The sequence below is a fragment of the Neolamprologus brichardi genome, chromosome 16 (assembly GCF_056152115.1).
Source record: "Neolamprologus brichardi isolate AB-2024 chromosome 16, ASM5615211v1, whole genome shotgun sequence".
In the NCBI taxonomy this organism is placed as follows: domain Eukaryota; kingdom Metazoa; phylum Chordata; class Actinopteri; order Cichliformes; family Cichlidae; genus Neolamprologus; species Neolamprologus brichardi.
The window spans coordinates 27150295-27262415 of NC_142119.1; the positions used below are offsets into that span (position 1 = coordinate 27150295).

A 112121-nucleotide genomic window follows, 5' to 3' on the forward strand; every position below is an offset into this window, starting at 1 on the left:
CTGACCAAAAAGACATTTTGGTGAGTAAAGGTCACTAACAAGCAGGCAACAATGACTAAAAGATCAATGTGCTCCTGTGCAAATCAATACCGCTACCCCTTGGACACGTGGACAGAGTCACAACTACCTACTTCTTTAACAGATGAAATATATATATAGCAGGCAGATATTAATAGAAAGAAAGAAAATACAGGTGTGAATAATAGGTAGAGGTAGAGAAAGTGAAAAATTGGCTGCCATTTCTCCCTCATCCTCTCTCCTCATCTCTCATAGGCCAGGCAAAGGGGAACTGAGGCGTACGCACATCCTGGGCTAAAATTAGATCTGCTGCAGCTGCAGGGCCAGACGTGTTGGGATGGGCCTGTGCATCTAAGTCCACACACACACGCACGCACGCGTACACACACACACACACACACACACACACAGAGGTTCCACCAATTAGACAGGGTGAACCACAACACACAACAACACAGGTGACTGCCAACGGCATCCTGCCCCCATCCTGTGCTCATCAAACTGAGACACACAAATGCTTTCAATGCAAATGTTGTGTGTACACAAATCCAGACACAGGATAAACAGGTGCAGTCTGACAAGAGCAGGCTTCTCCATAGTGCCCGTTCAGTTTGATTCTTTACAGTGAATAATCTACAGTGAGTTTGAGTGAACATCATTTTTACACAGCTATTGCTTCTTTTTAAGTAAATTCCACTATACTGTAGGGCCATTTCCTGTGAAGAAAGCAGAGTGGTACTGTTTATTTTATCATAAATAAAATATGTACCTTGAGGTGATATTCTTGAGATATCAGAAACTATTTTACTACACACAGAGACATGTATACAAGTGAGGAAATTACAGATATAGCAGAAACATCACCTGTTTAACAAAAATAAACAAATACTGATGGCCACCAGTAGATGCACCTATAAATTTGAAAATCTTAGGTGATTTTCAGAAAACTTGACCCTGATCTTGACCTTGACTCCAAGGTCACTGATATTCAAACTCGTCCAAGATTTTTAGTACCTGCACCTATGGTATCAATTTGAAAGTCCTAAGTGACTTCCTTCTTCAGTTATCGAATTTACAAGATTTTCTCTAAATTTGACCTCTTACGCTGACCTTGACGTCACTGAAATTTTTAGTAGATGCACCTAGGGTATCAATTTCAAAAATCCACATCACCTTGTTCTTGAGTTATCGCATTCACAAATTCAGTTATCATCTGCACAGATTACATTTTGCTCCATGCAACTTTGTCCTCATCCCTAAATGAAATTCAAGTTGACATGTCAATGTTTGACATACTCCACAAACAAGTGCAAAGGGTCCAAATGAGACTCCCAGGAAGTGATTTTTAAAAAAATGCAACCAAGTGCAGCCCATCTCTATCAAGAAGACTATCTTGAAGTCACTTCTAAATAACCGAGCTCCACATCATATCTGGGAGGCATGGTCACATTACCAGTAATAACTCAGACATGTTCCTCAGCAGAGTTTGAGTCCACCAGGGCTGCCTCTTTTAATATAATAATAATGGTCAAATGGCCAACCTATTATTATTTTTAACATTTAACTACAAAGAAGATCTTTGTCTATTATCTAGTAATGGATAGATATAAGTGCAAAGCTACTTTGCAAAGCTGGCTTAGGGCTAGGCACCACTGTGCTCCAATGCACGAACACAAGCTACGTGTTAACATTACTCTGCACCACACAAATGCCTACTGTGCTGCATTTTACAAGTGTAAAACAGGAGCCATGAGGTGGAGGAGAGTGCTTTTCTCAGTCACAAGTTCCCTGACATTTTAAATAAAGACACATGACCACTAATCCCACTACTGGCAGTGTTTTCATGGCGTGTGTGTGTGTTATACATTTAATGTCACTCTAGTGAAATAGAGGAAAGCGCTCTACTGCTGTTTAAGCCGCTCAGTCTTTTTAACAATGAGCAACTCTGAGCTTTCATGACATGCCAAGACCACTGGACTGCCCACAGGCTGAGACCGCAACCCGAGGATTTGGATCAGAGAACTTAGTCCCTGAACTTTCTTCCACCCCGGTCATACAGTATGATCGAGAACAATGTGGACCGCATTTTGGCTCCATTCATATCACTGCAGCAGACTCAAAGAAATTACATCAGCTGCGCATGGCACTGCTCTATAAAATCTGCAAGGGACTGTAGCCAAGTTAATAAGCATTAGCCTCAAAGATCTGGTCATTCTCTTGCTCAGTTACTTTAGGGCCTACACATCTTAAAACAATCAGAATAAGTAAACCAATTTTACTGCATTTCAGAGTTTCTCTAGATGTATATTTCATGGGCAAGGTTTATATAAACCCTCTAGAAAACATCACAACCCTCCACATTCTTCCTTATCGTTTCCATCATATCACAACAACAAATAACTGCCAATAATTCAAAGGCTCCTGGAATCAAACAAGCTTTGGCATCTGCTCAACTTCAGACAGGCGCCGAGTCGTGACCGGCAAGCAAAGCAGGAGAACGGAAAGCTGACTGAAGGGAAGGTAAAGCCCAGTAGAGAACAGGAACTTCTAAGAATATGATGGCCCAACATTACTGGCCATTGTCACCTCTGGGTCTCTACAACAGAGGAGGAATTGGTCAATTCTGAAGCAGAAACGTTTGCAAGCTCCCCCTTCTTAAGGATTTGCTGATTTCTGCTTTACTGTTTTTTTTGGGGGGAGGGGTTTGTGTCCCGTTTGGATCTTTAGCCATCAGAATTGTTGTCTTAAGGCCAAGAAAGATGCCAAGCGGATTTATTTTACCAAGTGGATCATCATGGCTTTGCCATATTGGTCCATTTGATTGACCTTTATTATAATTATGAATTTATTTTATTTTCGGTTGCTACAAACGGGACAGACATGACTGGGGGATAGGACAGGGAGAAAGAATGAAAGAAAGAGAGGGAGAGAAAGAAAACCAAAGGGGAGAAGAGACGGTGAGAAAGGGGGGAAGAAAGAAGAAGAAACTGCTTTACTGTTAACTGATGACTGCACCTTCAGTTTCTGCTTGCTGACAAAGTGTTATTTGTTTATGAGAAATGGAGCAACCAGACTAAACTGGAGATCACACTTAGTTGAATCAGTGCTAGAGCTAACACCACTAAGCCAGCTGTCTGCAGATGTAAGGATAATGCCTGATGTGAAGAAACAAACCCAGGGTAGTAAATTAGTGGGTGGAGGTTTCTGCTCTACTTGTGCTAAAACTTATTATTAAACTAGATGCCCCTCTATACGTAGTTAAATGTCTACCAATTTAAAGGTAGACATTATGGGCTCCAGAAAACCCCAACAGTTGATCAAATAATTAGAGATCCAAATATTCAACTGTTTGGATATTGTGTTGTTGTGTAAATATTGTGTTTTCAACTTCTGGATTGGGTACATGACATCTCTCATCTCTCATCATCTCTCACCTCTCAGAAGGGATGATCACCTTCAGGTCACCTAACTGTTTCTAATTAGTGACTTTGTCATCATCTATTAGCGACCTGTCAAACCTATTTAGTAAAATCTTGCCACAAAAGTGCCTAGGAAAAAAATCTTTAGACAATATTGCTTTGCTACTCGCACTGCTATCCTGTTGGGTTCTCTCTCTCCACAGCTACAGCTGCACCCACATGGAGGCAGTGCATGTCATGTCATGAAAAAAAGGTTAAGATGTATCCTATTGCTTCCAACTTTGACTCTCACTGATCATTCCATCCATCTTCTTCCACTTATCCAATTCAGGGTCATGGTAGAGCCTATCCCAGCTGTCACAGAGCAAGAAGCAGGCTACACCCTGGACAGCTCGCCAGTCTATTCAAGGGCTAACACGGAGACAAAACAACCCTTCACACTTGCAATCACACCTTTTGACAAGTCACAATCACCAATTAACCTAACATGCAGTCATATCTCTGGACTGTGGGAGGAAGCCGGAGTACTTTGAGAGAACCCACACAGGGAGAAGGAGAACATGCAAATTCACGTTAACTACTTTAATTCAGAGTCTAGCCATAACCTCACAGATGTGAAACAGAAATTCAAAAATTCCTCCACAATAATGAGATAGTTGCTGCAGGACAATGATATAACTGCAAAAAGACACAGGCACTGTGTCTTAACCTTGCTTTTATATATGACTATAACAAGACAACAACCAGTTGGCAACCAGTTGCGTCAAGTCCTCAATTGCAAAGAAACGTTGCAGATGAGTTATGCTCACTGGAGCAGATGGAGATCGACTGCAACGTGCAAGCAACCTGTCTGTTAAACCAGACAATTATAACATTTGCCAATCCATCTGTGAGTGATTGCAGTTAGTATGAGTTGGGCCAGGATTCTCTGGAGACAGGTTGCCTCCCACTAAGCGACCTTTGCAATTACCTTAAAAGCAATCGAGGTTGAAAGTGTTTCATGCTCAGTCTGTCAGAGATCAATTAGCTGCTGCAAGTACTTCGAATCGGTCACCAAATGTGCACAAGGAGGAGGTTGCGGTCCTATTTTAATTCTAGTGTGACTGAGCCATTAGCAACATTTCTACTTCTTCGGTTTGCCATTTAATGTCAATGTCAATTTTTAAAGTATGAAAAATACAACTTTCATTATGCACTAAAAGCTTTGTTTGTTTTCTCAATTTGCCATTAACAGTGTATAAGACAGGTTTGAGAATGGTTGATAAATACCTGCCGGTAATTACCTATTCGCTGTGCCTGAGTATAGCGGCGGCTTAAAATTTAACTTGATCTAACGGCACAACTTTATCAACAGAGGTATGCAAACATAGCAGTCAGTGACAGAAATGCACTAAAGCAGGTGAACGCTTGTGACACACTAGTATCAACCAGTCTTACTGTACAAAAGAACGAAGATAAAGCCTGTTATTGTCTCACATGGGAACAGACAACTTCCCTTGGGGGATAGTACAGTTAATCTTACACAATCAAAACATTCACACAGACTCAGCAAACAAAAAAGCAAATACTGCCAGCAAGCACCACCTAAATATAAACAGGGACGGCTTTAAATGTTTCCACTTCAAGCACATGTAAACGTCTGTCACATCATATCAGACAGGTTTGACACAGGTGTTTAATAAAGACCTGGTACAGTGATGTGTTCTCCTTTTGTATCATATTTGATGCAGTGTCCACAAGCACTGGTTATTAAATGTTCTGTGCAAACAGTTTGTTTAACAGTTCCTATACATGTCAACTATATGTGTGTTTTAAAGGCTTTGGGTATTTTCTCATACACTTTTGTACAACTGACAATTTAGAAGTGACTGAATCACATGTGATTTATGGCAGTCACTAGGTGAAATTGGTTGCAAAGGGGCATACAGTGTGGAGCCTAAAACATTTTTCCTAGTGACTCACGGTTGGGGGATACGTCACTGAATGGTCTCAATACCTGTGTGACTTAAGCATAAACAAGCATTAATGTGTCAGTAAGTCAATGAATGAATTGACAGAAAATGACTCAACAACCACCTTAATAAGAAATTTATCATATTAGCAGATATTAATGGCTATGATATCACACTGGATAGTAGGGCTGGGCGATATGGCCTAAAATTCATATCGCGATATAATTTGAAGCATGTGCGGTAACGATATATATCGCGATATATTCTTTTCTTCTGTATAACGTATTTTCCACACTATAAGGCACACTTAAAATCCTTGAATTTTCTCAAAAATTGAGAGTGTGCCTTATGTATGAATTCTGGTTGTGCTTACTGACCTCGAACCGATTTTGGTGTGCAGAAATCTGTTAAAAAACGTTTTAGTACAACTTTGGTAAGCCGCACTGCTTGATGGATTGTCAGAGCATTACAGCTGCTGTAGTGAGGAGCTTCGCGGAGTAATCTGGGTCCAAAACTCTGTCCCCTTCAGGTCCCAAAGTCAAACGAACACTGAGAGTTAAAAACGGTCTAAATTCTTTCATCTTTAATAAAATCATTAACGTTGCTGCTTTACCAGGTGTAACAATTAAGTTTAACATCCAGGCATCCATGAAAACAGAAGTTATTAAATTTAACGGAGTTAGAAGTTAACAGGAAGCTAGCTCGCTAGTTTCCACCTAAACATGACATACCATGTTCTGACTGAGAGATTTTAGAAACTAATTAAAACGTACAGCTCTGCTACCACTTCCAACATAAACGAAGACAGAAAACTAAACAGCAGTGGCGTTTTCAGGGTTACTGAAGTTGGACTACCTGGTATATAATGTTGTGCTATGTGACTGCTAGCAACACAGCTATGTTAGCATAACATTAGCACAGTGAAGCTGGAGGATGAACGCCAACTTTTTTTCACTCGATAAAAGTTAACGTGAGGGATTCTGGTGGTCAGGGACAAATGCAATCGCATAGCAGGATGCTATACACGGGCCAAACTTCAGTCAGGAGAACAACTAAGATCATTCATCCGCAATACGAGGTTAGTTATTAATATACTGCAACATAGAGCAGCTGCGAGAGAATTCAACATTAATGAATCAATGTTACGGAAGTGGAGGAAGCGCAGTTTTTGGCTTTCCCCATATTTCAAAAGTGCTTCATCTCTTTGCTATGACTCTCGGCATAATTTGCAGATGATAATTGTTGTAGCCACTGCGATGCTTTTGACCAAAACAGGCGCAGCTTGATGACATCATCAACATGCGCTATCGCGATAGAGCGGTATAGTCAAAATCTCTATCGTTGGCCAAATTTATATCGTTTCTATCGTATATCGTTTATATCGCCCACCCCTACTGGATAGCTCAGCATATTTTGATTTTTACATCAGACACCCTTCCTGATTTATGGCCTTTTCAAGTGATTCATATCTACTCCCAGGACATAACTAGCGATCTTTTGCTTGTTAGGTGAGTGTGTAAACCCATACACTATGTATCCATTTAGATCAAATAAATAAAATGTATGACTCAATATAAACCTTTTATCTTTGGGTTTTGGATATTTGCTGACCTTCTGAATACACTTTAAGATGTTCAAAACTACAGTTTGGCTTTCACAATACGACAAAAAGCTGTAATTATGCGACAATGTTTAACAGTGCAACAATATATGTTGGCTATACAGATGCTATTACTTTCTGCTTTATTTGTAACAAAAAAAAAAAATACTATTTTGAACATTACAGCAACCATTAGGTTCATAGAGATGATATAGGTTCCTAATATATGTCAAGGAATGTTTTGCAGTGTTTTTAATCACATATTGTAAGATTTATTGGTCATCAATAACTTTAACACATATTTACAATATTCTCTTATATTTTAAACACTAAGTAAATAATCTGTAGGTAAAAAATATTGTTATAGCGATATATGCACGATGGTTAAATTCTGTGCTGATGCCAAAATTTTGTTAATTTTGTTGTTTCTGTGTAATTTATTTCCTCTTTTGTACAAAAGAAACAAAGAAGCCTTCATTAAGATTAACTGTAAAGTTAACATCAGTGAACATTTAGGCATCACAAAACCGATGTGAAACACGTGGCCGTGATTATACATCAGTGGATCCCTACGAATACTGGTAGGAGTAGTTCAGCACAAACATCATGCTTCTCGGCCTCTCATGAACTCATGTTGGAGAGATTCACTGTACATCATGGAGACAGCCAACACACTGACAGAGCTCATACCTGGCAGCGCAGTGAATCAACCTCCCTGCGGCTCTCTCTGCATGCCAACCACATATCCAGCTGACTCAAGACCGCACGCAACATGATAAAACTGACTCCTTTGAAGACTTTAAAGTATGTGTAGAAACCATTTTAAATGTTAAATAATAGCCAACAAAAACAAAAAGGCTCTAATCTGAAATCCCCACATATTCAGACTCTACAGGGAGGAATTGTGAGGTTTCTTGTCTGCTTGTGGACTCATAGTGACAACAACAAACATGGTGATGCAGCTCTTCTCTGCTGGAAGGAAAGGAAGGGCAGGGGGCTGCCTGCCTGTGTGATCCTCTGGCGCTGTGGGTGAGTACAATGGAAAATCGTCCCCAATGCTAATCCATGGCAGGCTAATTACAGCTTTGATCCCCTAAGCGTGTGCATCACTGTTGGTGGGTGGGAAGGAGGCAACACACTACTGGGCTCAATATCGTTATGGCAAAACTTGTTTTGGCTCAAAGATGTCTCCATTTACTCACAAACGGTGCAGAGGTGGAACCAATGTGCTGTCAAATCTTACATACACTATATTAATACAAAGGTCATAAGAGTCCTTAAACCATCAGCCAATAGTTTTATGAGCATACAATCCTTCATCGAGCAAATCCACCAGCTTCACAATATGATCCAAAGTCACCGACAAGGTTACCATTTACTCCACTGAGCAGCACATGAAACCCAACTCCTGGAGACATGAGACACAGATTAAGTGGGTAACTGGAGTTTCTGTCTAAAATAGGCCGCAGCTCTGATGATAGCCTAGTCCCAAAACACATGGTGGTGGAAATACAGCAAGGGAGGAGGAGGACAGAGGAGGATGAAGGCTGAGGATGAGCAGCAGATAACTTGGAATTATCTAGAGCTTGAGCTCCACACCTTTGCTCATTATGCCATTAGTGTAATGGTGGCTTATTAGCCTAGACCAATATCACTCCAAGCAGTATCCTTTTAATTTACTGTTTGCTGTCTTGAGCCACAGCAAAATGTCAGTATGGAAGGAGGAATGTAAAAAGTAAGACACAAACATGCTTAGCTTTATGATCACTTTGAAAAACCTCCACCACCTCCAGTTCATAACCTGTGCTGTTTTAAAGGAGGTTTTTGTGGGTTTTCAAGTGGCTTGCATTAGTTATCCCACTGTCAATCAGGATCCCCTTCCCCATCTCAATGATGGTCATTTGATGTGTATTAATAAAGCATATTTAAATGTTATTATTTAATGTCGGTGCAGTCACACTAATACTGCTTGGTTGACACTCAATTCCAAGGCACTTGGGTCAAAGCATACAAATAGACCTCAGCACCCAGTTTAGAAACTACTTATCTGGAGTGATACAAAGCTCAGTAAGTATTATTTTTGTTTGTTTGTTGTTCCTTTTCTTTTTTTTCTTTTTTTTTTTAAATCCAGCCTTACTTTAGTTTCAGTAATTTTTCCTCATGATCAGCTTATCAGTCATCTATTAAACAGCTTGAACAGCCCTAACCTCCATGAATGATGCTACATCAATAAAGTTTGATTAACTTATTGACTGATTAATTGATTGAGCAGCAGAGGCATGCATTAGGTGAATTAGCACAGCATTGCTTAAGTTATTTGTTCATACTTAAGCCATTCCAGCATACAACTATAGGAATGCATCTATGACGGGACCTGAAATCACCTTGAAGCTGCTGCAAGTTTAAGGTTATTATGTTATAAAAGCTTAAAACACACACATAAACAGACTGGCCATGCTAGCGTGTTTCTACACATGGGTTATTTATTCAGAAGCAACGAATCCGCCTAAAAAAAGTTATAAATGCAGTCGAGAGTTTTAAACCTGGGACTTCCGCTTGTTTGGGTCTTTTTTTCTTTGGTTTGTTTTTTATATCAATATCAAAATAAAACCGTTTGTTAAAAAAAATATGCTGCAACGTTTTGTGCGATTCAACTACGTATAAATTTATGTTTGTATAAATTGCGGTGGATACGTGTAGTTGGTGGGGTAATGTCACAACACAATCACTGTTTAACCTTAAACACTGAAGACACCGTGCAGTCCTAACGGTCACGCAGCTATGTTAGCCAGGTAGTTAACTGCTAGCAAACGGTTGCTCCGACACTGCCACGAAGCCTGAACCTGTACGGCAACATTAGCTACCTTAGCTCGGCTCGAATGCCGTTAGCACGCCTGTTACAGTCAGCAGCTGTTGGACATCCTCGTTTTTCCATCAGTCGTGACCAGGCCGGGGCTGCTGACTGCTGCCAGCCTGGCTCCAGCCCAGAGCAATCTGCTGTGTGGTCCTTTTCCTAAAAGACACCCCGCAGACGTTGAAGCCTCCTTGCCGCGGTTTTACATCCACATCAACACAACAACTGTGCTGTGATGTTCCAACTCAGCAGCAGCAGAAGCAGCAGCCCCGGTCTGCGACTACCTGGAAAATCCTTCCTCTTGTAATAGTAAATTAAATACTCACTCGAACTGAAGCTGGTTACAGTGATGCTACACAGTGGCTTTTTTGGGGAACTGGGAACCGTGTTTGGTCAGAGCGGTCACCCAGGTCGTGTATCTTCCCTTCTTCAAATGGTCCCTCGCTCCGCCAGCAGTACCTCCGTATGATCTCTCCACACTGCAATGATGGTGCTGAGGCACAGCGAGACACGATTGGCCAGGCTGAGCGGAACTCAGTGAGCTTTGGTAAGCAGAAATCTCCGGCGACCTGCAGGGGGAGTAGCAGTGGTGCGTTCAAGCCCGTTGGAAAAGTTACAATCAATGGTTTAACACGCTCATATTGCCACAGATAGCCGTTATTTTATTTTTTATTTTTTAATGTGCATGATTATCCCTTCAGAGTCTGAAACACACCATAAGCCACTGAATCTGTTTAACAAAGAAAAGATAAAAAGATTAAGATAAGACTTTAATATCCCGTTGTTACAGCAGTTAAAAAATTAAACCGAACAAATATATGAGATGTGATATCTTAAATAGCTGAATGGTATGCAGCTCAGTAAAACAATACAGCATGACAAAGCATATATCTAGAGAAGGTAAGACTATTGTGAAATCAGAATAAATACAGTTTAAAAACCTTAGTAAAAGCTTAGTAAAACCAGCATAGCAAATACATAACTTTCAGATTCAATAATTAATATTCAGAGCTTTGCTGTTAAATTTTTAATGAAGAATAATTTAAATTACATTAAATTAACTTATTTTATATTAATTAATTGTTACAATTTAAACATAATGTTACCAGACAATGTATGAATAATAAGGGGACTTATTACAGCATATTTGCCTCTGACACAGATTTGCTTCTGTGCAACAGGGCAAGCATGACTGTTTTGTTCCACAGTATGAGGGTCCACCTACCCCTTGCTGCAACACTCAGTGGGTGAAAGGTGTTAGACAGGAAGCTGTTTCTAAAAAGTTTATTTTTGCAGAGTTCAGTCAGGCTTCTGGTTGAGCCTCGAGAGATTTTACAGACAGAGAAGCAGGATTATCATCCGTAGTGGGTCAGTGTTTAACGGGAGGCTCAAATCTCTCAGCACACAACTATCCCAGCATGACACAGCATGATACACACAAAATCCAAAGAATGAACTAATGTCACTTTGTTGTGGAAAATGCAGTCATAGGCGTTCAAACGGCCAAAAAGATTATTTGCTAAGGGAAAAAGTCAGGTTATTGCAAATTATGATCCAGTTAAGTGATACATTTATCTTTTTTCCAGCTTGTATGAGAAATTATTTTCTCTCTGGTAAAAACAAAGAAACAAAGAAACAATAAAACAAAATGTGAAAAAAATCTATTGCAATGACAAATTTATATAGCATATTTAATTGTATGTAAAAATCAAAATGCTTAACATAGAAGCAAAAACACTTTACAGAGAGTTGAACACAGTTAAATTTAGGCCTGTGAGAAAAAACAAGGTTTTGAGTCTGGTTTTGGATTAGACAGAGTTGTAACTGACCTCAGCACCACAGCTATGCCTGATTTAGACTTCCGCGGGAAATCTGCATCATAACTTACAATGTAACCTCGAAATGTCCTTTAACCCTTCGCAGCAACCTTCTAAATAACATGAGGTGCACCTCCCAAGACATGTAACCCTACGTTGGGGTCGATGCAGCCGACAACGAGTGAGTGGCGTGTGGAAGGTTGCAGCTGACAGGGGGTTTCGTCATAAGTTAGACTGTAAACTTTTCGCAGAAGTCAACCTTAACTGAAAACACCCTCACCGCATTTAGATCTAATTTTGTAACTGATGAACTAGGTTCTCTGTGAACCATATTCGTGTCCTGATTATTCCATATTTTTTTAGTGCTTTTTAAAAAATCTGCAGACAGTATATTTTCTTTAGTGGCAGATGTCGAAAATTTTACATGTGCAGGCACGGTGGCACATACCTCTTCAGTGAAGTATGTAAACAAAAAAAGTACGTCAACAAAATAGCCGCAAAAGAATATATATATATATATATATATATATATATATATATATATATATATATATATGTGTGTGTGTGTGTGTGTGTGTGTGTGTGTGTGTGTGTAGTTTTAGTTTTGAAGTAGAAAATCTCACACCGTGCAAAGGCAAAACAATAGCAATCTTGCACAATTTTGCAAGGTGCAAAACGTTCTACCCTAAGTAGTTTATGTACATTTCTGCTCTCACAGAGTAATTCCAGCACAAATTTAAGTAGGTATGACGGTCTGCCACTTAACTTTGCCCATCACATTATGCTTGTAGCTCATAATTATAAAGCCAGGACGGTTTGGCACTTCATTTTACCCGTCAAACGTATGTTTCTAGCTCTTATTAACAAAGGTAGGATGATTTGGCACTTAATGTTAGCCGTTAAAGTATGTTTCTAGCTGTTATTAACAAAGGTAGGATGGTTCGCCACTAAATTTTAGCTGTGAAAATATGCTTCTAGCTGAGATTAACAAAGGTAGGACGATTTGCCACTAAATTTTAGCTGTTAGTACGCTTGTAGGTCACACTCACAAAGGTAAGATGGTTTGGCACTTAATTTTACCCGTCAGAGTATTTTTCTGGCTAATATTCACAAAAGTAGGACGGTTCGCTACTTAATTTCGTGTTGTGCGCATGCGCAGAAACAACGGGTAGGATGGTTTGTCAGGTAGGATGGATTCCCAGAACGCCTCTCGTGCTTTCGCCATGACTTCATTTGTGGGTGTGGTCTGCTATTTTTCTTTGCTTTCGCTTTCGTGCGTTGCGCAGTTTTTGTAAAGGGACAGAATCAGGAATTACATATATGGTATTGCTTGTTAAGCGGATCCTCGCTGGTTTCATTTTACGTTGGGGAGTATTTGGTAAATCCCCTTCCTCGCGTTTTTAAGCGGTGCGTCATTTCTAGTTTTCCTTCTTCTGCTTGGCTACGTGTTTGTTGCAGAACTCTTTTCGGTAAGGTATCTCTATAATTTCATAACTATCCATTAGCAATGACTTATTATATTTTCACGACTTTTTGTGGATCTTAACATTGTGATTGTTGTGACCCACAGGCCTTGACTATAATTCTTTTTTAAGGGCTCATCTCCTCTTAAAGTTTGACCAAAGTCCACATGGCTGTTCCGGATCAATTTCAGCTACTTGCTATAAATGAAATCGCGGAAGCTCTCAGCAGCAATGAACGCAGTAGGCTCTTCTATTTATGTGAAAGCTTGGACACGGACCACAGTGTGGCTTGTATGAAGGAGATGCTCAGATCAAAAGTGACGCAGCATCAGAACGCTCACCTGTTTCTGGCAGAGCTCATGTGGCGTTTGGGGCGTTTGGATATCCTAAGGAAGGTGTGTAAAGTCAACAGGGATGACTTGGAGAGGACCAGACAAATGGTCCCACGTTTCAGGTAAGACATCCTTTAAGATGAGCTGATGAATCGTAAAGATTTGAAGAATTTAAGTTAACAGTGTTTGTTCCACTTACTGCAGAGTATTGATGACAGAACTAAGTGAGGAGCTGGACACTGAAGATTTGGACAGTATTAAATTCCTGTTAAGCTGCAAATTATCTCGTGAAAAGCTTGAAAAGACAAAGGTAAAAACAACAACAAAACCCCGAATGAATGAGACATGATTTTGTTTTCACTCATTTTCAAATTTATGTGGGTGGGGATTTATTACTAACAACATTAACATGGTAATTTTAATGTAATTTAAATTATTATTAACATGGTGCAGTCAATGATGGGGACCCCCCCCCCCCCCCCCCCCAAAAAAAAAAAAAAAAAAAAATTAATTAAAAAAACAAACATTTTAGATATCTTTGCCATTTCTTTTGTGTTACAGAGTTTTCTGGATATCATTGTTGAACTTGAAAAGCTGGATTCAGTCTCACCAGAAAGACTTAACGTCGTAGAGGACTGCTTGACAAACATTGGCAGGATCGATCTAGTCAAAAAACTGACCACTTACAAGAATTCAGGTTAGTCTGTGTTTCCCTTTTCGCTTTATATACTGAAGGGCTTGAAATAGCAACGCCACGAGAAAGGTTTGTAACAGTTATGCAGTGAGAAGTGGGAAACACTTCCCTACTAGTTACACAGAACTGGGTTAAGTTTTATGTTCCTCATCAGTATAGCATACCCGAAACTATCGATACTCACAATCACTCATAATTAATGCAAATATCTATTTCAGTATTTCAGAAACTGCTGATCTACTTGGATTTTCCCACGCCACCATCTCTAGGGTTTACAGAAAACGATACAAAAACAAGAACTTATCCAGTGGGCGAAAATGCCATGTTGATCTCAGAGGTCAGAGGACAAGGGTCAGACTGCTTCAAGCTGATAGGAAGGCAACAGTAACCCAAATAACTACTCGTTACAACCGAGGTACCCAGATGAGCTCTGAATGCGCAACATGTTGAAGCTTGAAGGAGATGGGCAACAGCAGCAGAACACCACACCAGGTGATTTCCATGGTTTCGCCAAAATTGGACGACAGACAATCAGAAAAATGTGGTCTGGTCTGCCGAGTTTCACTTTCTGATGGTTCAGATGGTAGGGTCAAAATTTGGCTTAAATAATAAAAAAGCATGGATTTGGATCAATTGTGCTTTGCATTAATGGTTCGTGCTGTTGTTGGTGGTGGTGTAATGGTGTGGGAGATATTTTATTGGTACCACAGCCTACCTGAGTATTGTTGCGGATCATGTCCATCCCTTTATGACCACAGTGTGCCCATCTTCTGATGGCTGCTTCCAACAGGATAACGCGCCACATGACAAAGCTCGCATCGTCTCATACTGGTTTCTTGAACACGACGATGAGTTCACTGCAATCAAATGGGCCCCACAGTCACCAGATCTCAGTCTGATAGAGCACCTCTGGGATGTGGGTGAACTGGAGATTTTCCACATTGATGTTTAGCAGCAAAGTGTGACGCTATCACGTTGTCATGGACCAAAATCTCTGAGGAATGTTTTTCCTTCACCTTGTTGAATCTATGCCAATGAGAAGAATGGAGGCACTTCTGAAAGCAAAAAGGCATCCTATCCAGTATTAGCAAGATGTACCTAATGATGTGGCTGGTGAGTGTAGTAAGCAAAGAATAGGAAGTTTATTACATTTTCCATACCAAAAACTCAGTATTAAGGGTAAACACCTTTTTTTAGTTTGTGATGACCTGTTCTGAATGTAGCCTTCCTTTGGCCCTTGTTCACCTGGGACTGGCACCCTAGACCCAAAACTGGATAAACAGCTAAGAACATGAATGGATGGATGGACTTTTTTTGTGACTGTGCTCTGTTATAATGTTCAACAACTTTGACACAAAAGTTAAAAGATTATGATCATGAAAAAATGACATCCAAATGCATTTCAGTTTTATTTAACCCCTGCAACCACAACAGTAGGGTAGATTCAATCTTCAGTACTAATTTAATGCTGTTTATTTAATGTGTTGGCTTGTTTCAAATGTAATAGGATCATTTTTCTTTAAACAGCGACAACAATAGAACAGCAAACACAGAGACATTATGTATGTATATATGCCTGTCTTTTACAGCTGGGGCACCTGAACAGCAGCAAAATTTGTCTCTGCAGCAACCCTGTAGAATTTCTGTGAGTGAGACACTTTGCAGATGTTAGTTCACATTTCCCATAATGTTTTCTCCACTAAAACCATAAAAATATCTCCTCTTTTGTTTCCTCTACAGCATGTTACACAAGAGCGCCGCATTGGTAAGTCTAGCAAAATACCACAGATGTGTAGCCTAAGACTATATTTTTAATCAAAATACCTTTTCATCCCCATGAGACTGATATCTAGTCTCACAGGGGTTTTACAGCTGGAAACCCCCTGTTTGCCCTGGTGTTTACTTTCTTCTTCTGTTAACCATAACACTCTTTGTTTGCAGTAGGAGTGAGCCCACGATCAGGTGCCCGCCTGGGGCCGAGCTCTGAGGTGAGGATTCCCCTCCTTCTCTGAGTATTTTGATTATATTTTCAAGTGCTGAATGACTCAATTGCATTTACGACATTTCCCCACAACCTCATTTGAATTTCAGAGTCAGCCAGATTGCTATAAATTTAACACTAATCCCAGAGGACACTGTGTGATCATAGACTGCGTCGGTAATGATGGAGGTGAGACACAAAGCACTTTGTACTTTTCTACTTAAACAGAAGTACCAAAATCACAGTGTAGAAATCCTTAATTAGAGGTATAGTCGTGCATTTATTATCCTGCTGGGGGAGAAAAATAAAAGGATGATCACCAGATGCTGTAGTAGGTTTTAAAGCTGATGCATCATTGTGTACGCTAGATAAACCTACAGTTATACGCTTATCTGTATTCGATGTATTATTGGGTAGTTTCCAAACGAGGGACCAGCCCCGTCCTAGAAAAAATCTTAATGGGAGAAGAACAAGAAAACTATTGTGCTACTCAGATTTGTATTTCCTTGGGAATTTCTTTTACATCTGCAGCTTTCGTGAAAAAGGAAGCTCATTTTACTTATTTGTGGTTTATTAACAGTTGTCAAAATGTAGCTATTTTAGAAGGCAGGGGGAATTCAAAGGCTGTGAGCTTCTGAAAGAAAGAGCAATGTGTTGTATTTTATAAGCTTAACGTGTGTGTTTTATTATAGCAGTATAATTATAAAAAGTCTGTTGTAACTACAGCTGAAACATAAATATAGTGTAATTCAAAAACAAACAGTGTAGCACAGTAGCTCAAATTTAATTAAAAGTGCCTTACAGCTGCATATAACTGCGTGACAGGGGTAAAGGTACTGTTTGCATGTTGCAAGTTTTTGCTGTTAAAATGTGCATTTCAATCATTGTATTAAGATCATAAATGTTCACTTACCCTTTCAGTAGTTTTGGTTGCCACTGATCTGTGTTTTAAAAATGTAAAGCTACATTTGTCTTTTTAGATTATTGTCAAGGTGATGCTTAAATTCTCGTTTCATCTTTGCTCACTCCTTCAGAAAAATTGGAACAAACATTTAAGGCACTTCACTTCAGCGTGGATCTCTACCAGTATCTGAGTTCTGATGAGGTGTTTTCAGCTCTCGAAAATATTCTCGATAAGATGGAGAAACTCAGAAATGATAGCTTCGTGTGCTGCATCATTAGCCGTGGCACAGAAAGTCAACTTTTGGGCACAGATTCGACTGGCAATGGATTTTCTACCAACGAAGTCAGGCGTCTTTTCAATGCTAACAGATGCCCGTTGTTGGCGGGAAAGCCCAAACTTTTCTTCATCCAGAGATACAACGTACCTAAGTTGTCCCTGCGCCCCAGGATGAACCCGGACGATGGGCACCTCGAGACAGATGGCTGTGATGGGGCTGTCACAGCAGCTATTCCTATGGATGCAGATGTGTTCTGGAGTCACTGCTGGACAGATGAGTGTCAGCTGGAAGAAGAGGAACATAGCTCTGTGTATGTGAAGGCTCTGACAAATGCTTTAATCAAAGCCCAAAGCAGGTATAAACACTATTTAACTTTACTCCATCATCATGGAAGTTTTCTTATAAGTTTCTTATAAGCTAAACTGTTCTTTGTTTGTGCTCTTACAGGAAAATTAAGATTGATGATATTCAAATGGAGGTGAACAACGTCGTCTTTGAACACAGCAGAATTAATCCTCAAGCCAGCTACCACCTTGATGTAAAACACACCCTGAGGAGAGATCTGTACTTACAATAAAGAATTTATTTACTATTCATTTGCTAAACACCGTGAAGTATCTGGCACCAGTACTGGTGTTACAGATAGGCCTTAGAGTCACTGTGCCTCCTCAGCTGAATTGTGCTGATACCCTTATGTAACTATATGTTAAATTCAGTTAGTGTGGGGATGAAAAAGTTAAACAGCCACACTGATAATTAGTTAAGGCAGCTCAAACTCAAGTTAATTATTTTCTTAGCAGTAACTTAGTGCTTTTGCAGCACTGAGGAGGCCACCGACTTTGGAGCGGAGGCACCTGTTCAGGTCCTGCTTCCTTGTGATAAAAAAATAGGACATTCATCAGCTTGCGCAGCTAAGCTATACTTGTGGACTTCTTAATCTTTGAACGCAGGTGTCTCCATCCCAATGCCCCGGGTCTCCATAATCATGCACCTAGCCGTGAAGTCTGCCTTAACATTTGTGAAAAAATGGGCCATTCTAAAGAGCTCACCAAGTGCAGTGCTGCAATACGATACCACTGCCAGTGAAAGTTCTTGGCTCCTAGATATTCAACAGTCATCTGTAAGTGGTACGATTGGAAATGAAATTTTTAGGGACCAAAGCAGCTAAGCCATGCAGCGGCAGATCGGCTAAAGTCGTAGAGTGCGGTCAGGCTGAGGTATATAGTGCGTTAGAGTCACTACCACGCTGTTGACTCATTAACTGCAGAGCTCATCGGGGATTAACGTCACAAACATAGCAGACATAGTTTGCTTTGAGTACACGATCAATTGCACATAAATGACAGCATGAAGGCTTCTCTGTCTTTTTATTTCTGTTTTTCACTTTGTTTTATTTCATTTTTTTATGTACCAATGAGTCACATGGCCCTCAATCAAGTTTGTTGCCCTTCCAGTTGTATACTACGGCTGACAGTGTCGGACACACAAGTATTGATGCAGCTCAGAACTTGCTCAAGAAGAACGTTTTTATTGCGTATATAGTGACACCTAATGGTCATATTTAGTCACGACATGTTATAGTTGGAGGTAAAAACTGAAAACTTTAAATGTGTATTTATTGTTATTATTAACTTGCATGTTTAATAATATATGTTGTGTTTCAACAGATTTATAATTTTAGCAGATAAATCAACTACAACAGTTTCCAGCCTTAACTCCACAGGCAGCGACATTTTAAAACGTAAAGGTTTACCAAACAGGACGCCCAGTCATCTGGACTGTGATGAAAGTTACAGTGCATTGGGGAAAGCAAAAAAAAGTAGGCTTAAATCTTAAAGATGACTTGCAATATTTATTTATACTCCACGCTGTACATTTGTGCATTTGTAACATTTTTTTTGTCTTGTTGAAAACAATCTGAGCTAATTTGTGCTTTAAATTATTATTTTTAAAATGTATGCAGAAACCTTGAAAATTTCTCTTAATGAAGGAAACACTATCATGCTTTTTTTTTAAAGTACTTATATATATTTATGTATATGTAAATAGACATTCCCTCTAATTCATGTTATAATTTTGTAATTTAACCCACTACTGTAGTTTGTTTTTGTCACCATGTAAGCACATTACAGTTTTTTGTTTGTTTTAAAATATGTATCTATGTTAGTGTGCTACAGTGTAATTGGAAGGATGCTAACATAGTTGATACAAAATTTAACATTTCATACAAAGATTTTTGTATGAATTGAAATGTTAAATTTAACATCCATAAGCTATTTTTTGCCTTTAATAGAAGTTAGTTGTGTTGTATTTACTATTGCATCTGAAAAAATATGTTTGCATAGTCTATATGTGTTTTTTACTTTTATTTTTAACATTTTCTATCATATTATGACATGTTGTATTACAACAAGGTTAAAAGAAAAATTAAAATAATGACTGATACAATGGTTAGATTTGAGAATCACTTGACCTTTTAGAAGTGCAACTCACCGAGGCCATGTAGTATTTTATTTCCCAAGAAACTCTGGAATCACAGAAAAGCAATGACATCACATGTTATGTAAATGTAAATGCCCATGCCTCCACTTTGAACAAAGAGTTTTGCAAATAAAATAGTCTACAAATCCAACCTTAAAGACCCCTCATTACGCTTTTTAAAAATTCTGCTCACAATTGCCATCAATGTGAAATTAACACGTAATTATTTCTCTCTTTGTGACATATGTTGACCTCTTTCTCACAGACACTGTGGTACCGTCCACTTTAGAAACCTGCTGGGAGCATCAAAGTTGGATCCACTGGTCTCAGTAGCGTTGACAGGCACTACTGCAAGAAAATCACAAACCATGTGCAGCTGCACCCTGCAGATTCTGTCTTCCAATATCAGTTATGCTACATGTAAAAAATGAAAGTATACATAAATGTAGTGAAATATGGCGTGGTTCTTTAAAGGTGAAGTACAGCAGTAGGAAGTGAAGCTCTGGAAGCAGGACTAGGTTTGATGATGCTGACCTCTCCAGGCTTCCAGCCTTGAGTGCTGCCATATGAACTTTGTTTACTGGAATAGTATGAAAAACGCTATGAAGCAATGATGAAATATTTTCTAGTTTAACAAACTATTTTTTAAAAAATTATTAAATATACTTTGAATGTCTATATGTGAATGTACAGAGGTATTTGAAGGTAAATGCACATATATGCACACAGAGAGAAAGACTACATACATAAATGTTGTAGTATAAATATAAAACACTGGAACACAGATTATGTAGTTCAGGCAGGTGTGTCTGTGAGTGTAATGGTGTCTGTGGTACAGGTATGTATAGGACAGGTGAATATATGTATATATGTATAACTGTATATCTTTGTTGTATGCATATGAATGTGCAGGCATGAATGCACCTGTATGCGTATAGGAGCGATTGGCTGGCCATTTAAAAATGAGAGGAATGTTGCTGTCATAAAAAAGGAAGGAGAGATAAGATCATATAAGGTTATACTTCTTCCTGCTTCCTTTAGAGCCTAAAATGTCAGTTGGTTATACACAGACGAATAATATACTGTGTGTTTTGTTTTATCAAATGTCCACATCTATCTATAGGTTACCCTATAATGCTTTATATGCCTTATAATATAATGCTTCTATAGCTGAAAGCCTGCTTGAACCGCCAGTAATTTATTTCAAGAATTCCACTCCAGCTTCCACTTTTAGCTCAGTGCATTTCTAAGTGTAACATTTACATTTCTTTCAGCGCTTGAACTTTAATCTTTAAGCGCAGACACTTAAATCAAAACTTCAGCTCCCTTCAGTGCGTGTTCCACCTCTTCACAAAGCTTTATCAAAATTAGCTGTTTTTTTAATGCATGAAAAGAAAGACAACGTACGGAAATGAAACACAGTACAAAATAAATCCATTAAAGGTCATAATGTGTGCCACGAAACCGCTGGGTGACAGCAGGAGGCAGGCGAGCTGTACGCGGAGGAGCGGGCGGCGCACAAACATGCACCGTGCAAGCGCACGAGTGGGGGCCTCGTGAACGCGCACGGTTGGGGCTGCTGTTGCTATGATGCAATGGCGACTGCGCCGTGGGAAGCGAGCGAGGAGTTGAATGAGTTCCCTCCACAGTTGAGGACAGGCAGCCGACAGTGCCGAGGAGGGACAGACTAGAGGCTGCGAGACGCTGGCAAGGCCCTGTCCCAACACCCTACATGGAAACACGGATCCAGGTGTGTCTGCTAGCCCCGCAGCTAGCCGTGTCATGACGTTTGGAGACATTTCTCACACATCTGTGCGACGTTGCAGCCACACGGGAGAGGAGGCACCAACACCCTATTTGCTCTGAGCCTGAACCAAGTGAGGTGAGGAGGGGCTGTTGTTGTTTCATTGATAATCTTCTGGGCTTGGTCGCATTGTCCTCTCCTCACCGGGCACCAGTGGATCCGTTCGCCCTTCGTGCTGGACCACCATGGCTGAGAGGAGCTCCACCGGGCTGCTGACGATGATGTTAGAGCCCACGCCGGCTCTCGCTATGACCCTGCCTGCTGAGGTCCGGGAGAAGCTGGCGGAGCTGGAACTGGAGCTGTCGGAGGGTAAGTTGCCAACAACATGTACACAAACTAGCACAGCGAGTGGCCCGGAGCGCGCTTTACGCATTATTCACGCGTGTGACAGCAATCAGAACCACCGCCCTTTTTTATCTGTGTTTTGTACTCGTGTTTGAAAATATGCCAGCATCACCAGAAAAAACAATCCAAGGAATCTTGCATCAAACTGAACTTCTGCCTTAGTTTGGCTGGTGACTACTGCTCAGGGACGGGTCACATTAAACCAGACCGGACAGCGTTTTGTTTCCCTAATAATGAAGGCAGTGCCGAAGTTTTTTAAATACCACACAGTTACGACTCCAAGTATTTGATCGGGTGGCTCTGTCCTAACAGATGCACCGACACACCCATGATACTGGTATGTGAGAGCATAACACCAAAGGGTCTGAGGAAAGATTTGAAAAGGTGTAGAAAAAGTAAGTTACAGAGTCAGAGGCCTCACTTAACACCCTGACCCTAACAAGCTGGTCAATTTATTCAAATATGTGCCAATAAGTGTAATGAAGGGGAAAAGTAAGCATGTGGGTGCTTTTGTTTTGTGGATATTGCTCCTTGTTCATTTGCTTGTTTGTTTTATTACTGTGCTTAAGTCGCACTTGTAGGCGTGTCTTCTGTTTGACGCTATATTAGTTCTTAATTATAAACCCAAGCAAAGGAAAAGTTAGAACAAGCTAAAATCTCATTATTTGCTCAATTATTTTGGTTTTATGTTTTACTTTTAGGTGATTTTTTTTTAGGAATCATTTTTGTTTTTTAATCTTTTAGACCAATCATGATGGTTTTCGTTCTTTGTTGGTTGCTTGCACATACTTATAAAAGTTAAAGTTTCTGCATCACAGACTGTAACAGTTATAATAGTCTCCGATAAGAAGGTAGTAATGTGTTTTTATTGGCGGTTATGTCCATAAAAATGTAATTTCACTACTAGTGAAGCGAGTTAAAGAAATTTTAAATGTTGCAGCTTGAAATTCGCTTGATATTTTCTGTAAACAGCTCCTAAACTTCCTCATATTTGGTGATCATTACACTGAAGTATTGGCACGTAGCTCGGCACAGAGTAAATAAAGATGGGCTTATATTCATGTGCAGTGCTTTTGATGAAAAAGACTCTTGTTCTCACCAACAGTTTCCATTGTTTCCTGTTAATTCAATGAGACTCATTGTTGAACTCCACTTCTTTATTTCTCACGTGGCGAAATTAGCCGAGCTGCAGCAAAGTCTGACTAATTAATGACCTACTTCAAGTCTGATTAGATTTGGAATTTGACCCCAGGGTGGGACCTCTATTCCCATCAACTCTGGAGAAGATGTTAACTCTACAAACTTGAAAAAAAAAAAGCATGAAGTAAAAGAAAACCCACTGATCAGAAAGTCAAATGTCAAAATCTGGACTGAGTCTTCTCTTCCTGTGTGTCGTGCAGCAGCATCACGCCAGGTTCAGGAGTACACCCGAGGTGCATGCTTTGATAAGCACATTAACTGCGACCCAAACCCTCTAATGGGATAGACATGTTTTCAGGAGCAGCCACCAAACTAATCTATATCTGTCCAGTTTCCTCTTCCTGCTCTCCAAATGTCACATCCTGCCATGTTGAAGCTCTGATAGCTCTATCTCCTCTAGCTTCTCTTCCACTGATACACGCTGTTGTCTCTCCTGCTCCCCCCACCCGCTCGGTCTCACTTTCTCTCCTCACCTCTGTATTTTCTCTATTTTCTCTCACATCAAAGAAAAGGGAATGCCATTTATTTTTCCCCTTCTCTCTGCATATCCCTGTGTGCTGCTGTGAACTTTTCACCTTGTGATGTTGCTCCTCAGTCACCTTCCCTCTGCCATCCTGGCCCAGGGCTCAGTAAATGACTCATTTTATGAGAAGTAGATGAGAACTTGAGAGTCGTACAGGTTTTCTATCCTGTTCATTGAGCTCTTCTCTCTGGGACTTCACATGCGGCACGTCTATGTCTGTTGGCGAGACGCATCTTGATGTTTTGTTTTGTTTTGTTTTTTACCATGCACGAGAGTGCCAACAGTTGTGTGTGTCCTTGTGAGGGAGAGGGAGCACTAGCATTGTATAATTCATGAAGCTGAATAGATGCGTCATGTATGTTTTCTTAAGCAGTTTGTCTGCAGCTAGCTGTTGGGATAGCATAAGATGATATTCCAGTGTCAGCAGCTTAGGCCTGCTGATGTGTGAAATAAACAATCTGTGCACTCTGATTGGGCTTATAATAAAAACTGTTTTCTCCAGAGATGCATTGATTCTCGTATTTTCAAATCTTGTATTTGGATCACAGTGACTATGTGTTCAGAAATGCTTGATTTCACTCTGCTGGTGTCCTCAGCCGATTTTGTTTTTCATGGAAAATGTCGCCTAAGTAACTCTTTCTCTGTCCCTTTAATATTGCGAAAATACTTCGCGTACTTCAGTGATGTTTCCTTATTCAAAAGGCCCATATATTTTAATAATTGGAAAATGCTCTGCAGTGCAGACCTGAGGCTTCTCCGCTGGAGCAGGATAAGTGAGCACACTGACTTACTTAAACTCTAAATAAAATGTGAAAGTGGTTTAAAGTCAGTAAAAGTGCGATTCTTGGCATTCCTCCATGAAATTCATGACTAAACCAGTGACATTCAAAGCTAAAAGCATCTCCATCAATATAGCTACTGGTAGCCAGATGTTAGTGCTTTAAAGCCAGATCCATACTGGTTGCCGCTATTTCTGCTCTTTCTCACATGTAGACCTCAGACAGATACACGGGAGTCACATCTGGATATTTTCCACAGTTGTTCTATCCCAAGTGTGGCAACAGCAGGAAATAGTCTGATCTTGACGTGTTTTTGAGGGAGCTTCCCAGTTAGAGTGCAGGGGAGGCACCATACACGGCGCCCTCACGCTTGCTGTCTATATAACAGAACGCTTACCCCCTCCTTTCTAATGTGGGCTCTTTTGCCTATTACAGAATTCGTAGCAGCGAGAGTTCAGCTAATGTGTTCTCTGATAAGTTCAGGCTTCGTTGCGTGTGTGAAAACGGCTCTACAGAGATAAGCGTGGTGTCATCAGACTTTCCAACTTTCATCCAACTTGCAGTACGAAGCTGATTGAGAAACTGTGTTTTGTTTTTGGCCTTCAGTCTTTATGTAGGCTGGCTTCGTGAGACACGTAGCTTTTTCAAAAGTGCTGCTTCTCCTCCCACCAAATTCTACACATCATTAAAACGGACCTGTGTTGTTTCTCCGCTGACCTGGATGCAGATCAGTGGCCAAGAGATGGGGCTTAAAGGAGGGCAAGAAGACGAATGATCCCCATTATCTCCTGCAGGGAGGAAAGAGGGAGAAAGACGTGTCTGCTGAGTAATTCATAGGCTCACTCTATCATTCCCTGCTTTTCTGCCCTCCTCCTCTCTTTGCTCTCTAAACCCTCTGATTACAAAGTCTTTTTTAGTCCAGTGCTTGCTGGTGTTTGCTGGGAAACTGCCAAACTCTTGGTCGGTCATTGTGCTTTCCTTGCCTGCTCCCTTTCAGTAAACATTTACAGACGTGCGTGGCAAGTTTTGCTGGTAGTTGAAATGTCGTCTTGCTTCTTTGATAAGTGTTTAGACTCATTGAAACCTTTGTAGAAGTTTTGAGGTGTTTGGAAGATCCAGCAGCACAAGTGTGGCTAATGCTTTCTGCAAACACACAATTTTTAAAAAAAAGTGTTTATCACAGTTCAGCAAGCCATGGTTTTCTTTTAATTTGTTCTACTTTTTACCCATATTCTAGTTTCAGTTGTTGTCTTGACCCAATTAGCCCTGAAGATCATTGAAGATTAATGATTTATTCAGTCATTTAGATAAGAGGAAACTTTAGTCTCGCAGGTAAAGAGGTGATCAGGCACTGCCCTGTCAAGTAGTAAAGAAGTAATGAGATGGTGACGATTAAGCTCACACTTGCCTGTCAACCTCTGGCACACGTTGAGTCGTTTGCATCTAATCGCTGCTAATGGATAAAAACCTTTACTTTGTCACCATTCCCTCCCTCAACATATACCTTAATGAAAGGCTGCACAATTAATCAATTTCAATTTTGCCTCTCTACAGTCTCATTTTTACCTGACAATTCTGCTACTTGTGCTGCAGAGCGGGGATGCACTGCGTCAAAACAAGCAGCAGTAAATTCTCCCTAAACAGTAATGGCAAGACCGCATTACAGCACTTGACAGAGTGGAAACGGCCAGAGAGGACAGAGGCGAAACAAATGTGTCTGCGATGGAGAACAAAACGAGCCACAGAAAGTTGCCGTTGTGAGAGATTTTTCCAATTTCCCAGAGGATTGTAGCCGTCAAAAGCACACATTGTAACTACACTGAGATACATGTTCGAAGGAAACTAGCTGAGAGTTGGTCAGCTGGGACGGGCTCCAGCCTCCGTCTGCAACTCTCACTCGGATAAGTGGTTAAGGAAATGGACGGATGGATTACAGTTATGGCTTCCGGCATTTATGAAACGATAAAAATTATTTTCTGCATTTTTTTTTTTTTTTTTTTGCAGCGGTTTCATCTTTCTCTAAACACCCCCTCAAACTATCTCCCCTACTGGCTGTGGTAGGTTTAATTTAGCTTGAGACAGGACGAGAAGTCCAGTAAGGAGCAAAATCGCAGTAACTGTGATCCCAATATGGAGCAAAATAATTGTGACGAGTATTTTTTTGTTGTTGCCATAATTGGGCAGCTCTACAGTAGCATACCATAAGGCGTCTGAATCGATCGTGGTCAAAAGCCTGGATACTTGGTGTGGAGAGTGAGTAGCTTTGGTGGCCAGCGCTTTTGTAAAACAGAACCTCTTTGGAAAGTATGAGTGTACAGGAAACCCCTGTGAGCTGGCTCTGAGGTTTTGTTAACGAAAGACCACTCACTGAGGGGTGAGCCCACTTAATTCTCCTGAGTCACGGCTTACTGTGGTCACTTGTGGTCCCGCCGCCCCACTCATGAAAAAAGAAACATGGAGTTCAGCCTATTGTTGAGCAGAACCAAACATCAGATAAATATGGGATCACGCTGTATGCTAAGAGCTTCGAGAACATGTAGGATTTGGGGCGATTAGAGGGCTTTGTACACGGTTCCCAGTTTGCTCTGTAATAGGATCCAAAGGAGAAAAATGTTGAGCTTCGGAGCAATCTAGCAGGTTGCGGTAGCTGCTCCAAAGTCCAGCTCGCGGATGGAGAGGCAGCTTTGCTTTAGCTGTGCCCCTGCCGTGGTGGAGCGTGGAATAAATATTTCACGGGTGTGCCTCAGAGCACAGAAGAGCTTCGGATTCTCCCGCTGCTCTTATGTACAGACCCCCCTGCTTATGCCAGTCTGTGCGCATGTTTGCTCTCGGTTTGTGTCTCTGAATGCTTTGTCGAGGTGGTCCTTTCCATTTATGGGATGCAAAACTGCATAGCTGTGTTTTTCATTTAAACCAGCAATGATCCACAGAAGCAGCTATTGTCATACCAGTCTGCTTTGTTCCTCTCTACTCTAGGTCCTTTTTTTTTTTTATTTTTAAATACTTCTCAACATCCTGACTCTTGTCTTTTATGGGAGTTCTGAATATTTAATAGATGTAGTGTGTGAATGTAATATCTAAAATATGACCTTTTCCTCCACTTGTTTTTTCAGCTGTGGATGAGTGTACATTGTTACATTTTCAACAGCTCTGTAATCTTGGTGTCACTCTGTGTTAGAGTTATAATGCTTTCAGTTTCTATAAGTGCAACGGATGTTTATTAATAATAGTCGGTACAATTTTAATACATGTTAATATTGTGACGTTTTACCATTCATTCTTTTAAATTCCCTGCTGTTTTGCATCTCTGTGGAAGGATTGTGACAGATTTTGTCTTAGATGGATTTTAAAGTTTGTTCTCAGATAACACACAAGTGCTTCTCTCTCTGTCTCTGAATGCATTCAGCAAATATCTCAGTGAGACATTTGATTCTGGTAATGGATTTAACCATAAAATGACACACACTTACTGGTGCGTCTCAACTGTTTTATTGCTTGTGGTTGAAACTCATGGCAGAAAGTGCTGATTTTGGTCACGCTGTGAAACCCATCTTCTGTATGGAGCTCTCAACATACAATGACTGTAGACTTGTTTTAATTAACATAAAACTAAATTGATGAGTGTTTTTTTTTTTTTTTTTTGCAGTTTTATAGAAACGCTACGCTTAATCAGAGATTAAGTGCCCATCAGCAGCCGAAATGAGAAGCAAATGAGCCCATTTAGTTGTTGCATTGGCACATGGGCACAGTTAAGGCTCATGAAGGTTTAACTGTAGTGTGGCATGCATGTCTGCTTGCTATTGTTGCAAAGAATTATGTAATTGTACTTGTCATATTCAGCACTCTGGTATGATGAAGCAGTGACCTTGATTATGTCTGCAGTGCACTGTGGATTGTGGATTGTTTAACGTTTTGCATGCATAAGTTATGGGGTGGACTAACACCTATTTTAATCAAAAAATGCTATTTTAAGTGTATTTGTGATCATATTTAATTGTATTGGTTTTTCTTTCCCAGTGACAGTGGCAATGAAAAGAATCGTCCTTTCTCCATTCATCCATTCATTTAGAAAGCTCGGATAGCTGACTGGAGGCATTACTAAGATGACTGATGAGCCTTGGTTCCACAAGGACTTTCTAGCATTTCTTGTGGGTATATATCAGATTACGAAGCCAAAAAAAGTTAATTAAAGAGCCAAATCATTGGACCTTTGCACTGGTCAAGGCTCATTAATTACTATAAAGTAGAGGCTGTGCTATACTTACATTGGTAAATGCTGGCAGCTCACCTGGCTGCTACTGCATGCGCTGCATACAGTATAATGTATGTTTCCCTGTGTTTTTATGTTAGCTTGAGTGTCCTGCTTTTGTGTTCTCTTGTATATCGCGTCTCTGTGCACTAAGATCATTGGGGGTTTTTTTCTGTCTAATTCCACTACCTACATAGCTGTGTGCAATGGTGCCAGCTTCCAGCTATGACACCATCCTGCCTATAGCTTCCACTGAGCTCTGTAGTCGGCTAAGAAGCACTGCTCACCTTAAAATACGAATAGATATAAAGGTGTGTTCTTTTTTTGCACCTTAAGTTCAGAATGGCTTCCTTTGTTTAATGTGTGGCAGATATTGTGTCTTTGGTGCTATCGGTGACTCAGTGCATGTGTCCTTGCTGCTGAAGAAATGGCATATGCAATAGAAAGCATGGCTGTGCGGCAGGCACTGGTGCCAGGGAGATCTGCTGACCAAACAAGCCGCATGCCTTACTTCAAGGACACGTTGCAATTTTTACGCTCTGTCCACTGGATTCTTCTGCCCCAAAAGGCTTTCGTTATGCCTCAATCAGCTTTCTGGTGTAAATTCTTTCCTGCCAGTTCACCTGTCTGTATGTGGGTGTGCTTGATTCCTGCCAAACGCACGGGCTTCACATTAGGGGTAGAAACCAGCTCAGGACAGAAAGTGGGATAATCACAGCGTGTTCTCATCGGGTGGCTTTTATCTCCCCAAATGCTGTAAATGAAACCTCCAAAAGATAATGAATTTTCCCTCCACAAGAACACAGTGTCCACAACACTTTTACTGCAGTGTTTTCAAAGTGCAAAGTGAATTGCTTGCAGGGTATTGAAGGGTGTGCAGGCGTGAGGTTAGTGAGCTGTGCCGAAAGCCTTCCCACTGTATAAAGTTATTCAGAGCCCAAATCATCAGTTCATCCACACAGCCTTTCATCACTCTTGCTGTTTTATTTGATCAGAATTCTTCGTGCTTAATATTTGACTTCTGCATTTGCAGCTGAATATATTCACAACACGTTTCCAGACATCAGAGCTGTACTTACCCGTGCACCCTTTCATGCATAGATTCATTGTGTAACATCGGCTGCTTCTGTTAAAATCTTCTGACACAGCGTCAACACCACTACATCTCATCCACTGCACTCATTAATGCCTTTATGAAGATGTAAGATATTTTATTCACAGGATAATAAGGAGTGGAACTGTCTTGTGTGGAAGCACCTTTTTCTTTTGTGATTGTTTTAAGTCGGCCAGTGTTTAAAATTCCACGTTCAAGTAAAATGTGTGATGCTAATTCACTCCAGAGATGTGTCTGGTCAGCGCTGTCGGCACGTACCAGCTTCTTTTGAGTCTTTCTGGTCGGGAGCCTGCAGAGCTCAACCTACATAGCATGACGGCACCATGTGGCGTCTGCTGAACCCGGCCAGACGGCGATCAGACGTCAGTAACAGAAAAGAGGATAAGGACCGCATGTGCTGTTGAGAAAATGTCAAATTTGGATTCTGCGGCTGTTTGTTGCAAAGATTGATGCCCAATTAGATTGCGCTGATAATAGTTTGGGATGGATTACAAAAAACCCCAACTTTGATGTTGGAATAAAAGCTAATGAGAGCTGTCTGAAAAGTCAAAAAACAAACTCTGATTTTTCTTTTCTCGCTGTTCAGTCAATGTCTAGACCCACTCAGGTGTGATACGCTGATCAAAGACAAACACGGCCCTTTGTAGCTGCATTGTGAGCCTTCCTGGTGAAAAACAAACATACAGAAAATGCCGGGAATGTGCTGTGACCTATCAACTTAACCATGAGGAGAGGGCTTAACAAATCCCCCAACCACTGCTGGAGGGCACAGCTGCATACAGCAAAAGAGAAGGCTAGCATAGCAGGTTGTCCCAGCCTTTTACAAGAACAAGGCTGGTTACCCCCTCGTCTTTTCCTCATTCCCTTAGGTGTCCCTGTGGAATATAAGAGGAAAGGAACAGACAAGAAACGAGCCAGCTTGTTTCATTTCTTTTTTTATTGTTGGGGCTAAAGGCAAGCTTTTTTTTTTTTTTTTTTTTTTTTTTTTAAGGTGTAAAACTTAACTTGGCAGACTCGACTCACATACCAGAAAATGTGTTTTCAGCCTGTTCGCTCCGAACAGGCAGACAGTTTTAGGTGAGCTGTGCTTCTGTTTCTCTCCAGAGACTTCTCAGCACGTAAGTTTAGCCAGAAAGAAAGCAGGGATGCAAAGCGAAGGCAAGTCAGGACTGCATTTAAAGCTCCTAAGGCATAACCGAGAAAATATGGGGACTCCTTCTGCATTTGATAATTACCGACTAGTGTCTAAAAGCAAAAGGCTGTAAATCATCTCAATAAAATCCAAGTTATTAATTTTTTTATGAGACTTTCTTTTTTTTGGCTGAAAGTTGTAATTGCTGCATTTCATCACATGGTGTGTAATATCTGCTCCACAGACTCTTAAAAATAAAAACAAACAATACAATTACACTACGACTGCTGTGGGACATGTTGTTTGAACTTAGCAGCCTGGTGCCGTTATCGAAGGTTTTATCCAACCGTAGGATAAATAATTTAATGAGCACTTGTAGCGTTATAATGTCCACATTTTAATCTGTTGTTTACCATGTTTCCAAGTTGTAGCATGTAAACAGGGACGGGTCTGAAGTTCATTCTTTTACGAGCTAGTGCATCTTTAGTTCACTTAAAGCACCTAAAGCAAATTTGGCATTGAAATAAAAGTTTCCCATCCAGTCAGACAGATTCTGTATTGTGACAGTGTGGGGGCACAGCTGAAGTGGCTGTCAAAACGTTAAAAATGTGAGGCAGATATTTGCCAAATGCTGATAACGCCTCTTCAGATAGGACAAGGAAAATCATGTGAGATTGTAATAAAAGCCCTGGGGCTACCCGACTCTTTTGTAAAGGAAAACAAAGGGAAACTCAAGGTTTTCACAGGGCTTAGGTGCTGTCAGGATCTTGGGGTTAAAATAATTGAAAATACATGTAAGGTTTTTTTTTTTTCACATTTTAATTATTTAAAAATAATTTTAAAAAAGCTCTGACACTTTTTGTGCTTGTGGATAAATTCTGTTAATCTTACAAAATAACATGTTTGAGATTTTCACAGTATTTTTTGTCCTGTCTCCCTCCACTCACCCTGAACTGCAGGAGGTTTCTTCCTGTTAAAATGAGTTTTGGAGAACAAAGAGTTTTTCTTGTAATTTAAAGCTCATTGAGGTGACTGTTGTTGTGATTTAGTAATATATGAATAAAATTGAACTGAAGATGTAAATATACATCAACGCAACATTTGAACCATCAACCTAACAATTTGTTTTGAGACATGGACAGGTTTCTTCTGGGGTTGCCTGATTGTGTCTGACACCAGACAAGAACTTGCTTCTTCATGCTTTGGTGAATTGCAGGATCGGCCTTCTTAAGGACATATATGCATCTTTAATGTGAGTTTGGAGGCTGGAGCAAAGCCTCTGACTTCGTTGTCCTTCTGGAGCTGTACTGGAGATACACTAATGCCATTGGGAAGGGCGTTTCCATGGGGGTTTGTTTTTGGTTTGCCACATGTTTAACTGTGTCAAAGTAATCTCCATATACCATTATTTTGTAACAGAATAGGTTTTTGTAAAAAAAAAGAAAAGAAGTAAAAACCCCCCAAAAACATCAAATTTGAACCTTAGCGAACCTCTAACAAGCTTACAAGTAGTTACAATAGTAACCCATCTACATTACAATCGTTTAAGATCGACCATATTCCTCTTTCCATATGAACTGGTGACAGACACATGAGTCTGAACCAAAGGGAACATTTCTGGATTTGTAAATCACAGGCCACTAAATACTCCCGTTCCCCACCCGCCCATTGCTTTTTCTATTTCCTTTTTTTAAATAAACCTTATTTGCCTTTGCATTCCTGTTGTCTGTGGCTGCTGCTGCTGTGTGCATGATGAATGTTTTGGGCTTGGTATTGATATTTTTCTGGGCTCCTGCATGTGTCCAGGTTTTGAAGATTGGTGGAGCTTCACAGGTGGAATATTCCAGTGGAAGCTTTCCACAAGGTCCTTGCTGGAACACCTTTAGAAAAGATCTAGTGAACTCTAATAAACCCTATTTCACTGCCTGATAAAGGGTTGTGTGCCGAAACACTTTTTTTAAGGTCAAACTTGACCATGCTGTGAGAATAAACTTTATTTGAAAAGCGAGTGCCTTGGAGTTCTTTGATGATTTAAGCTTGAAATATCAGTAGTTGTGAAATAGGCTACATTATTTATATGTTCTCTCTGTCTGCTAACGTTGTTGTTTACAGGATTTACTCCCTGCCAGAAAAAACTATGCATCATTTATCTCTTTTTGTTGTTGTTGACACTTACCTTATTGATGGTGTACAACTTGTTATACAAGTCGCCTGCTGTATGAGTTGAATGCACAGAGATATGTTAGATAGTGAGTGTCTATCACATAGCAATCGCACATTCATTAAATCGCTGATTGACAGCTCATTAAAGCCACCTCTTTGTGTGTCTATGTGTGTGTCTGCGTTTGTGCACACAAAACATTCGATCTGATATGTCGCTCAAATACCTTTTTACATTGATTCGGCTTATCGTGCTCCACAAAAGCACTAGAAGGTGTTTAAAAAGGTAAGAGATTATCCAAGTTGCCTGACTGGTGCTGTAACGCTCTGCTCCCCACAAATAGACCCTTTTAAATCTCGCTTAACTTTCGGTTTTCAAACCTTATTGTCATTGCTTTGGTTATTTTGACCAGTAGAAATGAAAGCCGCAGCCACTAACATACAGCCTAAGTTATAAGAAGCTGAAAGGATAATGATTAGGTAATTACATAATAATAATAATAATAATAATAGTAATAATAATAATAATAATAATAATAATAATAATAATAATAATAATAATAATAATAATAATTATAACACTAATCGTGATTGTTGCGATGGGTTAAAAAGCAATAGGGACATCTTTCCTGCTGCTGAATTAACTGACACAACCATCTGCTGCAAGCCAAACACGTCTCAGAGAGAGTCCGAGACGATGAGAGTTTTAACTCCGCGTTTAAACCTCTAAATATCAGCTTCCTGTGTTAAACACACCTCAGCTTTGAAATAACACAATAAAAGGTTGTGATAGTCAGGAACAAAAACCTCTCTCCTGCCTCTTGAAAACTTCTAAAGATGAGCCAGCAAACGGTTTCTTGATCAAAGGGGAGGTGCAGCATCTTACTAAGTCCATGTTTGGCATTGTATCAACTGGGCTTATCTATGTAGTAACTGTATGTCTTTGTAACTAAACATAACAGTAGTTTTCTTGTAAATTTGCTGGGCTTTTAAAGTTAAAAAAAAGTCAGCTAGGACTTATTATCAAAGGTGGTTGTGTGCAATCTCCATTCCTGAGTAATGATGTATAAATTTGGTCTCATTCTCTGCAAGTTCAAAGTCTAAACTAATCAGTGTGATACTTTCTCTGCCACTAACAGATGTTCTACTGATACTGCGCTCACAGTGGAGCGCGGGGTTGAGGTGTTTTACTGCGAAGAACCTTTCCAAGCTGATGAATACATTTAAATGAGCAGAACTCAGGAAACACTTTGTCCATACTGAGATCATATCAGTATAGGTGCCAATGTGCAGTGGTGTGGTGTCTGGCTGCTCTCATGAAATCAAACATTCGGTGTTTGGAGTTTTGGCGATTGCCGCCACGCCCTGGAAATATTGAATAACCTCTCCTCGGTGTTACGTGTGGAATCCCAGGCACTTTGGGGTGAACAATGGCACGGATACAACTTTAAGCTGACTCGTAATCTAATATAACACACACATATACACACATGTCATTACTCACAACATTCCTGACATAGAGGTCTCAGTCCTCAGCAGACTGTGGGTAATGCTCACGGCTGCCGTCCTATAACAAGTTTGTGCGACTCGCCCCGCGATGACAGGTGAAGCTCAGTTGTTACATTTTGATTCTCATATGTCTGGTCACCATTAACGGCGCTCCCTATGCTTTGTCTGCTTTGACTGTTGGCCAAGAAACTAATTACACAACCCCATATAAGGCACCCCGATTCCCCTCTCTTTTACAGCTGCAGTTTACTTGTCTGTTATTGAAATTTTTCGCTGTGTGCTCTCAGATGCTGCACAGATGTCGTGCTTGCTAGACATTACACGTACTTACATCAGTACCTTTTACCCAATCAAGCTTTGTAACGAACATGTTGCTGCATTGCACAGTTTTTCTCTGTAGTTTTTTTTTTTGTGTGCTTTAAAGCTGCTTTAAATCCTTGTCTTAACTTCTCTAAGTCATAAGAATCAAACAGGTGTTGGATTAGCTATTTCACATCGTTGGCTTTATTCTGTCTTCCATCAGCAAAGCGAATCTTAAGTCTCCGCTGCCAACAAGTGGCAGTATCTGCTGGCAGGCTCTGCTTGTATGTGAAGCCCCTGACGACACGCTTTGTCTGCAGCCTCCATTTGTGCGGTATGTGAGCGAGTAAGCCATATGACCTGAAAATCAGACAGCTAACCCATGACAGAATTGCTGCCGCTGCTGCTTCCTTGTCCCTCCTTGTTATCTAATTTGATAAGTCAAACTAAATTGGATTTTACTGCTGTGAGGCTGGGTCTATATTTAGCCAGCGGGACATTAAATCACACTACTCTTGCAACCAGGTGATTTTACTTGATGCAGAAAGAGTATCTATAGTATTTATAGTCAATACGTGAACCTTTATTTAGTTTTCAGTATTTATTTTAAAAAATGTGGTTTACTCCTACTTAGTTTCCAGAGAGGGTCTTCTGGTTTCAACGTTTTGTTTCGGAACAAAGGGGGAATTTCTGGTGGTTATCACAGGGAAATTTTAAGAAGTTCAGAATAGGTATTACATTACAAACCCAGCATTTTCTTTGAAGGCAGCTGACTCAGTCATGTAGGCATCACTGTCTCTATAGTTTTAGTTACATTTCACCAGTCTAGTTTTTATTTTTATCCCAGACTGGAAAACAACAACTTCTTCCAAACCTAGTTTTAGTTAACTCGAGACACATTTCTGCACAGCTGCCATCCAAACGGGGGGAATTTACACCACAAAGGTCTGCTTCAGTGGGAAGATGCCAACTATATCGCTGATGAATTATGCAGTTCCTGCTGGTTCTCTACTTGTGCACTTCCTCAAGTTATCCCTTTAACAGTTCCGCTTTTTTATTGCAAATATTTCAATGTCCTAGTTTTGCCCCTTTCTGTGTTGTGTACTGTAAGCAGTCATCGAAATTCAGTAATCGTCATATTGACCAAGCTACTGAAAATGTCTGAAAATGTGGAAGAAGTCACTGAGGGAAGATGATTTCTATTTAAAGGTGACCTTTAATTCCAGACATGCAGTTTGGTCTGGTTTTCTGACCTTAAATCCACTACATCCAAGTTGAATCTATAAAGAGAGTTGTATTTTCATGTCTGTGTTCAAACAGTCAACTGGAAAAAAAGAGAAGCGAGGAAAATCACAACACCCGCATTTACATTTTCCCTATACAGAAAGCACCCAGTGAAAAAGTGCATTTGGTAGAGTATTGCATCTGAACTGTAATATTAGTACTCTTAATAGCAATGCATGCTCATACTAAACAGGGCCATAGTTTCAAATATTTAAGTCAGCATATATGAGGCACAAGTTCTAGCTTACAACTGCTCTAAGCACTTGGTTCCTGACTTTTTTTTTTTTAACTTGTGGCTCTGTATGCTGTTAGTGAGGACGAACATCCTTAATATGGTGGTCTGAGGCATTCGACTCTGGCTGTGAGCACCAAAAATTCAGTTTACAATGGGCAGCCGATCAGAAGAAAGGAGAGAGTAAAGGGAGAGTAGCTGAAACTCCTTCTGTCAGGCTGTGGATGAACTGAGAGTCTGCACCAAGGCCCGTATAAGATAAATAAGCATTATTTTGAACTGTCAGTCATGCGAAGCTACTCTAATAGAGTCCAAGAATAAAAAATATACTTTTGGACATGAACATAATGTAGCCCCATTAATCACTGCATGTACTGGTGCATACAGAAGTAAAAACATCATCAGTATTGGCTAGGTCTTTTTTTCTTCTATTAAGCAAAGGATCTAAACTTTCAAAAAGATAACTGCAGCATCTAAATCTACTCCATGGATCATCTCTTTGATCCTCTGTAAAGAATCGTGAAGTATTCTCTACAGGCCCCAGCAGGATCCTCCTTAAGGCCTTGACCAACGACCCGTTGTCACTGATGCCGCATCAGGATGAGTGTTTTATCCCCTGCAGGTTACAGAAGATGAATGATAAAGGCTAACACAAAAATTCAGCTGAGCTACCATCAATCTGCAGTTTTCTGTGTTTTCTGGAGACCATGTGCTCTAGGATAGTCTGGCTTCACGGTCATACGGGACCCCTGCTCTGCTCTTTTTTTTCCCCCTCCTTATGTGTGTACAGATAAAAAAACACACAGGCACTCTTTCTCTTGTGTCATACAGTCTGTTGGTTGATTTAGGCGTGAGTTTGGCCCCCAGCTCACATGTGTATAAGTGCAAAAGCAGACCTTGTACTGGACGTCTTGTCTGGGTCTCTGTGGAACTGACCATTTATTCTGGTTCTTTGCCTATTTTTTTCTCTCCTGTGAGGTCTGATGGAGAGCACTGGAGAGTGCTGTTCTCAGTGAAAAATGCTGTTACAAGACTTAGCCAGGAAAAGAGTTTGTTTTCGTCTTTGGAATTAGCTCCACTTGTTTTTGAAGTATCAACTCACACGTTAAACCCCACCCATAGCAATCCAATACTGGTTCCACAAATAAGGAATATTTTGTCTGGTGTCACGGACTGGTATTTATTAATTGCATTTTTTTGGGGATGTTTATTTTGAAACAATATGTTACAGAAGTTCAGGCATTCCTGTGGTGAGTTTGTGAATCTTTTGGCTTGATCCTGAAGATTGGCCAGTAATTCCAGAGGTTTGAATTGAACCTATTTACACACAACAGTTGGCACATGCGTGATAATCGTAAACGGTCTCTTTCTAAGAAGTATACACAAATATATGTCTGTGTTTCTGTATGAAACACCATGTAATGATTTTGGAGGGTCCCCAGTGAGGGAGAGGCTTCAGCATATTAGCAAATAGAGGCCGATTAACCTTCAGTGCTTTTAGTAGATGGTATCGGCTGGATAGTGTTACTGAGCAAAAGCCCCGTGAATGGTATCACTCCAGCTGACTCTCTGCTGTGCCTTATCTTCTGCATGTCCTGGATGAATGGCGAGCAGCCCAGCCTGCGCCTTTGAATTGTGGGCGTGTGAGGAATGTGTGGTCAGACAAAAAGGCATTGGAGGGCTTTGAGGCATTTTAGAACAACCATATTATTCAGTTTTTTGTTGTTTTTTTTTCATGCAGCCGTGAGAGGTTTAAGAGTACCTCGAGCAACTGGTGAAATAGACTCCAAGAAGTAGTCTGTTTGACAGACATGAACAAACAAGCCTCTTTGGTCGCTGCTATTCTGTTTGTTTATGTGATTTAATGCACATTATCCATCATGAATCACCGGGATTGTTTTCCTGCAAGATGTAAATTCTCAGCCTCTGAAGCTATACTTCAAGGCTCTGAAGTTTGTCAGAGTGATTGTTTACATATGCTTCAGGAGATGTTGGGTTTCTTTGGGGCATATTGTAAGTCTGCTGTCAGTCTTTCCCTTTCTTCTCTCTCTCATGCATGCTTTAAAGAGCGCGAGGCTAACCTCGGCTCACCTCAGGCTGGAATCTACCGTATTTTTCTTTTTTCCCTGGGTTTGTTTCCTTCTCTCTGCCTGTCAGATTCCTTGCTGAGAGGCTCACTGAAGGGTGTGACTGCTGAAAATAATGCTCAAAGTTTCAGTGGGGAAGATATTGATTGAGGAGCCAGAGGATGGAGAAGCAAAGCGAAAGTCGGGATGAGGGAGTGGCTGATGGTGAGAGGGGAGACTAAAGAACTGATAGGTGGAAATAATGACCAGAAGAAAGATGAGAGTGTGAAGGCTGGAATGATAACAAAAGATATCTCCTGAACTTGGTGTGGGGAACGGGATGAAACGTGTAGAGAGATTTGTGATGTGTGTCCAGGAATAGATAAATTCAATTCGCCTGTCCTGGGATTTTTCATACTATTTATGACAAAGTAGCCCTTTTAGTGATTTATTGATTTACAGCAATTGATCTTGAAAGGTAAGACTGTGAACATGTCTATAGATGTTCTTAAAATTTGTTAGGCCTTTTCCCAAATGATGCACACTGTTAAACACGGTCCATTTGGGTGCAGTTTACACTTTCGCCTTACAAGCAAAGGATCCCCGGTTCGATTCTGGGAGGAGACACATTACTACTCGGATTGTGTCGGGAAGGGTGTGCGGAATAAACAAACTGTCAAATCAAAAAATGTGGTGCTACCCACTATGGCGAAACCTTGTGAATAAGTGATGTTTACTCTGTGAAATCCAAAATCTGATCAGCTTTTAAAGGAGCTCAGGAATCATTTTTAGGGAAGCCTCAGTCGGACATTTGTTCCTCTTCAGCAGTTCACTGAGATCACTGCTTATACCATGTAGAAGCATTTAAGTCAGGATTTTATGAAATCTGAGCGTCATTCTGTAACCTGCAATGATCCTACAGTCATCCTACATTCTGCTCGTCTGAACCACATATCAACAACCAGCTAAATTAGCAGATATATTAATGCTGTCAGTGTCATACCAGGGCTATCTTTATATGCAACATTGCATTAGAGTTCATTGATTTTAGAGCAGTGATTCCCAAATCGAGGGCCATGAGACCCTGATGAGCTGTGAAGCTGCAAAAAATAATTCAAGATAAACTTTTATTTTCAATTTTGTAAATCCGCTTAAAATTAGCTTGATTGCATATCTAATTCAGGGCTGCGGCTGGGCTGTAGGCTGTCCCAGCTGTGTTAGGGTGAGAGGCAGGGTGGGCAGGTGGCAAGTCTATCACAAAGCTAATACGGAGAGACAGACAATCATGCCTGCTAACATTTACATCTGTGGCCAATTTAGAATCACAGATGAATCTATTAAGCATGCTTTTGGACCTTAGTGCCCTGAGAAAACCCACACATGCACACGGAGAACATGCAAACTGCACACAGAATAATAAAAGTTATAAACACATTGGATCTTTGAAAGTTGAAAATCTTGCTGATATACAGAATAAAATGATAAAATGGTTTGTGGAAATCAAAATCATCTACCCTTAGAGGGCTGGATTCTGAATCACACCAAAAATGAAAGTGTTCAAGAGATGAAAAATTCTAGCTTGTCCTGAGCATTTTCTATGTTTCATACTGAATTCGACTACTAAAATCTCAGGAAAGAGATGAGCCAAACAACCTAAATACAAAATCCTGAGAACATAAAACAATTCAGTGAAAACACAACTTTGTAGTTGAGGATGTACCGCAGTTTTTGTTGGACCACAGACGATTTTTAGATTTAAAAATGGGACGCAGTTACAAGTTGGCTGCTTTGCAGGATTAAAGTAGAGAGGATGGGAGGTGCTAAACTGGATGAATTATCCCAAAATAGATGCTCTTTTATCCGCACACAGTTTCCTATTTGTTCCCGGGAATTTGTATAAATCATGACATGCCAGTCTAAAATTATATGCCACTGTGTGACCAAACATTAAAGACAGAGGGTGTAGTGACTTTGGCTCCTAGCTTTCACGGTATCAATCATGTTTCTGGCCTCTGTTGAATAAAAAAAATAAAAAATAAACAACTCAACTTTAAACCAATGCCGCTTCTTTTTTTTCTAAAATAAGGAGGAAGTGAATTAAATGAAAGACAAAGTTTTCCACATGCAGCACTAAGTTCTCACTGGTTTCTCCTGTGAGAAGATAACCCTGAATCCACTGCTTGTTATCACGCATCGTGCATTATGTATGACAGATAGAGGAAGTCTATGGGTTTCACCTGGCCTAGCCCTCGGGCTGAAGTATAGCAGCTGTGGGATAGTACTCTCCGTGGCTTGCTTTCAGTATTAGAGTGAGAAAGTAATGCTGAGAAGCTGGAATTCATCTAACTGTAAAATGATCAGACTGTAAAAAACACAAACTGCACAGCTGAATAGCTGGGTTACCTCAGCCAGCAGGTGTTTGTGAGAGTTTGTTTGCACCTGGTCATAGAGGAAAGGCTCATTTGACGATGACATCATTAAAAGGCTGTGACATTAAACCTATTATCTGCCCTTTTTGAGTATTAGCTCTGTAAAAAAACAAAAAACAAAAACCCAAAAGCATGTCTGCTTAGCTTGAATTCAGTCAGTGAGGAGACAGAGCCCAGTGTGGCAATTATATTGTAGTAATTAATCAGAGTTACACAAAAGATAGAGAAGAATAAAGGCTTGTGAATTTTTTCATGACTAAGCAAAGGCATTAAAAAAAAAAAAATCCAGGTCAAGGCACTGAAGGTAGATTTGAACAAGTAATAAAAAGTCTTCATTTTATTGGGCTAGCGCTATTAAAAGTAACAGGACTGTTTATTAGCTAGCTCTTTCTTCGGGATGTGATGGAAGGATTAGTTTGACTGCTCAGTGTTCGACTTTTGTTATAAATGATTGTGTGTACAGGAGGGCGCTTGAGGGTGTGTTCTTTGAGATTTCTGCCTTTTAAATTTTTTGACATTTGCTCAATGCATCCGTGGAGACACATCTGCCCCCGTGGTAGAAAATGGGGGTAAGAAATGTGCAGTTGCTACCAGATACACGCTGTAAAGCCGCAATCCTGCTGCGTCTCATTACATTGCTCTTGTTGGCTACTGAATTTAATGAGCCACCAGGTCACAGGGGACTACTAAAGCTCTGCACTTTCACTCTTATTCTCTGACCATTGGAGCAATTTGTGCTTCCTGCCTTCAGATAAGGTCTTCAAAAGTGGCTTTAACCCAACGCTGGGATTTGTGACTCAACTACCAAGCGTCCCTATTCTTTTCTACGAAAAAAAAAGTTTGGTCTTCTTCCCCTGCTGACCTCAACCGTGTTGTGTGAGAGCTGCTTGCAGGTCATGCATGCGTGTACCAACATATATGGGTGCCTGCTCAGATGAATGTGAAAGTGGATGTGTCCTGCGGTTGCTGACTGGAATGTGTGATGCGTGTGCAAGCAGAGCACAGTCACGGGTCAGCAAGTGCCTTACTCAGTCACACATTTCCTCCTTTCTCCCTCCCTGCCACCCTGTTTCTCTCTACCTTTCGTGGAACTGGGCATCTTGCCTGGAGAGGGAGGTGGTGAGGTTAACAGCATCCTTCAAAGAATCACTGCACTCCCGGTCACATTATCCTTCAATGTGTATCGAGGCCCGGTAATTAGCTGATGAGTCAGTGTATGGATATTGCTTTTATAGCAGTGCTGAAATTGACTAGCCAAATAAAGATTGAAGTGGATCTATTTTCCTCGTTTCCACCTTCATACTTTTATTCTCAAAGTCTGCTAGTGTTGCTTTATAGTTTAGTGGTTTACAGATTCACCTAACAAGCAAAAAATCCTCTGTTTGATCCCGGGGGGAGACGCTAATCCCTTTGGGGTTGCGTCAGGAAGGGCATCTGGCATAAAGATTTGACAAATCAATCATGCAGAGCTACCTGCTGTGGCAACCACTTGTGAATAAGGGAGCAGCTGCTTCTTTTTCTCCTCCTCTAGAATAACTTTAAGCCTGTAATGCCAAGTCTATCCTATTTGATGAGTTTTGAGGCGTCACCATCATCAGTGTGATTTTTGTTTCCCACCAAAAACCTATATGTAATATTATAATAGTTTTTTAAGCAGTAAATTGCAAAAAAAAAAAAACGGATGCAGAAAATGTGGTGCAAATGGAAACTTAATATGCAAATTGATATTTATTTATTTATTTTTTAAATTGTCAAAAGATTCAATAAATACACCAATCACCTCATGGCTTTGGCTTTACGGGGTTAAAATAATCCTGTTTTTTAAAATTATACACCAGCCTCAGTTCAGCCTCTGAAACAAAGTGTTGTAGCTCCTTTCCCATTAAGGCCAGCCTAACTTTTTTCTGATTGGCTGCCACTCACAAACAGGAGGTTCAAGTAGCAGATGGGTGGGGCCTCTATGCTCACAGCTAGAAACCATTTGTCTTTGATATCATAAAATCAGTAGAAAAAAATATCTGAAAGCAAGTATTTTGAGCTGGAGCTGTTTACTTAAAAGAATTACTCACACACGCGAGGACTTCATTAATTGAAACCTTGGCTGGGTTTAATATGAGCCTCCACTATTGTAGCAGTGTGCGTATATAAATATGACAGATCGAAATAAAAAAGCATAATGGTTCGTATTTGAGGATGTTTTCACATGTTCACATGTGAAGGCTTGAATTTTGACACTAACCAATGGTTATAAACTCAAAAATAAAGTGGTTATATCACTTAAACTTAGTGTGCAAGGTTTGATAACTAGCCATTTCACCTTTGTCTCTTCTATGCGTGCTCTTGTTTCCTGCGTGTCTGTGCACTGGCAGCTGGCAAACACCAAAGAAAATGAGTTTAGGTGCATTTTTGTGTTTGCACAAAGATGTTTTTTGTGAATTTCCTGCTATATTGCAAGCAACTCATCTTTTCAGCGGTAATCACTTGTAAGAGCACAGGACCGCGGTTGTCAAATAGTGTTCAGTCAGCCAAAGTAACAGCCTTGAGGCCCAAACAAAACCAAACAAGTTTGATTTGCTAATTAAATTTGACCTCTCTGAAATGTTGGCTGTCTGTCGACGTGTGGGTGAGATGCATTATTAAACCCGCCATCCTCTGAAATTCGGCGGCTGTTTCGCTGGTACTGAAGAAGCGTTTGCTGCTAGTCCATTTTTCTTCGGATGTATTGGGGTTTTATTTGGATGGTCGGTAGTGCGGTAAAGTACTGAATGTGGATGAGGGGTTTGCTGTGAGATGACCAGTGTAAACAGTGTTATCAGGAAGGCTGCAGGAGGAAGCGTCCATCAACAGCTGAGCGATCAAACCCCGCGCTTCGTCACGCTGGTATTTCCGACGGCTAGATCCTGTTCCTCTTGTCGGATATTAAAAAGGGTCGTGCACTGATGAGCATGTGTCTTTCTCCATGTGCACCTGTGTTTTTAATTACTTCTAAATCAATACTGAGAGCTTATTTCCGGTTACGGATTGCTTTTATTAAATGTAGTTCATCAAATCAAGCTCGACTTAATTTTCTGAATCAGTCTACCTCCAGACTTTACTGCACACTTGATGCTACCTTACTTTTGACCTCTTGAACCTGCCAGACAGTTTGGATTCAGATGTTCACTTTGTAGCCGGCTGTCTCTGTCCACATGCCGAGGTCATATGCGATGGTTTTTGCCCTCAGTCAGGGGCCATAAGCTTCAAAAGAGCCTGTGCCCTGTGGCTGACCTTTAACACGTTGGTGCAGCCAATTATACTTAGGGGCTGGAAGCTGCTCTGGTAAGCTAAAGGCCATCATGGCCACTGATGAGCAGCTTTACAATGCCAACAAATTAACCAAAGGTCTTTGAGGTCACATCGGGCAGGCGGCCGGGCTTGACGACATCAGCTGGTGAAGCACGTGGTGTGTCAGTGTGTGCATGAGGCTGAAACTGAGAGAGAGAGAAACTGCTGGATTAATGTTATTGAATCCTGGTGGGAGAGATTAATAGAACAGCGGTTTCATTAGGATCAAGAGCATAAAGCTGAGTTACTGTATCCTCCGCTCGAGTGAGCGACAGCGATTGTATTATATGTAGTCTACTCTTATATGCCTCCTACAGTTTTTTTTTTAGTTTTTTTTTTTTACATGAATCATATATCCTCGCCTAAACAAAAGACAGTTTCCATTTTCTCACTTGTAGCTCGAGGAGGTTGAGAATTGGATGTTGGAAGATGAGACAAAACTACAAAATTCCCTTCAGGACACAATACAGAGCCTCATTCTTTGGTGCTCATATGAGAAAGATGTATATAAAAACATAGAAATATGGAAGAATGAAAACACAAAAGAAGGAGAAAGAAAGGCAGGAGATGGAAATGAACAAAAGGAGAGAAACTGTCTTTTGTGCAAAGTTGTACATGGCAGATCTCCAGGCTGCTTTTACCCCGATGTCATGCAACACATCTCTGACCTCAGCTAGCATCTCTCCTAGCAGCGTAGCACCGAATGGTATGGCAACCAGATGACTGATCTGCAAAACTATCCAGTGATGTAGTGCTTTTTTTGTGTGTGTGTGTGGAAACTTTCTCACCATACATGGTCACAGTGAATTATGTGTAGCCTGCAGATAATAAATTAAGGAGGAACAAAAACCTTTGAGTGCGTGTGTTTGTGTGTGTGTTTTATATCAGACACTTCCCTCCCCCAAAAGGAGGGGAAAAAAAGATTTCATTTGTCATCCTGAGGGAAGTCCAATGCACGGGGCCAGATAAAACAGCACAGAGGCTCATGTGGAAATGTGGAGCTGCTGCCTTAAACTCTCCCCCCCAAAAGTACTTTTAGTGATGCTAAGTTGAAGACCAAACGGGCCGACAGCATAACCCCAAATAAAACAAAGTCTTTACTGCTTACTTGAGTCCATTTAGCAGCTCTAAAGTTCCCCACTCTCTCACCTTTACTTGGTCTCATTTAAACCACACATTAGAAAAAGATTTGAAATAATTAAAAGCACCAGATCGGTGGCAAAAATCGACAATATGTGCATTGTGTCCGAGGTCTAAAATAAACGCTGCACTTGTGTTTTTTTCTGCACAGGTGTTTGATCAGATGTGTTTATTCTGAAACCCGAATGTCGGTTGGTGAACGCGTTGAAGCACCGTCTGTGTTTTGTGGTGTAAACAGGAGCCTGTCAGTGGCTGTTTCTTTGTTTGTGTGCATCTTGTGGGCTCTTGTAGTCGGCCGTGTCTTTCTTTTGGCTGTGTTTGTAACAGAAGTAGTGTGTGTGTTTAGCTCATAGAGGTAGACTGGCCGTGACTTATGTCCCTGGTTTCCTTTTGGAAGTCTACGTAATGCTTACCTCAGTCTCTCTTGCTGTGTCTCCTGATAATGTGTTTTATCAAGTGCAGTGATGTTTTCATTTCCCATTTTTCTCTCATCATTTTATTTTCTTTACGTCTTTTACAGTTTTTTTTTGGTTTCCATACTAAAATCTCCTGTTTCTCGTCCTTGTGCTGCATTACACCCCAGACTCATTATTCCTGTCTTTGTCCACTCTCGTTGAGTAAGATTTTCCAAAAGCAAGTCCCTTTTTAAGCCTACGGCAGACAACTTGTCCATTTGTGCTTATAAGGAGATGATCCAATTAGCTTAGGCCACCTGAGAGAGATGTGTAGTTAATGTTTTATTGGAAAGGCCTTTCTCCTGACTCATCTCTGGAGTTTCATTTTTAGAGCCCATAGCAAATCTTCTTTACCCAAGTCGCCATTTGTATGGATTTCTGGAAAAATGTAGATTTTTTTTTTTATAGCGTTCAGTTGCGCTATAAAAATTTCTCTATATGAAATGTTGCTCATATAAAATGTTTAGTTTAACACATTAAATGGACTATTAAATGCAATCTACACGTGGTAGACCAAACACAGCACTACTGCTAGTGCACACTTGATATACTGGTTTTATTATTGGCCGATAAGTGCGTTTGCTTTTTACTGAACATGATGCAGAAAAGGTTAATGGCATAATTTTCAAATAATGTCAACAATGTTGTCCACCTGCTATAGCGTTAGCTGTGTGGGATGAATCGAAGATCTCTGAATGGAGAGATGGAGACGGCAGGTTATAACCACACGAGGGCACGTAATAATAGTTAACCTTATTCATATACAGTTATGGATGATTTAGCCTAACAGTCACATCATTTCCCTGATCATTTATGTCTTTTTAAAGCGCCTTTGGGAGGGTGGGGGTGGGGATGTTAGAGATGTAGAGGTGTGACTTACAACTTTTTGATTTTAGAGGTTTTGGATTCACGTGATTTGGGAGATGTTGGTTTTATTTCTTTCCTTTTTTGAGTGCACCGTCTTTAGTTTTAGGGTTTTTGGATCTTTATGATTGTACATCATTTATAGTTGATTGTGCGATAAAGACACAAAAGTTCTGTACTGTGCAAAAGTCTTGAGTCACTCCGCGTGTTTTAATATTTGATGTTTATGACCACCTTTATTCTTCAACTCAGCCTGAACTCTCTTAGGTATGCTTTGCTTTTATTTCTTTAAGTAGTCTTAAGAATAGTTCCACAGGCTTCCTGAAAGGCATTCAATGCTTTTCTCCGGATGTTTTCTTTGCTCTGTTTGATCTGATCTGCACGCCATGCTGACATATACTGAGTTTTCAGCTAATAGCTCTTTGGTAATCACCTTATTGGTGCAAAAATACAATTTTATGTCTCTAAAACTGTCATCTTTGTCGTATTTTGCAGATTTAACTAAAGAAATTGGGGGAAAAAAATTACCAGGCTGCTAGTAAACAGACTAGTAACTTGTTGTCATGAGAAACACTGGTTCATCCCTTGATTTAGGTAACTACTTTACACTTGAATGATTCATGGGTCAGTGTTAAGCAACTTAACACACAAAGAAAACATTCCTGTGAAAAGGGGCAAGTACAAGGACTGGACTAAAAATGAGTGGAAAAAGCAGCCAAAGTCCAAAACAAACCCCAACTTTAAAAGACCTTCAGACCTAGAGACTGTTGCTCAAAACCACTGAAAAAATTACAAGAAAGTCAGGCTACTTGGAACCAAAATATAAAGAAATGAGTTTTTCACAGTGTTTGGGTATTCAACTACTCTTTTGCTGTTTTTATCCTTATTAACCAGCCTGCACAGTTGGAGTTTCAGATTGACAGATGAAATACTCAAACCTGTCAGCGAGGCTGTTAGACCGTGTCTTTAGTCAGAGAGCCCATGTTTACATAAGTAATCCTTTCAGCACAATGGATCTGTGTTATCCATATCACTCATTAGACCTGGTCAGTGTGCTGGAGAAGAGATAATACCAGCTGAGTGCCAACAGTTCAGGTTTAATGGAGATCTGTGCGAGGTAAGCTGCAAGATATTTAGGTTAGGTCTGCATATCTCGAGAATCTGTAAGGATTAGGAATTAGGATTATCTATAGATATGTCTGTGTTGAGGTATTTATTGAGGACGTGGCGTCGGTGCACAAGACTATACGTCTGCACAAATGCATACGTGTATTTGCATGAGCCTGCATGCATCTGTTTAAACAAATCCGTGTAAAAATAAAGTGATCTTTGTAGAGGGGCTTGTAAAGGAGCAAGCGTTCAGCAGCAGATGGCTCTAAACTAACTCAGCTGGTCTCACTCTCAGAGCGGAGCTGTGAAGACTCCTAGACAAACAGAGCTTTTGCAGGTTCACAAAAACAAACACAACCCACTCTGATATCCCGAGTCAATGGATGGATGTTAGGTGAGGGGGTGGGGGTTGTAAAAATGGCTCACAGCACTCAAGTACTGTATAAAAAAGGGAAGTGGTTTGTGAGTCACACGTCTACATTAGGATCAGTGCAGGATGTGCTTTGAAAGAGAATCCGAGCTTGAAACAAAGGATTAAAACCTTGAGTGTGTGTGTTGTAGACATGGAGAAAGAATGGACCTGTGCGTTTTAACACAGCCTCTCATTAGTGTGGAGGTCTGCGCAGATGTGACCAGTGGGGATGAACTGGGAGGATTACCCTCTTGCCTTAAAAAGCTTGGGTGACCTTGTGTTCACACAAATCTCAGACTTAAATATTCATGTTTTCTTTTAAAATTAAACTAAATTGGCTATTTTTTGCACTTTCTCCCACTCATCTTTCATCTCATCCTCTTTAAGTGTTGCACACGGGATGCGCACATGAGTCTGTATAATTACCACTGCCTGTGTGTCTTTGCACTGCGTGTGTGGTCTTGCTGTCTCTGAGCCCCGAGTGTCACTGCTCCTCTGTATTGTTAATTTCATATGCTGGCTCTTTATTTCCCTGTTTTATTGAACTGCAGCCTGGTAAATAATGTGCAAACAGGCATGTCGGTTTAACCACTGTGTACATGTGCTTTAACACATTTGCTTACTTTTCCCACTGCGTGCAAGCGTGGCGTCATATAGAAAGACCTTTGTGAAGGCATTCATACTGTATTGTGTGTGTGTGGGAGGAAAAGAGAGACAGACAGAGATAGCCAGTGGGGCAGGTGTCAGGTGGACTGGCAGGTGGCAGCTGGAAAACTGGAGGATTTCCTCTTTAGTAACGGCTGATTAACTCCTACACCCTGCACCGTCAGTTCACACAGACTATAGATTTCCAACCAGCTGCACAATTAACCTTGGGACTCCTTCTTTTTGCTTTTGGAAGTTAACAACTGTGCTAAAATATTACAGGCCAAGTGCATTAAGATTGCATTTAGAATCAGGGTGTCAGCTTTGCTCACTGGGTTGAACGGGCGACCCGTGTGCCGCAAAGCTAATGCAGAGGCTTTCCTGTCGTCGCTCCAATGTCCTATCACAATAAAGGCTGAAAGCATTTATTTAAAAAAAATAATACTGAGGGAAAAAAAATATGAAGGTATAAAATTGGTTGAGTGATGTTGAGACAGAAATGTTGAAGATAAGCGAGCAAACGGTTATCTGTAAAGCTACAGTTAATTGTTCAGATGACTGTGACGTCTGTAAAATTTAAAGCTGGTATTTAAAATTGTCCTTGACGCAGAAAAACAAGTCAGAATATACATTTTTATTTTAGAGAATAGTTAATGGTAATGCTTCATCTCTAGCTGACTTCATGCGTCTGCTGTAATTGCTGTGTAGGCTTGGAAAGAAAGCGAGATAAACAAGGAAGAAAAGATCTGGAAAAAAAGCCCTACCCATTCCTGCGATTTCTCTGCATTTAGACATGGGGGTCATTTGTCAAGCAGCAGAGGCGAGGCTGACAGACAATAAAACTGTGAAGGAAAAAGAAGTAATCAGGGGTTTAAATAAGCTTTAAGAGAGAAACGAGGGGTGGAAAATGGCTTAGTTGTTTGTTTTCCATGTCAAACCTGTCAAAGGGAGATTGCCCCTGTTGGGAAAAGATGCCCACATCATTAAAGAACAGACGCATTCTCTACAACTTATGCTCCATCTCTGTTGTGCCCTCCCTTTTTTACTAGCTAATTTTGATTGTCTGTCAAGCGACAGCATGCAGGAGGTAGCAATTCAGGCACTAATGTGATGTTATTTAGTTTCAGATTAGCTTCATCTCCTGGTGTGCACAAAAAGCTCCCTATCATTCTGTTCATCTTCCCTTTATCTGTAGTGTTTACCACATCACACATGCTTTCTCCCTTTCTTTTCTTCTTGCATTGACCCCCAGTCAGTCAGGGTCACTTGACCTCCTGTCACCCCCACAGATTAGTTGCGTTTGTTCTTACACTCCATTAAACTTCCACGAACGCTTGAGAAGGCCAGGAAGTCAAGGGCCCAGCTGTGTCGTCTGTAGCCTCATCTTCAGATTGTCTTCGGCATTCTGCTTCAGGTCACAACTGCTTTTTGTTCTTAAAATCAGAACAGTGAGCCTAAATGTGGACACAATGGATAAAAAAATTGATGAAAAACTGCAACAGTGAGCCTGAGTCTTGTTGGTAAACTCACTTAATGCAGAGGCAAATTATGAGTGAGAGAGAAATCGGCAGAAAAACAACACTGGAAAACAAAATCTTTATCATTCTCCTGTATTTCTGGAGAACTCTCATAGATCGCGTTGCAGATATGATGCGTGTGTCAATAAAATTAAACGTAAAGTGCGTATCACTACAGTTTCAGACCCAATGAGATGAGAAAACAGATGAAATTGACAGAGAGACGAACTCCGTGTTTTGCTTCTCCCTCTGTGTCCTCCGTTATTCTTATTGCTACTCTGAGATGTGACAGATCGTCGAACTCGCAGTGACATCTGACAGCGCAACACAACATTGCAGGTTTCCTCTTGCTGCCTCTCACCACCTCTGTTTCTTTTCCCTTTTTTTTCTTCTTTTCCTCTGAGAATTTACTATGCAGACAGACACACACTCTGGATCTGCTCTGCCAGCCTTGTGAAACAAGGGTCTGATTGGATGATGCCAGGCTGTCGTTCCTCTGCTCTCCTTAAATCAATCTTTCCTGCAGCTGCTCTCGCTCTAGCCTCCGTGCTCCTTTCCCTTGATGGCTTTTTATTTCTTTCTTTTCTGAACCGCCTGACCAGTTGAACAAGTTTGGCCGGGTGTTTGTAGCAGCACATCGACCTTTCGCTTTCTCTCTATGCTTTACTGTATGTTACGGAGAGGGGTGATGGAGATTTGGTCATAAAATGTTGGTGCAAATTTACAAAACCAAACCTCCATGCAGCAAAGTGAACAGTGTATCTGTAAAAATATCACATCTGGATGAATAGGTAGGAATGCAATAATCAGGTAAGGTTTCTTGCTGATTGTTGACAGATTTACAGATCCTTTAGACAAATTTACATTCCACTTCAAGCGCTCTAACGTGCAGAGCATAAAAGGGAACTTGGACTATGATAAAAAGCATTCTTTAAAACCACAGTATAGAGTTCAGGATCTTGCCCAAGGACATGTTGACATGTTGAGTGTAGGGGCCAGACATTGAGCCTACCTGCTCTACCAGCTTGATCTTCAAATACCAGCTGGTGACCTTGTTTACCTTTTTTGCTTTTTTGGTGACTTTTTTCCTTTTTTGACGGTTTGAAGAGGTCACATGAGATCTGATTTGCCAAAAATTAAATTTGGGCCAGTTGTGAAAAAGAAAGTAACCTCACTTTCAGCTTTCCATTGGGACCCAGATTCTGTGGCTGCAAAATGAGCCCAAATCATCATTCTTCCACCACCGTGCTTAACAGTTGGACGAGGTGTTTATGCTGTGTTTGGTTTTTACCAAATGCAGAACTGTGCATTATAACCAAACATCTCCACTTTGGTCTTGCCTGTTCAAAACACATTGTTCCAGAAAACATGTCCTTTGTTCAGACGCTACTTTGCAAACCTAAGTCATGCCACTATGTTGTGTTTTGGGAAAAAGGCCTTTTCCTCACAACCCTTTCAAACAAGCCACGCTTGTTCAGTCCTTTTCTAATAGCACATCATGAACTTTTAGCATGCTTACTGGGGCCTGGAGAGTCTGAGATGAAGCTCTCGAGTTTTTTGCCGTTTCTCTGAGCATTGCTCGGCACGACCTGGTGGCGAATTTGCTAAGACCATCCACTCCTGTGTGGACTGCAACCATCTTGAAGTTTTCCACTTGTGAACTGTCTTTCTAACTATACAGTATATTGGACTTTTAAAATGGTTTGAAATTGCCTTGTAGCCCTTCCCAAATTCATGTGTGTCACATTTGCTTCTCTAATATCATTGTTGATGTTTTTCCACGTCGGCATTATGTTAACCACATCTGAATGCTCCAAATCTCAAGCTAGTGAATCTGTTTTTTGTGGCAGCAACACTTGCTGATAGTCAGATAATCAGGTGTACCTGATATGCAGCAGCTCACTGCTACTTACCCTCTTTTATTGTTTATATACAACTTAACACCTTTGTGGAGATGGGCTGCCTGACCTGAGTGTCTTGTGAAGATGTGCTGACAGATGTAGTTAAAAGCAGCCCTGCGCAACCTGAAATTTGGCTTAACGTCTGTTTAACTGAAGCCATTCATATCATAATCACTACACTCCTGTTTCCCAACTACACATCCACACACGCCTTCACATAGAAGGACCGTGTGACATCTTTAATGATCATTACTGACACTGATCTGTCAGTTCAAAACCGTTACTACAGACATTTATAACATTAAAGAAGAATCCTGAAAAGAAGTCAATCTGAGAATTTTGCAATTCACTCCAAAAAAGCCAGTCAGCAGAAACATATGACTCAATCATGTGTACACGTACACAGTAGTTTTAAAACAGTTGCAGCTGTGTGGTGGCGAACATATCTACTCACTAACATAGCAAACATGTAGATAAGGGTCAGAGTTATTATAGATTTGAGTTTTGTAATTCAGTTTAGTTTCTGTTGTTTAAAAATGTCTTGTTTTAGTTCAGTTTTTAGTACTTTTAGTGTTAGTTTTAGTCTTCCAAGTATTATTCTGTTTAGGGAATATCCCAGATATGAGAATTAACTAAATCAGTGTAGGTGGACTCACAGTCTTGTTGACATCCAAAGTCTCAATGAACATGTTCATCAAAACCTCATCAGGCAAGTTGAGATAACACATTTGACCAAATTAACAAATACTATATTCACTCTGTATTTTTTTTTATTTCATTTAAATTCCAGTTTTAAACAATTGTTTAATTAGCCTTTTTTCCAAAATGTTCATTTTTCCACACCTAGTTTTGGTTTTTGGTTAAGTTTGAGTCAACTGTAATCACCTGGGTAAGTTATTACTAGTTATTAGTTGTTGGTGACTGGTGTTGTGGCTTGCTGTATAATGAGAATAAGCATAGAAGTTCATTAGTGCTCTGCTGGGAGCAGCAAAGACCTCGAACATGTCGACAGTTTGTAATGAAGTCAAGTAGAAGTATAACTTAAGAGGGGGGAAAAGGCCTTTTTAAGCCTCTTTTGGAGAAAATCAGCAACATTATTTAACATTTTTTTTTACATATTTGACTGGTGAGTAGTGTTTTATATTGCACTCTCCTCATTTAATAACTGCCCAGATACCTGCTCGAGGATGTTGTTCAGATGGTTGCCCAGTGGGAAGATTTGTTTCTAGAAAGATTTTGCTGTGATGATTTCACACCAAACAAACCTTTAGTTGGAATTACCAAAAATTCGGGGTTATATACTTAACATGTAATCTGACGTATTTACCGTTGTGATGGATGGATTCCTTTTTTCTCCGGTGTCAGTTATAAGGAGTAGATTAAGTGGAGGATGGATGAGTTATTTCAAGCCAAAAACAGAGCTCCATGTTGCCAAAGGCTATTGTGTAGGCGTGAATCAATAAAGAGTGGTAAATAGAGTTGGCTGACATGACATATGATGTAGCTGAGAGCCTACCACTTGCGATTTATTCCATTCCCCGATGAGTCATGAAACCGATCAGTTAATCAGCAAGGCTCAGGTGCCTAATCAGAAGAAATGTAATGGTTGGCACGTGAGTGTGCGACTGTGCGCCTGCGGTAAATGACGTCTGTATATTAAGTATCTGGTATCAGCCCATCTGTTCATCTAGTGAATCAAACCACCTCCCATCTTCACTTAAAGCGCAGCCCCACAGTCTGCTGTTAAGTGTTTTCAAGTCCAGAAGGTTTGCACCGCGAGCTCCTTCCTGGTTACTTGCAAACACAGCGTGTGTTGTCCTTCCCTCCCAGAACCACATACTTTCCTCTCCACGCTGTGCTCGACACCAACAGGAAGGAAAAAAGGAAACAAAGAACCCACTTCCTGTACGTACAGCCAGCATTCTACACAATGGAGCAGGAAGCGCCTGGCAACTGTAAGGAGTGTGAAGGACAGATAAAGTGCTCTCTCTATCCTATTGACTGCTCTTTCTTTGCCTGCTCCTCCTCTCGTTTCATTTTCCATCACTTCTTTTTATTTGCGCTTGGAGGCCATTAAACACATCCTATTTCTGTTTCATCCTATTACTATGATTCTCAAGCCAGCCTAGAACAAATCTAGAGTTATGCACTGTGGAGAACATTTGCAGACCAGGGTGCTCTGTTTTTTTTTGTTTGTTAGTTTTTTGTTAATTTAGTTTTCAGTGAAGTCTGAATACTTAAGAAATCCCTGCTACTTTCACCATGGTGACCTTTGCTTGAGACAGACTATGTTGGACAGCAACGCGCCGTGGACTAGCGCTGCAGATGCTGGAAGCCTTTCTTTAAACAACCACAGCTGAGACACTTACTGGCTGCCAAACTCTAGAAAAATCAAAGAAAGAGGCATTAATGCAGATGGTCAACCAGCTGAATGCCAGAAAACACACTGAAGAATGAATGTTTTCAGTTTTTTCTCTATTTTGTTCTGTTATTTAACAGATCAAACATGGAGACAAACAAAAACAAATCCCCATCATGATTCATCATCTTTCTCTTTCCTTCAGCCGTCCACTCTGCATGATTGCAGCTCTCAGACTCTCCCTCGCCTTTTCTCTAGGGAGGCCGGTCTTTGCTCGGCTCGTAACTTCAAAGTCTGTGCCCCCTCCTGTTTTTCCTGTCGACCCTCTCTTCCTTTATTTGTATTCTCTCTCCCTTATTTCCATTGTTCAATCAATATCTCCCCCTTTCCTGCTCCTTTTCTCTCCCTGTCTTCCTCCGTCTCTCACCACCTTATCTGTTTCTTGCTCCCTCCCTGCCTCCCTCTGTTTTTTTTTTCTTCCTTTTCCTGACCCTCATCTCTCTTTGAGTGAATCCCACCAGTCCAGAGACATCAAAGGCACGTCTCCCCCTCTTTTACTCAGTCGGGCAGACAGGTTTCATGCCAAGGCCAGGTACCCTCAGGGGAGGATGCAGAACAGCGTGGAAACACACTGCACCATATCTAAGAGAGAGTGTGTGAAAAAGGTAAAGACCCATATAAGGATATATTTCATACTCGGTGGAATGTATGGAATAATGGTAAAATGTGTATGAGTTATTGTTCGTCTACACCCCGAGACCAAAGAGAGAGCGTAAGAAGCTCTGCCCGAGCTCTAACAACAAGGCTATAATCTACACCGACTAACCTTTCTTTTTCTCTGTTTCCATCTTCACAACTATTTTTAGAGGAGCTTCCTATTTTCCAGGAAATGCCATAAAAGCAGTAGTCAAAGTGCTAAATATGTACAAGTACTCAGAGAATCGCCGTATGGCATCTGTTTTAATAGCTGCTGTGAACTCCATACCACATAATATCTCCATTCATTTAGGACTGTATAGCAGGCTTAACCAAGGACATGCCGCTATTATCGAATTTCCTGTTCTGCGACTCTCTCCTGTCTGTCATCGTTCACTCATGTAAAAGCAAGGGACCGTTTCAAAGTCAAAGTAGACCACTCACAAAAGTGCTCTTTTGAAATAAAGCTTAAAATAAAGACCCGCCTGTAAACTGGTATCTGCGTTCTCAGTTGCATACTGTTGCACTGAAGTTACTGCGCTGGCCCTTTTGTCTGTAGCGGGTTGGTTCACCGATGACTCATTCGGTGGTGAGGCCCCTGCTCGACACACACAAAGCACGCACACGCACAAATATGTATAGAGCCATTCTCACACATGCGCATCCAGAAAGGTGGGAGACCTGTACGCTCTTGTCCCTGTTCAGTCAGCGGTGACCTTCTGGATCGGGGTGGAAGGGACCCTCTGCAGATTAGTTAAGCATGGAGGGAGCCGTGCAGTTTCATTAGCATTGCAGATGCCTTTGAGTATAGGTCACGGGCCGGCATCGTGCTCACGGAGGTACAGTAAAGAGCAAGACATCTGTCACTCACCGTGCATCCCTCCCCTTCTCTCGTTCACAAACTCTCCCACCTCCTTAACTCCCATCTATCCACCCGCCCACCCTCTGCGCTGGCCCACATCTGCACTCTCAGCATTCCAGTTTCACATAAAGAGACACTGCTAGTTTCTAAGGGACGTGTTTAACTGCCTCTGCCGTCAGTAGCTACTCCTGTGTTCAAAGGTTTAACGCATTAGTGTTGATATCGATGTTTGGCTCATGCTCTCATTAATCAAAATGCAAGTATAAATAGCAAAGCACATCTAAATCAGCAATAGGAGATTGAAAAACCTTTAATAGAATAGTGGCGCCTTTCCAATACTGTGATATTTATTACTCTTGTTTTGTGTCAGATTGCAGGAATATGAAAGGAGTCAAATGATTTCATTGCATCTTTTTCTGTTTTTCTTTTTAACTAAATTTAAAAGGAAAGCGTGTCTTGTTTTTTTTTTTTTTTTTTAAATTGAGCTTTATCTGCAGAAACATTAATAAATGCAGAAGCTTGTGCATCTTTTAACCTTTACCTGCAGCAGATTACCCATTCATTCATGCACTCAATCTTTCAAAATAGCAGAGATTATCATTTCAGCACAGCTGTAAACACGCTGATGATGGCTACTTCTTGTTAGGTCAAGAGCCCGCTGTTTTGTGTCCGAGTACCTCTTCGCTTGTGCTGCGGAGCTAAAGTGACTGTTTTTTTTTTTTTATAGCTTGGCCTCTGTTGAAGAGAGCTGATCACGCAGAGCTCAGCTTCATTAAGAGCTCACTCATTAGGAAACACGCAAGCACTGTGATAGACGAGCGCAGGCTGAGTGCTGCCACTTCTCATGCAGTCACACATACACGCAACCGAATGCCAGGTTTCCTGACACAGCTCAGCCTTTCCGGCTTTATATGACGGTATTGGGTGCTGTCTCCAAGTTGCTTGTACTTGGAGGCAATTTATCTCACACACTCATTACAGAACCCAGAGATGCCCCGGGCCATGGTGAAATTAGGCTGGTACAGTCAGGAATAGAGGTATAATGGGGTGTTATTCATGAGAGTTTTTACCCCTGAAAAATGATTCCAAGTTTTAAGTGATGAAACAGTTTTGATAGATCAACTCCATATCCAAGTGTGGCAAATAAGTTGCACCCTGGGACACACAAAAACCTTCCCAAAACAAAATCCACACATTTGGATGTCATGTGGAGTTTGTTTAATGACTTTCTAGGTGAAAGAGGACAGAAGAGGATGATCTGAAGAAAGTCTGAGAGGTGATGGCGTGGGAGCTGCGCATCCCTCTAGCACCCTCTGTTGGACGGATTAAACAAAAGCCCGCCGCTGTTAAAATGTCAGCGTGCTCTCGGGTTGGCACAGGAGCGCCACTGTATTCCCACTGCTACCCAGTTGTGTGAAGATTCAGTTTGTCACAGCAAAATGGATGTGCCATGGTGATGTTGGTTTGATTGTCGCTTGGGGGCAGACAGTGTGAATATGTAAAAGGTGTGTGCTTAGAGAGTGCACACTGATGCACGTTTATGTCTGCCTGCATGTGCGGTAGTGGTTGTGGTTGCTGTGCCACTGACTAATGGACTCATTAGAACAGGAGCTCTGCACATGTGCTCCAGCTGGGCTCTCCTCAAGCTTCCTTTGCTCTCATTACCTCTTATTGTATATGTATGTGTGTGTGTGTATGAGAGCAGTTGCAGACTGGTGACAAATTAAAGGAAAAATCTGAACCCTTGACCCCCCCCCAGAGTGAGGGATGCGGTGGCTTTGTTATGCTTTGGTCTGTATTTTGCAGGCAAGGGTTTGTTAACTTTCCGGGGACTAAATATCAATGTTGTGAGTGATCTCGCTTTGTTCTGTAATAAAACAATGTCCCCATCCACAGCATGTGTAGAGTCAGTCAGTGGTTTAAAGGCTAGGAAGATGACATGAATGCCACGCTGTGACTCCTACAGATCACCGGACAATAACAGTAATTCTCAGACTCTGGTATTACGAATCTCAGAAGCTGAAAGAATGTTCCCTTCTGCTTCTCAAACCTCTGAGCAGCAACCAAGCAGCGAGAGATCTTGAACTCTGTTGACTGTACTTGAGGTGCGTTCTTTCCATGTAATTTGTAAGCATGTAATGTGTGTGGTGGTGTTGGGGTTGACAGGTAGAGAGCGAGAGAATTCACTCATCAGAGATGCTAGAAACACTTGCAAACCTCCAAAAGGGATGGAGGATGGAGCCCGATATTACTAGATGGTGAAGTGAAGATTAATAAGGAAAGCAGGGAGAGAGAGTGTGTGGGAAGACACACAGCAAATGGCCTCAGGTCAGAGTTGAACCAAGGCCGCTGCATATGGGCACCTGCTCAACTTGTGAGTTAAACAGGTGCCTTTAGCCCAATATTATTGTTATGTGTAGTTAGGATGATGAGTGATTAGGAAGTTGGCTTGAAAAGAAAATGAAAGCAAACTTCAACATAACCTAAAGGCCCAACAACAACACAAACATGAACAAGAGCAGTCCACTCGACAAGGTTTTTATAGGAATGATGTGTCATTGTAGACCTCAGTCTGGTAGTCAGTGGGTGGAACCACTTTACCCTGAAAGGACCTACACAGATACATGTTGTGTGAATCGTAACTCTATCTACATTTGAACTATCAACAGTAAGAGGAGGTGTGAAACAGAGAGAGTGGTGGAAAATATTCTCACTCCGGGCGGCCTAAAGCTGTAGTGCACACAAATATAAATGGGCTATTCAACTTTGAATTGTTGCTTCAGAAATGTAGTCACGCTACTCTTGATGCTGTACTCAACTTTGCAGGCTGTCGGTGTGTTTACTCCAATATGTGTTCTTCTCCTCCTGCAGCAGTAAATATCTTGTCTGAGGGCAACCAGATGTTCTAGCCGGTCTTGGTCTTGTTAACAGCAGCTGTGACAGTGTTGAGTCGTGGTGTTAAAATTTAAAAGGATTAAGTTTGGCCTTGAGAGCACTTTCACTGTCATGCTGAGCTGCTGGAGGGCAGCCGGAGGCAGTTCAGTCGGTTGTGTTGTGTTGTGGAGAGAGTAAAATTGCCAATTTGGTGCATTATAGATGAACAATTGCGTCCTTATACGGGCTGTAAAGTGAGTAAGGGAGCATATGGCAACAAAAGTTTTTTTAAGAGTGCTCTAGCTTGGTTTTCAACAGAAGACTTTTCCCAATTATATGTTCAGCATTGCTGCATAAGCTGCGGAGGATGGGCGCTGTTAACTTGACACAGACGGACATAAAAAATTAAGCAGGGTGAGAGGAAGGACAGAGGGAGAGGAAGCGAGTGTAAGGAGGAAGAAAAAGTTGTTTACTTGGTTCAGATTGATTTCTCATAATCGACTTAATTTTAAACACCCTTTTGCTTAATTTCTCTGTAGAGACATAACTGCAAAGTAAAATGTCAAAACAAACGGTTTGTGAGCACAACGCGAACAAAAAGACAAAGTCTGCAGAGCGTGAAGGAGGGGTTTGGATACTTTCTATATTTGTAGGTGTTGGAGCCGTGTGGTTGTGATATAGTGTGGACAGGAAATGGAAGGGGAGGAACAGATGGTGTTTGAGAAGGGGTGAGGCTTGGTCATCCTGTCCAGCGCCTGGGGTGATCATGCTGTTTGTGTATGTCAGACAGAAAGAGCAAATCTCTAAAAATCCTGTAGCTTAGATATGACTAAAATAGTGATTTGACTCATCATTACATTTGCTTATTGAATAGTGGCAGTTGCTTGGGGTAGCTTGTATTTGTGAGGATCAGGATAGTGGAAAATCAAGTACCTTAACGCATGCATATACACTGATCAGGCATAACATTATGACCAGTGACAGAGGAAGTGAATAACACTGATTATATTACCATCGCGACACCTGTTGATAGGGCTGTGCGATATGACCAAAATCTCATATCCCGATATAAGAATTCTATCGTCTGATAACGATATAAATCACAAAAATGTAACATTTTCTGTAAATTCTGTGAATCTCGACTTGCGGGAAGTGTTTCCAGCTGCGCGTCATGTAGCTGGAGTCGAGTGTTTTAACAGATGCACGAAACGATACATTTTTAGACATAAGTTGTAACGGCCGCCGTTTTCTTTGTGAGTAATTATTACAGGCTTGCTGCGGGGAAAAGCCTGTTCTAACGTTTGAGTCTAAGGTTTATTTTTTAGCACCTGGCGGATCTTTTTTTTAAATTTTTTTTTTTTACTTCTCATCCGTAAATAATCTGCTCTTTCACGTGATTCAGTTTATTTTGAAAAGTCTCAACAGGATCTTGAGCTTTATTGTGAAAGGTTTATGTGGAACATAAATAAGCGGCCACGCGACGGTGTTACCGTCGTTGTTGCTAACCAAAACGCATACAAACAGGCGCTTGTCCATAGTGTGGTTATATAAAATATAAGAGAAAGAGAGAACTTTAAGAAATTAATATAGCCACTAGAGTGACCATCAAAACGATGAAAAAATATTGCCGTAAAGAGTTTATTTTGCGATACCACGAAACAAATGATAGCGTAAAATGAAACGATGGACGTTTTTATATCGTCATCCGATATATACCGTTATATCGAACAGCCCTACCTGTTGATGTGGGTGTGATATTATAGGAAGCAAGTGAACATTTTGTGCACAAAGTCAATGTGTTACAACAACATGCATTTGGAACAGGGTCATGCCAAGACTCGCTGATGCACGTGAGGAGCAAAGGTTGACCCCTGTCAACAGATGAGCTACTGTAGCTCAAATTGCTGAAAAAGTTGATGCGGTTTGCCTGTTTGGTAGAATACAGAGTGAATCACACTTCTGAATCACGTGGATGACCAGGTGTGTAGCTTACAGGGGGAACACCTGACACCAGGATGCGTTAAGGGAAGAAGGCAAGCCAGCAGAGGCAGCGTGATGCTTTGGGCAATGTTCTGCTGGGAAACCTTGGATCCTGCCATCCATGTGTATGTTGCTTTGGCACGCACCAGCTAACTAAGCACTGTTGCAGATGATATACACCTTTTCTTTGAAATGGTATTCCCTGATGGCCCTAGCGTCTTGCAGCAGGATAATCCGCCCTGACACAAAAGATAAAAGGTTCAGGAATGGTTTGAATGGCAATTTAGCATCTTTGGGATGTGTTAGACAAATAAGTGTGATCTATGGAGCCCCCACACCATACCATTTAAACAGTACCATTTAAAATACTTGTTGCTAACATCTTGGTGGAGCCACCACAGTACACCTTCGGGGGTCTGGCTGAGTCCATGTTTTGATGGTTCAGGACTCTTTTGGCAGCAAAAGGAAGGTCAACACAATATTAGACAATTTCTCATAATGATTGGTGTACAATGCATATTAGAAAAGAAGTGCAGAAACTTTATTTGTTCAGTCAAACAAAGTTAAACCGAACAGTGGAGTTGCTGTTATGAAAGTGCTCTAATATTTATAATTATAAATATTAGAGCACTTTCATCTTCACAGCTTCACTGTCAGAGCTATTACACCTGACATTATTACAGGCTACAGCTTGCTAGTTCATTAGGTCTTTGTTCTGCTAGAAAAGCATCTTCCTTGTTCCCTGTATTTGCAGAATAGATTCACATTCATGTAAATTTGATGAACTGAAAAGAGGCATTTTATATATATGATGCCAAGAAAGTGCTTCTCTATATTTGCCTATTGAGTTCAGACATAACCTGTTTTTATCACCTCTGCAACGCTGGCTGCATGTGTTGTTTGCGAGTAGGCAGTGTTGTGCTGTTTATAGCTCACGGTGAATGGTGTTTCCGTTTGTTTATTTACAGAATTAGAACAGGATGCAAACAAAGAATAATAGCAACATTAGGGTTCGTGCTGTCAGCCAAAGCAAACAATTTAAAATCATCGCTCTGATCGCCGGAAAGTGGTTGTTTTTCTTTAGTATTTGTTGTTATTATGGATTCAACATATACTAGAGGAATCAGAGAAAAGGATCCCACTAATAAATGAAGTGAAAATAATTTTTAGATGCTGCTCCAGTTATGAGATTAAAAATCAATCCAGGCCCACCCTTCCAGAAGAAGGACATAACCTCTGGACATAACCGCGCTCCTTGCAAAATAGTGCTAACCACTGCGGCTGTATATTCATAATTATGTTTGGCTGTATTTGTTCCACATTATGTGTCCACCTGTTCGTTCTGTTGACCTGCACCGTTGCTGTGTTTATCCTCTCTCACCTGGACAGGCCCGCTGTGCTCTCTCTAAAGAGCTACGGATATATTTGGAAACATACCATTTCACATCTGTTGTGATGACAGGAAATAATGGGCCGATGGTATGTTTCTTTGTTGGACTGGTAAACAGAGGCGCATACACAGTTTTGTGCAGCCACACACTGATGCTGGGCTTTCTACCAAGACCCTGTCATAAATCACAGGCGAGGAACAAAAGACCTTGCCGTGCGGCTTGTTAGACTTTGACCAGGGTTAGTTAGCTTTCGCCCTTACGTACCGGTGCACATCCAGCACTTCTGCAAACACCGTGCGCTGCGTCTCTGACACTGCAAAGTGTATCTGTGTGCACGCCCATTAATTGGATTGCCACGGTGCCCGTGTGTAGATGTTTTTTGTGCATTTGTGCAAACACGCCCAACGCTCTCCCACCCGGCTGTCCCTCGCTATAGCGAAAGTGTTTATGTATGTGTGTGTACATGCAAGGAGCTTAATGGCTAAGCTTGTGTCAAGCCTGTGAAACATGGGCATTCATATGGTAATAAGCAGGCAAAGAAGCAGACAATAAATCTCATTTTATCCTATGAGAGGTGAGCCACAGAGCTGGGAGCTTAAGATGGGACACTATCCGACTCATATCTCAAACGCCAGGGATACAGGAGTTTCTCATCAAAGAGGCTGATGCTGCATTAATCTGCTTCTTCTAAAGAGGTGGGTGATACTATCCGAGAGAGGAAAAAGTTCTGTATTATGGTAGTAGTCTGCAACTGTGACTGTTTCTTAGGAACCTAAAACCATCTTGTCTTGTGCAGAAATTCCAGTTCATTGCTTTTGAAAAACGGCTCGGGTTATTTAAAATGTGGGGCAGAGGGAATGCATGGTGCATGTGGGGCTGCAGGGTTTTCCCACTGGGAAACTTGACTTAGAGTTAGTGAAGACAGGTTGGTTCAGTCTCAAGTTAGTTAATTGCCACTATTGTGCTCACCACCGCAGCTCTGCTCTCTCCGTAATAACACCATCAAGTTGGATGCGTGGGCCGGATGACAGCAGCACACATGATTTCCTGCAGCATCGAGAGCCACCGCTGGCAGAGAGGATTTATAAGCATGTCACTGGAGAAGCGAGCCATCATGGAGTGCAGAAAGGCTGGCACTGTGGAGCTAAACATGTGAAGTACAGGCTGTTAGTCCATCACAGTGGTGCTCGTTGACTGTGAAGACATTCTTGTGTTTCAGGGCAAACGCTCTGTTTGGAGGCTCCCACACTGGTCACGCTTGTCACACAGATATCTCGCTCTACAAATCACACACTTCGAGTGGCGCGCATCCTAAAACAAAGGCAACATAAAAACACTTCCACAAAGAGACTGCATTTATTTATTTTAACACCCGAGCTCTGCAGAAACTGCATGATATATAATTACCATTGCTTTATTTTGACAGCTATAAAATTAAAGTTAATTTGACTTGCTCTTGTGGGTGCTAAAACCTTTTAGCAGGCTTAAATTGAAAAGTAAATGTGAGCAGAAAATTACAGTCTCAACAGGAATACGCTGTAGACTTATTGATTACTTTCACCATCAGCACAGGTATTGTAGCAGCTTATTGAACTGTGTGTACAGTTGCGGTGCGTGACATGTGGATAGGACCGAAATAGACGCGTGTTTGCACATCGTGAAACTCTGGCTGAAAGCCAGAATAGCAGCACATCGCTCAGTTAGAGTGCAGCTCAGTCAAGCCTGCGTGTCATGTGTCTTAATGGAGCTGAGATTAATATGTTTGGACTGCAGCCAGGGGATGCTTGCGAAGACCCTCACTGATACAAAGCAGTTCCTGACACTTTATGCTAACAGTACGAGCCTAAACCCCAAATCTTACTTTAAGTCTGAGACTAAATTGCAACTTTTAAAACGGCAAAAATGCCTCACTTTCCCAAGAATGTCGTCATTCTGAAAATGTGCACACACACACTGAGGTGACCGGTTCACTCCGTCTTCCCCAGGGCTTCAGGCTTTTAATTTAACATAAACTAATCACCGCGCTGTGTCAGCTTTTGCATTTTTGTGTGTGCGCGTGTGTGCGCCGGCCTGACCCCTGCTCTGCTTTGGTATTCGCTCTGGAATTGATCTGCATCTGCTTCTTTGTGGGAGCTGGTGGAAACGTTTTGCGTGTGTTCCTTTGATGTGTGCGCGTACAGTATCCGTGTTTATTTGTGACTGTTAATTATGCCCCCCCACCCCGCTGCCCTCCCTCTCTTGTCTGCTACCCCCAATCAGTGCACAGCTGCAGGGCCCCCCTGTGTAAGGCAGCGCTGCATCTAATGTCTTATTATTCACGCTGTCTGTCTGCTCACCAGCCGCACAGAGCCTGGGGGATGGAGGGGGATTTTAGGCTCTCAGTGTGTGTGCATGTGTGATGAGGGGGTTATGTATTAGCAAAGTGGTAATGGAGGGTTTGTTCGGTTTCCTAATTCGTTGGCACTACTTAATTAAAAGAGATACGACAGTGTGATTGAAGCTGTTGATGGATGGAGACCGAGAGACGCCCAGGCGGTTTAGGATCATGGTTATCTGCGTGCGTGTGCGCGCCTCTCTCAGCATGTGTGTCTAGTGAAAGGAAGAGGAAGTCATTACCTTTTAATCATGTCCTCTGTTATTCCTCCTTTTTCTTCTCTCTTCATCCTCCTTTCTGTCTTGAAACTCTCCCCAAATCCCCCCCCTTTCCCGTTTTTCCAGCTGGCTCTCAGTTTCAAGCTCCTTGTCATCCTCAATCAACCCAGGTCTCTGCAGCACTTATCCTTCTTCCTTCCAACCCTGACTGTCTTTAACCTTCCACAAGGATGCGTGCCACATGAATGATCTTACACTGTGCATTCATGTCATTCAGCCTGTCTTGAGCTGTACAAAATAATAAATGTTCAATCGCATCTTCTTATTGCCTCGAGGTTGTTGGGGTTTTTTTTCTTTCTTTTTTTGAAAGGTATGACATTGGAGTGTGCAGCGGGAAGCCACATTGAGCATGCGAGTCAAAATAATTTGGTCTGTTATTGCTAAACTCTCGTACAGTGCAATAAAAAAACTAGACTATACACAGTACTGTGCAAAAGTTGTGAGTCACCCATCATCCTTTTGTATTTTTCTTCCAAGGAGCCAGACTTGCTTGCAATTGTTTTGTTTTTTTAAAGTAGTCTTGAGCAACGGTTCTCCAGGTTTTCTGAAGGCTTTTCTGTGGACATCGGCTGCTTTTTCAGTCATTTTCAGTCCAGTTAACGCTGACCTATGAATCATTCATGTATAATAAAACAAAGTCAAAGTAAAATTTATTTATATAGCACATTTAAAACAACAAATGTTGACCAAGGTGCTGTACAATTAAGATAATCAAAAGAAATAAAAGCATAGGGAAACATGATAAAAGTTAAGAAAAAGAATGATAAAATTAGAAGATTTGAGTAAGAAGTAAGATAAATAAAAGTAATACAAACTCCGATCTCTTCTGTGCTTTAATCTGGACCTCGGGACAGCCAGGAGCAATTGATCCGCAGACCTCAGTGATCTTGCAGGAGTGTACCAATTTAAAAGATCAGAAAAATAAAAGATCAAAAAATAAACAAGTACTAAAATCATAAGACAACTTTGTTCAAAATTAGTTATTTGCCGTGTCTTTAGGTACATTGTTACAAAATCTCTCACTAAAGAAAGAATTTGAAAAATGTCAAAGCTAACACAGTTTGGCAGGCACACGATAATATTTTTGCACAAATAAGGTGATTCCCAAAGAGCTACAGTGTTAGCTGAAATATCCGGTATATCTCAGCATGGTGTCTAGTATGTCCTTAAAAAGTTTGTTGAAACAGTACAAGTGGAGGACAAGAGCACAAGTGACAGGCCTAAAAACCGAACTACAGCCGATGAACAGTATCTGACAGTCTTGTCCTTAAGAAATAGGAAAAAATCCAACAAAGACCTGACAGATGCATCTGGCCCTTCAGTTGATCCCACCTACTGTTCTCCTCAACATCATTGAAGCAGTGTGGGATCATCTTGACAGGGAACTGAACAAAAGGCAGCCAACATCTAAAGATGTTGGAAATCCAACAGAAAGCGGTGCAAGAACAACCCTGGTCACCTCAACAAACCGGAGGCAGCACTTTGTGTCCTGTGTATCACAAACAGCCTCTAACTTTAGGTATAGCTTCATATTTATACAGATTCTACTAACCTAATCAGGGCTTTTCCCTAAATTAGAGGGATTGTGGAGCGCAATTATGCATGTATCTGCAGTTTGTACTAAAGGCAATGACTATTCCTAGATGATTAATAATGTCTCTTAAACTTTTCTTCTCTTAAAATTTATCAAAAACTCCATTAACACACCAGCGTGAATGTAAGTTACGTTCATTCGTGAGTGATCTGCCTACAAAAATGATTTCTCAACCACCTTTTGTCAAATAGGTGGTAAAATCCGGTCGACTAAATATATTATCATAAATACAAAAATTGCCATTAAATAGTTACTGTTTTCCTCAACAACAACTGAAATTACTAATTTGTTACCAAATTGTTCCTCAATTAACTTTTATAGTCAAATTAATCAATTAAGTGACAATTTTTACATGTATAAATTCATAATAGTTTCATTAGGTTGAATAGCCTGTGATCATATTGTAGATGACCAACCTAAAATCTATGCAAAAAAACAGCTGAGATGATCTACTGTCTTTTATTGTGCAAGCGTGTGTGTGTGCGCGCGTGTGTGTGTGCGCGCGTGTGTGTGTGTTTACTAATCCAGGTTCATTAGTGTGTATTCTCTCAAGCAATAATGCGCTTAATCATATTCAGGTATTCATTTAAACTCGCTGCCATAGGGCGAATTGGTAACTAAATCCTACAATGAAGTACTAATGTGCGCACACAGAAGGCTGATAAGCCCGGTGGGACTGCTGTCTCCCCCCAAAAAAAGAACTTTAGAATAAAACAGAATAAAAAGGGGACAGCTTTTTCCTCTGAATCAAAGGTAAACCTAATCCTACCCCAGCATAGCTTCTGTTTCCCTCGAAAAATAAGGCAGAATTGTCCAGGAAGCAATGTTTTTGGAAATTGCAGTCAAATTTCTACAAACGGAGACGGGGTGGTTGTGTATTTAAAGGCAGGCGTGATCTGGCTGTCCATGTGGATGCGTGTGGTTACAGCCACCCTCTAACACTGCTCAGAAATCTAAGGCTGTGGTTTCCTTCAGAGGCAGATAACCATTTTTGTGTACTGTAACGTGACCTGCATGGACGTGTTGTAACAGGCCAGCAAACCTTCGTTATAGTTGTACAGTGTGTGAGAGGCTGGTATGTGGGAAGGTGGGGGGCAGGGGTCTGCTTTTGACACCCTAATCCTGCAGCCTAACGTGGCTTTGTAGAGACCTTAGCTGGGAGGAGAAACAAGGGATGGAGGGAGAGAGAGCAAGAGGGGGAAAAAAGGAGGGGTGTATCAGGGGCAGTGGAATGAAGAGGGGGTGTTGGGAGAGATGGGTTTTGAGAGAGGGCGAGAGGGAGGGGAGCGATATGAAGGCAGGATGAGGGTGATGGGGTTTGTTCATTCCTCCTGCTCTCACTATGAAAGGAAACAAAGGATGCTGAAGGGCCTGACTTATGACAGCAGGACTTGTTAAGAGTTTGCCTGGTAGCCCGTTTTAGCTGGTTAGCCTTGACTGCCTGAAATCTGCCGCTGGCTTCTTCTTCTGCTGCCCCTCCATCTCTCCATCTGTGCTGAAGACATCTCCTCGCTTCTCTGCATCTGGCTTCTGCATGTGAGTGAATCAGCCTCTCTTCCTGTGTGTGTGTGTGTGTGTGTGTGTGTGTGGTTTAGTTTAATACGGGTCAGCTGTGGTCTCTGTACACTTTATCCTTTTTATTTTACTTTTTCTCCCTGCTGCTTGCTTAGTGTTTTTGTCTTCTAGACGTCCTATTAAGCCAGACATGTGGTCGAGCCTGTGGTGCGCTGCTCTGTCTCCATCTATCTGTCTATCTCATCCTCGTTTTGTGTCTGTGCTCTGTTTTCTCAGCAATGACGGGAATGTTTTCTAAAAAAGAAGAAGAAAAAAACAGGAGAAGATACTCATTTCAGCTCAGCTGATGACAGGAATAATGCCCCAAACAGGTCACTTTGGCTCCTCAAATGATCGGCTGCAAATATGCAGTGAGAAAGTGACGAGATTTAAACGTCTGTTTAGGGTAAAGCTTAATCCACGCGTGTAAAACTGACAGTTGTTTGCCAGAGAGCTAATGCTAAGTGACAGCTGGCCACATCTGCTTTTTGCTGGAATCATCACACGAGCCTAGAGAGCAAATGCCGTCCTGCCTAAATATTTAGCTGTGGATTTCTGCGGCTGAAGGGCAGACAGCTTGATTGCTGGCTTGGCAGCTGCGTTGGCACATTGAGGGTCAGACTGGCACAGGAACTGACATTACGGATGGGTGGGGCCACCTACTTGGCTGGCGGTCACTTCAGAGAGGGTGGGAGGGTGGTGCAGACGCACAAGGGGTTTAATTATTCGACTGCTGGTTTGGGGGAAAATGGACACATTTGTACAGCATTAATCACCACAGCATATGTTTATCGATATGGTTAATAAAGCTTCCCCATGTTACATCTTCTCGAATGGAAGACTTTTTCTTTTTGCCTTTTCTGGTATAATAAAATGAATATATTTGATTCATCAGTCAAAGCAAGCTATAGATAAAAGGCATTTTATCAAGAGGTTATGATGGACCTCTCAAATATTAGATGCTTTTTAAAACCAAATTTTTTAAAATTGACCTTTAAACCAGGCTGAAATGTTGTATTTGTTTTTTCATGTTTTTTCATTGTTTCATTTTAATATGTGCTCATAAATGAAGTCGACGCACATTTTTCTAATGTTTTATGAATCAAACTATTAGCTGATTCATTAAGAACGGTATTAGCAAGCTAACTGAGGTAAGAAAAAAACTCAAAACATCTCAATCTGAGAACCACAAACAACAAAATCAGACTCTATGTAGGTCGCGACATGTTATCATGTGCTTCTTTCCCTGGTAGACTCATAGCAAAGCAAGCACACAGTCTGCCATCTACACACACACACACACACACACACACACACTCAGAGCTGCTGTCTTTCCTACTTAGTTTGTTTGCTCGAGGTTTTGCACGTGAAAGTGATACCAAAGGACAGAGTTGAGAGCCTGAGTTGACACCTTGGATCTAAAAGAAAAGAAAAAGGATGGGTTTGGCCTTACAGATGTACCGTTACTCTTCACATTAAAGTAAATCAAAGTTTAATTATATATATCCCTGATTTGCTGGTGCTGGCTTGTAGTGGAATGTGCTGCGTTTCAGTATCTCTCCCACCTGATTGAAGAGCTCCATCTGGGGAGATGCAGGGCAATTCTCTAATGGGCCTCATTGGAGAAACGTCTCCAGTCAGTAGCTATCAGTCAATTATGCTCAATAGCCATCAGTCAATTATAGTCCATAACACATAGCAGACAACAGCAGGCTCTCTCTCTGTCACTGTTCAGCATGTCACAAGATTGGCCATCTATCCTTTTTTTTTTTACTCCCCCCAAATTAGATTCAGGCCTGGGTGAGAGGAATGTTGACCGTAATAGCATCGGGTAATGTGCCAGGAAAAACAAAGCTTATGGCCTGAGATGAATGACATTTTGTCACTTCAGATGGATGAAAGTTAGCTTCACAACACTAGCATTTATACTTCAAAAAAAAAAAAAGAAAAAATGGGGCAGAGATATCACTCTGTTGTTTTTACTTTTCTCCTCTGGGAAGCTGGAGACGTAATTTGAAACGAGAGAGTGTCTAGAGATAACAACATGACAGGGATGGTTAGTATGTGTGGACGGCGACCCCTCAGCGGTTGAGATAAAGGTGAAGAGGTGATGGTGGAGGGGTGAAGTGGGAAAAAAGAGAAGGTTTTCCAGCTGAGCCCCCTGTCTTTCTCATCCCTTCCTCTTATGTTTTATTTATTTCTTTTTGGACACTGTCAAGTTCAGTTTTTGTCTCACCTCCCTGGTGCACTTTTGGAGTTGTAGTCTTTTCTTCACTGCTCAGTACACGGCACTGTTGTAAGTGCAGAAGGTCAAAGGGGGTCAAAAGGAGCGTTTGCCCTTTTGCTGTAAATATACTGCAAGTTACTGTGAATCCATTGTGGCTGTGCAGTGTAGCATAGATGTTACGTTACCCTCTGTTCATCTTTCCATCTGTCTCCGCCCCTCCACCTTGCTATCCTCGCCCTCCTTTGTTATTCCCCAGGCAGCAGGCCACATATTGACCCTTGACCCCTCCCGTTTTCCTCTTATGGAGGCAGTCAAAGATCAGACAGAAAGGGGAAATGAAGTGTCTGTCTGAACGATGCACATATGTGCAAACATATGCAAACTCACACACACATACACACTTAGATTGGACATATTGTAATGCCTTGGTGCCTCAGCCTTTGTTTTGCTTTTTAGATTCGATTTAGGAGGTCACTGTCGCTCACTCAATACCTCCATATGTAATGACTATGCTGTTTGTTCCCAGATCAAAAGATTAGCTTCACTGGGACATAACTTGATGGATCAGGGTGTGCTAGGGCCTGTTTGGCCACTGAGGCTGAGAATTTGGAGCTGAGAATAGCCGTCCATTGTGTGCTTGTCAAGCTGGTTGGCTGCTGTAGTGTGCAAACTCCGACAGGCTGGCACACACGCAGACACGTACTGATGCACGCGCAGCACACAAACACACACAAACTGAGAACTTATCACCAGAAAGAGTCAGTGTCAGGTCAGCCGACTCGGCCCGTGGACAGCGCTGTATTGTTGCTGGCCTCTGTCTGTCCTGCACATTCAACAGTGCAGGCATTCTGCGGTTACTGGTGACTCAGGACCAGCGCGCTGCGCGGCAACCAGCGGGACCGACAACACCTGCCCTCACACTGTCGCACTGTTGTGTTTAAGAGGCTTAAAGACCAACAAGCAAAGTGAGCCACGCGAAGACTTTGTTAGAATAACCGCAACATTACTAAATACATTTCTAAAGTAGATGCACAGAAATGGGATGCACTGTGTGACCAGGCTGAAGTTAAACAATACTGACCTTTTCTGAGACTATATTAAAGAGTCAAGAGCCATGAATATTCCCTAAGGTAGAATCACACGAGAGGACGTTTAATCAAGTTTTTTTTTTCTCAGATAGCTTTATGGTGGACTACATCCTTTACACTTGACATCCAACCTCATGACCCCAACTGAGAGCCTATAGAAATGGATTTAAAGAGCACAGTGTGATATCTATTCAAGTGCCAAAACCCAGTGGAAGCTGATATGGAAATCTTCCTTTGACTTTTATGTTCATTACTAAAGGGTTAAAAGAAGAATATGTTGCACCAAGTGTCTGCTTGGCTGTACAAACAGCCTGGATGTCTGTCAGGCACATTTTCCCCAAAGCACCTCCTCTCTTACAGTTTTGTTGCCAGTTCTGTTTGTTTACATCCATCTTCAGAGGTGTTGGAGCTTGTTATAGAGGTTACATGGAAGCATAACTCTGCACTGATGGTTTGTGTTTGAAGAGAGAAGCTGTCAGTCAGTCAGCCCTCTCTGATTGAATCAATGCGCCTTTTGTCAACAAAAGTCTCCACCCCGTCAGCCTCCTCCTGGCCCACAGCAGTGCCTGTTATACAGAAACACAATGACATTTTACAACCACAGAACCACCCATGAGCCAGAAACACTCCGAACTCAGCGACCTACTTTGCTGTCTTTTGAACAGACCTCATGTGGACACTGATGCCTTGCAACATTTTTGGCCTTTTGGTGACACTGTCATTTAGTGGTGGGTTCATTTTTTCTAAGCTTTTATGTCACCCTGAAAAGATGCTGTATGTGATTTGCAGCAAAAAAAAGGCTGAAAAGGCGTGGCTGGTAAAGAAATGTTTCAGATGGTCTGACCTCGGCAGAGTCCTGATCTGAAAATCATTCATTCAGTGTGGGATTACAAGTAGAGGGAGAAAACACTGAGATGGCCTAAGTTAAAAGGACAGTAGCAAGTTTTTCATGCTTGCAAAGAAAATCAGTCACATTTAAAAATGTTGGAGAAGCATTGAATTGAATTGAATTGAATTGAGGTAGCCTCATCAAAGATTTTACTTTGATTCATGTTTTTGTGCTTTCATCACTTTGTGTGAAATTAATAGAAATAGGAAAACATATTCATGGCATTATACTTTTATTGCTTATAACATTGCACAGTTGGATACGACGTATACGACGCATTAAGTAATAGCGTATACTGTACATTATTACTTAATGTAATACCTCGACCCTCTCTCTGTCTGTCTGCCTCCTTCTAACCTCATTTGCCTCTTTCTTCATTTATTATATTTAACTTCCAGGCATGGAAAAGCTTACGCATTGATACTCTTTTCAAATGTGACTACTAAATGACGCGCAGCCTCCGATCCTATTTAACATACCGTGTGGAGACTGACTGAGGCGGACTCGCGTAGTGCTGACAGCAGCATTTTTGACTTTTTGGGAAAATAATGAGGGGGGGAAAATTCCAGATGCACGAGTCAAATGATTTTTTAAATACCACTTCCTCAGCTGACACCACCATTGAGCTATTCAGAGGCAATTCTGCACATGAGCACTTATCGGCTGTTTTTTTTTGTTTCTTTCTTTTTTAACTCTAGTGCACATGAACAATTAGGAGAGGGCTGGTCATTTGCAAACCCAACCTGCTTCTGGTGCTCTGTGGTGCCAGTGTAACCAGCCCGGCTGAGCTAATGACTCATCTCTCTCTCTCTTTTGCTCTCCCTCTCTCTGTTCCTCTGTCTCTGTCTGTACAGGGGACATCACTCAGAAGGGCTATGAGAAGAAAAGAGGCAAGCTGTTGGCACCGTACATCCCACAGATACAAGGTAAGGTACACAGGCCTGTGAGAAATTCTCTCTATTAGCATAGCAGTTAGCCCGGTGTCCCTACAGCAGCAAACAGAACAAGGAATGGGATTTTAAAAGTTAACAATACAGAGTACAGGATGAGCTTTACTTTTAGGATAAACCACTTTATAGTGGTGAGACGAGCAAAACAAATCATTTTAATGAGTGGATTATCGCAATCTAGACTTGACTCAGATGGTTAGGGGGTTCCTCTGATCTCTGGTGGTCATGTGACCCTTGGCTCTGTTAGCCCTCTGTCATACTGATTTAAAAACAAGAGGAGGAAGACACAATGAAGAGTATCTGAACGTATTTTTCGATGCTGTTCCAGTAATGCAAATGCAGAGCTCTGCATTGTGTGATGATGCGTTGTTGTTTATTCAGTGGCTATTTTCTTAATTTCTTTATTTATTTTAGCCAGCTTGTGCATATTTGTGCTCACCAACCTGTGTCGGGCAGTAGGTGTTTGGAGAAGAGAGGCAGTGTGAAGTTCATCCGTGGTATTTGACTGGGGTGGGAGCTTCTTCGACTTTTTTGCATCCAGCGTGCTTCTTGCCCCTGATTATGCAGTCATTTCTGTCCCTTCTGGCCGCCTATAAATCGAGGTGGTTTGCGGTGAATCCCAAAAAGGAGCTGCTGTCTGTATGCTTCATGCTTCTCCTCTATCTGTCTAAGGTCCAGAGGAGTTTTTGGGTTGGCCTGATTTCTCGACACCGAGCCTAAGTGGAAACCAGTCTGGTGTGGGCTCCTCGCACAAGGGTTTCCACTGAAGTTAGCAGGGCTGTGTGTTGTCTTTGTGTCTTTCATGCTGTAGTTCATTCAGTCTTTTTTTTTTTTTTTTAAATAAGAGAAGTTATATATACAGAGTAGAAATCAGATTGCTTATGAGTCAGTGATATTCTTTATATACAACAAATGCACCTATTGGGATGAATAGATGTGTTGTTATTTAGTGCTGCTTCATTGAATCGGTGGTTAAGCCTTAGTAGCTGCACTGTTAAAGTGGTTAAGTAGACTATGTGTTTCTGCTGACCTCCATATACAATTTCATAAGCAGTTTTACTGCTTTATATTTCTCTGTTGTCATCACTTGTTCATATTTCACTGTTTGGGCTGCAAACTAACGCTGTCAGTGCTCTCTCCTCTGTGCAATAAAACTGGATAGCTTTCTTGTCTGTGTGTAAAAGAAGGTTTATTAGCATCAAATTAAGTTTCTAGAGAGAACAGCCTTGAGTTAATTTCTTTTTTTCATTTTCAGTTTATGAATACAGCCATTCACTAAAGCACATTTGAGCCTTGGAAGCGATACACACGTGTCATCAACCACCATGCCGTAAGTAAGCGTCGGCATCAGACAGGTGGTAAAAATTCATCAGGGCCCACTGTGGACCAATAATGACATCTGCTGTGATGGAGCAGATGTTATCTTATTGGCTCAGTGTGGCGTGTGTCTGTAGTGTGTTCTGCCCAGCAACCGGGTCTGGTGTCCTGGCTTGTTTTATAGACCTGCTTCTTCTGGGAGGTGGGGGAAAGGCCGTCGTGTGACTGAGCTATCAGAGCGGCTATATGAGGGACCAGCATATATTAATGTGTGCGTGTATCCATGCTTAGTGTGGCTTTATGAGTCAGACACCATGCGATGCATGTCTTTAAATGTCCTCAGGCTTTATTTTGTCTGTAATGTTTGAAACTCATGTTGTTTTGTAGGTTTAGTTAGAGCGTGTGAATGTTGCTCAGCTTTGCAGCATGTCTGCTGCTGCTGTCTGAGAGTTGCTGACAGTGTGGAGCTCACTGATCCCCCACTAAGCTGCTGCTGAAAAGCCAGGACGGCCTGATAGCTGACTGGCTGGGTGTCTGATGGAGCAGCAAGCTAAATGCTGGTTCTAGCTGGCTGCATGTGGTGTGGCCTGTCCCCAACAACCTGTTTACTAAATGGTAGACTGACGAGGGAAGCCACTCTGCGTGGTTCATTGGATCAGGTTAAAAGAGACCACAGCACCAGAAAAGTGCCAAAACTGACGACAGTCTGGTACTCAAGGTTATTTTTTTTGATCGAACTATTAATGTTGGGACTCATTTATCCATGTTTGTTTCTTCTTATGTCTCTCAGTTCAGTATTAAAGAACTGTCTGTTCTTATTACACCACTCATTCAACTATAATTTAGAAACTGGTCCATGTTATCATTTTTTATATATTTTATGTGTACAGAATAGTCAGTTAGGGATGTTGTTAACCAAAGAACATTTGATTGACAGAAAATTAACCAATTATCCAAGGAATTGAAAATGAACATATCATCTTTTGATTAACTAAACTGGAAAGGTCATTGAGTTCACTCTACCTGCTAGCCTTTTTAGCCTAAGCTAATTTTAAATAAACCTAAAATATATATTTGCATTGTATGATGTTATTTGAACCTTTGTTATTTCATTTTAAAATGATGAAAATGGTTAAACAGTTTCCGTCGTCATGAGAGGAGGCTTGGTCTAACCAACTGTAACCAACTGGATTCAGATCCAGATGTGACTGGATGCATCTGTAGGCATAAAACGACGATTAAATCAAACATATTAACATTAGTCTCCAGGTTGAATATAATAGCTTATTACAAACCATGATGTTTTCACATTTAAAAAGCACAAGTTGTTGTACTATTATAATGCAGAGGTGTTGTCTTGCTGCTTTTTAATGATATGTCAGACCGGCCCTTGAGGTGAGGTGTGTAATTCCCTCAATGTTTATTTACATGAGTGTCCAGATTTTCAGTAAACTGTCTGTAAACATTATGATTATTAGCGTTGCTCCTAGCTTTTTCTGGTACTCTGTTCTTCTTGTTACCAACAATAATTAGGTGAATAGGTGAATATGACATGTTTAGACATGTATGTTAGGTAATCATGATTATAAAGTGGTTATCTGTCAAGAGGTGTATCTTGCTTCTAACCCTATGAGACCGGGGATAGGCTCCAGCCGCCCTGACTTTGAACCAGATAGGTTGAAGGCGATAGATATGGATGGATGGATGACATGTCGGTGGATTGAACGAATGGATGGTACTTTTTGTTTTGTGCAGCTGTGCTGTCTGTAACCTTAGATTATTTGGCAGACATCTGATCCTAATTTGTCTCATTCACAGGGACGGCTTGTTACTCACATAAAAACGTTTGTGTATTTATTCAGTTCTGTATTTGCAGCTTTGATGGTTTAATGTGCAGTGTTCAGGTATCACAAACTGAATGTTTCTACTCAAATGCATTTCTAAAGTGAAAGTGAAAATTGGCAGGAATCAGTGGAAACATGGCACTAGTTTGAATTGTTTTGTTTCTGAATTTTAACCTTTTTTTTGTCTTGTGATGGGGAAAATGTAGTTATAAATCCTTGCATGTGGTGTTGATAGTAAAGTCTCTATCCCATTGTGCCTCCTGCTGTCCTTTAATGCTGCTTAAAATAACATTTCAGTACTTGTTACAGCGATGTTGCCTATGTATTTCTTTAATGTGCACATTTTATTATTGATCGTTTCTGTGTGCACTTAAATTTTAAACAAGAAGAAAAATTTGCTCTATTACACAATTGGGGATTTTATGCAAATGGTTCCCTGGCAACATGTCCATTGCTCACCTCCCTGTCAAAAGTTTCGCTGGGTTCAAACTTTGGATGTGCTTTACATTTACATTTATCTCATTTGGACTCATTAAGTCCTCTGTACTCATCTGTTGTTTTTAAGTTTCCCGTATTTATTTTCCCTCCAACATGCTTCTAATACATCCCATTGAGAGCGTCAGAGGGAGAAGAGAAGCCAGTGGTAGGAAGATTACTAATGGAGTTTGTATTGTGACCTTCCTTCAGGCAGTAGTCATCGGTTTCCTCTCTGATGCTCACCACTACTTAGTTAATGAAGCTCAAATGAGGATTGCATAAGCCAAAGTGTGAATCACTGCCTGACAACCTTGTGCACAGTGAGGTTGCCTGGTTCGTGGGTTTGATAATTTTAGAACATTACAGTTAGAAGATGTTGTCTTTTTGACATTCATGGTGCTTAATCACCTCCTTCCAGTTACGTCTGTGTAATTTGCATTTGCCTCCTTTGGAAAACTTGGAGGCAGCTGAGAAGCAGGAAGAGAGCCTGGTTTAATTAAAGTGAATACTTTCTCAATTCTAAACTACTGCACTCAAACAGAGCCATCTAAGTAGGGATTACCATTAAGCTTGTGGAAACTTTGTGTAGTCAAGCAGTGTTGTGCACCATTGGTCTATGTCCAAGACACATTTTGCATAGAGTTTGTTGGCACATGTCTCTGTTATTGATATTGGTACACTGTTAAAGAACATATATTATATTATCTATATCTTATTATATATATCTTCTCCCTGCCTTGTTTCTCTACAGGTGTAGATCCATCTCTGCAAATCGACAACAGGATCCAAGCCTCGTCCCAAGTTGCTCTTCAAGGTTCCAAATCCAACAAGTCTCGGGCTGCCAACACCCGGGATGAGCGCTTCAGATCTGGTAATCATGTTTCTGTACTGCCAAAAAGTTTTAAACGTCTTGTGTTTCTCTTTTATTCTGTAGTTAAGCCGAGTTAATGCATTTCTTAGATCTGCACACAGAAGCCGTCCAAGCAGCTTTGGCAAAGTACAAAGAGAGGAAGATGCCCATGCCCTCCAAGAGACGGTCCGTGCTAGTTCAGTCTTCTGTAGAGGCATGCACCCCGCCAGGTGAGACCCTTGCTCCTTTAAATCACCTGCATCCCAGTTGGTTCTGCGCGTTCTCACTGGGTTGTTTGTTTGATATGTTCCCATGAGCTGTCGAGTGTAGGATGCTGAAACTCCATTGTGTCCACTGATCAAAAATTATGATGTCAAGCATTTGCTGCTGGAAAGAAAATATGCGGTTTGCTGAATGTGTCCATTCTTCGCGACTATAAAAGACTCGGTTCTGACCGTTGTGTTCCCAGAGAGACCTTCCTACACGAGTGGCAGAATGAATGCATAACCAGATTTTGAGCATCATCTTGAAATGTCGACCTTTTACCTGTTTGCATAACAGTTTGTATTGTGTGGGCAGTTCATTAGAATTGATGTGATTTCACAGCTTTCCAGCAGCTTCTTGTTTCCCCAAGAGTTTCAGGGCCAAAAGAGCCTTGTGCATGTGTTGTTGTCTTTCAATAATCTGTAGAAGATTTTATAGAGGGCTTTTCAAACACTGCCGTGATTTTTATCAAGTGGGGGACCTTAAAGCTTCAAGTCTTGGATAAAATGAGAGGACACAGCGGTGGAGCAAGTAACCGGATTAAGAGCTCAGACACAGTGGTGTGAATAGAAGAAGGAGAGGAACGTTTCATGGCTGTTTTGAGTTTCTCTGAGTGAACTATTGTACTTGAATTAGTCCCATACATGAGACTGATATATGTGTAATGTACATACAAGGTGATCTGATGATCTGCTGCTTTTGTAAAGATGACGGCAGCTATTGTTTCTACATTTTGTCTGGTTAGTCAGCAGAGAAGACAAGAACAGACAAGAAACATCAGATGAGGGTTATACCATGCAACACAGGCCGTCACCTGAACAGCTTCTGCACATTCAGCCAAACACTTGTCAAACACTTACTTTAAGTATGAATGTGTGAGTGGATGTACAAACCAGTAGGTGCAGTATACGCAAAACTTTAGTAATGGCAATCAATCAGTCCGTTGGTTGTTTGTTCCACTGCTTTGCTTAAGTTGGAAAGACTACAACATAACATCATACCCCCCTCAAGAGGAATTGTAGTAACCCTGTAATAATTCTCACTTATCATCTAGTATCTGGATTAAATTTCAACGTGTCACGTTCTCTGGCTTCTGAACAAAAAACTGCCCAACAAAAGACATTCCCATCAGCCTGTGTTGTACAATATATCTAATAAATATCAGCATGTTGACATCATAATTGTGAACACGTTTGTACCCTGATGCTATCAACATTGAACTCAAAACCAACTGTGCACGAGTGCAACGCTTTGATTGCTAAGCTGGAATTATTGTACCTAGCCTTGTATCCTATGCTGTATCCTAGATCATAGCCTGATATGAGTGCAACAAGAAAGTCTTTTAATAAACAGGAAACAAGGCAGAAAGCAGTTCTCAGTTTGCTTACAATGCTAATGTGTCGCGTTAAAAAAGACACACAGGTGTACAAGGATAAATGCAATGAGTCTGATTAAACAGACTTTCCATCATGATCTTGCATTTGCCAATTAAAATTCATTTTCTATAGACATAAATCAGTGAAAATAAGCTCAGCCTTTTAACTGCTGAAGCTTCGTTAGTTTGCCTGTTTTTGTTCATTTGTACTTGAAGTCGATCTCAGCGTATCTGCTGCTCTCCCTGCTCACGGTTTGTCTCTTAAATATCTCTCCGGCTCAGTCTTCACTGCCTCTTCTGGTTTTTGACTACTTTGTTGTGAAAAATAGCACCCCTCTCTACTTTTTTTTTGTATCCGTCCACCTCTCAATTTCTGCTTTGCATGTCTTCTTTAACCCTCTATTTCACTCTCCTGCAGGGTAACTGTGCCAAGGTTACCAAGATAGGGAGGCAGATTGGAGTGAGGAATAACAAACTGAATCATAAATGTGAGATAAACTGCACGAGTCCACGGCTGTAGAGGCATTAAATTGGTTTGTTATAATCACACCTCCTTTAACCTTCCGCTAACAGCCTCTCCAAGACTAAGGAAAGTCAAAGCAGTACTTTCACAATGTCTCAATTTGTTGGACTTTACTTGAAACTGTGTACTGTGGGAGATTAGTGGGATTAATTACATGAAGGCTCATTAGCTTAGAGAACATCCATCAGGCACGTGCTGATCACACATGAAGTCAAAGCCCCTTTTTTTCTACACAGTACTCTTTTTCTCCCCCGCTTCTCTCAGTGACTCGTTTTCCAGTTAATCAAAAGCACGATGAATTTTAGTGTAGCAGTTTTCTATGATTGCACAAGTTTTATTGTTTTCTTGGGGTTTAGTGAGTAGGTACGCTATTTTACATGGTCTGGGATGAATAATGGCAAAAGCTGGGAAGTTTCTTGGTGATTTTATAAACAGTTAGGACAATTTTTATCCAAAAATGCATGATAGGGAACTGCACTTTCACTGAACTCTGTTCTCAGCAGAATTCATAATGCAAGACTAGTCTGCTGCTGGGTAACTTGGCAGATGAAGTGGAATATGTTCATTTTAAATGATCATTACATTACTTTGAAGCTGTTCCTGTTTGGACTATTTTTGAAGAGACCAACTGCTCACAGTTGCCTCGAGGGAGAGAAAATAAAATCACCAGTGTCTGGTTTTGAGTTTGAGTCCAAGTGACATGAAAAAGGGAATTTATTATACTAACAGTTTATGTTTGTATTGTGTGCAACTACAGTATGTAGTTATGTGTTATTGCAATTGTCTTGAGGTAGAAATTCAGCCTTAATTAATAGCTAGGCAATATGTAAGTGTGCTGACATGCTCAGAAGAAAGCTCCCATCTATTTTGTTTTTGATCATTCATATTTTTGATGACTGCAGCTCAGTATACCAGACACCTAATTTACTCTCCCTCCTTTTCATCATCATCTTCAAATATGCAACACTCAGTCTGTCCCTTGATACATGTGTTGCAGTTTTATACATATATATTGCACATGTCGTTGCAGTGTGGCTGCTTACAGGCAAATATTAAAAACACAGTAGTGAAGCCGTGAGAGATTTAAAAACAAGCATCTCTCAGCCTAATTAACTTCCATCCCCATTAAAGTCATCCTACCCATCCCCTTGCTTATATGTACTCTATCAGTATGTATAAGTAGAATAAAGTGTCATCTGCATATCATCTAAACCCTGCGCAAACCCTGTTCCAGGTTTTCCCATCTTGATTTCTTTTCCTGGTGACACTCTAGACAGCCCCATGTTCTTTGTCCTCTGTTATGACGCTGCCCTGTCTTGACCTGTCAAACACAGACACCTCCTCAGCGTCAGAAGACGAGGGCTCGCTGCGCCGACAGGGACGTCTGACCACCTCCACGCCCTACCAGGGCCACAGCCACCCAGCTGTTGAGCACTGGTTTAACCGTGTCATCCAGGGTTCGTCCACCTCATCCTCCGCGTCATCCACTTCATCCCACCCGGGAGGGAGATCCGTCACCACCACCAACACCACTGCCCACGCAGCCCTGAACGTCAATGCCGCAGCCACCGCTCTGGCAGACCTTATGGCACACACCCAGCTAGGTCAGTGACGCACGCACACAGTTTCAGATACTTTTAGCTGTTGCAGTGTTTAGTTGGTCAGTATGGCATTTCATGAATTCTTTTGACCTCCTTCATTCCTTCATTCTAGATTTAGATGATGTGTTTAAGCCAAGCAAGAAAGCCATTATAAATGATTTTTCTGTTTCGATTGCATTTCAGTTCAGTTCAAACAGGAATTTATAAATGGAGACCTGCCTTCTTAGCTGTCTGCGTTGAAATTCTTTGTTCTTTATGCAGATAGGTTTTATATATGTACATACAAACAATTTAGGGAGTCGAAGACTGAGTTTTATGCTTTTTCTATTATCCTCATTTTGTTAATTTCGGCAGAATATATGGTAGATACAATAACTGCTTCCCAGTCAGATTTGTCATCATATCAAAGGTGACATCTTAACCTGTGTTATGTACCGCAGACTGTTTAATCGCAGATAGACAGCACTGTCCTACACATCGATTGCTTTCTGAGGCCTTATCTCCCTCTAGATACAAAAAAGCACTCGATGATGACAAGACAAAAGGGACCCAACGACTGAGTTTTAATTCCCGTCTTTCTAGTTAGCCATCCTCGTCTGCCATCTCACTGTCATTTGATCATGTGGAGAAGCTCTCAGCCACATATCTGTCAAAACCGCTTGTTCTATGTTGCCACATGAGTGCTTACTTGTGTGCACGTTTGTATGTGTGCGTACATGTGTGTGCTGGTAAGACGATATCCTATTAGGATGGAGCTGCCTGGTTTTATTTTTTTCACTTGCTCGTTTCCCCTCAAGGCTGCTGTCATAAAGCAGCAGCAGCGACTTGTGCTGAATGAAGCTGTAAATAAATCTTCCATATTGCCTTGTTCCTCTGCCCCTCAGACACTGATTCTGTCATCCACTTCAACAGGAGACACTAAAAAATACTATATGTAGTTAAAGGAACACCAGTTCTCAATGTGGAGTTTTTTTTTTTTTTTTTAAATCTCTTTGAAAACCACTTCCATACATTTGCATAAGAAAAAAAATATGCACAAGTGCTCATCCCAAAAGTTGGAACCACTGACATCAGCTGTTATGAGCAGGGTTACTGCGATTGGCAGATGCTCCCCATAAACACTGTTTTCCATAATTTTCAGACCTTGGAAATTACCCAAAATTCTTTCTAGTAATGTGATCTGATAATTGGTTATGACACATGTCAAAAATATGGCTTGGCTCTGCAACAAGGTATCTGTTTTGGATCTAACTCCAATGTTAGACTGTAAACTCCAGTTCTCATGACACACTTAAAACAGAACAGTTGATCCTGTCACAGACGTTAATGGTAAATGGACCGCTTCCTATATACTCTTTCATTCACACAAGCACCTTTTTCTATGTCTGAGTGCTTTCTATCTAACATTAAGAGAGCAACTTTGCTCTCTTAATGTCTGGACATCAGTTGGTCTGTAACATAGTGTAAGACATCTTGGATACAGACTTTTATGTGTGGTGTTGAGGGAAGGTGAAAAGTTGAAATACAGTCTCTGCTTCGGCTCAGAGAATACCAGGCAAATCATATTGTTTGCTAATCCATGACTTAGATCTTTATATAAGTTGCGAGCACCCACAGTTGGCCTTAAATTTGACCTTTTAACCCCCGACACCCCCACTCATCGCAGATAACCACTCAGCGCCCCCTGACGTGACGGGGCTGTCGGAGCGCTCCTCGCATCACGCAGAGCGGCCCCATGTGGCCTCGGTGCGAGGCATTTCCCGCGGCTTCAACCACCACACCAGCGTCATGGAGACCGCAGATGGTGAGTTTCCTGCCCACTCACACTCACACACACACACATACACGCAAAGTCAACTCCCGTTTTCCTTCTCCCCTGCTGTTTGTCCCTCTGTCTTCTCCCTTAGTCAGTCTGCCAACGTGACTGGCAAAAGCTACTGACTGACCTGCTCATGTTGCCACGGTAACGGTGCACCTCTCCACCCCCCCCCCCCCACCCCACCCCTGAAAAATCCGTCACGTTCCTGCCGTAATGTTTGGTTCTGTTAACTAACAGAAACACTGAGACAGTAAAGATTTACACAGCATCATGGTCTCGCTTCTCTGCGGCAAACAAATATTTGAGTCATGACATAAAACAGATCATTAGGTGCTCGGTTTTGCGCTCAGTTTTTGCCATGTTGTTGGTGGATCTGTGCATAAAATAGCCTTCAAACATTATTCGTCATTCAAACCGTGCCTTTGCTTGTATGGCTTCAGTACTGCTACCAGCATGGGTCAGTGGGTGCTACAGATGGGTACATACAAATACAGTAAATACAGTATTAACAGGTCATGTTCCACCTCATTTTAAGGTAGGTTTAAAAAAAAAAACCACAATTGAGCACATTAATTACAGCCTGAGCTAACAGGAAAAGAAGGGAGGTGGGTGAGGGAGTGTGGTTTTTATTCCATATAAAAACAAATTTGGTGTCCTAAAGAAGTTTTGGCTTTCTCTTATAGGAAAATTAGCAGAATTAGAGTAAAATGTAAGCAGGGTTTCATTTACCCAACCATAAAATATGTTTTGGTTTATCAAATTGCTGTAAGGGAGGACACACAGTCATTCCCTATAACTGCTGTGTGCTTACGCTTGTTATCACCCACCGTCTCCTTCAAATTTCTAACCCAACAAGTCCTTTTCCCTTTAGCATGACATCATTTAGCGGTCTATAAGAGGACCCATATATCTAAAAAGTTGTCAGTTCACCTTTAACTTGGCAGAGAGTCTCGCCGTTGGAAGAACCCTGAACACTTTCCTAAACAGCTGAGTTACAGGGAGAGGTTTTTCATAAATCCACTTACATATACACCTTCTAGTGTGATTCCGTTTTAGGTGGCGTCCACAATAGTCTTTGAACCTTACAAAACTTTTTTTTCCATTATCTTAACAGGTTATTGAGTTTAGAGTTGCGTTAGGGCTGGAGACGATCCAAGCTGTTATAGGGTGAAAGGCAGGGTACACCCCATATAGGTCGGTTTGTCACATGACTGGGCCTTTACTTTTAATGTGTGTTTAATATTGTGAAAGTATCCTTAGTTATGTAGGACCAGAACATGGACCACTCTAGAAACAATGCATGTATTTCCCAGTCACCAATTTACATTTAAGGCATAATGGTTATATACCAGTATCTGTTTTCTTCATAATGTCAGCTGCTCTGTACTGCCTACATCATGTATTTTACTACTAAGAAACAGAGTGAGTGACCTGAATGCCTATTTTCCAAACATCTCCATCATATATGACAGTGTTTTTTTTGTTTTTTTTTATATGAGTTGAGATTACTTGAGACCTATGAAAGAAAACCAGCATCTTGCTACAGATGACAATGAGGTTGACGGGTTCATTAAATCTGCTCCACTTTCTTTGTCTGAGTTCATCTTCATTCATTCAGTTTGTTAATAATCAGGCAGCCTGAAAACCGGAGGACACCTTGAGCAGAGAGCCTATAATCTCCCTGCCACCCGTGCTCTGGATTCTTAAATACTAAACAACCTAGCTGACACAAAAGCAGGAAGTAGTGGTTAAATCTATGGATTTAAAACTGCAGGTTTTCCTATGCTGATTACTAAACATGGGGAAAGTGGTAAAACAACAGTGTGATTCCATTATAATCCCACTCTCACATGCATGTGGCAGCTGTAGATTTCTCACATATTCACGCTCACGGCCGATTCAGACTTTTGCACAAATCTTTCTAGAGCCTATGGTGTGTTTTTTTTTAAAATGCCAGCCAAAATGGAAACAAATAAAATGCTGGCACTCTTTTCCCTCCTTGGTCCCCACGCAAACATATTTGCCCTTCAGGTTTTTCCCACTTCTTCTTACATTCCCTCACACCAAGTCCAATAGTTTGTGGAAACTCCTTCCAGCAATCTGCTGACATCTGTGAGTCCTTATAGTGAGGCAATAATTGTTATTCTCTCACTGATCAGACCAATCACATTAGTTGCGGGATGCGTCAACACGATGCAGAGTTACATCATCGGGGAGGTGCACCTTGAGTTACGGTGAAGGTTTTCAGAAGGGTTCTGTGGTGTTATGATTCAGTGCAGACATATAAATCCCCCGTCATCCAGAAAGTTCACAGGAGCGCTTCGTTGACATCCTGATGTGTCTCTCCTCTAGGATGTGAGTGGAGAGGTGAAGGATCCCTCACTTTAATTGATGGTATTTATAACTGCTCCTTCAGCTCTATGGCAGCCTGCTGTATGTGCACTCTGCTGTATGTGCGTTTGTATTTGTGTGTCTTTGCATCTCTGCCTCTCACCTCCACTGTCAGGTTTACTGTGACACTTGTCCAAATCTTGTGTGTTATAAAAAAAATATGCACAGCTACAGTGAATTCAGTGATACAGTGTGCATGTGAGTGTGTTTGTGTTTGTATAGCTGAGTATGTTGCAAGTGCTCTACCGTTTATAGCATCTTCAGGCAACGTCTAACCTGAATGTCTTTAGAAAGTGAGTGCGTTTAAGCAGAGGTGTAACTCTTCGTTTGGCCTTGCGACTAATTACTATGTTGACATACTGTTTTCTTATCTCAAACTGAAAACAACTGTCAGTCTGTTTCTCACTTCAGTCTTTGACGGCTAGCCCGCAGCCATGCAGTGACTTCTTTGATGGCAGCTGTCTAGGACTGCTGGAATTTTTTTTGACACATAGATGTGTGTAAAGACAAAACAAGTCACACAGTAGCTTTGGCTCCATCTGTACTTGGATACCGACACTGTGTGTGTTGGTGTTTTTGCACAAATTTTGCCGATACAAATTCAGTATTTTCGCGCTGTTTTCAGCTTACAATCATTTAAAAAATAAATTTCTTACAGAATTTTGTGCAGTACTGTGAAAAGTAAACCATTGCAACTGCCATAGGAATTAAAAGGGTAGGTAGCAGTTAATCTAATAACTCTATAAAAGCACAAGTTTTGGCAGTTTGCTGGTCTGGGGCATTCAGGTTTGTTAACATGGTGACAATGAACAAAGACAAGAAGCAGTGATCTTAAAGAAACAGCTCTTGCTGCCCATCAGTCTAGGAAGTGTTATACAGCATCCCAACACAAACACCTCAGACCATCTGTCAATGATCTGGGCTAATGAACCCGGGGACGTTGCAGTCATTAAGTTAGCCATGAACTCGTCTGTACATCAAGGTCATATATGACCGATAAAGCTTTGCTGAAATTAGGTTATACAACAGGACTGTGATACCAACCACAGCAGAAAACAGAATGGCTGAATCAGAGACAAGAACATACTCAAGGTGTTGCAATGACCCAGTCAAAGTCCTCAAGCTGGCTGAAATGATGTAGCGAGACCTAAGAGAGCTGCACATAAATGAATTGAGGCAAACCTCAATGAAATTAAAGAAATGTTATAAAGAAGAGCCAAAAATACCTTCAAAATGATGTGAGAGACTGATAAAGTCATACAGAAAATTATTACTTCAAGTTATTGCTGCTAAATGTGGTTCTACAAGCTGATGAGTCATGCTCCATACTTAGTTTTCACAGCAATGCACAGAGTCCTATGCAAACTTTCTTTTCCACATCGCTTTATCCTATCAAAAGAGCAAAAGCAACAACAAGTTATTATTATGAACAGGTGTTTATTGTATCCGTAGCCTGATAAGGCTTATTTTTATCCCGCCGACCTCCGTTGTCATCCAGAAACAATGACAAATGCATCAAGTGAACCATGCTGTTGCAGTGGGTAACATGTTCCCTCATTATGAGTCACTGTGGGTTTTTCTGAGCCAGTTTCACATACTGTACACCATCCTGCCTAAATCCATGGCTGGAGATAGTCACTATAAACACACCTTTGCAAATATAAATGTTTGAATAGAAAATCCTAAAAGCTGCAGTGCCCAGCTGACACAGGAAATTTAATGTTTTAAAAAAAACAGGACTGTGTTTTTATGACGCATTTTTATGTTTAAATTGCTCAGCAAGACTGGGCCCCAGAGACAATTTTTGGCTGGGATTTGTTAACAATAGGAAAAATATGGACTAATACTAGCCCGATCCTATAACTCTGTTATTGTTTACTGTAAAGACGTGGTGTAACATTTTGTCCCACATTAAGGAAGAGCCAGAGATTACTACAGCAATTTATGGCTGTAAATGCATTCATTATAAGATCATGAACACATTAATTATCGTCATCATCAGACGGGTCCTGGTTGGTCCAGATATGAACGATCAAGCCTCATGATGAGGTGGGTGGGGGAGTTCAGAGCCAGGATATTAGGGGCTGCTGTCTAATTGGTCCATCAGGTGCTGCACTGACCCCCGCATGGTCAATCCCTGGTACATCTGTCCCTGCATGAGGAGGCAGAGTCTGTCTGAGCTAGGCTTATTATAGTAAGATAAATCAGGCAAGCTGTGTGCAGCTGTGGCCTTTAGCTCCCGTGGCTGTCTGGGTTGTCGAACACAGCCAACCCCCTTTTAAAGCTAACTGTATATTTATCGGGTAAAAATAATGTCTGATGATGTTTATAGACTGAAGTCTAACGGCACAACGCAAGTTTCATTCGGAGTTTGTCTTGTTTGCTCTCCTTTTATGATCTGACTCCGTTTTTATATAAAAAAACGATTTAAGGGTTAATTTTAAAGTGTAACATGCATGTCAGACCATTTATCTGTGTTCTGATTTAAGTCGAGGTTAGGTGATTTTAGCCTCTCACTGTCCATATTTTATAGCATGAAACAGGCACCTTTTGAGACACCTCATGAATCATTTTCTGCAGCGAGTATATCTTTGTTGCTAGGCAGCAGGCGAGGCGGCTCCTTGTTTCCTGATTTCCTTTTTTCTTAGCCTTTGAGGTCTCGCAGTGATTCCCGAGACTTCCTACTAAAACACTATGTCTTTAAGGTGACTGTACAGCGCAGGACCTCGTGCTCCACTGCTTTGTTGTCTTGCCACAGTGTGACTGACAGCTGGTTGTCCTCTGTGCCTCATTAGAAAAACACACTGACCCTGTCTCCTTTTCTTTCCTTATCTGTCCCTCCCTTATCCACCCTCGTCCTCCATCAATCTCTCAATCAATCTGTCTGCACATGCCCACGTCCCACCATCACAATTATCTCCACTTTTTCCCGTCTGTATTTCTCTACATGTTTTTTTTTCTTGTCATCTTTATGTCTTCCCAACCTTTTTTTGTCTTTTCATCTCCATAAAACTCATTTTATAGGTGTTCCAGTCAACAGTCGCGTCTCCAACAAAATCCAGCAGCTGCTCAATACACTGAAGAGACCAAAGCGTCCACCGTTGCGCGAGTTCTTTGTTGACGACTTTGAGGAGCTTTTGGATGGTAAGCCCACCTGAATGTAATTACAGCGATTCTGCTGAATCAATAAATCTTCGTGAAGAGAAACTCTTTCACACTCCTACTCTTTCGAATGTGATGCTCACATCGCGTTGGTTTTCCAGCTCTAATAATAGTGATCTGTCTAATTCTTGTTGTGGCTGAGATAAGAATGTGACTGTGACCTTGCCAGGTCCCACAAGTAAACAACCAAGGCACGGTTTTCGCTCAGTGGTGGTTATTTTGGCCCTGAAGACCACCAGGTGTTGAAAGGGAATTTTTCAGGGAAGGGCACACGGACTGGACCAGCCCTTCCTAACCATTTCCTCCATTCCAACCAAACCCATCGGTGGGTCTGGGTGGTACTCTGCCACTCTGAATAAACACTGAGTGAATGAAAATGCAGCAGGAATAGCAGTGCATCAGCAGGTAACTGTAAAGCTTCTCCTTGTGGTATGGCAAGCTTCAGTGTGAGCAGAAAAAGGTAGGATCCAAACACTGATAAAGATGTTATATTTGGCAGAGATGTGGCTTACCTGCTTCTTTAAACAGGTCTGAACTCTACTGCTCAGAGAGTCTGAAGGTAAGAATAGAGATGAAGAGATGGAAGTCAAATCCAGAAGTCAATAGAGTACTTAAAGAAGGAGCGAGGCGAGACTGATTTCCAGTAAGCAGCAGCTTCGAGTTTCTCACAAGTAGGAATAATAGGCAGCTTAGACTCATGAGGACAGAACACAGCTCACTCTGTATCCTCCAGCTTTTCCTTTTCCATCACACCTTCCTCATTGTCTTTTTTTTTCTCACACTCTTTTTTTCCTCCCCTGTCCTCCTTACAAGTGTTGTTTAATTTACATATTTACCATTTCTTTGCAGACTAGCCGGTCTTCTTTATCAAGCAGCTCAGGAGCTTATATTACGTTCAATTCGAATCAAAGTCTTAAAGATGTCCAATTCATTTTCTTCATGTTTTCAGTCCAGCAGCCAGATCCCAACCAGCCAAAGCCAGAAGGCCAGCAGATGTGTCCCCTGGAAGGGGAGCCTCTCGGGGTGGTGACCAACTGGCCTCCCTCCTTGCCAGCAGCCCTACAAAGGTGGGGAACCACTCAGCCCAAGAGCCCCTGCCTGACAGCACTCGACAATGCTGGCAAGCCCGTCTACACACTCACCTATGGTAGGTGTTAGCCTGTGGATGTCGGCCCAGAAATGACAATTCAGATGGAAAAGAATAGCACCTCTTTTCATCCACTGTGTCTTTCAAAAACAGACATAATGTATTCTGCTTTTAAAATGTTGTTTTGCAGGTTAGATTAGTTAAATCAAAGGCACTCGTTGCCAATGTGTGTTAACCTCTGCAGGTAAACTGTGGACCCGCAGTCAGAAACTGGCGTATACGCTTCTTAATAAGCTGAGCAGCAGAAATGAGCCTCTGCTCATGCCTGGAGACAGAGTAAGTCATGATATATTACAGTGTGTTCGGTGGCGATTGAATGTGTTACATTTTTTGGCATTTCACTATTACAAATATTCAGCATGGAAATAATCACCAAATAAATTCAATGACGTGAGAAAATAAAATAAAACAAAACAAAACAGGGGGCTGAAAGTATTCCTACATAGGAACCTTTTGGGAAATATAGTTACTGCCTTTTCCTGCTAGATGAAAAAGTGACCAGCTCTCTGATTTGCGTTTACTTTTGTTGTTTTAGATCCACTTAAAAGCTTTAATATTCTATTTGAATTTGGAACATTAATATAGCAGAAAACTACTTTTTTTCCTATGAAATAATTAATGGAGTGCTTCCTTACTTCTTAGCAGAGAGGAAAGTCCCATTCCTCACATGTGTGTGTTAACCCAAGTCTGTATCTGCATTATTACCTTGAAATCTTTGACTGGGAACGTAAAATTGAAATGAGCGAGTCCAGTCTGACACAGTTCGTTCCACTGACCCATAACTGTAAAGTTTAAAAACCGAATTTATGTGTAGACATTTAATTTCATCTCATTTTCAGGGTCTCTAGAGTTGTTTTGCGGCTCTCCTCTGCTCCTCTGCTTTCAGTTTCACCCTGAGCGGAGGAAAGCTGCAAAAACGGCTCGGCTTGGGTCTAGTTGACTTGCTTGGGTTAATCATTGTGGCTGGACTTTTTTTCTGGTCTAAAATAATCTAAAAAGATGGGGGAGGCTGGCTGAGATGCCTGTTTGTTTTGGTGCGAGATGGTGCATGTGTGATTTTTGTCTGATGCAAAAACAGCAGTTTCACGTTTAATGGGGGCTACAGCGAACAGAAAACAGACCCAAGCCAAGATAGAGTAACTGACTGTTGACTAGAACCAAGGATTTATTGAAAATATAAATATTATTGTTGTGAAGCTGGAGTTGTCAACTAACTCTCTGGTAGAAAGCAATGATTTCTTAAACTTTAAAGCCTTGCAAAAAGCAAGCGCTTTATTATTTGTATGACATGTTTAGTGTCACCGTCAGTCCACAATACTGTTGTGTAGCATTAAAACAGAAAAATATGAAAGATAATGTTGGTGTATTGTAACCATGTCTCGAACACACCTGCAGGTTGCACTTGTTTTCCCCAACAATGATCCGGTGATGTTCATGGTGGCCTTCTACGGCTGTCTCCTGGCGGAGCTCGTACCTGTACCTATTGAAGTGCCGCTAACCAGAAAGGTAAAGCAATGAGGGTCTCCTGGGAATGTGTGAATTTTAACGTTTTACTGACCCCTACTGGACATCTGACCTCAAAGTGTTTACATGAGAGACGTACTTAAGTCAGATGCAGTTTTTGATTCAGTGCTAATCTTCACTCTCTTTGACGTTCCTTATGCTAAATCACATCTTTGTAAATCTGATCTCTTAAATCAGGGGTGTCAAACTCAAATACACAGTGGGCCAAAATTCAAAACTGGAACAAAGTCGCGGGCTAACATTAATATTTATTGAAAAACAAAATCTTCCTCCAGATATGAGAATGAATCTTTTCTTATGGACTCAAACAGGTTTTGCTGAAAAACTGAATATGGAACAAGCAAAGCTTAATACTAAACAATATATATATTAGCTGTATAATACCAGTAATTTGGTATGGCTTCGCGGGCCAAATGTAATTAGGCTGCGGGCCAAATTTGGCCCACGGGCCAGAGTTTGACACCTATGTCTTAAATGTTTAAATGCGGAGTATTAGCTTATGGTGTTTTGCGGTTCCCAGAGCATCCATCAGCTCAAACCATCCATATTAGTTGCACAGCCTGAATATTAATGCCTGTTCATGATTGCCCTTTATAAGCATGCTGTTGGCAGAGGCTGTGCTGTAATTAATGAGATTTGAGTGAGGTGAAATGATGTGTTATTCTAGTCAAAATATTAGATCACAGGCCAACTGTTCTCAGGAGTCAGATGCTCATTTGCTCACTCTGTCAGCTCCTATCATTCCTCATCCTCTCGTTGTGTCCCTCTCTTTATTCCTATTACCCTCCTCTTCTTTCTTTCCGCCTCTCCCCACCCATCTTGTGTCTCCCACCTTTTTTTTTGCTTTTCTGAGCAGCGCACTTTGCACAGCACGAGTTTAGCTATAAGCTAATTTGCACAGCCAATCAAATAGGAGCGAGCGTGTGTCAGATCTCGGGTTTCATTCCTGCTACAGTCTGGCTTTGATGCACAGCAGTAGAGTTTTTAATAGTGACTGGCCGTCACTCCGCTTGCTCACCTGCTGCTGCTTTGATGCTGCTGTGATGCTCTGAGGTTTCTTCTTCTTCTTTGTTTTCTTCTTCTTCTTGTCATTGCCCTTGTTTTCACTCCATTAGCAATTCCCACATTCCCTCGGCGCATCCTTTCTCAAAGTTATTTAGAGTTTTTCTGTTTTTAGTAGTTGATCGTTGTGACAGATACTCTCTTTGCTCCCCCAGGATGCGGGAAGTCAACAGATCGGCTTTCTGTTGGGCAGCTGCGGCGTCACGTTGGCACTGACCACTGATGCCTGTCAGAAAGGCCTGCCCAAAGCACAAACGGGGGAGGTCGCCACTTTCAAAGGTACAGCCTGTTTTGTTTTCATTGTGACTGTGTTTGCATAGTTTCATTTGGTTTGAGATGACTTCATGTCTCTGTCTCTGCAGGTTGGCCGCGGTTGCTGTGGTTTGTGACAGATGGAAAACATGTTGTGAAGCCTCCAAAAGACTGGCACCCTCCAATACGGGAAGCCAGTAACGACATTGCCTACATAGAAGTAAGTGGGGTTTAATCAAAGGATGTGACGCGATGGTTTTTACTGGAGTTGTTTTTTACTTATTCAACTTATTAGTCAGTTTTTGTTTTTACCAGATCCTTTTTTTCTAATGAAACAGTTTTTTTCCTTTTATGCTTCTTACATCTAGTATAAAACCAGCAAAGAAGGAAGCACCATGGGAATCACAGTGTCCCATTCAGCCATGCTGGCTCACTGTCATGCCCTCACGCAGGCCTGTGGCTACACTGAAGGTGAGGAGGAATCTTAATTTACTTTTTTGGTCATACTTTGTTTCTGCAATTTTTCCCTCCATCATTTATCACTTCTTCCGACATGGAGAAAGTTCAGTTGGTGCTGGCAGGAGAAATGCTCTGAGACACTTTTAGGTGTAGATACAGTCTCATTTGATAAATGCAGCTGCTCAGTTGGTTGCGTTCCTTCCATCATACCTGGGTCAGGTCTGCTTAAAAAGAAAGAGAACATAAAGTAGCTCCTTTCTTCTAGTGTCCTACTTTTGTTCTGAGTAACTGCAAACAGCACCAGCAACCCCCAGAGACTCTCCAGATCTGTTTCTGTAACTTAATTTGGCTTACTCAAACCACTGCTGCTACAGTCAGAATTTACTCTTCTTTACAGAAACTTGTGTAACTGTGTTGTGCTCCTAACCTTGAAAAATTCTCTTTTTTTTATTTGTAGGTGAGACGATAACCAACGTCCTGGACTTCAAGAGAGAAGCAGGATTATGGCACGGTGTTCTCACTGTAAGTAGTCTCCAGACCTCTAGTAGAGCTAATGGGGAGGTTATGTAATGAGAAATGGAGGAGATCTGAGCTCAGTTTGCAGATAAAAACTGAAACTTATCTAACCGGCTTCCCACTGAGGCCTTTATCAGTATGTAAATGCATTCAAACTAATGAAGTCCTGATGGGGGGAAAAGGCATCTTATCTAACCACTGAGGAGTTTCAAACCTGTGAAAAATAAAGCTGCTTCACTGACACAGACATCCCAGCTTTGATTGACTGCTTTCAAACATGCCTGAGAATTCCCGGTGCCTTAGGTCATACGTGATTTGTTGTTACGTGTATAAACAGGCTTATTTTTGTACTCTTGGCAGATAAAATCATAACCTGCAGTGTGTTTACAGTGACCTCATTTAGTTGTGATGCATTTCTGGCATATATTGGAGCTCATCTCAATGCTTACTGCTCTCCTGGCAGAGCGTCATGAATCGGATGCATGTGATCAGCATTCCCTACTCCCTGATGAAAGTCAACCCTCTGTCTTGGATAATGAAGGTTCACACATATAAAGGTAAGGGTCGGTCCATCTATTTAGGGTTAGTAAGGAATTTAGATCTTTTTTTGTTGCTGTTTAATTCGGAAAACGAGGACAGAGCACACTTTTCACAAGAAGCTACCTTAGTGAAGATACACTTCAGGTTTTTTATTGTTTTATTGTTAAGAAGACCAGATTTTATTCCTGCTTGTTACTGTTTTGATTCTCAGTCCACGTTTGACACGAGTGGATGGATTAAAGAGATAATTTGTTGGACCTATTGATTTCTGGGGTTGTGTGCCCTGAATAAAACCGATCCACAGCTCTGCCCAATCATCTGTTGGCGACTGACTCAGCTTGCGTTGCTCCTTGTTGTCTGGTTTTATGATCTTGTCAAACTGGACCACAGAGGTCATGATTGTGTCGGTCATTGTTTTTGTCTTTGTGTCCCCCGTGCAGCTCGGGTAGCAGTGGTGAAGTCGAGGGACATGCACTGGTCTCTGCTGGCCCAGAGAGACCAGAGAGACATCAGCCTGAGCTCACTGCGAATGCTTATCGTTGCTGACGGAGCTAACCCATGTGAGTCCATCTGCAGAGGCTCATTTAATAAAACAACACCCTGGAGTCCCAAGAAATTATTATTGATTTGCTTTGTTTGTCTGCCTGGTGCTCTGTGTGTGTGTGTGTGTGTGTGTGTGTGTGCGCGCGTGTGTGTGTGTGTGTTACCCCAGGGTCGATATCCTCCTGCGATGCCTTCCTCAACGTGTTTCAGTCACGTGGGCTGCGACCTGAGGTGATCTGTCCATGTGCCAGCTCTTCAGAAGCAATGACTGTCGCCATCCGCAGGTGCGCTTCCATTACTGCACCTGACGAGAACAAAAGCAGCCTCTTTGCCTTTCTGTGCTGCTGTTATGTCACACCATGCTTGCAACATCAGCTGGTTCCTGCAGGGAGGAAGGGAGATTTGTTCTGTTGATCACAGCGCAGACTGTAGAGTCTCACAGCTTTCTGCTGAATGTGAAGCTCTGTTTTGGAGGAGGATTACGATGCCAGACGGATTGGGAGGCAAGAAAATGCTTCAAGTAGAAAAGCTGGCACTATTTTTAGTGAGAGAAATGCAAATTTAAATATATGCAAGAGTTAAGAAATGTAATGGAGCCACAGAGTCATTAAATTTCTCCAGGACCAGTTCATATCTTCTTTTTAAGTGTTAGTACTGCTGTCACTGTACTACACCAGTAGATGGCTCAGTCTGACTGCCGTAAGCAGAAAAGGAAGAATTTAAGTGATAGCATGGCTTAAGTAATAGCATGACTGTGTGTCCTGCAGACCTCCAGAAATGGGGGTTCCTCCTCCCGGGAAGGCGGTGCTGTCCATGGGTGGGCTGAGTCACGGGGTGATCCGTGTGGACACTGAGGAGAAACTCTCTGTTCTTACAGTGCAGGATGTGGGACAGGTCATGCCTGGAGGTACAGTATACCATGCACATTATTAACATTTTACTGATGTTAATGACTAAAATACTGATTCTGAAGAAGGTTGAGAAAAAGGAGCTTTTCAAGAATTAAAAAAAATGTGTGCATGCTGACACTGAAATATCTAACCATATAAAAGTGTTTGTAGCAAAATATTCACCTTAAAAGCCTCTTTTAAAACAACATTTTAACCGCATCACCAATAAATCCCCACATCCAACTTAAATGAAATTATTTACCAAATTCACCAATTACCAAATTTTACTGTTTGAACTTTTTGAAGTGTTTCATAGAAGTTGTTGAAAAGCTTAATGCAAACCGGGATCTTTGAATCGATTTAAATATCGACCTTATGACTCATTCCTCCTTGTGCCCATCCTTCTGTGTCCATTTTGCATTTCCAGCCCTGGTCTGTGTGGTGCGAGCCGAGGGGATACCTTATCTCTGTCAGACAGACGAGGTCGGAGAGATCTGCGTGAGCTCAGGCAGCACCGGTGTCGCTTACTACGGCCTCCCAGGCATGACCAAGAACATCTTTGAGGTTGGTGTTTCGTTATTTCTGTAAGTGGTCAGGTGTGACAAAGGATTCAGCGCTTTTCTCTTATTATTCATGAGTGTCACTTCATATGTGCAGTGTAATAGCACCACATTTCTAAAAATCTTCTTAATTGATAGCACTAAAATTAAATGATGGCGCTATGATTTCCAAAGTCATCACCTGATTGGACTTCTATTAATTGAAGGCAGTATCTGTTTGTTTTGATATTTGGTTTTAATAGTGTTGTATCTTCTTGCAGACTGTCCCTGTAACACCGTCTGGGATCCCGATCAGTGGCCGACCTTTCACTAGAACCTCACTGCTGGGCTTTGTAGGGCCAGTAAGTTCCTCTTTAGATTTCCTTTTAACCTTCCTTTGATTTAATGTCAGTCTTACAGCTTTACACAGGTACATTTTAACTGTCCTTTCAGATCTCATAGTACTACTGTGACAGTTCTGGCAGCAAAAAATAAAAATAATGATAATGGGTTTTTCTGCCTAATAGAACAGATATTAATATCTGTCAGAAATAATCAGCATGAAGTGCCACATGTGATATTGTCAGTTTTACCATCTTGTTGCCTCTACTCTGGTTTGTGATTTTCTAAATTACTCAGGAAGACTCTCAGTGGTTTGTGTTAGTGGTTGTTAGTCAACAGTGAGTTTAGTAACAAATATGCAAATGTTTTACTAACTAAACTAACTACTTGCAACATTAGATTGCCCAGTTAAAGGGTCCATCCAGTCAATGCGCAAAGACCACTCATCTCTGTAATTGTTGCAGGTATTTGTTCGTATTTTAATTTAATGTGCTCACAGAATTGAAGAAAACAGTCTCTGAGGCTATGGCATTTGATTTTAGTCTAAAAGATTAATTTTTCTTTTAGGATATTTCACTAAACTCCCGGTTTCTGAATTGGATTATTCAGCAGAAGGCAGAAGAAAGAAAGAAACGGAAGTCTCTTTATTTTGAAGGATTGCTTTTGTGTTTATAGACTTTCAAACCAGTGAAAGATGGAGCTGACCTGAGTTTATTTAATTTGTTAAAATCGTGGAGATGATCATACCAGTGTAATTATCACTTGACAAATGGTGATGTTTTTTTTAATTTCCGAGTTTAAAGCATAATTGTTTTCCCTTTGAGGACATGAGAGCTCCTGGATGAAGAGTTTGATGATAGTTTATAAGACGTCTGTAAACCTTTTGAGGCATTCAGATTTCTTTGCACCAGGAGCTCATGTGTTGTGCGGATCACCACATGAACTTTTGTGACTCTATCCAGGACAGCCTTGTGTTTGTTGTGGGAAAGATGGATGGACTGATGGTCGTCAGTGGGCGGAGACATAACGCTGATGACGTAGTTGCCACAGCGCTGGCCGTGGAGCCCATGAAGTTTGTGTACAGGGGAAGGTAAAGGAGGAAGCGGCATGGAAAATATGGAAGTTTGCACTTCTTGTTGAGCAGGACAGCCAGTTTGTGACGGTGTTGCTTTGCTCCCCAGGATCGCAGTGTTTTCTGTGTCTGTACTGCACGACGAGAGGATCGTCGTAGTGGCAGAGCAGAGGCCAGACGCCTCAGAGGAAGACAGCTTCCAGTGGATGAGCCGTGTCCTCCAGGTCCTCAATATTTTTTGTTTTGATTTGGTTTATTTTTGAATTTACATGTTTATAAAATAATAAATGAATCTCAAACTTTACCAAAAAAAACTGTGTTTTCAGGCCATAGACAGCATCCATCAGGTTGGGGTGTACTGCCTGGCTCTGGTACCTGCTAACACGCTTCCTAAGGCTCCCCTCGGCGGCATCCATATATCTGAGACCAAGCAGCGCTTCCTGGAGGGTGCTTTACACCCCTGCAATGTCCTTATGTGCCCTCACACATGCGTCACTAACCTGCCCAAGCCGAGACAGAAACAGCCAGGTAGACCACAAGACACCTTAGACTCTGAGATCAAAAACACAACAATAATTAATCCAGTATGTTTGCCTTAAAATGATTTTTGGTGCTAACTTCACTGAGATGTATGATGATGATGCTTTGGTTGTGCTGGACAGAGGTCGGTCCTGCTTCTATGATAGTGGGCAACTTGGTGGCAGGCAAGAGGATAGCACAAGCCTGCGGGAGAGACTTGGGACAGCTGGAGGACAATGACCAGGCACGTAAGGTAGATAGTCATCCTCATTTCATCCATGCCACACCTCTGCTCACACACTGCAGACACAGGTAAGGATCCATACCTGAGGGAGAAATCTGAGTTTAGATTTATGTGCTCTTCAGTTGGTTGGACAACCTCAGTCAGGAAATCGAACAGCACGGATGTTACAAAGACGGCGCGTATGATATAAGGAACTTGGCCATTTGCCTGCCGAAACTTGTTCTGAATTACATCTTAAGTGGGCCTTATTTTTCTGGTCCAAGACTTATTTTTCTCGATGTTTTCAACACTATGTTTGTACAGTGAAGTACATGCAACTGAGAGGTGGCCTTCCCTTCTCCAAAAAACACAGGCATCACATAACTCAGATTGTTTTCCCATCATGCATTACACCTTTTTGCCTTTTGATCATCATCTGCACATGTGCTCTACCCCTTACATGTTTCTTATTCATGTGCAAAAACAGCCTTGTCCCATTGTGCAACAATATTTAACACCATTTATTAAGTGAGACAAGATATTTCTGTGTGACACTTTGATATCTTTGTAGTTAATCTTGTGTTTTCTTCCTTTAGTTCCTCTACATTCAGGATGTGCTACAGTGGAGAGCTCAGGCCACGCCAGATCATCCTCTGTTTCTGGTTCTCAATGCTAAGGTATTGTCTATACTGGGGTTTGACTTAAGAAAGATCAAATACGATCGATAGAAAGATCTCTAAATAGAAGGTGGTTTTGAAGGTAGCAACACTGATGTGTTATTACAGTAAATTTCCTTGAAATTCAGTTTAAAACCTTTTTACAAAAAAAGATTGTTGTCTCAGGTCTACCTGTTACCCTGATTCAGTTTAATTAAGTGAGTCATGAGTAAAGATACTTCATTAAAGTGATGCAAAACTCCTACAACTCAAGTTTTCATAAGAGGAAAGAAAAAAGTTGTAATGCAACGGTGAACGTTAGCTTGTTAGACATTTGTGGACTGATAAATCTTGATGATGGTGAATTAAATAAAGAGAACGATGCAGATAAATGTTACTCTTGTGCTTTCTCGTCAGGGCACAGTGTCCAGCTCAGCTTCCTGTCTGCAGCTGCACAAGCGAGCAGAGCGAGTGGCAGCAGCTCTGATGGGACGCCTGAACACTGGAGACCACGTAGCACTCGTCTATCCGCCAGGTAAAAAAAAAAACATCCGCTGCCCTGTGCTTCTTGACCTTTTAAAACATCCTCACTCCATTGGTTTTAAGAGAAAAAATATATATAAACAAACATTATGTGCAGGAATTGACCTGATTGCCACTTTCTACGGCTGCCTGTACGCTGGCTGTGTGCCGGTCACCGTCAGACCGCCACATCCACAGAACCTGGCCACCACTCTGCCCACCGTCAAAATGATCGTCGAGGTAACACAGAGGCTGTTTGGGGACACATCAAGTGCTTATGGCAGTCAGCGTGGATTGTATGCATTAAAAAATACATTAAAGTCAGTGATCTTCAGATGTATTTGTGCTCTGTTAGCAACGCCTTACTGTCTAATAGAAAACAGTGTGAACAGCAACACAACATATGTAGTTAGATTCTACTATCTGTGGTAAAGGTCAGCAAGTCAGTGTGCATCCTGACAACCCAAGCAATAACGAAGCTGCTGAAATCCAAAGAAGCTGCTGCTGCTGTGGACATCAAGAGCTGGCCCACCGTGCTGGACACTGGTAATTTATGTACACACACTCAAATGCTTAACATCAATTTCTGCAGTGAACGTTCTCCTAATTCGCTCGTTCTTCGTCCAACAGATGATCTCCCCAGGAAGAAGAGCCCCCAGATGTACAAGCCCCCAACCCCAGAGATGTTGGCTTACCTAGACTTCAGTGTGTCCACGACAGGCATCCTGGCAGGGGTCAAAGTATGTTGAACGAACTGTCGGGTTCAGTAGATTCACATGTTGCCATCATATTGCCTCTTTTTGTTCCTGTTAATGCACACCCTGAAATGGAGGGGTAGGATGTTCAAAGGTTTCAGAGCTGGAACTGAGAACGCTTATGAAGTTCTAGTTGGGATCTTGGGACTACGAAGAGCTGTTGGTCCAGTGACCTAAGCAAATGACCTGAGACGACCACCACGTGAGAGTGATGGGGATAATCTGAGGCTAGCCCATTAAGGCACTCATGAATAAGATTTTGCAATTAATCCTGTTGCAAACAAATATCCAGTGTATCATTATCAGAAAAGGTGGCAAATGCTTATCTTTAGACATATATATCAGGAGACTAATTTCCCCCTTTAAAATCCCTTTTTCCAGGATGTTAGTACCTATCAGACATGTAACTAACAACAGCAATCTACTCAAGAGGCAATAAAAAGCACATTTGATCTTTTGAAGGGTATATAAAGAAAGTAAGGTTTGAAGTCCTTGATTTTAAGCACTTTGCTTGCATTCAGTGTCAGGTCGCAGGACATTTTAACATTAGCTGTACCTCTTGTTCACACTTAATTTGGAAAAACTGGATTCAGATACTTGCCTATAAATGAAATGAACTACAAAAAAAACCCTATGAAGTCCTATTTGACAGATTTGCAAGTCTAATTAAAAAGATTAACAAACGGCATGTTTGACTGGGTGAACTTCAGCACATTCTGGAGTTATGATTGATTTTATAGGACAACAGTAAAGGCTTAAAAGGCTCTTAGTCTGCTGTGAGGTAATGAATCCCAGGCTCTGTGCTTCATTCTTTTCTTTTTTTATGTCATATTGTCTCTTCTAGATGTCTCATGCTGCCACCAGTGCCTTGTGTCGCTCCATTAAGCTGCAGTGTGAGCTCTACCCATCCCGGCAGATCGCCATCTGTCTGGACCCGTACTGCGGCCTGGGCTTTGGTCTCTGGTGCCTGTGCAGGTAGGGGCTCTCAACAAACGACCGCCAGTAACATTTGAAAATCTGAACACAGATTATTATCTTTTCTTTCTGTGGATTCCTGTTCACTCTCTTGCCTGCATCTTCTTGTTTCAGCGTGTACTCGGGCCATCAGTCGATCCTGGTTCCACCGCTGGAGTTGGAGAGCAACGCATCTCTGTGGCTTGCAGCCGTCAGCCAGTACAAAGTGCGCGTCACGTTCTGCTCGTACTCAGTCATGGAGATGTGCACCAAAGGACTGGGTTCACAGACAGAAGCACTGCGGGTCAGTTGGTCTCTTCAGCTGTTGAACAGTGTCACTGAGGGGAAACAACAAACCACAGCGTTTTTCTTGCACAAAATTGAAGTAATTCTCTTCAAATAGTCCTTTTCCCTGCGGTGCTGTTGCACCAGCACCATAATTATCAAGACAAAGTGAGGGTACTGAATGGTGAAGCACTTCACTGCTCCGTGTCTGCCTGTGATTACTGTCTGCAGCACTTAAGACTGGTCTGTCTGTGATCTAATAGGTGCCTAATAGTCTGCCTAAGAAAAATAATTATAAATATTAGAACACAGAAACTATTTTTCTCCTTTTTTCCGCAAAGCCCAAAATAATTTTATCACTCTCAAGTTCGTAGGTTTTGCTGAAGCTGATCTTCTTTTCCCCCATATCCAGCTGAGAAATGTGAACCTGTCCTGTGTGCGTACCTGCATGGTGGTAGCAGAGGAAAGGCCCCGCATAGCCCTCACTCAGTCCTTCTCGAAGATCTTCAAAGACCTGGGGCTTTCACCGAGAGCTGTGAGCACCACCTTCGGCTGCAGGGTGAACGTAGCGATCTGTTTGCAGGTAGGCCCACTGGTCAAGGAACATTAGAAGCGAAAGGGGGAGGGCTGGGAAAAGTCCAGAATGAATGAATGTCAGTGTTTTAGAGCCAAAGCAGGCCATGAATGTGGGCAAAGATTCATGGCAAAGATGTTAATGAAATTCTTTTGCGGTGTCGGTTTGACAACACTTCATAAAAGCCTGAATGTTAGTGATGTTGAACTTGGAAAGTTTGTGGATGCTTGCATTAGCTGAGTAGAATAAAAGACAACAAGGAGCATGCAAAGGGTTTATCGATGTAATTATTGATGTATCGATGTAAAGAAACTGAAAAAGTTGATTAGAATTCCAATAAATCCATCACAAATTAAGATTTGATTAAAAAACTGCTACGCAGTCCAGTTGTTTTGTGTCTCTGCAGACAGCTTTGTTTATTTTATCCCTAACCGATGGATTTCATTTCCTCGTTTATTTAACTGGCTGGTTATTTTTTCTAGCTCGTTATTTTTCCTGCAGTGCAGCTCTGTGCACACAAGCCAAAACATTTTAACTGGAAAAAATGGGGCATTTAAAACTTTTTATTAAATGAAACTATTTTATTAGATAATTAGAGGGTGAAATACAAGACCTTGATTTACCAGCTCACTGCATGTGAGGAAGAGTTTAGAAAGTGCAATGGTTCATCTTACATTTAGTTCCAGTAAATAAAAACAGTGAAATAAGTCATGTTTTGACTTTGGCTTTTGTCAGTTTTTGGTCGTGTTCTTTTATTTTATAGTTTTATTGTTTTTTTTTCAGTCCCTGATGATTTATGTGTGTGTCTGAGTGTGTATGAGAGTTGTCCACGTATCTGAATACATACACATATATCTCTTTATTTATCTGTCCTGTCAGCCCAACAGGTTAGGGAAACTGGCTGAGCAGGTACTGTGTGATAAGAGTGGCTGTTTGCTCTGCTGCTTGGTCTGTCTGTTTCCGTGTGTTCACGTTTGTCATTTATTTTGCATGAAGTTTTGTCATGCTTAGCCACAGTTCACTATTTTTTTCAGCACTTAGCTCGTTTTTTTCCTCTTCCCGATGAGCTTCAGCTTCTGTATCGCTATTTATTTCAGCCGAGTCCTGCTTCTATCAGCTGGCTCCTGATCATTGCTCTACAGCAGGTTTAGATATACATGATCCACACATTATACAATGAGCTGGCTGCATGAACTCTGCTGCGACTCAGTAAATTAGGGTATAATCAGTAGAGTTTATGTCATACTTTCATACTTCAATCCACAATATTATACAAACTAACAGGGCATAATTGTTTGTGTGTCTTTTTATTCAGTTTTTAGGATATATAAATGTTTCTCAGCTTTTTGAACATATTTAAAATTTACCATATTTTGTTTTTATCTTGTTTTCAGTATATAGACTAATGAATTACTTATGTATGTTCTGAGGAACCTTTATGTTACTCACAGGTGGTCGTTCAGGTAGACATGCTCTGCTTAGTAAACTGAATCCTGCTTTCTGTGTTTGGCTGTGACTCACAGACCTCGGTGCAGCGACTCATTGCTGGCTTGTGCTCTGGCTGTAGACTGGCAAAGCGAGTGATGGAAAACATAATTTGCTGTGACCAGTCTCACAGCAGTAATGATGACAAATCCCACACAAAGGGATCTATATCTGACAGCTGTAATCAGCACTTGAAAAATGAATCACTTAGAATTCAGCTGCACGGAAGTACTTTGATTTTTAATCAAAACAAATGATGTTTAGACTTTGTTGAGTCATTTTTTATAAGCATTATTATTTAGAATTTAAATAAATGTTCCAGGTTTTCCCACAGAGCAGGTGATGGAGGTATTTGTGTTTACATGGCCCAGGTTTTGCCAGAGTCCTAACTATGGCAGCCTGGCTGGTTGGCTTCTGGCTGCCCCTTGCTTTGTCAGCAGTAGTTTCATAATCAGCTTCCAAACCCCACTCCACTTAAGCAACATGCAGCGTTAATGCCACAGCTGTAGCACGTACGTTATTGACTCATATCTGGATCTGCTTGTTTCTTTCTTTTTTCCCCAGGGTACAGCTGGACCAGATCCCACCACAGTTTATGTGGACATGAGAGCACTACGACACGATAGGTGGGAACACTGTGACAGTATGCATTCCTATACATTTAAAACATGACCCGACTTTGAACTAATTAGTATTCTTTCCTTTATTTACGTGTCATATTTACAAAAACAGTTAATATGACGTTGCTCACTTTGTCTTTTCAGGGTTCGCCTGGTTGAGAGAGGGTCACCGCACAGCCTGCCACTGATGGAGTCTGGAAAGGTACGGACTAATTTAAAACTAAGAACTGAAACACAGCAACATAGTGTGTAACGCTGCTGCTTCCAGGGCTTTTTTTGTTAATTTGAGTCCTGGCTGTCTGCTGCTGTAGATCCTACCTGGAGTAAAAGTCATCATTGCAAACACGGAGACTAAAGGACCCTTGGGAGACTCCCATCTAGGAGAGGTGAGTTGGTTTTTAAGAGAGCAGAGCTGTCAGTCAGTCAGTCACTCTTCTGTGTGCTTAAAGGGAACCTGTTGTGCTTGTTTCCATCTCCAGATTTGGATTTGGATGATTCACAGTTTAAAATAATCCATATTTATCTTATACTAGACCTCGGTGAAGTCCCTCAGTCCAGCCACTCTCTAAGGCAACCTCTAGACAATAAGAAAAACCACTTATTATTCAGTCCCCTTTAAAGCAGGATACAGTCGCTTTCTGCAATGACCTAAAAACATCTTAGAGTTAAGGTGTTTTGTTTTTTTATTTTTAGCAGCAGAATTCATTCAGCACAGTAGAAGCAAATGTCTATTTACATATCAATGCGGCTTTTTAAAACATCTTGCTGAAATTTGTGTAAAAGCTACACAAAGTGACCTTTTAGGCTGAACAGCAGTTCAATGTTAATGTGATTAATTTACTTGGCTTTTGGGTTTTTTGGAACAAGTTTGCAGGGGGTACTTTCAGCTTCTCCCTTATTTCAAGAGGTCACCACAACAAATAGATCTGTATGTTGATTTGGCACCGATTTTATACTTGATACCCTTTAATGGGATCAGCATGAGGAATACGCAGCTTGTGACTCATCATATTGGGTTTGTAGCGCCTCAGAACTTTGACCAGAAGAAAGAGCAAAGTGTGTGCTTCTGAATGTAACAGTCACCACTTGTAACTAATCTGTGTATCAGATCTGGGTGAGCAGTCCCCACAATGCCACAGGATACTACACAGTTTATGGGGAGGAGGCGCTGCATGCTGACCACTTCAACACCAAGCTGAGCTTCGGGGACACTCAGACAGTCTGGGCAAGGACCGGCTACCTGGGCTTCCTGCGGCGCACTGAGCTGACCGATGCCAGCGGAGGTGAGTGACCAATGCTTAGTCTAACTTAAAGTCTGCAATCTTTCCACGGAAAGCTAATTTAAGTATTTTCTAGTATCAAAACGTAAACTGAACAGTCTGACTGTGGGTGTTTGTGTCTCTCAGAGCGTCATGACGCCCTCTATGTGGTGGGCTCTCTTGATGAGACTCTGGAGCTGAGGGGGATGAGGTATCACCCAATTGACATCGAGACCTCTGTTATCCGTTCTCACAAGAGCATAGCTGAATGGTGAGAAACCTACAACACCTTTAGTTGCTAGTTGTCAACAAAGAAATATGAATTCTACATGACTTCTCTGTATTTACTTTCATCCACCATCCTCCTCCTCCTCTCTCCAGTGCGGTGTTCACATGGACCAACCTGCTCGTGGTGGTTGTAGAACTGGAGGGATCTGAGCAGGAGGCCCTCGACCTGGTGGCCCTGGTCACCAATGTGGTCCTGGAGGAGCACTACCTCATCGTAGGGGTGGTGGTGGTGGTAGACCCCGGCGTCATCCCCATCAACTCCAGAGGGGAGAAACAACGCATGCACCTCAGAGATGGATTCCTGGCTGACCAGCTGGATCCCATATATGTGGCTTACAACATGTGAGGAGCTAATTGTGGCAGGGTTGACCCCCACCTACCCTATGTGGCTTTATGACACTACAGGCGACAGCAGGACAAGCATCTACAGGGGCTTGTAGCAGTTGCAGGCTCGATCTCTGGATGGCTTCGGTTGTGCAAAAGCGATCTGCCCGCTTATTTTTTTTTCTACTCGTGCAGGAAAAATGTGAAAGAAACATGGATGCAAAACTTGGACACAAACCTCAAGCCTGTTTCTCTCAATTTCTGGTCTCAGCAAATAACTTTTTAAAGGGCATTCTTGTGTTATTGAAGTGAGTTTTGTATGTATGACAAAACCTCATCTAAACCCAGGACACCTGAGAGCGGCAGAGCAGGTGGTTATGGTATGAAACAGCGGTGTGCCATTGACATAATTTATTTTGTCAATTTCAAAAATGTTGAATGTTAACTGTGTTTGCCAAACACTTGTGCCATAGAAAAGAACTGGTGCCAGTACCCAAATCCTGACTCGAACGACCTCCGACACGTTTCATGTTCAGCCTCCTGCACCATTACTGGTCCGATGCTTTTCACAGGATTTGCCGCTACGCCTGTAGGAGCAGCTGCACCCTGAAATGAACCCCAGATTTTTATTCCGCAGCTCAGTACAGATCAAGTTATCGCAACAATAAAGAAGCACACAGCAGCGGCGTCTGAGGAGACGGAGGAGCAGTTTGTGTTATTTTTTTCGCTCATTTGTGCTTTAGTTTGTAGTGCCAGTAGCTTCCACATAATGCTGTGGTAACTCAGTCTCATCGTTTTCTAATTCTGAAACGTGTAACAGATTTTTGTGAACAAAAATGCAATATGAGTGATGTGAAAGATGAATGACTGCATACAGTAAGTGCCGATCAGTCGAAGAATAATGTGCTAAACGATAAAAGCCTTAAGTATTTTTTTCAGACGTCTGTTCCAGTCCCAGCTGGAGTTTATCAGCTGTTGGATATGGAGGGGAGGGGGGGTAAATATGCAGATGGAGGTTAGAAATAGCAAATTTCGCTCTTATGTACCCAAAGGTTTGCATCTTTTTGGCTAAGGTAAATATACTTGATCCTAACATTAGCCATTACAAACACACACTCATTCATTCCATAAATATTTTAATGTGCGTCCCTGTCAGCTGTGTCGAGTGTGTGTTTTATAGCAAAAGACTGGAAGAAGTGGGTGTGGCTTTTGTTGCAGAATGTCAGACTCATTTTGAGCGACTGAAAGTTGTTGGGTTACATTTGTCATTAAGGCAAGTGTCTAATATGCTCATAACACCCTGATCTTCCATCGTATCACATCAACTTTCTTGCTTCTTTTTTCTATGTGCACAACCCTTCAGAAACGGGCATCAGCCTGCTGTAAGTATGTACAGATTTTGTGTAAATTATTGATTGAAGGATTAGACAACAGGAAGCAGAACACAAAGACTAAATCTGGTATATATGTGAACTTCTCCCTTACAAACAGAAGGTTATTTGCAAAGGATTTTCATGTGGAAACACTGGAAGGAGACGTGAAAAGCCTTGTAGACATTTTTATGGTATGAAACAACAGCAGGAATGGCCACTTCCAGGATGAGGTGAAGTACACGCCAAGCACAAACAGTACACAGTTATGCTCTGGTGACGGCGGAGATGTCACAGCCTTTACAGCAAAACGTTGTTAACATATTGAAAGATGCATTTGTCTGATATATGGTTAGTTGTCATTATTTTCATAACATGATTTCATAATGAATAAAAAAAGTTCTTTTAACTTGAAGCCTTTCTCTTCATTGGTTACTGAACGTCTGATCAGTTGTTCATAAAAAGTAAACCTTACACAGCTTTTAGGAGTGATGTTAAACAGTGAAGCACTTGTTACTGTTTCTAACCGATCTGTCCAATACATAAAGGAACCTATTAGGCTTTTCCTTATTTTATCATAGTGTTACAGTGTTGGATAAAATAAATATGGCTAAGGTTTTCCACAGTGAGTGGCTTGTCTGTTATTGATCAGATCTTTGGTCCGTGACTCTCTAGATGCATTTTTTATATCACATTGACATTTAAGGGTAAATATTGTTTCTAACCATCCACATGCATGTCCAGAGACATGACCAGACTTGGAAACACTTAAAGAGGGAGGACTCAAGTTTCAAGAATTTGGTCTGTTTAACTAATCAGACAATAAAGTTCCGATTACATGGGAGGAGAAATGATTAAAGACATCATTTAAGGTCCTCTTCAGATCTTTCTGCTAGCAAAAATTATTGCAATGTGGATTTAAGTTTAAAGATTTTAAGTTTTTCAGAAGACAAAACTGGATACAAGTAAAAATCAGTATGCAGTAGTTATACTGTCTCTCAGCAAATAGTCAGAACTTTAAAACACCAAAACTGCATATTTGCATTTACATTACAAGCATACAGCGAGTATATTGATCCAAGGCAGGTTTTTAACAAACAGTAAGAAATTCAGTGAGTGACTGATTTGATCTCAGAGAGTAGTCAACAGTGTCAACAAGACTTACAAAGAACATCTGATATTTTCATTTTCATAACACAGAATATATCGATATCACCAATAAGCAGCTTTAAATGACAAGAATCCAAAATAAAGTAATTTAGTACTTACAATTTTCTTCAGTGTGTTTACATATACATCAGTCTGTAAAACAGATATATATCTGTATTCAGCAAGTTATCAAACCAAAGAAAAATGAATTATGTAAAATGTTATTGTGGTTTAAAATATATATTTTTAAAATAATGTGAATTCATTAATTCATTTGCAACAGACACAAGTAAAAAAGTTATTAATATGGTTACTTAAAAAATAAATCTTAGCTAACCTTGTAATCTTCAGCAATCACAGTCCACTACAAGGACTGCAAAACACTATTGCTGCACTATGGACAACATCATCCATGTCTTTTAAGTTATCACAGCATGCAAGGAGCCCAAACACATGCATTCCAAGCCTGTAGTTCTCTGGAATGCTGGGAAAATGAATGAATGAAATCACTTTTAGTAGCACCTTTACATTACAAATCTTGTATTCTTTTTTAATTATTGATATAAATATTTTTTTACAAAGGTCCTTGGCATTTTTCATGACATGGCTCAAACATCGATGAAGAATGGGAATGTTGAATTGCTGGCCACTCAGTAAGACATAGTACTTATGCAGCAGATCCTCTAGACTTGTTCTGCAGAATGTCATGGAAATGGATCGGAGGAGTACCAGGGATCCATCACACATGAACATGACAGGCCTGTTGTAGGCCCGATTACCAAATGCTCTTACCAGATCAGTCTGAAAGGCCTGCAAGAAGTATCACAGGTCTCTAGGCCAGTGGAGATGGCCTAGATTCAGAATCCAGTGAAAATATCCTCTTACAGTTTTCCTGTAATCTGAGGTCAAAGATGAGAATATGTAGAGTACAGTAGAGTAAATTGTGCAAAGTTTACTATCAATTTTCAGGAAAACCGTACAGTAATTTTTGCTGTGGATGACAGGGTGCAGAGTGGGGGTCACCCAGAGTCAGAATCCAGTGAGATATCTGCGTCAGCTCTTATAGTTTTCCTGTAATCTGAGCTCAAAGATGAGGATATTAAAATTACAGTAGAGTGAATTGTGCAAAGTTTACTATCAATTTTCTGGAAAACCGTACAGTAATTTTTGCTGTGGATCACAGGGTGCAGAGTGGAGATGGCCTAGATTCAGAATCCAGTGAAATATCTGTGTGACCTCTTACAGTTTTCCTGTAATCTGAGGTCAAAGATGTCAATATGTAGAGTACAGTAAAGCAAAATGGGAAGATTTTACTATCAATTTTCTCAAAAACCGTACAGTAATTTTTGCTGTGGATCACAGGGTGCAGAGTGGGGGTCACCCAGAGTCAGAATCCAGTGAGATATCTGCGTCACCTCTTACAGTTTTCCTGTAATCTGAGGTCAAAGATGAGAATATATAGAGTACAGTACAGTAAATTGTGCAAAGTTTACTATCAATTTTCAGGAAAACCGTACAGTAATTGTGGCTGTGGATGACAGGGTGAAGAGTGGGGGTCACCCAGAGTCAGAATCCAGTGAGATATATGCGTCACCTCTTACAGTTTTCCTGTAATCTGAGCTCAAAGATTAGGATATTAAAAGTACAGTACAGTAAATTGTGCAAAGTTTACTATCAATTTTCTGGAAAACCGTACAGTAATTTTTGCTGTGGATGACAGGGTGCAGAGTGGAGATGGCCTAGATTCAGAATCCAGTGAAATATCTGCGTGACCTCTTACAGTTTTCCTGTAATCTGAGGTCAAAGATGTCAATATGTAGAGTACAGTAAAGCAAAATGGGAAGATTTTACTATCAATTTTCTGGAAAACCGTACAGTAATTTTTGCTGTGGATGACAGGGTGAAGAGTGGGGGTCACCCAGAGTCAGAATCCAGTGAGATATCTGCGTCACCTCTTACAGTTTTCCTGTAATCTGAGCTCAAAGATGAGAATATATAGAGTACAGTACAGTAAATTGGCTAATTTTACATGTCATGGTGGCTTTATTTGATACAGTAACAAAGCTGAATTGGCCATTAGCAGGGGAGATGTGATTTAGCTATATCATGTATGTCCGTCCTAAAAGCGGCATCACTCTTGAATAAGTTTTTCTGAGAGATGTTCTCATAAGCTCTGATGTATTTTTGTTCTCTTCTAGATAAAATAGGTGCCTTTAATAGGTATTAACTTTCTGTTAACCTCTTAAGCCCCAACGCCCCCTGATACGGGGGCAAAAAGCAGGAGATCAGGTAGGCTTGGGGCTTAAGAGGTTAATACCCACCTGGCAACTTTTCTGTTGCCAGGTGGGTGGTGTTCTAGCTAAACCGGTTTTCATGTTGCCTCGTGATCAGCTATTAACAAACTGCAGAGCTCGTGATTCATCACATTTATAACAACTCTGATGTGTCCACCTCAACCTTCACAACTAGAACCTAAGCTCCAAAACCCAAAACATGTCTTTGCGTTAATGAGTTGAGTCTCTTCAACACAAAATATACTAATAGAAGAATGTACCTATTGCAGTTCCCTCCAGGCTTGGATTAGATGTGTCATTAAGGCAAGTGTCTAATATGCTTGTAACACCTTGAGCTCCCATTGTATCGCACTAACTTTGTAAAGATCCTTACTTCTTTTTTCTATCTTCACATCCCTTCAGAAACAGGCGCCACCCTGCTGTATGTAGAGATTTAGTGTAAATTATCAGTTGAAGGAAGAGAGAACAGGAGGCAAAACACAAGGACCAAATCTGATATATATGTGAACTTTTTCCTTACAAACAATATATGGAAACATGTATTGGCCAGATATGTTGTTAAGGTGTCATTATATTCATAACATGACTTTACAATGAATAAAAAAAAATGCTTTTAACTTTAACTCGTGCTTTTCTTCACTGACAAATGAACATCCAAATGGGGTCCAATGACATTTTTTAGATTTAGGTTCATTATCTGCTAACACCCAATTAGAATTTCCTTTGTGAAAACAAGATTCTTGTGGAAACCATATAGACATGTTAGGTAGTTGGATTGATTATACCACTTGTCGGCTTGAAGGTGGTTGGAGGTACACTTGGAATTCTAATTCAACAAACTCCATTTACTAATATGGATGATTAAGATTCACACAGACAATTTTTGAGAAACTTAAGTACATTTAATGATCATGTACAATCGTTTCTTATTCT

At 41.2% G+C, this 112121-nt stretch overlaps 3 protein-coding genes across 15 annotated transcripts in view; 2 read left to right on the top strand and 1 right to left on the bottom strand.

Annotated features, from left to right (window-relative positions):
- The window catches only part of hycc2 (hyccin PI4KA lipid kinase complex subunit 2), a 48270-nt gene extending 37847 nt beyond the window's left edge, over nucleotides 1-10423 (bottom strand). The window contains exons 1-2 of one of the 3 annotated variants that reach the window (XM_087830106.1): nucleotides 10170-10423; nucleotides 9854-10002 (exon numbers count right to left, since the gene is read on the bottom strand). The gene's annotated coding sequence lies outside the window, so the exon portion shown is untranslated. The remainder of the gene's footprint in view (nucleotides 1-9853; nucleotides 10003-10169) is intronic. The other 2 variants (XM_087830104.1, XM_087830107.1) reach the window with 2 other exon arrangements.
- Nucleotides 10424-12845: 2422 nt separating this feature from the next.
- Nucleotides 12846-19943, top strand: LOC102782818 (CASP8 and FADD-like apoptosis regulator). 3 transcript variants are annotated; one of them, XM_035906818.2, is made up of 10 exons: nucleotides 12846-13129; nucleotides 13231-13577; nucleotides 13660-13765; nucleotides 14017-14152; nucleotides 15739-15794; nucleotides 15890-15914; nucleotides 16094-16137; nucleotides 16241-16319; nucleotides 17165-17666; nucleotides 17759-19943. In XM_035906818.2, exons 2-10 carry the CDS (start codon nucleotides 13291-13293, stop codon nucleotides 17886-17888), a joined length of 1365 nt encoding a protein of 454 aa, XP_035762711.2. In that variant the 5' UTR covers nucleotides 12846-13129; nucleotides 13231-13290; the 3' UTR covers nucleotides 17889-19943. The 3 variants fall into 3 exon arrangements, with proteins under 3 accessions (XP_035762711.2, XP_006788657.2, XP_006788658.2); XM_006788594.2 differs by having other exon boundaries at nucleotides 12847-13129; nucleotides 16091-16137; XM_006788595.2 differs by having other exon boundaries at nucleotides 12847-13129; nucleotides 13256-13577; nucleotides 16091-16137.
- A 1433-nt stretch (nucleotides 19944-21376) lies between these two features.
- dip2a (DIP2 acetate--CoA ligase A) lies at nucleotides 21377-108160 on the top strand. Of its 9 annotated transcripts, none has more exons than XM_087830130.1 (40): nucleotides 21377-21905; nucleotides 73307-73378; nucleotides 77792-77911; nucleotides 78001-78120; nucleotides 81387-81656; nucleotides 83320-83457; nucleotides 85825-85866; nucleotides 88888-89007; nucleotides 89975-90172; nucleotides 90357-90448; nucleotides 91568-91678; nucleotides 92914-93037; nucleotides 93121-93230; nucleotides 93379-93481; nucleotides 93927-93991; nucleotides 94449-94542; nucleotides 94966-95085; nucleotides 95238-95352; nucleotides 95836-95975; nucleotides 96386-96522; nucleotides 96779-96859; nucleotides 97802-97929; nucleotides 98021-98135; nucleotides 98238-98439; nucleotides 98574-98683; nucleotides 99250-99330; nucleotides 99727-99844; nucleotides 99950-100071; nucleotides 100266-100377; nucleotides 100462-100571; nucleotides 101431-101561; nucleotides 101676-101844; nucleotides 102238-102408; nucleotides 103279-103308; nucleotides 104449-104510; nucleotides 104649-104706; nucleotides 104816-104890; nucleotides 105613-105787; nucleotides 105911-106034; nucleotides 106145-108160. In XM_087830130.1, the coding sequence occupies exons 1-40, from the start codon at nucleotides 21782-21784 to the stop codon at nucleotides 106395-106397; spliced, it is 4842 nt and encodes a 1613-aa protein (XP_087686256.1). In that variant the 5' UTR covers nucleotides 21377-21781; the 3' UTR covers nucleotides 106398-108160. The 9 variants fall into 9 exon arrangements, with proteins under 9 accessions (XP_087686256.1, XP_087686257.1, XP_087686258.1 ...); XM_087830131.1 differs by having other exon boundaries at nucleotides 98574-98674; XM_087830139.1 differs by lacking the exon at nucleotides 21377-21905 and adding an exon at nucleotides 68018-68230.
- The last annotated feature ends 3961 nt before the right edge of the window (nucleotides 108161-112121 follow it).

Coding starts and splice junctions, on each gene's coding strand:
- dip2a (XM_087830130.1), top strand. CDS start 21,782: ATGGCTGAGAGGAGCTCCACCGGGCTGCTGACGATGATGTTAGAGCCC. Junction 21,906..73,306: donor GGAACTGGAGCTGTCGGAGG/GTAAGTTGCCAA, acceptor CTGTCTGTACAG/GGGACATCACTCAGAAGGGC. Junction 95,976..96,385: donor GGGACAGGTCATGCCTGGAG/GTACAGTATACC, acceptor TTGCATTTCCAG/CCCTGGTCTGTGTGGTGCGA.
- LOC102782818 (XM_006788594.2), top strand. CDS start 13,291: ATGGCTGTTCCGGATCAATTTCAGCTACTTGCTATAAATGAAATCGCG. Junction 13,766..14,016: donor AAAAGCTTGAAAAGACAAAG/GTAAAAACAACA, acceptor TTTGTGTTACAG/AGTTTTCTGGATATCATTGT. Junction 14,153..15,738: donor GACCACTTACAAGAATTCAG/GTTAGTCTGTGT, acceptor TGTCTTTTACAG/CTGGGGCACCTGAACAGCAG.